At 39.8% G+C, this 144,179-nt stretch overlaps 3 protein-coding genes and 1 long non-coding RNA gene across 11 annotated transcripts in view; 3 read left to right on the forward strand and 1 right to left on the reverse strand.

The window, feature by feature from the left end:
- The window catches only part of CABYR (calcium binding tyrosine phosphorylation regulated), a 13,562-nt gene extending 1,060 nt beyond the window's left edge, over nucleotides 1–12,502 (forward strand). The window contains exons 3-4 of the mRNA XM_063300232.1: nucleotides 8,987–9,295; nucleotides 11,832–12,502. Of these exons, the coding sequence (XP_063156302.1) occupies nucleotides 8,987–9,295; nucleotides 11,832–12,466 (944 nt within the window). The 3' untranslated portion in view covers nucleotides 12,467–12,502. The remainder of the gene's footprint in view (nucleotides 1–8,986; nucleotides 9,296–11,831) is intronic.
- A 5,470-nt stretch (nucleotides 12,503–17,972) lies between these two features.
- Nucleotides 17,973–84,975, reverse strand: OSBPL1A (oxysterol binding protein like 1A). 6 transcript variants are annotated; one of them, XM_063299193.1, is made up of 28 exons: nucleotides 84,906–84,975; nucleotides 78,888–79,013; nucleotides 77,398–77,483; nucleotides 76,932–77,006; nucleotides 76,454–76,565; nucleotides 74,316–74,401; nucleotides 73,950–74,094; nucleotides 73,109–73,176; nucleotides 72,986–73,030; nucleotides 71,395–71,468; nucleotides 71,240–71,303; nucleotides 69,834–69,929; nucleotides 68,651–68,776; nucleotides 63,868–63,949; nucleotides 59,843–59,949; nucleotides 47,632–47,794; nucleotides 45,239–45,395; nucleotides 34,277–34,352; nucleotides 31,828–31,962; nucleotides 31,318–31,415; nucleotides 30,776–30,958; nucleotides 27,960–28,067; nucleotides 27,585–27,674; nucleotides 27,246–27,372; nucleotides 24,107–24,223; nucleotides 23,211–23,334; nucleotides 22,139–22,229; nucleotides 17,973–19,248 (listed from the first exon to the last, which is right to left on the reverse strand). In XM_063299193.1, exons 2-28 carry the CDS (start codon nucleotides 79,006–79,008, stop codon nucleotides 19,146–19,148), a joined length of 2,859 nt encoding a protein of 952 aa, XP_063155263.1. In that variant the 5' UTR covers nucleotides 79,009–79,013; nucleotides 84,906–84,975; the 3' UTR covers nucleotides 17,973–19,145. The 6 variants fall into 6 exon arrangements, with proteins under 6 accessions (XP_063155263.1, XP_063155264.1, XP_063155265.1 ...); XM_063299194.1 differs by having other exon boundaries at nucleotides 78,888–79,008; nucleotides 84,906–84,964; XM_063299195.1 differs by lacking the exon at nucleotides 69,834–69,929.
- Nucleotides 84,976–88,392: 3,417 nt separating this feature from the next.
- On the forward strand, nucleotides 88,393–105,215 carry IMPACT (impact RWD domain protein). Of its 3 annotated transcripts, none has more exons than XM_063299201.1 (11): nucleotides 88,393–88,481; nucleotides 92,540–92,668; nucleotides 94,751–94,803; nucleotides 95,940–96,002; nucleotides 96,706–96,791; nucleotides 97,360–97,491; nucleotides 98,866–98,960; nucleotides 102,938–103,011; nucleotides 103,242–103,332; nucleotides 104,274–104,408; nucleotides 104,844–105,215. In XM_063299201.1, exons 1-11 carry the CDS (start codon nucleotides 88,443–88,445, stop codon nucleotides 104,910–104,912), a joined length of 966 nt encoding a protein of 321 aa, XP_063155271.1. In that variant the 5' UTR covers nucleotides 88,393–88,442; the 3' UTR covers nucleotides 104,913–105,215. The 3 variants fall into 3 exon arrangements, with proteins under 3 accessions (XP_063155271.1, XP_063155272.1, XP_063155273.1); XM_063299202.1 differs by having other exon boundaries at nucleotides 97,363–97,491; XM_063299203.1 differs by having other exon boundaries at nucleotides 88,428–88,451.
- A 7,179-nt stretch (nucleotides 105,216–112,394) lies between these two features.
- On the forward strand, nucleotides 112,395–115,603 carry LOC134494189 (uncharacterized). Its single transcript, XR_010067648.1, has 2 exons — nucleotides 112,395–114,929; nucleotides 115,332–115,603. It is a non-coding gene; the product is annotated as an uncharacterized LOC134494189 (long non-coding RNA).
- The last annotated feature ends 28,576 nt before the right edge of the window (nucleotides 115,604–144,179 follow it).

Here is a 144,179-nt window from a genome sequence, read left to right on the forward strand (position 1 = left end):
CAGAGTTAAAATGGCCAAGTTTGAAGAATACCTCCAGCAATTATGGTTGAAAAATAAGGGTTGAAAAAGGCCCTCTGTTGACTTCTGGAAAAGCTTTCCTTCACATCTGGTTGATCTTGTGGACTCAGAAGCAGGAGTGGTTTACTATTGGATTGGTGACAACCCAGGGAATACTAGAGCTATAGATGGGCCAGGAAAGACAACCTTGAAGGAGGCAGTGGCAAATCACTTCCATCCTGTTGCCAACAAAAATGCACAGCTATGTCCACAAAGTCACCAGGACCTGAAGTCTACTAGAAGGAAATTTGACCTTTTATTGCAGTGCAAAGAAAAGGGATTATTCCAGTTATAGGAATGTGGGCTGAGAGTTATGAATGGGCATGTGAAAAGTCACTGTGTGAATAAAAGCTTTTGCATTATGTTTGAACATTAATGTATGTATATAAGTACATATGTCTAAGGGTTCAGGCTGTGCACAAAACAAGAAAATTTTGTTCGTCATGTTCTGGAGGTCCTGCAAGACCATTTCAGATCAAGCATGATTCAGCTAAACCAAGACTTGGACCAGTTTGGTTGACTCATGGTTTGGACAAAACAAAATTCAAGTGAGTGAGATAGCAAGGTTGATGGGTGTTTTGCTCCATGCTTGGATGGAAACACCTATAACATGTGTCCTTTGGTTCAGGCACAGGCCATTCCAAACCAGCTGTTTTGTGCACCAAACATTTCAAAATTCTCTATTCAGGAAATATTTTAAGGTTGTGCAGTTGAGTAGGGTATGTTGTGTGGTTGGTGTAGAATGTATGTGTGTGCGTGAGAGAAGACAGAAATCTAGAACATTTCCTGAAAGAGAACATGGCCTTTTTGCTATATGCATGTGTGTTCGTGTGGATATTGTCTGTCTGTCTGTGTGTCTGTCCGTCCATCCATCCATCCATCCATCCATCCATCCATCCTGGTTTAGATTATAAATCTGAAAAACCAAAGATGACTTCTATTTGTGTGAATTAAATACATTATAGCAAAGAAACACCAGATATTTTTAAAAATGACTAGGTTCTGGTAGCACAAAATTCTTGGTTCTGTAGATTTGTGTGTTTGCCAGAGCCTACTGCTTCATACTTTCGTTCACTGAAACAGAGATGAGAGACAGATTGGGCAAGTAGAGAAGGTAATTTTAGTGCAGAACAGGAAAGTCCTAGGCACTGGGAGCATTTATAGAGAGGATGTATAAAAGGAAAGATTTCAAGTTTCTGCTAGGGTTGAAATTGTACTGTATCACAGTGGGAAAACTTACGTGTTAGCACGTTCCTCATCAGTCCAAAGCTTTCTCACTAGGACCCATGGAGTTAGATGTGTTAAAGCAGGGAAAAGGTGATGGAGTGCTTTCATTTGGATTCTAACTCTGAACAGAGGGTTGAATTTGATGGCCTCACTAGGCGCCCTGCAAATCTGGCATTCTGTGATTCTTTTAAGTTTCTTGTCTAAGTCCAAGCAGTTTTTGAAAGCCCATGGCTGTTCTGAATTATTTATTTTGACTGCAACTCTGAGGCTGCCTTGCGGGGATCCCAAGTTATTAGAGTAATGTGGGTGGGAATCCCAAAGGGTTTTAATTTTTTGAAAACCATTATTTTAACTTTAAATAAGACTAGACAACCCGTGACCCACTGAGTCATCATTTCAGAGATATTTCATTACCTAAACAGAGAAACAGAATGACCACAGGTGGGCAAAAAAGTAGTGGGAGCAGGAGCGACCTCTGATTTCCTGCCGGCTTCCCCGTTGACTTTGCTTGTGGGAAGGTGGCAGGGAGCATTGGAAATGAGTTTGTCAAATTTCAGTCCCATGGGAGAAATGGGTCCTTGCCACAACTTTGCCAAATTTCAATCCCTGAGGTAAACAGTGCCATCATCACCACAGAAGAGTTTGCACTTTCTGCTGGCTTCCCCATTGACTTGTGGGAAGCTGGCAGGGAGCATTCTTCTTTCCACATATAATGTAGGTTTGTACCATTTCCCCTCCCCTCATGACCCTCAGCAGAGCCTGGGTGAAGCCTTCTCCTTCTCCTCCTCCTTGGCTGACCCGCAGTACTACCTGCCACTTTGCTGGAAGAAGGGGGAACCAAGGGAGCTGCGGACATGAGGAAAACTGCACCCCCGCTCCCCATTCCAGCATGTCTCCAAGGGCCACCTCCCTCCAGGGAGGAAGAGCACTCAGCTGTTGACTGCTGGCTCCCACCAGCCAGCCCTACCTTGCCAGCAGGCATCCAAGTTGCTCCCTCATCCTTCTGTCTCTGCTCACCATCGTCAAGGGATTTTAAATTTTGGCCTTGCTGCCAGCTGATTGGGCACAGGAGCCAGAGGGAGGTAGGAAGGTTGTGACGATCATGTGACCTCGGCTGGCCGCAGTGGGGCAGCAGCATAGTGGCGCTGAAGCAACTACAACCTAGCCAAATTTCAATCCCATGGGAGTAATGGGTACTGGATTTCGGATGCATTCTGTAAGTTAGCCCATTTGAGGTACCTTGGTTCAAAAATTGTTGCCCTATGATGCATCATTTCACCTAACTGAGGGTTACAAACAGACGCAAGAATTTTAGCAGTATATAGATTAAATGAGTAGCTGGCATGCTGTAAAGTAGGTAGTTAGCCCCTCCAAATCTTCATTGCCAAAAATTCCATTGGATTCCACATAGGCCTGAGAGGCATTCATCTAAAATAAAAATGCTTTAGCCACAATCATTTGTAAACAATGGCTTCTATTTAGGCATTGTGAAACAAAGCCATTATGTTTAACAGACTGGGATTAATACAAACTGTACTTTATATTGATGTGTGAACCTGATTGACCAAGTGTTTTTCTTCCTCCCCTAGCTTCTTGTACACGGTTTACTAGGGATGAGGTTTAATCGGTTTCAGAATTAAATGATTTCAGTAGTTATGGTCAGCTAGGTGCCTGTATTTAATAAAGTAATGCTAGCTTCAGACTGGGTAAGATTAATAGATAGAGATAGGATCTCAGTAGCCTTAATATCATTGTCCATGAAATGCTCAGTTCACAGGAAGACTGGTGTGAGTGTGTGTGTGTATGAGGCAGAGGGAGAGGGAGAGAGAAAGAGTGTTCATGTTATATGGAACATGATCCTATAGCTTAGCTTTGGTGAAGACATCTGTTCAGTTACCTCACTGGTGTCCCATTGTTCTACATCTTAGATATAGCAATGTTATGTTTTTTAAAGCATTAGAGCATATTTGGTGAAAAGCAAAGGCATGTATCTTTGCATATTTCTCCTTTCACTTCTTGGCAATTTCTTTTCTCTGCACCTATTCTCTCTTCCTAACTACAGTATTGGTGACAGATGCTGGATTCTCATCTGTCAAAAATACAGATGGCTCATTTGGCTCATTTGTGGCTCAGGGTGGCTTTTTTGCACAACATACTTACAACTTTTAGCCACGGTTTACTCAATCTAGTTTTCTGGATTTGCACACAGGGCCGCAACTAGGGTCTGTGTCACCTGGGGCAAACATGGATTCTGCGCTCATTTTGGTGCCCCCTCCAGCGTGGTGCCTGGGGCACATGCCCCGCTTGCCCCCCGCTAATTGTGGCCCTGTTTGCCCAACACACCAAACAAATTAACCAAAAATAGCTTGGTTGGTAGGCTAGTTTGTGGTCTACTGTGTCATGAAAAAATAGCACATGTGATCTTGAATTTGTCTTTTACTCTATTTCTGATTGAAACTCCTGGATATTTTTACAGCATAGTCTATATACTGCAGTAGTTTAAATTAGAAATGTTTAGTAGTTCTTCATACCCTTTGCTGTTCCTGGGTGCTGCTTTGGTTCCCCTTTGCCTTTTCCCCTTTCACTCCATTGTTTCATCAAAACAAGAAACCCTCTCTACCACCACCAGAGGTCCCTCAGGTCTAGTTGGTCTAGAATGCCTTCTCCTTTTATCTTGTTCTGCCTGGCTATACTATGAAATCACTTTCTCCAATTTGATGCCCTTCAAGTATGTTGGACTGTTAACTTCCTAAATCCTCCCCTAGCTCAATGGCTGGCAGTTATAGGAGTTGAAGTCCAACATATCTGGAGGGCATCCAGTTGGAAAACGCTGTTTAAACACCCCCCACCCCGTGAACTACCTGAAATTTTAGGCATAAGTTCCCAGTCTGAAATCTTATATATAAGATATTTATCTTTGCCATAAGTACTCATAGTTGGGCTAAGACTTGGTGATTCTTAAGTTAGGTTTACATAACATGCTAAATCATAGATATTTCTGACTTAGCATGATGTGATTTGTAATAATCACTAATGGTTTAATGACAGTGTGAACCTATTTATTTGTAGTTTAAGCCTGGTTAAAGAAAACATGACAGTCAGAAGTTTGAACCTGATTTAGAAGTTGACCCATTTTAATGAGCAGATCTTAAGTTAATTGTGACAAACTTTTCCACTGATTTCAGTATTTTTTCCGTTAAGACCAAATGCAAATCTGAACCGTAATTAAGTATTATAGCAGGTGGCAGTGCCTAGATGACTCTGGCTGACCTTGAAAAAGCTAAGTAGGGTTGGGCTGGGTTAATACATGGACAAAAGACCATGATGGATTAATGCAATGGCAAACCACATCCATATGTTGCCAAGAAAAAACACAGGGATATCCCTGAGGTCACCAAGAGTCAGGACTTTAGAGGAAGCAATTACTACAACTAAAATGGAATTCTCCAGATCTGCATGTCTTCAGCTTTTAGAATTCCTAGCCAGAATGGTTATGGTCATGGCTGAGAATTCTGGAAGTTAAATCCACATAATGGGATGGTGCCCAGGTTGGCAAAAGCTGTTTAAAATCAAGTTTACATTTCCTTTTGACTGCTTTTTACTCTTTGGACTTGAAAATTTCCTTTAACTGATAATAATAACATTTGCTCCTTTTGACACAATATGTGGCATATTTTTTATTATTTTTTTCTTTGTCATTTGATTTACGAACATCTAACATGATTCAGCAAGTGCTCCCGATTTAGCTCATTCTCCACTAACTTGGTGCCTTCTGAAAGCATGTACTAGAGTACCTTTCATCTTTGGTCATCACTCACTGGCCTAAATTGTCCTTCCAACTCAATGATCGTGTGACTAACCAAGTCAATTTCAGAATGTCTGGAAGTACTAGATTAGGAAGAGTGATTTAATAAGTGGGGGAAATGGAAAGATATAAAATACTAGATAAATTAAGGAGAGAAAAGAAGTTGAGCAGTTTCTGCAGGGCTATATTCATTGCTCATTTAGCTTTTGGGTTATCTAGCAGGAGTGGTAAATTTTCTAGAAAGGTTACCAAAATACTTAACATCCCCAAAAGTCGCAGTGTGGGTTTTAGGCATGATGCAGAAATAGGTAAGTGTTTTATACATGATGCAGAAATAGGTGTTTTATACATGATGCAGAAATAGGTAAGTGTTTTATACATGATGCTTCCTATGATTATTCTCTTCACATGACAAAACATTCTGTGCCTCGTCTTGGCAGGCACGTTGCAAGTTTTCTTCAGTTGCAGATTTCTTCAACCTAAAATGTATTATAGTATATAAGTAGCTATGACAACCATCATTAAATGTGATGGCTACTGAATGTGTGGCTAACCTGAGCTCTGGTCACATGGCCAGTGACCATCATTCGTAAGAATTCAGCCTCCCCCAACTTGGTGACCTCAGTGGATGCTGATTTTGCTAGCTGAGAATTTTGGAAGCTGTAGTCCCAGTAATCTGGATGTGGATAGAGTCCAACTGCTTGCTTGATGCAGAATGCAAAAGCATCTGAGAGATTCCTAATTCTTGTCCAATCTGTGCTTAAACATCTCCAGGGAAATAGAGCTCACTTCCTCTCAAGGCCATCTGTTCCATTCTTGATCATGCAGTTGCTATTAAGAAGATTTTCGAATAATTTAATCAAAAATTGGTTCCCTGCCATTTGGACCCATTGGTTCTGGTCCTGCCCTGTGGAATAACATAGAACAAGTCTGTACATTTTCTGTGTGTCAGCACTTCAGTCTGAAAACAGTTATTATTTACTGCATTCTTCTTCATAGTAAACTCACCCAGCTTTTTAAACTATTCTCATTTATTTTATTTCTGGACCTCATGACCCTGGTTGCCCTCCTCCATACATACTTATTATATGGTAGAATGATTGCATGTAGGCTGCACACTTTCATGTAGCCTAAGAGTCTATTAAGATCTTCAGCAGCCGCATTCTATTAATTGTTCACGTTCAACGTATAGCCAACTCAGAAGACTTATCCCATGTATGAGTCTATTTTTTATTTATTTATTTATTTTATTTTCTCTCTTATCTTGCCTTTATTTTTTTTTATAAATAACTTAGGGCGGGTAATATATCTAATCCTCCTTCCTCCTCCTATTTTCCCCACAACAGCAACCCTGTGAGGTGAGTTGGGTTGAGAGAGAGTGACTGGCCCAAGGTCACCCAGCCGGCTTTCATGCCTAAGGCGGGACTAGAACTCTCAGTCTCAGCCCATTGCCTTAACCACTAGACCTTTGATTCCTAAATGTAGAATTTTACATTTTATTCTCACTAGATTGGCCATGCTCATCAGGATCATTTTAAACATCTATTTTGTCTTCTATTGTGCTAATTACCCTTCTGTTTCCAGCAATATCATCTGCATATTTGATAAATCATTGTTCAGTTTCTTTAAACAATGTAGGGCTAGGAATGAGCCATGATGTGGAACTTTACTGAGAATTGCTTTCTGAGTTGGCACAAAGATAAACCCTTGTTGGTTTTTAATGAACTGTAGATTGATTTAATGGTAATGTCTGGCCAACATTGTATCATTTGTCAACAAAGGTTTCAAGGGAGATCTTGTTAGATGCTTTGCTGAAACTTGGATATACTTGTCTATAGTACTGTGATCTTGGCAATAATTAGGCAAACTAGTTATTTTAACTAAAAAAGAAGTAAGGTTGATTGTGCATGACTTACTCTTGACAAACCCATGCACATTTTTAGTAATGCCTTCTTTTCTAGATACTAACAAAGTGATTGCTTAATAATCTGATCTTTTGCACACACAAAAAAATATGGACAGCAGGTTTATGGATCTGAAAGCAATAAACACAGAAATGAAGTAAAAGCTGAAAGGGCTTATTATCCAAGGCATAGCAAAGGAGTAACTTTAACTGTAAAGCATAATATACATAGGAAATAGCCATAGAAAAGGCAAGAAAATAAGACATGGCAATGTTCAACAGAGGAGTGCAAATACAGGACAAAATCTCAATCTGTTCAGTAACTGAGAGCCCGTCTTCCTTAGCAAAGGTGTTCCCTGGATTATTCTGGCTGGTATATAGCACCTTTCCCACATAGGTCTGTACTGAGCTCACTCCAAGAAGGTTTCCGAAAGCTTATATGGCAATTCCTTATCCTCCTAATAATACACATTTATTATTTATAAATGTTAAAGATTAAATTTAATTAAATTAGTTAGTTAATTAATTAAATTTAATTAAATTTAAGCTGTTGTAAACCAGGAAACGGTGAGTTCTAGTCCCGCCTTAGGCATGAAAGCTGGCTGGGTGACCTTGGGTCAGTCACTCTCTCTCAGTGCAACTCACCTCACAGGGTTGTTGTTGTGGGGAAAATAGGAGGAGGAAGGAGGATTAGGTATATTCACCCCCTTGAGTTATTTATACAAATAATAAAGGCGGGATAAAAAAATTAAATTAAAATAAAATAAAATAAATAAATTTATACTTCTTTTCCAGAAGTGGTTGCAAGTTTATGTGTGGTAGCACCAGCTCATTTGTCTGCCCTCCCTGCCAGATGGCAGGCCTTGGCAAAGTATTTCTAGAAGAAAAAGATAACCCTCTTGAGCTAAAGTGCAGGAGAAAATAACCAGTGAGAGGGAGAGAGTTTTAAAGGCTTACATACTTTGGGGAAAGCTAAAGCTACTGAGAGCAAGTGTCAGAAGAGACAGGAAAGCCCAGGGGAAAGTGGGCCCCACCATTTCAACCTCTTCCTCTTCTGCAATAGCACTACATCTGGTTGGTCCAATAAATATTGGACTGATCAATCTGTAGTTTCTAATAACAGGACACAGAGTGAGAAGCTGTTTGTCAAAAAGGAAAGAACTCTGCCTACCACATTTATTGGTTTCCAGGGTACATAGAATGTGGGGTTCCAAGATATTCCATAAGAACTTTAAGAAGAGTCTTCCTTATGTGGAATCTGATGGAGTATTATCAGTGCTGTTCATCCTAACTAGGTCAGTGTTTTTCAGCCTCAACAACTGTAAGATGTGTGGACTTCAATTCCCAGAATTCCCCAGCCAGCAAGTCTTAAAAGTTGCTGAGGTTGAGAAACACTGCTCTAGTTTTTAAAGCAGGCTTTTTTCCAACCTACCTCATAGTAATGGGTATTAAAACTTCTCTAGGCAAAGCTTGCACTTACAGCATCTGACTCCTCTGCTTACAGCTTTTCTACTCAGTATTTGAATAGCTGGTGGCCAGACAGTGGGTCACCACATCAAATCTCTTCCTATGTTTTTATATATTAGGGCATTTTTTTTAGTGCAGCACTGAGGGTATTTTTTGTCTATGTTTACTTCTGTGGTATGCCAGCCAGAGTCACCTTGCTTGAGTTGGGCGGCCTTATAAATGTGTGAAACGAATAATTAAACAAATATGCAAAATGAATATGAGAAAGGGCCAAACTTGCCATGTGATGGATCATTACAAAAGCCTGCAAACCCTTTCTCATCTGCAACCGTGGGCCACTGTGTGCATTGAGATGAATGGAGTGACCTCTGGTTCCACCAATCATGTACGGCCCTGTGTTACTTGGCTTTCCTAATTGCTGATGAAATACAGACATTTAACTTCCAAAATTGGACCTGGAAGTCAGTGGCTTCCTTTGTGTTGATGAGGGTCTCTTTCTAACTTGTTTCACTTCTGTCTTCCTGCAGTGGAGGGATGGGCAGAAGGACCAGGAGCAGCAACACAAGCGATGCCCCGTTCTAAAAGGGCTGATGTTGGAGATGCATTTCGGTCAGACCTCGACACAATTCCAATTCACAGTGAACCCAAACGGAAGGAGAAATCGACTGATACAGAAGAGGACCAGATAAGCGAAGAGCCTCATTGTGAACTGAGCACCAAGACTACTCAATTCCCATCTATTGTTGATGAATTTATAGGAAAGGCTGGGGACGACAAGGGAGCAGGACTTGCCTATGTCCCAGCTGACCCAGCTCAGCTAGCAGCACAAATGCTAGGTAACGTTGACATGATGGGTGCTGAGCCTGAGTTGAAGGATGTGGCCATCTCTGTGCAGACCCTTCCTGCGTTGTCCCACACTCCCAGCGAGTCAATGGCCACGATTGCAGTTTCCCAAGTAGCTGCCCCTGAACCTGCCCCTGAACCTGCCCCAGCAGAAGCGGCTGCTGAAGAAGAAACACCTGCCCCAGCAGAAGCAGAAGCAGAAGCAGAAGCAGAAGCTGCCCCTGCCCCAGCAGAAGCAGAAGCAGAAGCTGCCCCTGCCCCAGCTGAAGCAGAAGCTGCCCCAGAGGAAGCAGAGCCTGCCCCAGAGGAAGCAGAACCTGCCCCAGAGGAAGCAGAACCTGCCCCAGAGGAAGCAGAGCCTGCCCCAGAGGAAGCAGAGCCTGCCCCAGAGGAAGCAGAGCCTGCCCCAGAGGAAGCAGGAAACAGAGCTTCTGCACATTCTCTCAGGGTTGCATCAGGCGCTCAGAGTCAGAGCTCCGTCCCAGGGGAAGTAGTTACCTCGGGCAGCCAGGCAGAGCAGCCACCTGCTGACCTAGTAGAACAAGCTTCCTCAGACCCCTTGCAGGAAGGAGAGCCACCCCCGCTACCACCACCGCCTCCTGATAAAGACCTGTTGCAGGCAGAGAGTTGCCCAAGTGAAATTGAGCTCACATCAGACATACACATCACACCCATGGGTGATGATGACCCCAGCGCTGGTGGAGAGCCTGTACCACGACCTTATGTAGAGCAGTTTCCACAGCAGATAGTCATTCCTTTTGTAGATACAGTAGCCTGTCTCTTAGATCCACTAACGGCTTCACTAAATGCAGGCCAGTTTACTAGTATTCTAGATCCATCTGCAGATGATGCAGAATGTGACCCTGACAGAATGGATACTACAGAGCAACTGAAATCAGCTGACCCAGGTTTTATTATGTCAGGTAAGAAAGTCAAGATATTTCTGAATCCTTCCTATTCCGTGTTGTAATATTTTAGCTCTGTAAGTAGTGAACATCTCCATCTCCTTGGGTGCATTTATGTTGGTGAGAGCCGGGAATAAATTAACAGGAAAGGGGTTAGTTCTCCAGCTATTGCTGAACTAGAACAGCCAACAGTCTCAACCAGCACAGTCGATATTGAGGGATGTTGGTATTGCAGTTCAGCAACATCTGGAAGGCTGCAAGTTTCTCCGCTCCTGCAGTACGGCTTTGGCCAAGAAAGTGCCTTGAGGACTGGAACTTACTTATTTAAATGCAAATAGCCATGCCAGTGCAGTGTTGAAGTAAATTATAGTTACTCTTGCTTTGCAGTGTTACAGGCCCACAGGACTTGTCTGGCAGAATGTGCATGTGTGGAATTTTTGCCTGCGGGATGCTTCTAGATGTGCAGTGGATTGTGAATAAACCCTAAAGCTTACCTTGCGCGAGTTTGTCCCAGTTTCCGGTTCCTGTATTATATTCTTTTTTGCACATAAATGGATAGGTAGCATGGGACAATATTCAGCAAGGGAACATTGGTATAGAAGATGTTTGGCCTTTCATTTTCGTACTAGAAGCTTTGCTCACAGTAGACTGCACATCTTGAATCAAAATTACATACATGCCCATGGCAGCTGAAGGAGAGTGAGGTGGTGACTGTGACTAACTTTTTTTAACTCAGTAGTAGACTCAGCCGTGGCATTAACATGGTTTTTGCATTTAAAAGAAATGGTGGTGGTTGCCTGCGCTGTCCCATTAGGTCCAGTCTTCTCCAGATGCCTACAGAGGGTGGACTAGTTGCTTCTTACTTAGGAGCATGGGGTTGTTGCAACTAGAGGCCTGGTTTTCCTCCCTGGCAGGACCTCTTCCAATTATTTTCTGCCTCTGTAATAAGTGCCTAAGCCACCACTGTTCCCAGCTGGAGAAATGTTAACGTTTCTTATCCATTGACCTCTGATTGCAAAATCTCCTAAGAATCACATTCTGTTAGAGAGATAGGTAGGTAAGAAACAAAAGCATGTTACAGAAGAGAGAATGCTGAAGGGTTAAAAAAATACTGAGGCTTGGCATGGATGGATGTTTCAGCATTTTAAGCTGCCAGTTACTTGAGTTGGAGTTATTTTTCATCCAGCAGCTTTGCCCTGACTCACTGGGGAGCAGATTAGAATGGATTCATACAGGACCCCCTGACTTCACCTGTGGAGCAAGCCTGGAAAATCTAGCCGACTGATGTTATGCTGGCAGGGGACTCTCACACATGTTGAATGTTGGCAATTTGGCATTTCTTGTCATTAATGGATGACTTGAAGAAAATATATGTTCTGATTGGCCAAACCAGCATCTTTTTAAGCTTAACTGCAGCTTTATCACAAGTCACTTTGCTATTGTCCCTCCATTTTCACCATACCAAGGTCCAACTTTTTGCCTCTACAGACTCTCTCCTCTCTGTAACATGCTTCCTTGCGGCATAAAGTTGTGTGTAAGGGATATGCGTTATGACTGCAGTTCATACATCCTAGTAGATGGTCTTTCATGCCAGCAAATTTTTCTTTAAATTTTTATTTTATAGCCATGGCAACAAGCGAACCAGGACAGCCACCACCATATTCTAATGTGTGGACTCTCTATTGTCTAACTGATTTGAAACAACAAGGTCGTAAGTCACCACCACCTCCACCACCCCTTCCATCTGTTGGAAATGGTGCTCCTGTTCCCCAAGCAACCCTATTCATATCTAGTGGTAAGGACCAACCGCAGTATCTACAGCCGCAGATGATACAACAAGGTCAACCACCACAAGTGTCCTCTCCAACTTATGTGATGATGGAAGATGGGAAGAAGGGAAATGCACCACCTTTCATTTTAGTGGGCTCTTCTGTTCAGAATAAACAGGACTGGAAACCCATCCCAGGCCATGCTGTTCTAACACAGCCGGACGCTGCTGGTACTGTGAGGAGGTTCGCTACAATCCCCGTACCAGTCGCCAGGGCAGCAGATCCAAAAACGGCCAACCCCAATTTTAATCCTGCACAAGATAGCGGCAGGCCTCCAACTCCAGTTTTTCTTTCAGTTGCCATACCACTAGAAGATGTGATGAATGGGAAGAAGGGCTCAGGAGCTGGGGATAAAACACCTTTTGCAGGGAGTTATGGTATAGCAGGAGAGATCACATTTACGACTGCCTCCACATGCAGGAGAGAATAGCGAAACGGTAAGTGGATGTTCAGGGTTTGGTAGAGACCCTGAAGCTTGATAAAGCTTTAAGCACACACCTTTCCAAACCTGGTGTTTTTCAGATATGTTGGCCTTCAACTTCACTGATCCCCAGCCAACATGGGCAGTGAATATGGTGATTGGGACTATGAGAGATGAAGTCTGACACATCTGCCTGGTTGAAGAAGGCTGATAATAAAGTTGTTCCTGGGTATACTTGCTCTTTTGCCCACATGACGTTCTTGATTGTTTGCAGAAACCATTCCCAGATAATATTATTCTAAGGGTGCAAGCCAAAGATCTGTGCATAGCTTTAAGCAGAGCAAGCAGCTTATTTTTTTGTAACTGAGGGATACATTTTTCTTTGAGGAGGAGCAGGGATGTACAAGATTTGGTGGGGTGATGACATGACACCATACCCAATTCCTTTGTTTTCTCATCTTAGGGGACTTTCTATTGTGTTTGTGCTGTATGAGGTGTGCTGAACTTTTCTGAAGGCTTCATATACCCTTTGTGTGTTGCACCTGGAATGTTCCCCAGTTTGTTGCTGAATTCCAGTGGGGTAATCCTAGAAAGGCTTGCGGTGGGTGGGGGGACTGCAAAACAACAGAAGATAAAGTCAGGTCTGTAGGTTGCACACAAAGATGCACTTTCCCTCCATGTACATGTGCCTTTTCCATTGGGGGAGTACTTTTAATCTGGGGAGATTCTTGGTTTTTAACAGAAGTTACTGGGGAAGCTACCAAGGGGGAAATGTCAGGGGCAAGTATGCTATTTTTCTAGTGTTTTCATACTTGATTTGTAAACAAATCTATAAACTAGCCTTTTCAACTTGATGCCCTTCCCGTGTGGTGGGATTGCAATCTCCGGGTAGGAATTCTGGGTGTTGCAGCCCCAAACCCTTGGAGAGCACAAGCTTTGGGAAAGCTGATGTAGACACTGAGCTGATCTTTCAAAAGCTATGGAGCTGCTGCAAGTGTGAAGGTAAAATAATGGTGTACTGGAATAGCCTTACTGTTGCCATGAGTTGAGTTTGAGACTTTTTGTTGTTGTTGTTTATTCGTTCAGTCGCTTTCGACTCTTCATGACTTCATGGACCAGCCCATGCCAGAACTTCCTGTCGGTCGTCAACACCCCCAGCTCCCTCAGGGACGAGTCCATCACCTCTAGAATATCATCTATCCATCTTGCCCTTGGTCGGCCCCTCTTCCTTTTGCCTTCCACTCTCCCTAGCATCAGCATCTTCTCCAGGGTGTCCTGTCTTCTCATTATGTGGCCAAAGTATTTCACTTTTGCTTTTAATGTCATTCCCTCAAGTGAGCAGTCTGGCTTTATTTCCTGGAGGATGGACTGGTTTGATCTTCTTGCAGTCCAAGGCACTCTCAGAATTTTCCTCCAACACCACAGTTCAAAAGCATCTATCTTCCTTCTCTCAGCCTTCCTTATGGTCCAGCTCTCACAGCCATATGTTACTACAGGGAACACCATTGCTTTAACTATGCGGATCTTTGTTGTCAGTGGGATGTCTCTGCTCTTAACTATTTTATCGAGAGTTGTCATTGCTCTTCTCCCAAGGATTAAGCGTCTTCTGATTTCCTGACTGAAGTCGGCATCTGCAGTAATCTTCGCACCTAGAAATACAAAGTCTTTCACTGCTTCTACATTTTCTCCCTCTATTTGCCAGTTATCAATCAAGCTGGTTGCCATAATCTTGGTTTTTTTGAGGTTTAGCTGCAAGCCAGCTTTTGCACTTTCTTCTTTCACCTTCATCATAAGGTTCCTCAGTTCCTCTTCACTTTCAGCCATCAAAGTGGTATCATCTTTTTTTTTAACCAGTCTTAAACCCTTTGCAGATCTCACCAGCATAGAATTCCATGCCTCTGCACAGCTCCTTATTGCATATGGCTGCCAAGCAAGTGTTGAAATAGGAGGCTGCTGAGGGATATTCACGTATGGAAATCCTTTTCCAAGCCCAGGGATTGAAAAAAGTGCAGCTGCTTTAAGATGAATGAGTATCAGAATATAGTGAATTTGGAGATAATGCCCCTTTCCAAAAGGAACTTACGAAAATGGTTTCTTTCTAATTTTATTTATTTGATTGATTCATATCCCACCTTTTGTAAAAGAGCTTAGGGTGGCATACATAGTGCGCTCTCTTCCTATTTTTTCCCACAAGAATCCTGTGAGGTGGGTTGGGCTGAGATTGGTCCAAAATCACCTCGTGAACATCCATTAGATCAGTGATCCTCAACCTTGACAACTTTTAAGATGTGTGGACCTCAACTTCCAGAATTCCTCAGCCAGAATGCTGGCTGGGGAGATCTGGGAGTTGAAGTCCATGTATCTTAAAGTTGCCACGGTTGAGAAATACTGCATTAGATTATTATATTTTTTATTCACACCTTTTTTATATATACAACTCAAGGCTGCAAACCTAATGCTCCTGCCCCCCATTTTCCCCACAACAACCCTGTGAGGTGGGTTGTTAAGGGGGACAAGAACCTGGGTCTCCCTGCTTCTAACCCAGCACCTTTACCATTATACCAGTGCTCACTAAAAACCCAGGGAGCAGCATGTTACGTTAGACATACTTAGTAGCACTATGCAGCTCTGGGTTTGAAGTGCACCTGTCTGCAACCCACTGAAGAAGCCAACACAGTTTTCCTGGCATCACGGGGCTGCCTTCCCCAGCTGCTCTGTGATTGCAGGAAAGGATAAATTTGGCTTGAGTTGCAGAAGAGCCCTCTATTTGGGCTTCCCATGCACTCTTTTCACCATGGTATCTGAAGCATTGCACAGCCATGTTTCATTTTGGGTAAATCTGCTTCCTTCAGATTAAAAGCATGATGTGAGCCAGCTTTCAACAGCAGCACTGAAGCATGCAAACCCTTTTGGTGGATTTTTACCATTGCCTTCCTTTCTTTTCATGTGTGGTGCTCTTTATCAGAATGAGTTTAATGACAGACCCCAAAGTTGCTTGACTTCCAAGCTGTAATACAGAACAGCTGTTCTAGCTTGAAGTGATTTTCCTGCCACTATTACAGGTAAAAGAGAGTAGAGTCTGTCTGTAAAACTGAAGGTCACAGCTTATGGGATATTTCTGTACCATAAGACTGATAGCAATTGTATTCCAATTGTATTATAGGGCACTAGGTTAGGACTGGCTGATGTATAGGTTGCTGTACAGTTCAGAACCATTCAAAACAGACTTGTTCAGAATCAGTGTCTATTTTTTTCTAAAAATACTATTTTTAATGCAAATCTCAGATTCACTATGAATGTTGTCATTCCATAGCATGTCGTATATATACGTATTAGACTGAAGATGTAGTACACTAGCTAAAAAAGCAGAATGGAAGTTTGTAAAATAAAGCAGTGGATTTTGAAGATCAAAGCATTCAAGAACCACAATTAAGGTTTAGAGGGTTCAAATGAGTATTAGATGGAGCAGATTGTTTTTCATGAAGTAATTATTACTGCCTCTAGCTAGACTGGTGGACCTACTTAGACATATGCATCATACTGAAACAGTTCACTGAAGCTGATGGAGTAGTTTTTGTACACTATACAACGTAAAACTTAATTTGCTCCTACCACAAATAAGGGGTGGCATGCAAATACAGCTGTAAGGAAAAGATACTGATTCACAAAAATAAGTTATTACTTGATGTAATTTGCTTTAGCCCATGGTGAAAAGCTGGGTCTAACCGATAGACACTGGGCTGAATGCAGCTTTTGCCACCGGCTGGCTCACTCCATCTGCTTCTGGTTTCTGATGTAGTGGAGTAATCCTGCTTATCAAGTTTTGGTTGCTTCCTACTACAAGTTCCGAAGACCCCTGTAGATCTCCCCCAGAGCATTGGAAGACCCATTTAAATTGCATGGGTAGAGGCTGGATGAAAGGAAAAATGGGTCCCAATCCTTTTTTTCTGCTCCCATTAGTGTAATTCACTCATAGAAGCAAACCCTGGATCCAACCTATTATATGCAACTAACAACATTTAAGTCCTCACAAGGCATTTAAAAAAAAAATTGCAGTCTGTTCCCACCCTTTCCCCCCTTTGGCAGAAATGTCTCCAAGGAAATTGCAAATACGGTTACCCGCACATGAATCATTTTCACCCATTGTGCTAAGCCATGGCTTGTTTCTACCATGAGTTGCAGAATATGCCATACCTGGATTCCCACAGTATTCTAAGCCAAAACCTCATAAACTGCATTATGGCTTAGTACAATTTACAGACCGAGTCCCTGAATGGCAGGCAAGGGAAACATCTGGTAATCTCAGAGCTGCTGTTGAAGTACAACTCTGTTCACCTTTGGAGGCTACCCAAGTTTGATGCACACACATTCTGTGAAGGATTTTGTCCTTTGTATCATAAAATCACCCAAGCTTTAGAGCAGGAAGAGGAGATGAAACCTGAATGTTTCCAGGGGTTGTTGGATTCTAAATCCAATTACCTCCAGTCAAGACCAAATCTACAGATGGTGCCTTTTTATGTACTTCTGCAAGAGGTAAGTGACAGCCTATGCATCGATGCTTGATAGAATAAGTGAATGATGTATTTTACAGTAATGCCTAGGACCCACTGCTAAATGTACTGAGCTGATTTTTTTTCCTCCCAGATTAAGAAGAGGTGCTGTCCAACATTTCACCCCAGAATGGAAAGCTGCATCTTTAATTTAAAAATTGATTAACTAGTACAAGCAATAAAGCAGTGCAAGGAATCTGAATCTAAAGGCATTTTTTCCGTATGGCTTTAGACTGATAGCCAAATAGCATAAAATTAAAACTAGGACTTTCCTTATGTTTCTTGTCTCGTTTCGTGTCAGAAATGCAGGAAATAGAAAGGGGAAAGTATTAATTAAAAGTTTAAAAGATTTAATAAAAATATAACATTTATATAACTGTAGCCCAATGCCAAGCCACATTGATGGCAGAGGTGTTTCTGACCAGTATGTCAGTGTGCATGTTGGTCCCAAGGGGCACTGTAAAAGATGGGTAGTTGTTTGAATATTGCCGCATTCGCAGCAAATATCCTTGCCCTCAGGGAGAAACCCCAATTTTTCCATATAATCTTTGGTTCTGGCCAAACCGGATGTTTTATTTTATGTTTACTTTATGTTGTGATCTCCTGTCCAAATGGAAAATTTGAAAATGATTGCTAGTAAAAACATGGAAACTGCTTTTACTTTAGACACCCTCAGTGGAAATATATTGTTATCAGACCATTTTTTAGACTCTACAGAAAGTTTTGACGTCTTGGGTGTATACAGTTTAACAGTATTACTTGAGAAAGACAGACCCACTTTGAAATAGCAAAATGGAAAACTGTGTGTCAGAAATGAGACACCCCCCCCCCCCGCCAATGGAACTGGAACAGCCTTTCCAGCTCCTGGGGCCCTCTCAGTGCCATCCTTCCAGCACTGGGCAAAGGGACAAAAGAAGGTGGTTTGCTTGTAACCCACTTAGAGCAAGGAATCAAACAGCACCTGCCACAGGACAGCTTAAAGCCTTTATTTAATAGCAATAAAATATTCAGTTAACACTATTTTCAAACTCAGTTAAATTATACAAGAGCAGCAGCCCCTCTGGAATTTTTTGTGCAAATATATAATCCCATAAAGTTTAATGCACCCCAAACAAAGGGGTAGATTTGCTCTGTACAGTAGCCTCACCGCTGCTTTTGACATGTACAAACTTCCTTCTAGGGTTTGCTGCTGACAGCACAGCCCCAGGTGCATCTCTTTACTCTGTCACATCCCAACCCCACCTCGGTTAGTGCAGGGGGCTTCCTTGTGCAGAGGATAAGGACTCTGTGGCCTTCCCGTGGCTGGACGACAGCTCCCATCATTCTTGACCACTGAACATGCTGCCGGGGCTGAAGTCCAACAATATTCAGACAACCACTCCACCCATATCCTGTATTAGTGCATTGCAGATTTTTTGAAAATACTTACGTTAGTTCAAATTAAACTTTTAAAGATTTAAGTGGCTCTTAAAGATAGCATGGTAATAAAACATAAAAGAGAAAATTCAAAACACTGCACTACATAGGAAAGGACATTGCTGAGTGATTTTATGAATTAATCCAACTTTAATTAAGAGAGGAGCAGCTTGGTGCAGAGACAGTAAAAAAATGATAAATGAATTATCTATGATCTTGTATTTTATCAGTTATTGGAACACTATCTTCAGGAAGTTGACTAAATCTTCCCCAAAGTGTCATGCCCTTCCCATGCTTTAAGCCATAGAGTATTATATGTCACAGATGATCGTTTGTTACTGGACTGAGAAATAATGCCATGTTTTTCATTATATGCTACTATAATAATTATTCACCAAAGAGAAAGTCGAACTCAAAGGCATTTTGCTTCCAATTACCTTTAACTGATCTTTAGTTTACAAATATGGGTAGCACTCTCCCTGCCTCTCCCAAGTGCAGCACCAGGGATCAATCTATGTGCAAATGATGCATCCTGCGTTCCAGGGAGTATGCCAAAAACCCAACGCTCCCAACAACAGCCTTCTGCTACACTGCGGCAGGAACACTAGAACCATATTCAATCACAACCTGTCAGGTTTTAATTTTTTCTAAGAATATAGGAATAAAGAAAACACTGAAAACTGATTTAAGACTTGTGTTAGCCTCAGAATTTCCAATGCATTTTAATAAATATCTGGCAAGCTGAAGTCGTTTCTGTCCCAGTAGTTCCCAGAGTAAATCCAGTCATGCCCACCAGTGTGAGGATTAGGACCTTGATGAAACCACCTGAAAGGAAAGAGAAAAACTGCTTATGGCAAGGAAACTGGCAAGTATTCTGTTTATGAGAAAATTTAAACTGCCACAGACCCTGAACCACCTGGAAATTCAGTAAAACAATCCTCATCCTGAACCTTAGAAAGGCTTCCTGAGCTACTTACTACTATAGATCTGTTGAAACAAAGGTAAGGGAAAAGAGAAAGGAAAGTTGAGTGGCATTTACTTTTAATGAAAATGTGCAAATGAGGCAACTGTACTGTGGCAAAAATAAAAGGCCTTTCAGGTAGTCCTTATTTAGCAACTGCCTCGGATAGCGACTGGTCGCAAATATGACGGTAATAAACCATAAGAAAAAAAACATTTTCCAATCAATGTGCCCATTTACAACAAAAGCCTTCAGTGTGAAAGTGATTAAGGTCTGGTCAGTTTCAGGCAACAAGGCCAGCAGGCCAGAGAGTTCTAATGAACTAAGGTCACAGAGCTGAGCTTGTTAAGCGCCCATAGCACTTTTGAGGGAAGCGCTGCACTGCAGAGAAAAGCAGCTCAGGAAGAGATCGCTTGTTTAAGCAGTATCTCTACCCTGTGAGGGGATAAGGGAAAAAAAAACAGGTCAGATAGAGGACAGTGTAGGAGAGAACTTTAAATGAGGCGGCAGCAACCAGTGATCTTCACAGTGTCTCTCAGTCTCACGTTCACTTAGTGACCATTTTGTTTAACAGCTGAGTTGTTGGAACCAACTGCAGTCAACGAGGACTACTGTATTTTACCAAATTGGTAGGGAGGGTGGGAAGAAAGGGTATTTTGGCAGAAAGTCTATTGTGGAAGAAGCTTTCCCTTGGGAGTGCCTTCCTGTTCACACTTACCCAGAGAGCTAGAGGGGGAGGAAGAAATGTCAGCTCAGAGGCCAGTAGAGGGGCCAGAAAAGCCTTGGAAGCTGCCTGAAAATGCCCCACCCCTTATCTTGGTCCTCCTTGAAGCTTGGCATAGATAGAGCCAACTAGTGAACTTTAAAGCTAATAATTCAGTGGAAATAAGCACCATAAAGGGTCTTGTGAGAGAAATGAATTTCTTCTCACACTGTGAGAACAGAGGCCAGTTTCAATTAAAAACGCATCCATTATTAAATGGAGAACTTGACAGGACAACAAAGGTAATCCTCAGAAGAAACGGTACAAGGAACTAGTCAATGGGCAGAGAAAAATTATCACAACTTCAGCTGAATGGGAAGGAAACTAATTTGATAAAAGGAACTTTAGAGCATTTCGTATTTTTAGGCACTGCAAATAAAGAGTCTTCAACACATATCCAAAAACGTCAGAACAGTAACAAAAAGTATTAGAAGAGATCAAACCTGGGAGTCTGGGCCACTGACTTTTGAAAATGACACAACAAAATACACTGAATTAACAAAGCATTAAAGAAACAGCTGAGACTACAGCCTGTTGAGAGACAATTCATGCCAACTCTTTTTCATATTTCAATGAAGGCAACAGTCAGAAGGGCACATAAATCTATTATGCTAGAAACTGCTCAGTGGGTTCTGACACGGAAATGAATAAAATGACATATGGAGGCAAAATAATGTTCAAGAGTGTCTGATAAACTCCTAATGTATAGATCAGTCTACCCCATATACTAGAATATAAAAAGAAGCAATGCATCCAGCAACTGTTCAAATCCTCACTTGAGGCTCCTGAAGGAGAAATTTAGTTTCCTACCTTATTTCCTGGTAAGTCTATTTAAATTCTCTTGATCAAAAGCTGACCTGCATGTGTGCATGTATGTCTCTTAGTGTCAGCAACTACATTTTCAATTTTCAAGCCAGAGACCCTGTCTTCCCCAAGCAGCAGCACTGTATCTAATATACCCAGCATGACATATTATGGACTGAAAGAAAGGGCAGACCATCTTCAACATCTTTGCATAACATTGGTAAACAGGGATATGCTCTGTAACATTATGAAGGATTAAGAAATACCCTAAAAAAATACCTTACAGTAGTCACACATACACCATTCAAAATAATGGATAGGACACTGTATTTTTGGAGTTTATTTAATATAAAGAAATAAAGGTTGTATAAATATACATATTAAGGAGTAAGTGTGCACTGGAATAAGCAGGGCTTCTGGAAACCTTAAAATGCAAAGGGCATTAAATTTCTCTGCTGTTAGAATGCAGAGGGCCATGGACCTTGATTCCTTTTTTCCAGCCCACTGTCTCCAGAATGCTTGGCCCTTTGCTGGGCATGACAAGAGAAACCCACAGCACAATCAAGTAGTCATGTTTTCATGGAAATCAACAGTGAATCATTGTTTTACTTGCCCTGATTCATTGTAAAGACGTACTTGTGTCCCATCCTGAATTACCTCATGCACTACGGAGTGTAGCACAAAGGCCACATTTTTGAAAATCATGATGAATGTTCCTCTTCACAAAACTAAAAATCTAAAAGTACCTTCAACTGAAAAGGTAAAGAAGGGAACTGGTTTCAAAAGAAACCAGTGCTTATTTGGCACTGAAATGCTAAAAAAGCATCTTTGCCGTATGATGTTACTTTTAGTTGTTTTGCAGTTAAAACTATACATTCCATCACATTCGTTGCACACAGCCCAGGGTTATCCAAACCTTTTGAAAGTTTTACATGAAACAGGAGCTATCAAGGAGCCCTGAATGAGGAGAGCAGAACATTGTACAGCCATTGTTGTACAATGTTTAAGATGCCACAAGAAGGTGAGGACTGCCATTTTCAAAAATGATAATTCCAAAAGAGTGCAGCACTTCATAAGCAATAAACCTCGGTGGTAATAAAATATTAAACAAATTTAGACAAGAGGCTAAGTTCAAAGAAATTTTTGTCAACTATCTTATCATGAACTTTACTACTCTGTTTACTAACCTTGTCTTCCAGTCTTCCTCTGATTTAGACCTGTTTTTACGAGCAGCTCTTTGTTTTTCTTCAAGCCTTTTCTTTTCTTCACTGGCTACGTCTACCAAAAGTTTTTAAAAAAGAGGGGGGGACAGGTTGTATCCAATTATAATATATTAGAAGAATACCTGAGTAGTAGCAATAGTGAAAACTCAATGATAATGATAATTTATAAATGCTTTTTTGATTAGCATAATTTGTATCATAAGATTTCTGTGTATTTTCACAAACTTTACTATGTAGCAGATTGTTCACCTACAAACTAATTCTTCGGTCTTTTGTGCTCCAAATAAATGGGTTGGCTAATTGCAATATGTGGTATGTATTCCTCTTTTCATCATTAAAATAACAGTTTCTTTTTTCCTTTATACATTTACAATATATTTTATTATAACATACTGTAAAAGCATGTTTGTTTACATAAAAGGAATAATTTTAATGGCTGGCTGGGAATTGAAGTCCACTCATCTTAGAATTGCCAAGTTTGAGAAACACTCTAGAGTTTCACCAAGATAGACTATACTGTATTTCATAATTTATATAGAATAAAAACAGAAAACCAAGTTGTCTTATTGATTCTGGCGTGGAAAGATCCAATACAAATATTCTTAAACAAGATTTCAGGTATTTCCTAATTAAAATTAGACCATAGGGCTATGGCAAATCCTTTGGAGGGAGTCCGTATGAAGCATTTCTTTTAAAATAATTAAAACAGCCATTTTTTTCCCCAGGCTTGTGCAACTAGTTCAGAAGCTGCTTCCAGCTGTCTCTGCCAAGTGCATGCATGTGGAAACATCTAGGAGCAGCTTATCAAGCAGCTGTGTGAACCCCAAAAGATGTAGCTGTTTCAATTATTTGAGAAGAAGAACCTTGTACGTACTCCTATGTGTTTCAAAGCACTTCTTGCACAACCTTATTGGACTTTTTTATTCACTGATGTATGGTATCAACAAGTGGCTCTGTAAAATATGACTGCCACAATAAACTTAAGCATTTCAACATTCCTATGTCAAAAATTTTTAAACCCAGACTATCAAGTTACCTATTTCACCATTTTCCATAGCTCTTACATCTGGCCTTAGCCTGCAGTCAGTTTTAGGAATTACCCTCTCCATTTCCTGATCCAATTCATTCAATGTCATAGCAAAGGTAGTAAAGTTGTACATCTAAAAAGAAATAAATGGGTTTTAGAATGTTCCTTTTATAAAGGAATATTAGTTGTTAATATGCTTGCAGACTCTTAAGAAAGCACCCAATCAAATCCTTCAGGCATCAGTCCTGGGACCTTCTTCTTTCATTACATTAAGGTGGACTTCAGGAAGGAAGTAGGTCCATATTTGCAAAATACACAAGCAAAGTCAAAGGTACTGAAGAGGCACGAGAACCATTGAAAAAGACATACTATGTTGGATGAATCAGAAGCTGGTAGCAAGCATTTACTGGAATGGGGGTGCCCTCCTTGAAGAAAAAATGGGTGGGATTTTTACCATTTTCAATTTGGGGAAGAGTTGGTTTTTTGTATGCGTTAGACCCAAACAAACCATCTTCCCCTCCCACCCACCCCAATTTCATTTATCTTCCAGAAAACTGCTTCTTCATAGTTTGTACTTTGGCATTTGGTGACACAATTTTGGGAGCTCCAATAAAGAAGTTCAGAGGGCTTCTTTTCACAAAGAAGAAGAAAGAATGGGCTTTCCTGCACAGGCTGCTGTTTCAACTCTCCATTTTAAAAAAGGAGAATTCTAACTAGTTCTAAGAGGAAAGAAAAATAATTCAAGTGATAATCTTCGGGTAACTACTGGTCACTGCTCCCATTAAATATATTAAATATATTAATTATGTTTAGGGTTCACCATCTTTATTTGACTCTCTCTACTGTGTAAGTTCTGACAGAAAGACTGACAAAAACGCAGACTATTCATTCAAGGCTCCGCTCACCTGTGCCGAGTTTGAAGGCCTTGGAGCTATTCTCCACAACAACACACTTCCAGGGATCACACACACACTTTCACAATCTGGCAAGGGCATTTCATCTGGCTCATCAGAATTGCCCATCTACAATGAAGTGTGAAAACCGGCACATTACACCCAGAAATAACATTTTAGTGCTGTTCTACAGACAACTATATACATAAATGCTAAAAGAGCATCTACAACTTGATCTCTTAATATTTTTATAGATAGCGTGGCTAAAATGATGAACTTTTAAGGCAAATGGGCAAGAAAAAATGAGTAATTCTGGAAGATTGGGTAGTAAGATCTCTCTTTCTGTCTTTCTCTCTGAGGAGGCATGTCCAAGTTTAGAGATGTTTCACCGGCTTGGCTGCAGCTCTGGATTACTCACTTTGCCTCCACTGGCAAACACACAGAAAAGCAAGCAGTTTGGCAGAGAAGGAAAGGCCCCTCTCTTCATTAAGCAGGACTAACATCAAGTAGAAGCTAACATCAAGTCCTTCCTTGTGGCCAGCAGAATAAGGCAATGGACTGGCCATCGACTGGCTTCTGAAAAAGCCAGAGAAAGACAAGCCCCTTCCTCCTCAGGCAACTCAGAAACCGAGAGCAGATGAGGAATTAAAAAAACCCTAACCTGTGACTGGTCCCTTCATTTTTTTTCTGCCCTTATACACATGCCCTAGAAAACGCATCTACTTTAATAAATTAGATGCTTGGTGGGTTCTAAATGCAAAGGCCAAGATTCCCCAAAACATTTCATTTTAAACTACTGCAGAATGCTCATTGGATTATCTTCTTGCTTAATCTGATACAAGGTAATTGACAAAAACCAACATATGTTTGTAAATTTCAACAAGTATTTTGCCATGTTCTTCTCCTACCTGAATTTTTTGTTTTTCAATTCTTTCTTGCTTTCTAAACGTTTTTGTTCTTCAGGTCCCAAACCAGAAATACCTGTCTCTGCCTCATTTGCCTTTGGAGTATTCAGTCCTTCCCAGCTTTTAAGAAACAGCTTAAAACACCTTTGCTTCAGTTAAATCTAATATATGCTAGTTACTGGCTTCCTCCTCTATTGTCCTTCTTCAGGTAGCAGAGCTGTATTTATAAATAATTTAAAACAGCACCCAATTCTATTAGGATGTTACTAAACAAACAGCAAGGCCTCGAATTCCAAAAGAACATTGGTTACTCTTTTGTTTATCGTCCTTCATATAATTTAGTCAAAATTTTGGTATAATATAACTTATAGCTTATGCAGGAGTTGAATAGCTTTTTTGCAATTACTCTGGCTCAATCTATAACAATTCATATACAGCATTATACAATTATCCACTTAATACTTCCCTTTCTCAAACAGCCATTTCCTATGGCAAATTATTGTAACTGAGAATTTCAAAAGTGGTTTATGATGTAACCCATGAGCCAAAAACAAAATTTTATTGAAATGCTTGTATGTACCTACATATTTTGAATATGTAATTTCTTTACATGCAGTCTCCATGTAAAGAAAAAACAGATCTATAAATTTATCATATTTTATTTATTTACAATATGTAAATTTAAACAGCCTCACTGATAATTTATATAAATCAAGTTACAGTAAAACATTTAAGTTCCTGTAGTGGCAGATAAAAAAAGTGGGCAGATGAAACTAGAAAACTTCAAATGTTTCTAAAAGAACCTCAGCTTTAAAACTCTCTCATAAAATGAGTTGTGATTATTCTATACCTTTTCTGACTACATAGTGCTTCAGGCCAAAGCCAATGCTCTTATCATAGGTATTTTACTCCAAAACTATAGCAAGTTTTTATTTAACCATATTTTTCAAAGTAGATACGAAGAAAAACATAGTATTCCTGTATGCCTTTTATGTGTACTTATTCCCCTGGAATCAGCAAAAATGCCATTTGAAGGCAACAATAAATTTCTAGAGCCTCTCAATATTTCTTTAACATGTGACCACAGATAGCTATCAAGTGAACTATTCAGGAGCATTTAAAATCAAGATGCTCTGAAAGGACATAAATAAATAACATAACTGGTTTGACTTGAAAACATAGTGAAAACAGATTCAGTCAAAAATTGAGCTTGTACTTAAAAAGATAACACTGAAACCAAGAAGACTTAATGTTCAGCTTTTGGCTGGACTGTGCCTTGGTAAATAAAAATTTACCTTTACTTTGAATAATGTAATAATCTAAATACTTAAGGTCTTTTCTGTCATTATTTGATGAACCCCATAGCAGACATGGTCTGGGACATTTATAGAGTATCACAATTCTTCTCTTACAAAAAGAAAAGAAAAAAGAACCCTACAAATTTTAATGATAGCCTATCTTGCAAGAATTAATCTAAGGTAAAAAGAAAAATCAATACAAATGTAATGGGGTTGAAGAGCTATTACCTATTGTGAAACATTTCCAAGGGTTTCTAAATTTACAGTTACTAGATATTTATTAAGCAAGCCATAAGCCTAATTTGAATGACCATCTGAAGTTTTCTACATCATGGTTTATTAATGTGAATACTAGCATTTCTCTCTCACCTTTTTCCATATTTCTTGTTGGATCTTGACTTTAGTTTCTATTTTAATCAATTTTATTATCCTAAATTAATTAACAGAAAAAATATAAGCAGAATTCCAAGTCTGTCTGCCTGCCTGTATCTAGGTATCTTTGTATTTTACCCTTCTGCTCGAAGGTCTTCTTCCTTGCTCCTTTGTCAAAGAACCCATCAATTCACCCACTAATTACAGTGTTGGCACAAAATTTGCTGGCTTTCATGAGGAGTTCCAAACTTCTATTAAGCAGATTTTGCACTTATATCAAAAGTGGAAACTAATTTGATGTTGGTTTATAAGTGAGAAACGTAAGTGAGATGAGAGGGGACCTTGATAATGAAACCTCTAATGATTATCTGAACTGGCCCATACTGTGTGCTAGTCATGTGGAGCCCCAGAAAAGAAAGCTTTTAGCATTTTTGGACTTTTTGAGAAAGTATGAAGTTTATGGAAGAATTTTCAAAAACATGCACATCTTCTAACAGTTAGCCCAGGACAGGATACTTATTCTTTCAATACTTAAAGAGAAATCACTGTTGCTACTCTACTCTTTAGCATTAATACCTGTTTATTGTTTTTCTTCTCTTCTGTGTTTTTCTTGTCATTCTTTTTGTAAGCTTCAAATGTAGTAAGATCGACACTGTACAAACACTCAGTCCATTTTCCGTAGAGTGCACAAAGTTTCTTTTTGCTGTCAAAACCCCCCCAAAACAACTAATTTTAGAAAGATTAGAAGTATTTTGGATTAGCTAGGTTCCTATATTGTACCAAAGTTACATAAAGCAGTCAACTTCAGAAGCTATAAAATGTTCTACATACTGTATGTGAACATTACCAAACAATTTACTCCCTTGAAACATTCATTTCTCCCCATGAATTTTAGTAATATATGGTTTTATTTACCTTTTGTCTTGAATGTAGCCTTCAACTTTGTGTAGTTCTTTTCCAAAAAGGCCACAAGGCTTGAAGTTTAGCAGACATTTTTCACCAGATCTATGAAAGAATGTGAAACCTCTTAATTTAGTTCAAATATACTACATTATCTTTGAGGCGTACTACTAATGGGACTTTTAAAAAATAAAGAAAAAAGACCCCTAGTCTGATGTTCAATATGTACACTGGTTTTCTAATCTATTAGTGGTAACACACCTTTTCCTGACACTGCCAACTTTACTTGTTGTTTATTGTTGTCTTGAAATTAAAGTGGCTGTTCTATTAATGTTGAATGTGAAGGAAACTTCATTTTCAAGCCAAAAAGACAGTAAATTTCCAACTTACTTATGATTAGTTATTTCCATATTCCCATATTGCTCAATCCAAAGCTTGCCCACAATAATATTATGTACACAGCATGTAGGATTTGTCCATGTGTATGCCTCATTGTGTCTGAAAGGGAAAGTAACAAACCAATTAAGATTCACACAAGGCTTTTAAAATGACAGTATTATCTTTAAAGTGGACAGATCAAGATGCTAATCTATTCTCTCCCATTAGCAACGTAACAGGGAATGTGGCAGTATCTCTCTCACACAAAAGTTGACTTGATGTTCTCCATGGCACAGATAATCCAGGAAAAAAGATCTGCTGATAGAAGCAAGTTGTATATAATATACAACTATCATATTAATATAATAATATGAATTCCTAAAGACATGGCAATTCCAGAATACTTAGGTTATTTTCAAATTAAGAACAATACTTACTCTATGTCGTTTCCTGCTTGTCAAATACAGATTAAGACCAATTTATAAGAGGTAGTGACATAAAAAGTGCTTTTAATAAACCACAGATACTTTACTATCATTTATGTTCACACAATGGATTGAACTTCACTCATTCTATGTCTGCATTGCTCTCAATCCCTAACTTTTGCTAATCTAGCCCAAGACTGTCTATAATACTTTTAGTGTTACAAACTGCAAGCAGTCTAAAAATAGTTATACCATCACAGCACAAGCCTAAAACAGAAATGTAAAGAATACAGTAACATTCTTTAATCAACTGTTAGTCAGTTTACACAGTGATTATACAGAACCTAGCAAGAGAGAGAGGAAGAGAACATTGTGTTGATTCAATAATAGACAGCTTACTTGCATTCTGTTGCAGAGTCCAGTATTTGTGCTAGAAGGGGCATTATGTGTGTGCCACAAGAACTTCTTACAAAATTAGCAGTGCAGTAACACAAGGCCCACCATTTCTACCTCACTTTTCTCATAGGAACACACCTGTTCTATCACAGGAATATTTTGATTTTTCCTCAGTGGTGCTGAACATAGGATGCTGGAACAAGCTAAGGTGAAGGCTCTGCTGTCTATTGCTCTTAATTAAAGATGTCAAAGGTTGAACTTACAACATTTTGAATGCAAAGGATAAACTATAGTAAAAACAACAGCAGCTTTCAGTTCAGATCTAAGTGAAGAATTAGGAAGTATAATTTCAGGAGCATTTACAAACAACATAGTGATAATTATGAAAAGAGCCACACAAATTCCAGGAGTACATGAAGTAATAAATAAAAAAAAACAAGTTAAACATTATTTAGGATGCGTATGTTTACGTAACATACACATTCTAAAGAATTAAGGACTTCACAAAGAATCTGGGTTAGTTTGGCACAATATTAACTTGGGGGCTGGGGGGTTCCTGTGGTTAAATAGATATTGCCTTGGATGCCAATTTTCTGGCCTTTTATTTATTTAACAAGGCATTTCAGCATTAATAATTGCCTCTGTCTATCGAACACTTATGCTAAAGAAAAAAAACCCAGATCAAAATATCCAGCATATTTTAAGATGGCCACACGTTGTATTGCCTGGCTGAATTTCCAGTAAAGGTAGTCCTCGGGTTACGACGGCAATTGGGACTGTGATTGCCGTCGCTAAGCAATGCAGTCTTAAAGTGTGATGTCAGCACAGGTGCAGGCTATGTGTGAGTCACAGAAGGCCAGGGGAGGGCCTGGAAGGGCTGGCGTAGGCTGCGCATGAGTTGCAGGAGGCCAGGGAGGGCTGGCTCAGGCCGTGCGTAGGTGGGTGGGGTGCTGTGGGTGGGAGAAAAAGGAGTGACTTGCGACCTTCCCTGCCAGATTCCCCATTGGGTTTGCTTGCGGGAAGCCGGCAGGAAAGGTTGCAAATGGCAATCATGTGACTGCAGCTCCCTGTGACGTGGCAATTGAGAGCTGGGCAGACGAACCCCTGGATCACAATCATGTGACTGCGGGGGTGCCCCAATGACTGGAACTTTGAGGATTGGTTGTACATCCGTTTTTTCAGTGCCTCTGTAACTTCATTTATCTGTGAAGTTCAGTAAGATGTGTTCGGCCACACATCCAGTTCATTCTTTAATTCAGTTCAGAAGAAAGCACTTAAGCCATTTAATCCCATCCTAAATTCTTCAGAGAAAGGACAGAATAAAAGCATAGTAAAGAAAACTGTTGGTTGACTTTTTTTAAAGTTTAAGTGTCATTGATGGCCATTTAAAGTTTTTGTAATTAGCCTACAGTATTTATGAAACCTTTTGATAATTATGGATTGACCTTTTTGTGGTTTTGTACTATAACATTAATGCATTAATACTATCAGCACATTGATCATGAGACAAACCTTACACTAATTATCATCATCTCCCAATTCCACCTTCTGTAATACCTCACTTTTAGGTAGTAGCAAGCAATCTATGCATTTTGAATGGACATGGAGTGAAACAGCATCTCTCCACATCTTCAAAGAAACCTAATATAGGTTGCTCTTCTTCACACCCTCCCAAGTGGACCAAGAGGGACAGCCGACTTTGGGCCAAAATCTTTTGTCGAAGGTGACTTCAGCTTTGTATCTTACAGATATAGTTCACTCCATCTGAATTTCATTCAGACTCTATATTCCCTTATCGTTAATTGGCCTAAAGGTGTCAATGCCTCCCAGTAGCTGGATCTTGTCAAGTTGACTTTCTTCTTCCTCTTCACTTACTTTTCATGCTGCCATTGTTATAGCTCTGTCAAATGAGGCAGGTGGACTGAGAGAGTCAGTTTTTAGTACTGAACATTACAGGGGTAAATATACTGTAAACATTCCAAAAATTATCAAGCTTGACCAACTTACTCAAGAAGTTTTAGAGTTATTATTCCCTTTGGTTCTGCTTCAACACTCTTTCCCCAAAACTTGAGTTTAGGATAAATGGAACCATGAAATACAAAGTCATTATTCAGTCCTTCAGCATAAAAAGCACTGATTGGTGGGTGATGACTAACTTGCTCTGAGATGAGTCTGAATCCAAGATCCTCTCTATGCAAGGAAATAAAATGATAATTAGCAATGTTTTTCTACAAAATGGGGTAAATAGTAAACATTTCCACATCAATTTTTATCACACAAAATGCTTTTCAAATAAACAAATCGAAATCTTAATTACTGGAATAGTTGAGGGCAAGCTATGTTTTCTTAACATTACTAATAACAATAGCATTGAGCTATACAGAAAAGACATGAAAAGTATTTCCCAAATGAAGGCTTTAACTAATCTAGCCACTAAGTAGGGAGTCAATACTTTAACACTGCAAAAACCATATACTGGCTAATTTCATCTTTCTAGTTCACACCCCAGTAAGAATACCTAGAACAGTTTAAGTTACTGTATATATTACCTGACAAGTTCATATGTTTCTCCAAGTAATGGATTGAATGGCTTTCCTGTACGTTCCCACTGAGAGGCTACGGCTGAGACAGCAAAAGCAGCTACACACTGTTGAAAAAGCGATTTACAAACTATTTATACAGTATTGGCTTTCAGTAGAAAAATCTTATTTAAGCTGCAGCTTTTGAAGCGTTAATTCTCATAAAGTCAAGACAGTTTCACTTGAGTCAAGCTCAGCTCCTAATGACTATATGGACACATCCCAGTTCTCTTCTCATTCAAAAAAGGTAGCGAGAAACATTTAAAACACTTAAAAGGGAGACTAAATTATCACCATTACTTTTTAAGAAGTTAAACAAACCTGCTTAAAGCTAAATTGCAGGTCAGATATTCAGCAGCTTCAATACCACTGTAAAAATCCCATTCGATTTTATTTCCTCAAATACCCTTCACTTAAATTCCTAATATTTTCTAGAAATAAACAACCCAATTATTTTCCAACTCTTGAGAATAGGAGTACCTTCATTCTTTCAACTGGGTCAGCAAGCAAGCTGGCTTTATGAATTAAGTATGTATGCTCCATGTATTCTGTCAGTCTCTGTAGGAAACTCAGAGGCTCATTAAAAATTACTGGCATAGTGATCTTGGACAGCTCCTAGCAGAAATTTAAAAGCAATATTAAATGTACATGAATGTTTATATAAGCAGTATGTTATTAATGTCTGAGGGGTTTCTGTTTACGATAAAAAGTTAGGCTACTAGCAAAAGAAGTAAACATGAACCTAAATATAAGATACCTATACTTTTAATTTAAAGAAGAGCCAACATGGCTTGATGAGGATCATATTCAAGTTTGTCTAGACAAACCAAACTGTACGTGCATACTGAATCTGAAGATTGTGATTCTAGACCAGTGTCCTCAATCCAACCTTTCTCACAGGGTTGTTGCAAGGATAAAATGGGTAAGTAAGAGAAGAACTATGCATGGCACAAGGGCAGGATTAACACAAACACTGTAGTATCGTCAAACCGAAGTTACACGAGAATAGAAAGATCAAGCCCTTATTAGGCTTTGCTTTACAGTGACTAACAACCATTTGAGAAAATATTCAGGACTCTTCAATACGCATTAGTGCAAAGAGTCAATATTAACTGGGTGATTTCACTTATACATTTTTTAAAAATCCAAAACATTCTGCTAGAAATGTGTTTGTAGGATATTTAAGAGCTTCAAACAACTTCCTGGCTGGCAGTGTTTACATGACTATGCAACAGTTTCTCAGTGACCTTGCCTGAAGCTAATGGAAAATAGGAGAAAGTGTACAACTGACTGCAGTCTCACTCCCATCTTTGCAGGAAAAGGCCACTTGATGCCTAATGTATATACCAACTTCCTGAACAATTTTCTCACCTTAGATCTCTTTGTACCGCTAATTAGTTTTACTAAGTTCATGTAGGCTGAAAATAATGCACTGAAAATTTTACAAGTGAATAAATAAAAGGACATTTCCTAAGTGTGATGTCTTCAAGTATTGTTTTTAAATGATACACTGTATTAATTTAAACAAGAAATACATTCTTTCTTTCTACGTGCAAATTGAAGATCCAACAGTTCATAACTAATGCCTGGCAGGAAAGCACAAAAGGTCCCCAATTGTATACCAATGGACCATGGTATTCAACCCAGCATACCTCGTGTTGTTGTGCTGAAGCTTGCTGGAGTGACATAATGCTGCCATGTTTGGGGCTTATGGTTGGTAAGGGTGGGAGAAGGAGGTGGCAAGACAAAGAACTTTGTGATTTCTATATAAAAAAAAATGGGGTGGGCGTTCTGTTTATTTCTAAAACAGAAGATATTGTATCTATGTATGTGCCATGTTAATGTGAAGCTTTGCATAACATATTGCAAAAACTAGCTGGTTCTAGTAAAAAGGTATCCTTTTACATTCCTTTAGGCTAGGAGTGGAAAACCTTTGGCCTTGTAAATATTAATGAACAATGACCTGCAGCACCTGATATGACTGGCTGCGCTAACTGGAACTTGTGGTTTAGCAGGATCTGGAAGACCGTTCTTCCAGGTTCTACAGGTTCTTCCCTCTTGCTCTAGACACCTGCTTATGTTCTTATGCAGAAATATGAACAATTTATGTTTTTATATTATAATACATATTGGAAATTTTGTAGGTATGTTTTAAGAGCTTAAAGAGTTTCATGTGCTTTAATCTTTACAACAGTTATTTAATCCAGGCCATAGGTCCACCTCTAAACTCTGAGAGACCCAAAAAGAAAAATAGCCTGTTAAAAATAGCCATTAATGGTAACTTGGCAGAGAATATGATTGGTGGGTAGTATGTATGCAGCATCTTCACACAAGTTTTCGTTGTTTTCTTTAAGTTTGGGGAAATGCAGATAAAATGAGTTGCCTTTGTGAATGAGATGGTATGTAAGCTTATTAAATAAATAAAAATAATGATACCATCTCCAGCAAGTTGGTAGAAACTCAGTGAAAGAGAAACTTATTTTTCCATGATATGGGAACCGTTTTCACCCTTCCTAGGAATGTGACTCAACGCTGCAGTTCTTTTAAAGTGATGTTTTGTAAACATGGATCAGAGACTGTGGCCTAAATTTCTGGAATGTTTCCTGGATTATGGCATTTCCCTCACTCTGTACCAAAGCATCAACACAAATATACTACATGTTGTACTTCACAAAATATTTTCTTTGGGAAGGGTACATTTACTAGAATTTCTCAGTGATGTCTGTGCATTGGACATCAATGCGATTCACAGAATGTGGAAGGATTTTGACAGTAGTGGAATGGGCTAGAAGCACTCTTTAATGCATTCTATTACAAAAACACACACCCAATGATTTATTTCAGAAATTCTGTAATTAAAACATAATGAAACCATAAATAGTACAAATTTATAATTAAACTATGGCTGTTAAAAGCTGTATTTACCTACCATTCCAATGCACTTTCTCAAGATGCTCCAAATACTAAAATCATTTCTTGAAAACATTGGACAGGGCAGGCTTGTTCTAGATTGGAGTTGAGGCAAGAACACTATTTAGTCTTGAACAATATGCTTTCAGATTAATTACATAAAATATATATCTTGTACTGTTAAAACTAAATCCTGAACCCAGGCCTATCTACCCTAGCAGTAGAAGCCAGGTCCTAACAACCACTCCTCTTCCATACCTACTAACTCATGAGAAGTTCTCTAAATCATTTGTTACAGACCACAGCTTTGCTTCCTACTGTAAAATTTCCAACTGTTTTGTGAGAAGCAAAAATGCACCTTTGGTTTTGAGACAACCAGTGCAGATAACTGATTTGATGTGAGCCTCATTATACATGGGAATACCATAGACTCTTTATCTGGGCACCTTCCTGATGTGTGTATCAACTCCCAGAATTCTCAGTCTCTCATGCAAGCTGGAATTCTGGAAGCTAGTTTACATATTTGGAAGCTGCCCAGGTTTGTTTGTTTACAAATATTTCTTTCCCACTCAGCTCCTAATAGTCCAGGTTATTTACACATCAAAAGTTACTTATTTTAAAAAGTTATTAGTTGCAGATGCCAACATCTTTTTTGCACTGTCAGAGCCTTCCCAGAGTGAGCGAGCAAGTGGTTAAGCAACTAAACCTTTTGGCTTTTTTTTAAGTTTTGGAACTTTGAGTGGGTTGTTAAGGGCTTAAACTGGATGCTTTAAAAACACTGAGCTTCCTCAAACCACTGCAATAGATCCTAAACCTATCCAGTTTTGGAATTCAGTCTTTGACATGCTGTGCAAAGCTTGATGGGGCATTTTAGAAAAAGTGCCCACTCCTGAAGTAAAACTGGGGGTCATAGAGACCTATCCTTGACTTAATGTTGATAGGTAGGTTCCCCCAATGTAATTATAAAGTTGACTGAACTGTAGGGTTGGGAAATCTTGTTAAATTCTTTGCAATCAAATCCTTTCTCTCGTCGTAGTCAGTTCAATGGCATTGAATAACCTGAATCATATTATCAGAAAAACCAATTAGCTAGGGAGCACTCAGTGCTGAGAGGACAAAAATAGTTCTGGATAGCCATCCCTGCCTTCCCATTTTTTGAACACTATATATATAGATGTTTCATACATGTAGATTTATAAAAGTTCCAAAACTAATTCTAAATTGTACAAAAACAAGGACACTCATGGTCACTGTTCAATTGTTTCTTACAAGAGTTGCTCCAGAATACAGATGAGTTTTGCAGCATAACTCATCATGCCCCTGGAAGATAACTGTGACCTTTCCCAGTTAGAGCTTGAAGCACAGAAGCCTGGAAAACCAGTTTCACTAGAGCCCATAATGGACAGAAAAAATGAACATGCATATTGTACAGGCTGTAACAGTTCTTTATGTCACTAACTTATCTTCAGAAAAGTTCCCTTTTTGTATGTCTTTACTGAGTGACCTTAGCTCAAATTCACTCAATCTTTTGCGAATAAGAGAGCATTGATTTTTTTCATCACTAGCAGTTCAAAAACCCATCACCATCCTAGTAAATGATTAATTTTTAATTGGGGATACGGCTGTGCAATCCCTATGTTCAAATCCTTCCTTCCTTCAGTTCATTATATGGATTTGGGTAAAACCACTGTGAAACTATCTTTCCAAGTGAAATTAAAGGAGACAAGAATTTGGCCATAAGCCCTTATGATGAATTGAGAAGACAAGATTACATTTGTAACTAATCTCCAAAACACATTAAATTATCAAAATCACAGAATCATAGGGTTGGAAGGGACCTTGGTCTTCTAGTCCAACCTCCTGCCGAGGAATAAACACTGAATGTCAAGAAAAACAAATAAAAAAGCAGTATTCAGTAAGCTAAGAATGTTGAGTATATTAAAACAGAACATAATCTTGAGGAACATGTGTACTTTTATTACTGTGTAGGATGGAATGCCTCTATTTCACAGGATAATTTGTTCTTTATATTTTTAGCCATTTGACCTGAGAAATTGTGCTCAAAATCCATTGTTATTGATATGACCACATTAATTAAGGACACATAAATGGTTTCCATAAAATTCAGCTATTTTTTATGTGTTATTACTTATTTATTTTCTATCCCGCTTTTATTGTTTTTATAAATAACTCAAGGCGGGGAAAATACCTAATACTCCTTCCTCCTCCTATTTTCCCCACAACCACCACCCTGTGAGGCGAGTTGGGCTGAGAGAGAGTGACCGGCCCAGCTGGCTTTCATGCCTAAGGCGGGACTAGAATTCACAGGCTCCTGGTTTCTAGCCCGTTGCCTTAACCACTAGACCGGAAGAAACCTACTTCTCTTCTGGCTGAGTAATCAGCCTTCAGTCCCAGCCATACTGGAGGTGTATCAAACTAGACCTATGCCTATTTTAAATGAAGTCCTGTCTAAGTCACAACTGCTCCAAGTCTCAGAACGGGCCACATTTTACACAACACTGTTTAAATCCCAGAAAGGCATGCAAATGGTCAAATCTCCTACCACAAGTTAAGTTGGGGGGGGGGGAGGTAGAGAATATTTTCTATGATCTCTTGTAGAACTTCCAAGATTATCTAAAAACAGAACTGTGATGCTCCCCCCCCCCAAATCTTCATTCCTTTGGCAAATCCTCCAGTGGTTATTTTTCTAGACCTCTAAGCAAAGGTCAAGAAAAGCTTCAAAAAAATAATAACCTTATATTCCCCTTGCTCCTTCTGTTGCTTTCCTGAATCTTATAGGATCCAACAGCTGCAGAAAACCTTCCTAATCCCACTGACCACTCAATAACCCTTTTACAAATAACCCTATTTCCCAAGACTTCCTCCTTAAGTTCAATACCTCACTCCCAACCCTCAGCAAATGCCCTCCTTCCTTAAAGTGGCTGGTTTTTCTCCAATTAAAATGATACTCACTTATATTTCACTGGCAATACTACTGACCAGTCACAACAAACAACAGCTTACACTGTCACCTGTATCCTAGATGAGCACTGCTCATTCTCAAACCACTCTTAACTCAGTTAAATCCTGACTGCATGCTTCACCGCAGATGATGCATGTTCAAATTTTCATGACAACATGTTTTCACTGAGTAGTATAGGAGAAGCCAAGCTACCAGAAGGAGAAGGCAAAAGCAGTGGAAAATGGAGGAAGAACAGTTAGTTCCTGCAACCTCTGATTAGCAAACTGTTAGATTGTATTAGATTGAATAAAGAAAGAAACTACATCATTCCAAAAGTGAAGATAGAATTGATCAGTGAATGATCACTTTTAAAATTGCATAGAAATACATAAATCGTTTTTGGCAAAATTTAATTATGGGTTCTTAGGTGTTGTCATCCAAAGGAAAAAAAATGTTTTTTTTGTATTTTATATACCACATTAACTATATGTACACGGCAGTGCCTTGTTGTATTTGTGTTACTTAGGTACAAACAGTCAGATTTTGTTCAAAGAACTTGACAGATCCTGAAAAACCCTTGCTTGAGATTCTTAGCTCTTGAAAAACATCAATAGTTCCAGACTGTGTGGATAGAAGTCATAAAACCCAGATATAAACTGTGGAATATCTTCTTATGAAAATTTCTTTTCCCTCTATTTAGAGGTTCTACCTTGAAAGAATCTGTCAGCTAAACTACAAATACTATGTCTGGGAAAAAAGCAGAAGTCCTTTCACAGGATAAACCTGCATCCAGTAAACATTTTGATCTACTTCAAGAGAGACAGGAAGTCCCCTTTATAGAACAAGTCCTTGATCCAGGATATCTGAAAGAAAATTCACAAGTGAGAGAAATATTCTCCATTTCAGAAATAACCTGTGAAGATCATCAGAAAGATAATTCCTTGCATACATTTCCAACTGTGGACCAGCAATAATTATCTCTTATTTCTAGGATCAGGTTTTTAATTTTCCTTAGCAGTATGAACTGCAGGAGAGTATTTTACAGTTAGATTTTTTTTTCTTCACTTGGCTATTAGAATGCATAAGAAGATATTGATGAGAGGAATAAGATACAACAAAATAAATCATTTATAAATTTTGGCTGATAAAACACCTTTGGTTTTATACTATTGTATTACTTTTTTGCTTATGCCAAACTAATACCAAAACTAATTTTGATCTAAAGGTAGTTTGCTAGAACAGAAAACCACATGTCTATTTAAGCTGAGTTTCAAAAAATGAAGAATCTTTATAGATTATGACTTTAGTTTCCAGAAACACTTTTTTTCCTGATTTGCCACAAATCTTCATGTTTGTTTTTGCAATAAAGAACATGTATTACTTTTTAATATCAAAACTGAGAAAAGGGACATACATTTATTTAAAATTAAGGTTTTAGAAGTGCTTCCAATTGAATTATTCCAAATATTTACGACAGTTTCCCCATAATTGTTTTCAAGCCATTAAAAACAAGAATTGTGAAAAAAATAATATTTCAAATTGGCTAGAAGGTTTTGGCAAGCTAAATAATATGTTTAGACTATACTAAATTAAGCTGATCAACCTGAATAAAAAGGTGGCATATAAAAAAGCAAGCAAACATTCTAGGTAAATCTCTCTGCCTCTTTATATAACCACATGTGAATGTTATTCCCATACTGTAAAAATGGGCCTTACCTTTTTATGGTAAAGGGCCAGAGTTAATATTTGGAAGGAGCTCAAGAGGTGGATGATGGGGGTGGGACTGTGATGCTACAAATGGCTGGGGACAATTTTTTGCTTTCCTAGCTTTGGGGAGAGCTTGGAGGTGTATACTTGTTTTCTTAAACTACTTTAAGATCACTTCATGGCTTACCTTAAAACTCTCATGTGGTTTCTGCCTCAGAATGGCAGTGAACCATATCATCAGCCATTGGAGTCAAAGGAAAACCACATGACTCCACCCTTTTTCTGCTACAGAAAAAGGGACTCAGAGACCACAGAGACTCTGGGATGAAAGGCTCTTTAATATGTGAAACAGAACTATCATAGTTTCCTCATTATTACTGAACAGAACCTAGTACAAAATGTTGCAGTATAGTGTTTTCAAACAGGTTGGTACCTGGTTACTTTTTTCAGGATATTCCATTCCATCCCTTCATCTTTCTTCACAAGTCAGAATTTGCAGCCATTGCTTAGTTGCTTTTTTGTTTCTTCTGCAATCTTTGGAGATCTTCATGTTCTTCTGTTTGAATCATGCTCTTCAGGCCTCAAGAGTACTACTACTCAGAGAACAAATTTCTTCTTAGTGTAAAGATGTGCCAAAGAGTCAAACTTCAGGTCTGGATCAAAATTAGGAATTTTGAATGAAAATTCCCTTTGGAAATATTGAAATTGGTAAGACAGTGTTTCCCATTAAATGAAACATATGGGTTTTGTTCCTCAAGTTGGACATTAGATGCAGAGCATTAGCTGTCCATGTTGATCACAGTTTTGGTTTTGCAAATATTCCTGATATTCTCAGCTTCTTCAATCATGTACTTTCAATATTACATATGTACAGAAAAACAGAACATGCAAACTATTTCAGTAGCTCAGTAATAATCCAAGATTATATCAGTGACCCAGGAGAGAAAAAAAGCACAGCAAAGCAAATCCTTCATATGTAAAGTTAGCTTTAGCTCCCCTGTTGTTCAGACCCAAGCCCATCTCTATGAGATATGCATAGACAACATTCACAGGATATGTTTTGCCTACTTGTGGTTTGTATGGCTACCTAACCCTGCTCTGTTTAACCATGGCTTGAAATATCTGAACCTAGAATCCTATCTTGATTTATTCCCCCACCTCTTGCCTATCTACAAAGGTATTCAAGCAAGTACAGCTTTAAAAAAATGAAAAGAAAAAGAAAAACCATAACTCTTTTGGTTAAACTGCATTTTCCTGCCTTTCCCCAACCTCTGTGTGTTCCAGGCAACATTTTTCTTTCTATGCCCTGCTTCTTCCTGAGTACAAGATTATCAGATCTCTCCCTTCCCCAAACAAAATATCAATTTCATAGAAGGCAAACTAGTGATGCATAGACAATTATACAGACAAAACACATAAAATCTGTAACAGCCCTACTGAGTTCCCATAAATGCATACCCACGAACAAAATCCTCAAAAATATTCACAAAATCCTCAAAAATATTCAGGCAAACACATTCCAAATATACATACAAACTGATACAAAAAGGCTTACTCTACCCCAGCCTTTCTCTACCTTTTGACCCTGAAAGAATCCTTGAAAAATAGTTCAGGCCTTGGGGAACCCCTGCACATTCAGGCTCAAATAGAAGTCACAAAATTATTTTTGTAAGTTTCATGTGTAGGCCTGTGTATATGCATTAACAGTGTTCTTAAACTAAAAATAAAGAATGAAACTTACCTCTTTAATGTGAAGTTGCCTGAATTTGAAATAATTTTTTAAATAAATTGTGATCTCCCAGGGAACCCCTAGTGACCTCTCACAGAACCCTAGGGTTCCATGGAACCTGGCTGAGAAACCCTGCTCTACCCACTCAATCCCCCCCCCCAAAATCCTAAACCAACTGTACATATAGACTTCACACCTACACATAAATATACAAAACAAACCCCATTTAAAGAACTCAGAAGCATAAACACAACACAACACAGCCATCAGCCACACACATAAAACCCAGCTCCCCAAATTCCAATTTATACACAGGCCAAACTGACTTTTCCAGCTTTGGGGCATTTGGATACCAGTGGAACAAATGGATAGGAAGCCATGGAAACTATTACCTTGCATGGTTTATTGAGTAACCTGGCTTGCTCAGCAAACCTTGATGACAAATCCTGGCTTAGGGTGATAAACATCAAAAGTGGTTTCTTGCATTGCTCCCATTCCATTTTGCCCTGTACCCAGACCAATCAGGACCAAGCTTTTCACTCTGATTTTTATCTGTATCTAGGTTTTATCTAACTGTCTTGCCTTCTAAATAAAATGACCTGCTTTCCCATTCATCTCACTCTACAACCCCTTTATTGCTATGGCCCAAATGTGAAGAAACCAGCTTTATATGTTACAGTACTAAGTTTTCTGACAGAGCCTCAACTCCCATCAATGGCCGAGCTTCAAGATGCGCTTTACCCCACCTCCAGTTCATCCCTTGAAATAATGTTGGAGAGAAAAGCAGTCACACAGCAGAAGCCAATAAACCACCTATTGCTACCATCAACAAAGCATCAAGTCATTACTTAGATAATTTAGTTTGGGATGGGAGCCATTATCACTTCCTTTTGAACAACAACAAACAAACAGTGCCAGTACAATACGGTCGTTAGAATATACAGCTTTTTATAGCAAGAGCAAATCTGGAGTTTTGAGAGTATCCTATGGGTTTTCAGTGGAGGTTTACCTACTCACAAAATGCTGCCAGAGGCCATGGGTAGTCAAAAAGCACATTTTTGGCAGAAGGTACACTGATGTAGTTGCTCCTCACTAGCCTCCCAGGATGCTTTCTATCACTTCAGCTCATCTTTACCTTTCCTAACATTTAACATTCCTTATATTTCCTAACAAACCTCAGGGTTACACCCACCCAGACTTTTTATTTCTAAAGATGCGGTGGGGTCCAAAGCATCCTTGACAATAAAGACAGATACTACAATCGAAACCAGAGACATATCTTTTGAGACTGATGGATAAACAACTGGAAAAATCATATGGAACTTTGTTTTTATATATGATAACTGGAGCGACACTTCTATATGCTCAAAGGTGGAAAGACTCGATATTACCTACAATGGAAGAATTGATGGTAAAGTTGATGGAGTTGGCTGAGATGGCGAAATTGACAGCTTTGATTAGAGAAAAGACATTGACTAATTTTATGGCAAATTGGAAGCCCCTTTTGGAACAGGAGAGAATGTAATTATGATATACGGATTGGATGATTAATAGTATTAGTTGACAATAGAAAAAATGGAAGTTATGTTGTAACCTTAGAGTAAGAGTTTAATGTAAGTTTTACTTATATCCATTGTAGAAGGAGTTGGGAGTTATTCCTTTTTCTATTTCTGTTCTCTTCTTTTTCTGTACTGTTCTCTTTCTCTTTCTGTATTAGTTTATTAAATTTTAAAACAAAGAGATAAAATCCAGCAAAGTTATTATAAGAAAATAAAGACAGATACTATACTTGAAACTGGTGCTTTGCAGTCTACCATATTCCCAATTTATTTTTTATTTCAAAGAATGAAAATAGTGGACACCAAAGGAAGTGTGCATGGGAACAGTGAGTATCCACCTGTCTATTCCTAGACTAGAAACAGAAGTCTACATTCAAATCTGGATGCAGCTGCTTGAGATACTAACTAGCCAAAAATCACTCAATCTAACCAACTTCACAGAGTTGTTCAGAGGACAGAGCAGGTAGGAAATATACGATTTCCTATCAAATACAAATGTGTCAGAGAGCTAGTTTTTACACAATCTATAAGAAGAACAGAACAGAAAATGTTATATTTATATCCAGTATAACATATATGTGCATTGGTAATCTTATTAATATTAAATAATGAGTAATTTAGTAAGACACATCCGATTAACTGAGAAGCTGATATTTAATGTATTCCTTGGCTTTGTACATTCAGGGCTTTTGAAGTAATATCACCCAGGGCAGCATTTCAGTTTTCTTTTGCAATTATTTTTAAGGAAGTGTTTTAAAAAGAGTTTTATAGTACCTTTTTTCTGTGTGGTATCATATACTTCTGTCAGAAGCAGTGGAAGCCATTTCAGCTTATGGCATAGGAACAGAGCTGTTGCCTCTCTCTACATCCTCAAAATCTGCACTGCCATTGGAGCAGATTTTGGGAGTGCATAGAAAATTGCCTTCCCTAACCAAAAATGTCACATATTGCAAGCAAGCATTTGAATCCTAAGGTCCAGCCAGATCTCTCTTTTGTATGTAACATAAACAGTACTACAGTTGTTGTCATAATAGGTATTTATTACTTTCACCAAAATTGTATGTTTAGAGTTAAAACAAAATAGCTACACACATGCAATAACGTATCTTACTTCCACCCAACTACACAATTATAAATACCCCACCCCTATGATAAAACATTCACATATTTATGCTACAAATGCACCGTAATTATATGACAAGACAAGCAAACTGTATAAAAATCCCAAGATAACTAGAAACACTGAACAGCTTTATCTCCTTGGGGAAGTTTTCTGCAAAGCAAAACTCAGACTTGTTTTCCCACAGAGGCGTGACAATTGACATCAATATGCATGCAGACATCAGTTCCCTGTGTGGTGCCAGATAAGAGATCAGATACTGCAAATATAGTTTGGAAGAGGACATACACCAGTAATTTAAGTGCATACATGCGGTTCAGTTTTACTTCTCAAGAAATATTCCAGCTCCAGTGTTTTCAAAATACTACCCCAAGTCCATAAGAAAACAGTAAGAAATATATCCTTTAATTATTATTGGTAAATACAGAAGAAAAAAGAGAAGGACAAGAACATATGGGACAAGATTCGCGATATGAAAATTTAGTAATCCAAAAGCCTAATGAGAGACGTCTGTAGTGGAAAGTAAAGAAACCTCAGGGGACCAGGAAACAAGAGCCTGGAGGCTCAAGTCACCTCTTGTTTACAATTTTGGCAATGGCATTTTACAACGTTTTGTGGACACTTGCCAAATTACTGCTTGTTTCTTATCTTTAAAACAACACTGAAATTATCACTGCTTCTTTGCACAGAAAAAGCAGCCAATTGACCTGAGGATCCTGATAATACCTCTTCAATATTTTGTTTATTTATTAAATTTATACGCCACCCATCTCACTGTATAAGTGACTCTAGGCAGCTTACAGGTAAAAGGGAGTAAAAAATCTACAAAAAACTACAGTTAAAACAGACGGAGGGAGCATACTTTATATACATTTTGCACGTCAAGGGAAGAACAAATGGCGTTTTAGGGATATCTTTTCTCATTTGAGAAAGGTTACGGGAAATTAAGAACACTACTATCTAGTGATAATTAAATAAGACAGAGCTGGGAAAAAATCCTGGCTTCTTAACCACTTCAACTTGATTGGGCTTAGAAATACTGACTTTTCTCCCCAGCCCTATTCAAGATCACTAGTGACTGATTGTAGTTTCAGTAAACCTGCATTCTTTCTTTGTGGCTATACTGTCCTCCGAACAGAATGCATTACTCAGGCCAGCCATAAATATTCAGCTGTTAATACATATGAGACAGCTAGATATTGGTTAACTTGATTATATAAATCCTATTTTCATTATATAAGAAAAAAAAAGTCATTATAAAAAAAGTAGAACAACTAATGACAGGTAAAGATTCATTTTAACTGCATATAAATTGGAAGGAAAAAAGTACACGTATTAAGTTCTCCCTATACTGAAACCTGAGAAATTGGTATCTGTTACACGTAAATGAGGATCTACTGTTCTTCTTTACAGATAAAAAGAACAGATGAAGGAGCAATATGTTAACTTTTCTACACAGGGTCACTTTTTTTTGCTCTTAATGGTTTTTTAAAAAATATATATTGAAATTACTGGTTAGCTCTAATTGGCATAGAGATGAAGGAGATCAGGTAACTGGAAGCTAAAAAAGCAGCAGAGACACATTAAAAAAACATGAAGAAATAAGAGACAGTATTGATTTTAATAAGACTAATTTAAATGAGTTAGAAACGTGCATTGTTAGGAATTTCTCTATTTAGTTTGCATCGCAGTGAAGTCACAATGCTGTAGTTCATTTAATCTTTTTCCCAATATTCACCAAAAATAAAAATACGCTCCTGTTAAAGTGCAGCTGTTCTGTTCTTCTCTGTTCTCCAGAGAAGACGCCGCAGGATCCCCAGTTATCTGTTTGAGGTATCAGATGTGCTTTTGTCAGCACAGCAATAATGGCTACTACCTCTCCAGATGCTAGGCAAAAACCCTACCTGTGTTTTTTGATGCCATTTGGTAGAGTCTCTTGATTTTTATGTGCCTTTTCTTCAGACATGTTAGATGTTATGGTGTCACTAGAGTCCTCGCTGTCTTTAAACGAGAAGCTGGTCACCGTTTCAAATCCAGTAAATGATTTTTCAGATTCTGAATCTGCAAAATAGGTGAGCATCAACTTAGCAAGCTTCAAGACTAGTCTTTCACAGACTAATGGACACTATCCTCATACAGAGAACAGAAATTTAATAGCCTGTGAATGTGATACTCATGGCAGCATTCGATCAGTCAAAGCAGCATGACTGGAGGTTGCAGAACATATGGTGGTCAAATTGTTTGGCACCAAGGATTATCACTTGAGGTTGCACGTGAGCAGGTATAGCTTTTGACGGGACCACTTAGGCTATTGAGACCAATCCTGCTCAACAAAGGGATCTATATTAATGCCAAAATCCAAATTAAAACATTCCCAAGAGGTGGCAGGTCAACCTCCACTTGACAACATCCAGCTAGGTTATCACTTCCCTTGAGAAATTATTCCATTGTGTAATTGTACTTGATATAGTTCTCTAATCTAATAGAGAACCATTCCCGCCCTCCCTTCATCACAGAATTACAGAATCTGTGAGTTGGACAAGTTCTTATAGATAATAGTCCAGTCCCTTGCTGCATACACACACACAGTGTACACACACGCATACACTGTATACACATACACATACTATATATACTGTATATATTTTGTTGTTGTTAGTTGCCGTCGAGTTGTTTACGACTCATGGCAGCCCTATCTATAACAGAACAAAATGCTGTTCTATATATGTACACACACACACACACTGAACACCATTTAAAGAAATATGAATGGCAGGCACCTGAGCAAATCAGAGGCTGCCTTGGTAGGCAGGTGATCAAAAAATACACTAGAACTAGCCCCTTCTTAGCTAGTGCTCTTATGTAGAGTGCCCTCAAATATACTCTCCTATCCTGTTGCTTATAATTTTTTTTCCCAATGAAACTAGTACATGGCCTCTGTCACACTAACTTTCCAGCTGATCTGCTGCTTTTACAACGATGGGTAGAAGGACTGAGCTGGAGGTGGGGAAGGAGCTAGTGGAGAGAAGTTGGCCTATAGGAGACCAGGTAAGGGAACAAAGCTGACCAAAAGGTTCAGATATAGGGTTACTGCAAACCTTGAGGTGCTTCTGCTGTATTGACTCTCATGCTATCATCACCATTTAAAGACATGAAATAAGTGGCAACTTTTCACAATGGTACTGATTATAGACCAAGCTTTAGATCAGGAATATACCTCTTTCCCCAAGAGACAAACTTGATTTTGAGAAGTAAGCTAGGAACTACACTCTCCAAATCAGTTGTTTGGGTCAGGTATAAACTAAATGGAATAGATGTTTATTTACTATAAATATGATTAGTGAAACTATTCTTCACTAATCTATTTAACAATGCTCCCCTTTTGTCACATTAAAAATCATAACTTGAAAACATATTTCTGGAAATCTCTGGGGGATCTATTAAGGTTTTCCAGGATTTCATATTGGCCTAGACTTCAAATTGCCATTTTTCTGTTCTGAAATGTGAATTACAGGCAATGTACTCTTAATACATAGTGTGTTAAATCTAAAAAAACCCTTTCAAATCTAACCAGAAAGTCAGATTCTTTCATTTAAAAATTCATGAAGATGCACACAACCAGTGCTTTTGTTCCTGGCCTTGCTTCCAAATACGCTTCTTTCCACAGAACAAAATGGAGCTTGAACAGACATCCTGAACTGCCACCAAGATGATAAGCAAAGAATAAGTCAAAATATGCCTGTCCAGATGGGCAACATATTTGGGCTTTTCTGCAACAAATTTCAATAGCAACAGCAACATTTGAATCTGATAAATGATTCAATAAAATTAATCTGATACATTTTAGTAATATAATCTAGTAACTATAATCTGTTCTCATAAACTCAGTATCATTTCTTAAGTTGCTGCCTGAGATGGTACTTACCATACTTAGGCTTTGAATCTCACTGATAAATTCCTTTTTCATTAGACTCTTAATTTGCATTTAATAAATTGAATGAAGAGTACAGATGGCAATGAACCCAGGAATAAGAAGGTACAGTATAGCTTTTGTAGGAATTACTTGATAATGTATATATGATTTACATTTCCACCTCCCATCAAGTACAAAATTTCTTGCTCTGTTGCTCTTCACACTCAACTTTTTTTACATTTGCCATATTTGTCTCTGCTGCAATATTATGAGATATATTGATGTATGTGTATATATGTATATATATATTTCCATTCACTACACTAACATCTATCTGTCTATCAGTCACAAATACATCACTACAATATGTTTTGACACACTTACCTGATACAGCATCATAGAACTGTTCTTCACTAAGGATGCTCAGGGGGGGTGATCCTTTGACTAGCGATTGCTCTAATTCATGGTGTTCAGTGGCTAGTGTTTCTAGAGCTTCAGATAAGATCTTGTTTTTCTCTTGCTCATGCTCCAGTTTCAGATTCCTTACCTATAAGTAGAAACACATATGAATAAAATTTCATCTCTCCCAAGAACGTGAGGCTAAAAGCTATTTCAAGAATAGGCTCCAGTTTGCAACCAAACCATGTCAACAAGCTCTCAAAAAGCAGATTAAAAAGCATGAGGTATATTATGCAGTTTATGATTTTGTCATACTGTACCACTTCAGAACCATACAAAATAGAAATATTTACGAAAAAGACTTGACTAGGTCAAAACTGACAACTAAATGTAAGGCATTATGAAAAGTAATACATGCTCGCAGAGTTAAATTTTACAGTTATTAACAGCTCTATGTAATGCATGGAACTACCATAGTGAACTTCTAGCCCCCCAAATAGCATTTATCTCATGCTTTCACAAAGCAAAGACATTTTGCATATTAGCAATCTATAAAACAAATAGCCTCCCCACTACTCTTCTAGTTTATAAACTCAATTGGAAGCAATCGTTATTGGCCCTAAGTGACTAACTCAACTCTAAATAAACTTTTCATCACTCTCAGATTGGGTCACATTTTTACTTGAAGATCAGTTTTATAGAATGGGCCAATTCCCTTGAATATACTACCCACAGGAAAATGTTCTGCCAGGATTTTTAATATGGATACCAAGGATACAGCCACTCTCATACCAGAGTCATTTTTCAAATCATAATTTGGTATATATGGTATTATCATTGATGGCAGTTAGAAAAATTCAATTTGTTTTGAATTCAGTTGCCTAGCTTTTACTGACTTGAACCTTATTATGCTAATATTGTAAATAAGCTTTTATTACCTGGCAGTTAATTTCCAAGCTCTATTCAGAATGTTGGTACTCACTTTTAAAACTGTCAAGAGGTAGCCTAACATATCCTAGATACTTTAGAAGCTTCCAGTATATTGTGTCCCTCAGGGAGGCTGTATTTCAAATTCTTTTATATGCAGACTTAAAATTGCATTTCCAAATGTAGGATCTTTTCTGTAATGATACCTTCTACTTTTGGAATTCCACAAGACCCACCTCTGACTGGCTTTGACAGTATGGCTTTACACTATTTTTATGGATTTGAATAACACAAGAACAGCTTTATTCATGATAAACTTATGCCTTTTTGTCTGGCTTGTTTAAGAAGCATAAGCCCTTGCTTTTATTTATATACAGTAGCCTCAAGGTAGTTTACTATACAAAATATTAATTTTGTATAATACTCTAAATACATAGTAATTCAACCAAGCTATTCATTAAAAACTCAGAAAAAAGTAGGGAGAACTTAGTTTGATGCCTAAGTTCTAACAACTAAATAAGTAAAGCTGGAGAAGTTATTTTAAAGTCAGAATGCCATCACAGAAAATACCCTTTCCCTGTAGCTATCCATACAACTTAATAGATTTTGAAAAAATATTGGGACATTGGAAGAATGAAAAAGAATTGAAACTCAATGGATGCTGATGAAGTATGAAGTTAGAAAGAATGTCCTGATTATAAGACAGGGAGAATTTGCTCATAATTCTTGGATAGCACTAGTCACAGATTTTTAGATTTTCTGTCTCGGGCTGTTATATAAGATGGCAAAAGTCAAGAGCTCTGAGATCAGAGAAGAAAGGATTCAACTACCACTTCATAATAGCTTAATTCTCCAAACTATGGTTTGCAGTATAGTGAATAAACACTGTTTGCACACTCCATTTTATTCTGTCCTCTTCCATATTCCCAGTACATATTTTTCCTAAATTAATCAGCCTACAGTTTACCATCAGATCCAAACCAATAAAACAACAGTTTGAGTTGTAACTCCAAATCAGGCTTGTAAGTAGGGTCTGAGCCTAGTTTGAATTCAGAAAGAACAGCAAACCGCAGCTTAAGAACTAAGCCTTGAATGTGTGAAAACAGTACCTGCATAATCCTTTTGATACAGCCAGTGAAGTAATAGTTGTTTTCCTACCTACAGTACTGTTCCATTAGTCTCCAAATGCTGCCCCTCAACCTATTCTATAAAGCTCTAAGCAGAAATAATTCATATATGTCCAATTTCAGGCGAACAATATGATAATCCAAATATAGTAAGCATCTACCTTGTTTTCTCCATATGATCATATATCCGAATATATGATTCATTAAGCAGAAGACCTATTTAGTCACTGTTACAGAAAAAAAGCTAATAAAAGTTAAAGCAAATTGAAATTCAGACTCACACTACCTTTTGATTAAAAAAAAAATGATTCTAATTTCTGTACTGTATCAAGTAGTTACTAACTGGAGCAAATTTCACTCCATTTCACTAAAGAGGGCAAGTAGTATTAATTATACTATTACTAGCAAAAGTAACTAACAAACCAGATGTTATGAATCCCAGGTATATTCTAGTGCATTAGTAGGCAATGTGTTGGAGTGCACCTCCTACAATGGCCATGTTAACAAAGGCTTCTGGTATAGCTTCAACAACTTCCACAGGATCCCAAATTGGTCATATCTGCTCTAGTAAATACTTTTATTTCCTATTATATTAATCCTGAAAATAAAGAACTAATTTGTTTCTGTGCATTATGAGATTTTTTTTCTTTAGATACACAGTACTGTAGACTACTAGAAGACATAACACTGTACTGTATGTCTGTCTTGCAAATGAATAGCTTTTCATTATTGTATCTCTAAATGAAGGATTTCAAGTAGCAGTGCTAAAAATTGTAGTCTGAAAGATGGGAAGGTAAAGGTAAAGGTTTCCCTTGACGTAAAGTCCAGTCGAATCCGACTCTAGGGGGCGGTGCTCATCTCCGTTTCTAAGCCTTAGAGCCGGCGTTGTCCGTAGACACTTCCGGGTCATGTGGCCAGCATGACAACTCGGAACGCTGTTACCTTCCCGCCGAAGCGGTACCTATTGATCTACTCACATTTGCATGTTTTCGAACTGCTAGGTGAGCAGGAGCTGGGACTAGCAACGGGAGCTCACCCCGCCGCGCAGTTTCGAACCGCCAACCTTCCGATCGACAGCTCAGCGGTTTAACCCGCAGCGCCAAAGATGGGAAAGCTACTGCTTATTGAAGTAAGCAAAGCTGGATCAGGAGCCCTGTAATCTGATAATATTTTGTATATCCATCCAGGGCATGAAATACAAAATTAAGACAAAGCAATTTTCAAACAAACAGGCCATGTATTGTGTCCCAGAATTATCATCTTCTAGTACAGAGGATTATGGCATCTGAAATAGGTTCAAGATAAGCACAAGTTAAAATATTCCAAAGCAGGTTTTTGAATACCCGTTTCTCAGATGATGAATTTCAATCTCTTTCTGTAGACGGCAGTAGCAAAGATTCATTAACAAAAATAATATAAAGTCCAGTGAATACAGCAGGATTTCTGGGTAGATTACCATCTGGGTAGCAAACTTGGTGATTAGCAAGATATTATTCATCATTTCAGCCAACAGCTGAAATAGAATAAAAGTAATTCATCTCCATACTTGTAAAGCTATAACATTAACCTGTACAACCACTGTTGTAATACTAGCAAATTTTTATTTTTAGGAAAAGTTTAAACAGTGCAAGTTCAACAAAGATGTGATCAAATCTATATGTGAATATCAATTTTATGACAAAGCAAAACTTGTATGTAATTTGTTCTACATGTTGCTAATGAATACAAATTGGATGAAAATGAAATGAAATGAAAAAAAAAGTGAGGTTACTCCTTAGCTTAGGTACCTATATCTTTAATGCCAGTATATCTTTCTGAGTTCTTGCTAAGTGTTCACAAAGAAGGATCCTTAAAGCATATGACATTCATAGCTAGACTTTATTCTAGGTAATACAATAAATAAAATCAATAATGCTAGATAATACAATAAATCAGGATAATAAACATGCTAGAGATGACTTCATTTGGTTTTTTACCTCTGAAATATTTTTTACGGATCATACTACGGAGAAAGTAAGGTTTCTGAGAGCTCTCTTTTTAAACTCTTAATGCATTTTATGGGACTTTTTACTATATTCTAAACAACAATCCTAGAAGACAGGACTGTAAAAAGGTAAATATATTAATTCTTTAAAAAGTTTTACTACTTCTGAAACAAGAATATTGTCTTTACATAACTCATTAGTGTAGTGGAACACTTTTACCACCTGGTACTTTATTAATTTAGATTTCTATCCCACCTTTATTCTCCTAAAACTCAAGATGGTATCCATGTTGCTTCCTCCTACTTTCCCCACAGCAAAACTCTGTGGGGTGGGATTGGGCTGAGAGAGACTGGCCCAAAGTCATCCAGCTGGCTTCTATGCCTAAGGATAGACTAGAATTCATGGTCTCCTGGTTTCTAGTACAAGTGAAAGCACAATGAATAAAAACTGGTCTCTGCTTCCAAGGAACTACAGTTTGAAAACCAATCTTGGAATGCAGAGCATAAAAAAAGCTGTAAAGGAATTAATGGGAATAAATATAAATATTAGTTAGAGCTAAATGGCGAAGGCAGTGACCACATGAACAATTTTAAAGCAGATCAGTTTGCCTTAGGATCATTTTCCAGTAAGCACTAAATTATGTCCAGATGCACATTTATGATGCATGCAATCTGAAAGAGATGCATGCACATACTGTGGGAGTTTGTTGCCACCTGTGGCTTCCCATCGTATGCACATAATCCAGGGTATAATTGATCTCTCTAGGCAAACTTCTCAAATGCCCCCCATGTGAGAGAGTTCAAGTGCCCAGCCTTCACCAGACTGTAGCAACTGAGAAAAAGGAAAGAGGAAGGTTACATGCCCAGTTTTTTCCTGCTGCAGTAGAAGGTCTGAGCTCTATGAAGGTCTCCCTGCACCTCCTTGGACAATCACCCCAAGTGTCCCTTCCACCCCTCCATCCAGAATACAGCTGTACATATGCACAGCAGTCCTGCATCTCCTCTCAGAAGACTGTTCGTCCCACTCAAGCATCTTAAAAGTCTATCTTAAGTATACCCCATCTAGGCTGCAAAAGTCTGGACAACCACTAATGGGAAGCCAATGTTTTCCATATCACTCTGCTTCTATCTACTGCTCATCTGAATTTCTGCAGTCCAGATATGGTAGGCCAACATTAGGTTTATTGAAGGAGTGGGGTAGGCTGTGACCCCCTAGGTGGCTGCCTTCCCTGCCTCTCGTATATTTACACCACTGCACATAATGGAAAGGCATGCTATCATTTGTAGTGTAACACCTGCCTTACAATAAGTAGTATCTATGTAAGAAATTCTTTATCAAAGAAGTGGCTACTCTATAATACATCAGATCTATAAGATATGTACAAGGGACCTATTATATTAACCTGAAGGTCAACTTCATCCAGCATCAGTCTGTTACCAAGCAAATCTGCCAGCCAGCTATGAACTAGTCTGTGAATGGGCCATGTGATTCATGAATATTAGCATACTGCTTCAGAATCTGGAGGTTCTACTTAACTGTTATAGCAAATTATCATCAGTAGATATGTTCTCTCAAAACTGCTTTTGACAGGTAATTGACAGAAGCTACCGTTATCTAAACATGAAGTAAAAGAAAAACCTCTGCAGTGGAGGCAAGGCAGACTAATTCCAAAATAATGCCAAGGAAGCAGCACAAGTTGTGTGCAACACAAGTACATTTTATCTCTTTTAGTGGGAAGAATACAGTATCAGAAGAGGACTGGGGAGACATGAATAAAAAATCTCCAATTAGCCACTTGCCTTTGGTCCAATTGTTGTTGTTGTTAGTTGCCGTCGAGTCATTTACGACTCATGGCGACCCTATGCATAACAGAACAAAATGCTGTTCGGTCTTGCGCCATATGCCTGACTGTTCCTTTGTTTGCATCCATTGTTGCTGTAACTGTATCAATCCTTTGCATTGAAGTTCTTCCTCTTTTCCGCTGGCCCTCGACTTTACCTAACATGATGTCCTTTTCAAGCGGTTGATCTTTCCTGATGTGCCCAAAGTATGAGAGTCTAAGCCTAGTTATCTTCGCCTCTAGGGAACATTATGGTTGTATTTCTTCTAAAACTGATTTGTTTGTTCTTCTGGAAGTCCGTGGTATTTTCAACAATCTTCGCCAACACCACAATTCAAGTGCATCAATTCTTCTATCTTCCTTTTTTAATGTCCAACTTTCACAGGCATATGTGGCAATTGAGAAGACCATGGCGTGAGTCAGACGCACCTTTGTTTTTAAACTGACATCTTTACTTCTGAAAACTTCAGCTAGGTCTTTGATGGCAGATTTTCCCAGCGCGATACGTTGTTTGATTTCTTGATTACTATCCAATTACTATCTCCCAAATGAATCTATTTCCCAGAATTGTCACAAGTATAAAATTGAGAGGGGGGAGTTAAAGGTGAAAAGTCAATGCAGCAGGTGAAAAGATACACAAAACTTTGTTTTGGCTTCTAAGTGATTGCAGAAAACTACAGCAGATTAGATTAAGCAGCAGCTTTTTAACCAGTAAAGCAGTGAGCACTTCTCATCCTTTGTTTCAATTATCCAATCTGAAAAAATGTTATTTCTACAAAAAAGTCTAGCAAACAGAAATTATGAAGATTAAGATTATAATTCTAAACACATTTACTTCTCCAAAACTCTGAAATCACAAATAAATGCTTTTGAGAAGACATTGGTTTGTTACTTGCTTTTTCCTCTATAATCAGAGTGAAATGAAACTGTCAGCTTTCTAGCTTTCACTTCAGTAACCCTGTTTCAGACTTCCAACAATTAAAAAAAAAAAAAGGACCGTAAGCGCAATTCCTGGTGACTGCATCTATATACAATTTGTTTTAAGGTCTGCATGTACAACTTCCAAAAACTAATTAGTATAGCTAAATTCTATAGTCCCAATACACCTAATAGCCTACTTATCACTATCAATATAGTATAGTAATATGACTAAAAAGTCAATGCCAGTATTGAATTCATCTTTAGAATATCTTCCAGTTCTACTTGAAAGGAGATGAACAATATGATCTTGTGTTAACCAACACCACATATCATGAAGCAGCCAGCACCCTAAGTAGGTCTTTGCTGCTAAGATTCTGAAGCTTCGGTTGCACCCAATTACTTGACTTTACAGTAGCAGGTCTTGGCTGTAAACACGTGTGCTAACTCTATATACAATCTGTGTAAACTAAGCCAAAGAGGTTTTTAAAAAAAAAGAAAAAAAAAAAAAGCATCATGGCTCCAGGGCAGAGAAGACGAATTAATTCTAACGTCAAAGAAAATCCCAGAAGGCTGCTATGAACTTTCAGTTTCAAGGAACCAAAGCCAATGCAAGAAACTAGCCCCCTCAATTTTAACACAACTTTCCAGGCTAGGGAAAGGCTCGAAAAGAACTTTTCCAAATAAACGTAGCATCGCGCCTAGGCCTCCCATTTATGCCAGTCCCTAAGTCTATCGCTTCGTTTCCCCTCCACCTCTTCTTCTCAGGAGCAGCTTCTCCACTACCACCAACCACAAAGGACCGGAGGCTCGCACCGGACGCCAAGGCGGACCTACCGTCCTTCCCCAGCACGCAAATTACCGCGTCACAACGCCGCCCCGGCTAGCGTTCGCTCCTCCAACTTCGTCAGGACATTACTGACCCCGCGCGCAGCCCGGCGGGGTCTCTTTTGCTGCCCGCTTCCGTCACTTTCTCGGTTTGCGCCTCCTCTCCAGATCCGAGCGGGCCCTGCCACTGCTCCCGGACCAACACCTCTGCAGGGTTTATCGCGAGAGTAAACCAAGCCGGTCCCCAGGGCCCGCCACGGACGCGCAGCTCTCAGGCAGCAGGAGGCGAGAGAGTGGAAGGCTCAAGCAGGGTCCCGCGGCGCGGTTTTACCCTTAAGCCAGCGAGAAAGGGCGGTGATGTAAGCCGGCGCCGTTCCAGCTTAATTAGGATGCCTGCATGTGCACCACATACGGTCGGTAAAGCCGCGGACCCAGCACCGCCACTCAGTTGTCGCCTGTGCGCTGCCAGGCAGTCCCAGCTCCTCTGGGAGTTGGCACGCGCGAGGCGGAGCGCGACGCTCTTAAGTGAAGAACTTAACTCCCTAAGGGCAAGGAACAGCAGCCGGATGCATCACGAAATTGGATACCCGAAACCTCGTCACCCAGTAACCCAAGTTCGGACTGAAGTATTTCTGCCGGGTCCTAAAGGATACACTATACGGACGTAGCAAACCGCATGGAAGCATCTGCTTTCTGGAGAAGAATTTCCCTTGTGTCTCCCTGAAAGGGCTCCAAGGTAATTTATTTAGGAGCACCAGGGTTCCTCTCCCTATTGCTTTAGAGGATAGTAAGCCGACTGAACACCGAAGAACATGCTTCTGAGTGTGCATGCAGAGGATAGGTTAGTTGAAGGTTACCTTAAGAGCTGGCCCCATCACCACCATGTATTATGGAACTCTAGCACAATCACAATACAGGTATATGATTTAAAACAGTGTTTCCCAACCCTGGCAACTTTAAGAAGTGTGGAGTTCAACTCCCAGAATTCTGGGAGTTCAAGTCCATACATCTTAAAGTTGCTGATGTTGGGAAACACTGATTCAAAGGCAGGCAATGCCATTCAAGTAAAAGCTTTCTCATCATGGCTCCAGAAAGGGAGGGTGTGAGTGCATTCTGTTCATTTTCAGGCCCATGTATAGTGAACCAGATGAAAGAAAACCCTTTCTGTTCAATATTTAAACTTGTTTCTCCAGAAATAGGGTGATCCTAGGCTTCTTTTATAAAGCTGCCTCAATGAACCTGCTGCCCTCCAGATGTTTGGGAACTTACACATCTGCATGCTAGCCAGGAATTATGGCTGTTGCTATTCTGTTGTTGTATCTGGAAAGTATATTAGAAAAGACTGCTACAAATAAAAATTAATTCAGAAAAGAGCATATCAGGTTGAAAGGCACCAGTTCCAATATTCTATCTGAAGTCTCCAAATGTCAGTGAAGACACACACATTTTGTACTGGGGATTGCAAACAATAATTGAATCACATTCCCAGATGGATTCACTGGATTACATACCAGACCCCATGAATACTTCAGGTACTGCCTGAAGTACAAACCAATCCCCTTGTGGGATTTAGGAGTTACTCAGCCTTCTAACACTTAGACCACTTACGAAAACAGAGGCATGATGATACAAAACCTAGTTCTGCCCATTGCCTTGCACAATCCTAACAAGGGTTTCATCAAGACAATTCCACTAAATTCAGTGGGTTTACTCCCTGGTGAATGAGCTTGGAATTGTAACTTCACTTACATAGCTCATTATTTTTGTTGCATGTTATTTTTCCTCTAATATTTTAATTCCTACTTTTGTGAAGTAGGAAAATCTTATTTAGCATTTCCTTTTTTAAAAAGCACTAACATAAAGCCAAGGTCAACAATAAGGGGTATGCTACAAAAAGACATCAAAGAAAGTGCCCATGTATATCTGATACATGCATTAATGGGTATGGATAGCAAGAGCTGGCTTAATTGCAAAAGAGGCTAAATACTTTATAGCCATTAACCCACACCTTTTAAAATGGATCTTAACCACATCTATATTTATTCCGTCCTTTAGCATATGCAATCCTATGAAACTTTATATAGAAATATGACCACGAGAATTTGCCCAATTTTTTCATCTTAATGGAACTAGAAAACCAAAGGCACCAACAATTAGCAGGTGGACATTTTTCTTTAACAGCAGCTGGGGCTAGAGGCAGAATCCAATGATGTGATCAGGCTAACAATGGCAGGCTAATACAAATCAAGGATACGCCCCTAGAAATTCAAGACAGAAAATGATGCCAGCAAATGGCTCAAGGTGACAAGAGCAGTGAAGCAGGGTCAATGTACAAGAGCAGGAGAAACTTACATATGCACTACATTACATTTACACTATTGATCTTACTTTACTGCTGAGGCACAGCAATAATTGACTTAACTCATTTGTGAATCCACATAAAAAAAAGGAGAAAATAAAGGGCATCCTGAAAGATGTATCATCCCCACAGCCTTAAACAGCAGATTTTACAAAATGATAGCATAATTACTCCCTCTTTGGTCCAGTTAATTAACCTCCAATTCCACTGGCAGAGGATACCTGCATTCTATTTTCCATACATTCCACTTACATTTTCATGTGCCTTCAAGCAACTCTTCAGAACGTATTTTCCTTCCTTTAACCATGCAGCCTTGACATAATCTAAGCAAAGCCCTAACATTTATTTTCAACAGCAGATTTAAGCCTTGGAAACATATGCATAATGCTTTAGCTATTTCTTCAGACTTCCCCACATGTAGAACAGTCAATTCTAAGCTAAAAAAACATATGGCTATTGCAGTTTAAGGACCCATGATTTACACTGTAGGCTTACCGTACATATTTTACTGTGCCTTTTCTGCTGGACAGCCTCAGCCTTGAGATTTGGATGGCCCCAACCTTCTTGGCCTCCCAAAAGGCTGTTAAAACTTGTTTTTTTTTCCCCTAGGTGTTAGGGCCAGGATGTTGGTTTTCTTTTTTCTTTTTGTATTAGACTATTTCAATTGGTTATGGAGGTTTTAACGTTTTTTATGGATTGCTTGCTGCCCAGAGTTATGTATTTAAGGTGGGCAACTATATATAGTTTTAAATGTATTTATTTGCAGCTGCATTTTAGCAATTGTCTGTAAGTTATACTTGCCTATCAAACATACACAAACTTTTCCCTAATTTGATGTTAACAAGATATTCACTCACATTTTTCCCACTCCAGCTTTTCCAAGCCCACAATGAGTTCACTATATAGATTGCATTGTCATGTAGTCAGCAGTACAATTTGCAATGAATGCAAGCTTTCTCATTTCCACATCCAAATTATTCAGATGAAAAACAAAGTTGACCATGCATCTATCACAGAATAATGAATCCAGTTATTATCATCTTAAAATCAAACCATATCCACCAAAACTGAACTTCCAAAACAAACGAACAAAGCCTCTATATAAATCTGTGATTTATAAGGCTATGTATATTTTTGATCACTGTATCTCAAAAAATATATACTAGAGCAGGAAAAGTTGCAGAAAAAGACAACCAAAATGATCAGTGGTCAGGATTAATTGTCTGTGAGGAAATAAAAATATTTGGGACTATTTAGTTTAGAAGAAGAAAATAAGATATAGTAGACATATTTAAAATATGCATGGTGTAAAGAAAGTGGAGGAAGAAATTTGTATAGTTCTAACACTATAAACCACAATCATCCAATGAAATCAAATGAAGTAAGATGGAAAACAAACAATAAAGGTACTATTTCACACAGCACATATTTAAACTGTAGAATCACTATAACAATATGCAATGAGGGTCATTAACTTGGATAGCTTTTGTGAAGTATCATGAGCAGCTTCATTAATTTGCTCCAAAAGAACCACAGAGCTTGGAAATTGCTAGCTCTTAACCTTTATCTTCAATTTCTAACTATGTACCATCCAATTTTATTAATTTTCTAGGAGGTCCTTTATCAATATGTTGTTGTTAAAAAATTGCACTTCTGTGTTTCCAAACATTTGGAAAAGTTTCCCAGGGTTGATGAATCTCTATTTAATGGGAACCAGTTTGGTCTAGTGGTTAAGGTGCTGGGCTAGAAACCAGGAGGCTGTGAGCTCTAGTTCTGCCTTAGGCATGAAAGCCGGCTAGGTGACCTTGGGCCAGTCGCGCGCTCTCACCCCAACCCACCTCACAGGGTTGTTGTTGTGGGGAAAATAGGAGGAGGAAGGAGTATGAGGTATGCTTGCTGCCTTGAGTTATTTATAAAAATAATAAAGGCGGGATATAAAATAAAATAATTTTTTTAAAAAATAATGCTCTCTGCATGTTTTACTCTAGAGTTCCCATTATCTAAATGGCTAATAATCAGTTCAAAACAGCAGGGGGCATGGTTGGAAAGGCTTAAAATCTAATAGTGCAAAGTTATTTAAAAAACAACAATAAGAAATAAGTAACTAGAGTCCAGAGCTGGAATGGAAGAAAAAGAGCTAGTGTAAACAGTGTTTCTATTCTTGGTTTATAGATGATTGTGACTGTTCTGACCCATAAAAAGTATGGCATACCCCTTCTTGCCTAGTGAAGAGTTGGATACAGATACTTAGGGCTTCACAAGTTTCTCTTGCTGCTTTAGAGATCTCTTCAGCTCTCTTGAGAAACAAAGTAGGTACTCCTAAACAAAACAAAACAAAAATGCATGGGTATTATACTGATTATTTCTGCAAACCACTGTTGCAGTTGTATTATATATAAGATTGCTACCTCACAAAAGCAAGCAACATACTCCACTGCCTGACTCTGAGAATTATTCAGGATATGCTTGAGAAAGGAGGATTTCTGATTAGATAAACTTTAGTTCGAATTGGGAGAAAAGTATGTTTTATTGATAGTTAAAATCTGCAATTGTACAACAACTGAGTTCACAAGTTGTCTTGACTTGTGCTTCAGTAAGTAGCAATTGACCAGGATTATGCAACAAACACTAAACCAAACACCAAACCAACCACTTCATGGCTTAGCAGGACTTAGCCAATATCATGGTAGCAATTGTGACACATGATCTGAGTTCAGACTGATTTGTTTTATTTATTTAGGAACAAATGTTTCTTTTTATTTAACCATATTAATAACAGTTCCTTCCTATATAATTCCAATCCTTTGAATAAATTTAAAACTCCAGTCTTAATGAAAAATCTGTTTCAATTATATCTATGAAAACCTTAACTGATGCAATAGAAGTATCAGTTTCAAACAGGAATTACTGAACCTCTAAATCCATTTCAGCTCTGACACTTGTGAATCAAGTTTTCCATTTCTTTGTATCTTGAATTTAGATGCCTTTGGGTACAATTCGTGCTAAAGAAGCCACATTTTCTTGTTATTCATGTCACCAAGGTTTTCCTAGATACATCTTATTAAATGATAAATTGGGTATGCATGAGATAGATGCGTCTCCTGGCTAATTCCATTGTTGCACATTTTAGAAGCCTTGAAACATGAACAGCTGTATCAGGTGGAATCATTATGTTCATACAATGTTCTATTCTGTGAACAATGCAAAAATCTTGGGTCTTTGGCAAGTGGAGTCTTTTAATAATATGATATTTGAAGCTTATGTTTTCAGTGAACCTCTTCTTTCTACAATATATTAGATAATATTTTTAAGAGTTTACAATTCAAATCCTCACAGTAAACTAAAACTGGAATAGTGGGGATGAAGATCAGATAGTTGAGTTGAAGAAATTAAAGGGAGAAATCAAGTTGCAAGCCATAAGTGAAACTGATCTTCGGATGAAACACCATGGAAAAGAAGGGGTTATTATGTATGGGAGGTCTCCTGAAGAGAAGTTGGAGTTTTTGAGGGGGGCAGTTGGGCTGTTTGATTTCTGTAAGAAAAAAGCTCTGTGCACATTGTGAGGACATGTAAATGCTTTGGTCTATTTTGAAGTGGGAAATGAGTTTAACAATATTTATCTGGATGGCTGTTAGGGTTTGGCTGATTTCATTATCTTTAACAATTTGGATTAAGATTATTAAGGTAAATAAAAAATAATAAATGTCTGGTTTTGGGTTTAATATGATTAAGATTATTAAAATTGTTGTATTATCAAGTACAATGGCAGACAATTTATATGTCTTTTAGTCTGATCTTTATTATAGTAGACAGAAATGTATAGAATAGTAGTAGGAAGGAAATAATTAAATAAACATTATCTTTGGGGGAGAGTGGATTAGGAGGGGTGGATATATATATATATATATATAGAGAGAGAGAGAGAGAGAGAGAGGGAGAGAGAGAGAGAGGGAGTTTTTCTGTAGCTTTTATCTTTGCTTGAAACTTAATAAAATTCTTATAAAAAAATAAAACTGGAATAGTGTGAGATTCAGCAATATTATTTCCCTGAAACCACCTTCCCACTCTAGAATATTTAAGCAAATCTATCTATTCTGCCCTTTCTAAGTGGAAAGTGTAGGATCCTCCTGAGTAGTAGCAGTAGCAAACATTCCCATATTGGGTCAGTTTGTATGTCACACTAAGCCAAATTAGCATAGCTGTGCATAGCATTTGAAAAAGGCATTTTGCCACCTGCAGGAACATTTATGAACAACTGCTCCAGAAGCTGCTCCCAGCTGTCTCCACTGTGAGCCTTGCAAATAACACAACTACTTTAACAATTTGGGGGAAAAGCTGCTTCATGTACACTTTCATGATTTATAAAGCACCTCTTTTGAAAGTACTGCACAGCCTTATGAATGAGAACAATTGTGTCCACCTGCACTTCCTGTTAGTAGGTGTGGTTATCAAAATTATGATTGGCTCATGTTTCATTGATTACACAAAGGCATTTGACTGTGTGGACCATAACAAGTTATGGCTAATATTATGAAGAATTCCAGAGCACTTAATTGTACTCATGCGGAACCTGTACACGGATCAAGAGGCAGTCGTTAGAACAGAAAATGGTGACACCAAGTGGTTCAAAATTGGAAAAGGGGTGTGGCCAGGATGTATACTTTCACCCTTATTCAATATGTATGCTGAACATATAATTAATAATTCGAGAAGCAGGAATGTACGAAGAAGGGTATCAGAATTGGTGGAAGACTTATAAACAACCTGCAATATGCAGATGATACAACTTTACTTGCTGGAAATGAAGAAGACTTGAAGTACTTGCTGATGAGGATCAAAGATTGTAGTCAGCAATACGGACTACACCTGAATGTGAAGAAGACAAAGATTCTCTCAAATGGACCAATAAACAATGTCACAGTAGATGGAGAAGGAACTGAAGTTGTCAACGATTTCATTCTGCTCGGATCAACGATCAATACCAAGGGAAGGAGTAATCAAGAAATCAAATGATGTATCGTGCTGGGAAAATCTACCATCAAAGTCCTATCTAAAGTTTTCAGAAGTAAAGATGTCAGTTTAAAAACAAAGGTGCATCTGACTCACGTCATGGTCTTCTCAATTGCCACATATACCTGTGAAAGTTGGACATTAAAAAAGATAGAAGAATTTATGCATTCGAATTGTGGTGTTGGCGAAGATAGAAACCAGGGGTCTGTGAGTTCAAGTCCCGCCTTAGGCATGAAAGCCGGCTGGGTGATCTTGGGCCAGTCACCCTGTCTCAGCCCAACTCAGTGCAATGTAGACTAGCCTCCTCGTGGTGCACCCTGGGCAATGTGACTTGTCATGGCTAAATAGTCTACACATCTGGCTGCTGGACCTCACAAGGATTTCCCAGCAAGAAGAAAGCAGCATGAACACCAAACTGCTATGCCGTAAGATTAAAAAAAAATTGAAAATACCATGGACTGCCAGAAGAACAAACAAATCAGTTTTAGAAGAAATACAACCAGAATGTTCCCTAAAGGCGAAGATAACTAGGCTTAGATTCTCATACTTTGGGCACATTGTCAGGAAAGACTGATCGCTTGAAAAGGACATCATGTTTGGTAAAGTCGAGGGCCAGCGGAAAAGAGGAAGACCTTCAATGAGATGGATACAGTTACAGCAACAATGGATGCAAACATTGGAACAGTCAGGCATATGGCGCAAGACTGAACAGCATTTCATTTTGTTATACATAGGGTCGCCATGAGTCGTAAACGACTTGACGGCAACTAACAACATGCGTTGTGAACCACGAATTCTGGCTTGCTCTAAACTATTATTTTTCCCTGGTTTGTTATTCTTGGAACATGTAGTCCCTTAACTTATATGACATGGTCAACAATCTATTGAGTTAGCTGTGCTTAATTATAGGCAAGGCTTGTGAATTTGATCATGCTATACTGGGCTTTATTTTATAACTTAGTATGACATGTCTATGTGATTATGAAATTGTATGAAAAATGTTATCTATACTACCTTATACTACTGATTAGGAGACTAAAGAAGAAAACAGCTATTCAAAATCATCATTAACTGTTTACCAATTACTATAGCCTAATTCAGATGTTTTGGCAGACAGAAGAGTAGTGACTTGTGTTTATTGACAAACAAGTTAAGGTTGTTTATGCCAACTGGATTTAAATAAGTTTCAAATAACCCATGTAGTTGCCTATTGATTACAAAAGTTACCTTGGGGATTATCGGATGACTTAATCATAGATTGGAAGCTGGAAATTTCTTTATCTAGTCGTTGTTGGCAAGACTGTGCAATCTGGAGAGATAAGAAAAAAAGCATTTAGTATATTACATAAAAGCTTCACATAATCATAATAAATAATGAATGTGGCGGGGGGGGGGAGTTCCAGAAGCAGAGGGAGCTACTAAAAATGGCATGCATTATAATAAGCTTTTGTGCATATAACTGTATACATGAAGGCTTTCCTGCCACAGATGTCTGGACTGAATGTGTGGATGTCTGCAGAAACAGTGTCATTAGAATTACACAAGTCACACTGCAGCTCACATGCTAAGTGATCTGACTAATACAATGCCAAAATGAGGCTACCATTTTTTCTACTTTGGCTATTTTAGACATACCATATTGGAATTGCATAGCTCCAGATGACCACTAGAGGGCAGCAAAAAGATACAGAAAACTAATTTTCAGGCAGTGAAATTTACATATGGTCTTAATTTTTGAACAAATGTTCTCTACTCATGGAAATATGTCTTAATTTCCCAGAAGTACAACAGTTTGAAGGTGACGTGGCTGTAATACCAAGTCACTATCAAAATTATGTTCAGATGATGATGATGATGATGATTTGTTATAGCTGTCCCGTTCCAGAAGATCTAGTATGTATATTAAAAAAAGTCAGCTCTTTGTTGTTGTTTATTTGTTTAGTCGCTTCCGACTCTTTGTGACTTCATGGACCAGCCCACGCCAGAGCTTCCTGTCAGTCGTCAACACCCCCAGCTCCCCCAGGGACGAGTCCGTCACCTCTAGAATATCATCCATCCACCTTGCCCTTGGTCGGCCCCTCTTCCTTTTGCCCTCCACTCTCCCTAGCATCAGCATCTTCTCCAGGGTGTCCTGTCTTCTCATTATGTGGCCAAAGTATTTCAGTTTTGCCTTTAATATCGTTCCCTCAAGTGAGCAGTCTGGCTTTTATTTCCTGGAGGATGGACTGGTTTGATCTTCTTGCAGTCCAAGGCACTCTCAGAATTTTCCTCCAACACCACAGTTCCAAAACATCTATCTTCCTTCTCTCAGCCTGCCTTATGGTCCAGCTCTCGCAGCCATATGTTACTACGGGGAACACCATTGCTTTAACTATGCGGACCTTTGTTGTCAGTGTGATGTCTCTGCTCTTAACTATTTTATCGAGATTTGTCATTGCTCTTCTCCCAAGGATTAAGCGTCTTCTGATTTCCTGACTGCAGTCAGCATCTGCAGTAATCTTCGCACCTAGGAATACAAAGTCTTTCACTGCTGTTGTTTATTCGTTTAGTCGCTTCCAACTCTTCGTGACTTCATGGACCAGCCCACACCAGAGCTTCCTGTCAGTCGTCAACACCCCCAGCTCCCCCAGGGACGAGTCCGTCACCTCTAGAATATCATCCATCCACCTTGCCATTCCAAAAGATCTAGTATGTACATTAAAAAAAGTCAGCTCTATCTCTGACCAAATACTCATTAGTAGAGAATAGATAATACATGCAACTTTGTGTTACATTTTATTGTTAGGAGTAGGGCAAGCTCAGCATATGCAACAGCTTTCATTTGTCAAACCTCCTGGTTCCACTCAACCAAGCATGTGTGCATTGCTTGACAGAAGTAGAAAATATGAGTTAAGAGGTCAGTACTGCCTCTGTTCTCCAGCCTTTCAGACAAATGACCTCAACCTTTTCTATGCCATGAGAGAACAACCATACACTGTTCTTCCTGAAAGTTGCTGCTACTAGTTATACAGTACCAACATACTTCTTCCCATTTAAGAAAAAGGACACAATTATCCTGAGCGGATTAAATTCATGGACAAAGCTGCATACAGGAATTAGGAAAGAGAGAATGAAGAAGTTCCCCACAGATTCAGTGGGAACCCAAGGAGAGATAACAACAGAATGAACAAAAGGTATGTAATGATTGCCTATCCTAAAACACCATCAGACTCATGAACAGGTTCATAAAGATATCTGATTTATTAAAGAATAGTATACAGGATCACAAAGAAAGCTGAGAATGAAAAAAGTGCGCCAAATGCAAACTAAAAACCCCTCGGTACAAACGAGATCCCTCCCCCGGCTCACAATCCCAGGTGCTCCTAACGGCTCCTGATGGTCCGCGGGAAAAGTCCTTGAGCAGAGCACATAACCCAAACACATTCCACAGATACAGAGCTTGGCACAAGGTCTCACAGCAGCTCCCTCCCAACAGAAACGCGTGTCAGCACCATGGCATGTGAAATGTTACGATGTACAGTGCACATTGAAACAGTGAACATGACAGGTAATTCCTCAGTTTTGCCATTCACTTTTGCAAAGCCTATAGAGTCTAGAAAATATTAGGGTTGGAATGGTCAAAACCAAACTATTCCAAGGGATAAACGTTTTTTCTTTCAGAATATTTCATAAAATTTTTGTACAGTTTTTTTTTATAGGTAGAATGCATTTTTGTGGTATATGGATAGCATGACAGAGAATAGAGAGATCAAGAGAAACAAAATGTGCAACACAAAGCAGACAGTATCATATTATTAGATAGTGGCTATTTGCCAAAGAGCTGTTGATGATAGATTCTGGCATGGAATAAGCTAATTAACACATTATAGCATGATAACGAACAACTTTATTACAGTTCAAGCAACAAGAGGCATTTAAGTAGGAGAGATGAGCTCCCTCTCCTGGCTAGAAGTAGCAAAAAAAAAAAAAAATTAACTGTGGTACCCTCCTGTCTTCTTTCCTACTGAATGCTAAAACCATTAATGTAAATGACATCCTAATTATATTGGTTTATAAAGAGAGAACCACATCTACTTATATTGTCTCTATGGTTACCTCGAGCATTGTGGGTTATTTTTTGTAATTGTTGGTTTTAATGTACTTTATGAAACAGTTTAACTAATCTTCCCCAGCCTTGCTTTGAACCTGAAAGATGAAAGAAAATTATGGATGCATGGATAAATCATGAAAAATAAGCAAATAAGTGCCTGACTGGAAACCCCTTATAGACTTTGTGTGTGAAACAGAAAAAAATGAACTTACGGTTCTGATGATTAGAAAGAATAGATTATAGAAAAAAGAGAGTTATGTTGTAACTACAGAGCAAGAGATAAATTTATAATTGTACTTATAACTGCTGTAAAGAAGATCAGAAGCTACTTTTTAAAAAAAATTTCCCTTTGCTTTTGCACTTTTAGCTCTTTCTTTGATTTTTCTTTTTCTTACTCTATATTAGTTTCTATTAGTTTTTATCTTCTTTCTTAAAAATTTTAATAAAATTATATATTATATATAAAAAATATGTGACAGTGCACATGATGCTCATCTCTTACGGCCTCAGCTTTCATTTTCTTGCTACTGTAAAACTTGAGCCAATACATTTAAAAAAAAAAAAAAATTCCTGTTTTGAAAGAGAAAGATATTTTCTACAATGTTAACAATCCTATCCTCTTTGCAATGCCCCTGGATCTATTCTCTTACAAACCTAAATATGAGATAAATGGGATTAACTAATAATAATCATTCTTTCATTTCAAGCTGCATTCTTCACTTTATTTTTAGCTGTACATATCAAACAGCGAATGCAGGGAACCGTGCTTGCTACTAAGGACATATTAATAACAGAAGGCAAGTAATTTTATTAAGAGTAAGAAAATTTCAAACCAAGCGTTTTGAGGAAATGTTTAGTAATTCTGAGCCAGTTTCTGGTAAGGTAGTCCTCGGTTAATGACCATTTGTTCAGTGACCGTTCGAAGTTATGATGGTGCTGAATGAGGAGACTTACAGCCAGTTCTTGAAGTTGTGGCTGTTGCAGTATCCGTGCGGTCATGTGATTGTGATTCAGGCACTTGGCAACTGGCTAGAAATTACGACACTTGCAGTGTCCCTTGGTCATGTGATCACCATTTGTGACCTTCCCTGCCAGCTTCTGACAAGCAAAGTCAATGGGGAAGCCAGCAGAAGGTCACAAATGGCGATCATGTGATGTCGCGCTTAACGACCACATGGGATTCACTTAATGACCACAACTGGAACTGCTGTTGTAAGTTGGTCATATGATATTGTGCTTTATGACTGCATCGCTTAGGGACAGAGTTCTTGGTCCCAATTACTGTTGTTAACCAAGGACTACCTGTATATAGTTTAGCTTTTTGACCAAATAAGACTTGAAGAGCTTTTGGACTACCAAGGGAAGAAATTCCAGAATCTGGCACTGCCACTGAAAATGTCCTCCTGTAAATGCCTGATATGTTCTGATGGACAGCACAACCATATATTCAAAACCACAGACTTAAAACTGAAGCCACGCCCTTGTGAAGCCAGAGTATAAAGTTGAAGAATTATGTCCAGAAATTTCCCTACGTCCAATCTTCTCTTCAAAGTACTGGTTTGAAGATCCTACTGTATTAAACTAGAGTATCAATTCAGAGATAACACTCAGAACATTATAAGCTTTTCCAAACTACAGCTAATAATACATCCACATCTGAACAACTTACTTAGGACTTGAAAACTCATATTATAAAGCTATTTTGCCCTTAACTGGGTTTGCTGTTCTATCGATGTGCATTATGTTCTATTAGTATATTATGCTGGTATTTCATGTGAAGAAATCCAGAATTCTACACATTGTCAGAGTAGGCGACCCTGGCACTAGTCAAATATTTTGGACTATAGCTCTTACAGTCTTTTGCACGGACTAGGTTGCTTGGCGGTAGTAAGAATTGAAATAAAAAAGCCTCTTTCTTACTTTTAGCGAGTCTTGTAACTCTGCCATGGATGTTGCATCATCTTCTTCCTCATCATCACTTTGTTGCTCTTGAGTACAGTAGTGTGTGCTGTATGCTGAATGGTCTTCTATTGCATGTATCCAGTTCTGAAATAAAGTGTGACACAAGAAATCAATTTAGTTAGAACCTGTACCCGCGACGCGGTAGGGATGCGGTGGTGCTGCGGGTTAAACCACTGAGCTGCTGAGCTTGCTGATCAGAAGGTCAGCGGTTCGAATCCGCGCGACGGGGTGAGCTCCTGTTGCTAGTCCAGCTCCTGACAACCTAGCAGTTTGAAAACGTGCAAATGTGAGTAGATTAATAGGTACCGCTTTGGCGGGCAGGTAACGGCGTTCCGTGTAGTCATGCCGGCCACACTGTCTATGGACAAACGCCGGCTCTTTGGCTTTGAAACGGAGATGAGCACCGCCCCCTAGAGTCAGACACGACTGGACTTAATGTCAAGGGAAACCTTTACCTTTACCTTACCCGTGACATGAAATCTTTTACAGACTGAAGGTCACAACTGATCTCTGAGCATGTGCCAAAAGCCTCACTCCAAGATGTGGATGCTCTCAGGATAAAGACTGGTTTTCAATTAAATTTTTTGCTCAATGTTTTACACTCTCTCTCTCTCTCCATATATATATATATGTGTGTGTGTGTGTGTGTGTATCCTTTTTCTCTCACTTAAGATTTCAAAGGCAACTTTTAGAAGGGCTTTGGAGGCTCATCGAAGACTTAAATTCAGTTCAACTCTGGGGCTACAAGTTAAGTATCCATGACATCTACAGAATATAAACCATGATGGTTCTTATCCACACCTATCTGCAGGCAACAAAGTGTGAATGCAAAATATTGTGAATGCAAAATAATCTCATCACAATACTTTCATCACAACTGTCTGATGCAAAACATCAAACAGTTGTGACAAAAATATTGTGATGACATTTGAGTTGTTGAAGATTGGTTTGTTTTTATGAAAGCCTAAATTCTGAGATAGTCTTAAAACAGGAAAAAAAATGCTAACATCATGTGGCCAGCATATCCTAGTGTATTTCTTAATTACAGGTTTTACTCAGTCAATCAAAAAACTGAATACATATTCAAGGGAGTAGCACTTTATTCTACAAGTTAACTAGAATTAGTTAAAGAAACATTTACCTCTCTTGACTGTTGACTAGCCTTAGGAACTTTAAAACTGTGAATTGTATCATCAAAGCACTTGATGGAGAAGAGGCAGCCATCTGCATTTTTTACCTTCAGTAAAAACCAGAGAGCAGATATATAGACTGAATAAATGCATCACACACTTAGATTTGCAAAAGTTGCAAAAGAAATTTCCTGAACAATTAAGAAAACATTATAGTTAAGTTCAGCTTTGTTTCAACATGCCTAGATTATCTGTCTGGTTGCTTTTCTTCAAATAAAAAGAAAGTGACCAGAGTATAAAACAAAAATGAAGTTTTATAGAAACAAAATGTAATTTCTATTGATTTCCCACTTGATTGTCCATAGTAAAAATTTCTCTTTGGAAAAATACGAAATAAAAATTGGTAATATTTTAAAATATTAAAAGGCCGATCTCCCCTGAACTAAAAAGTCAGCAACCAGAAACTCTAGTTCAGCCCTTCCCTTCCACCCACCAGATATATTGTGAATACAAACTCCAGAACTCTACCCAGGGAAAGGCTGTATTAGGTGAACCAAATAATGTTTGTTTAGGGTTGTGAGTACAATTCAACAAAAGCTCCACAGGTGTGGGTGTGTGCCTGCAGGGGAGGGAGCATTACAGAACAAAATATTGGAATTGGATATTCAGGTTCCTGGTAATTTGAAGTTTTAAAAAAGATTTTAGTAAAGTATAACTGCAAAGGTTGACTTGAAAATACATGGGGAATGTCTGGTGTATTTGTAAAGTCTGGAGATGATACATACAATTTCTAGTGGCCAGAAGCAAATGCTTCAATTGTTCCCTTTTCGTAACTTGCAAAAGCAGAAAGCAATAAAAAGCAGGCTAATATGCTACTTGCATACTGTACAGGTCACAGCACTGAACACACAAATACAGTTCTCATTTGACTACACTGTTTGCAAAACCTGGGCTCCAGCCTCAACATTCTGCAACTGTATTCCAGGCTTTAGCTCAACCTTTGACTTGACAAAGTATAAATAAATTCTAAAATGTACATTTATGTACTAATGTTTTTTAAACCTTTATGACTGTTATAAAACTGGAAATCATAATTTTCATTACCAGGTTATTATTCCTATAGGCATGTACAACAGCATCATCAACCTGAAACATCACTTATGCAGAAAGCTGTAGTCTATAAAAAATTATTCTCAAATATTTAAACATTTATGTTCTACATTTTCTTATGAACTTTAAGTTGATCACAAATAAAAATAATAATACTGTAAAACCAAAGACCAGAACACAACATACCTGGAAGGTAGCTCTGGCTAAAAATTAATTTGCTCTGCATATATAGCTTGCCTATTTGAACCTGACCTAAATCTACAACACTAATCCGTTTTATTCACACATAAAAAATGTATTTACTTACTGTGCAAATGGCTTGTGTTAAGTGCTTGCATCCTTGACGGTGATTACTGTTTCCAATATCAGCCCTTCCAAATGAGAAAAAAAGGGGGAGGGAATAAGTAGTTGATCACAACAATTTTCAGCATTCCAGCCACAGAGATGAAGTTTTACACTTACTGTTTTTGATACCAAGAGAGGACGCCATGTTCCAGTACCACCCAATACGGCTTCCATCCAAAAAATCTTGAACTCTTTAAAAAATAATTTTAAAAATCAACAGAAAATTATCTATTTCTTGTAGTCAGTATTGTCTGCAGTAATCAAAGCCTGTTATACTGTTTAATTATAAGAGACAGTAAGAAATGCTGGTACAGTAAGTAAGATCATACTCGTCATGCAAGTACATCACTAACTGATTTACATTTTCTCAAATGACATATTTTGCAACCACTCGCTTACTTGCAAAGTTAACGGTAGTCAAACTAAGGAGGCGATATGGACTTCTGGGATCTACAGAAGTAAAACTGGGTAATCTAAGCAGCAAGCTTTTTTCTCAAGGAATTAAGTCTTTGGTTCCAATTATACAATGCCTGACAATGCTACGTGTATAATGCTTATCCTACTTACAATTTTAGAGAAATTATTTTAACTCAGGAAAAATTCTTTGAAACAAACAAACAAACCAAAAAAGGCTGGATCAGCCTATTTCTCAGGCAACTAGCCTGGAGGGAACTACCAGGGATGAAAGGCAGCGCTAGGGTTCAAATCCGTCTAAAATCTTCAAAGGCAGGCAAAACTAGAATGGAATGATCTGCCCCCAAGCTATATTTTGCTGGTCCAGCCGTAGAGGAGCAGGTTATTCATTTGGAGCTTCTCAAGCTGCTGCAATTAATGATCTGCCAGCCCGTGGCGTCCTGTGTCCTTTTTGTTAGGGCAATGTTCTAGTTTTCAAATATTTCAGTAAAAGGCATGCCGCCTTTTAGAAGTTTTTGATAGCAAATGCTAACATCTAATTCCACTGCCATTTGGCTCTTATAGCCACAAAGTTGACAGTAGGACACAAGCTTCTGGAACAGTAACTAGTTCCATTTTTCCTCCAATATAAAAGCAAGGAATAAGCAAAGTTTCAAGCTGTGTGTATTACATACAATTGCTTTAACTGGTGATGCATAATTAATTGCAGCAGCCTAGTCCAAAGTTGCTTGTAGTCAGCAGAGTAGTCAGATGTTTAGTTGGGTCCCACTTTCCTTTGTTCCCTGCCACTGGAGTATTAAATGAGATATGAGAGCCAATGTGGCGTAGTTATTAAGACACTGGACTGGGAGTAAGGAAAATCCAGATTCAAGCAGGGATTCAACCACAAAACTCATTGGGTGAATTTAGGCTAGTTGCTATTTCCTTGTATCATCTACTTTACAAGAACATTAAGAGAACAAATTGAACAGAAACTTTGAACTTCTTGAGGGCAGATGAGATGCAAATGTAATTATAAATAACAAAGTGGGAAGAAATAATGTAAACTAAAAACAAGAACTCATACTGGATAATTTAATCTCTGAGGCTGCTCTACATCTATGTCAGCTCTTAAAAGGCACTGCCTTAGCAAAGACAGTTTTGCCCAAGTTATTGATAATATTCTACCTTTCTTTTGACATTTAACAAAGAAAACCTATTGGCTCTGTCTCAGCTTAAAATAAAGCTATGATATTAAAGGCTTAGAATAAAGATTGAACATTAAAAAAAAAAGGGGGTGGGGGAAGCTAGGCACCTTCCAGAGTAGTCCTTCATATCGTATCAGAATCTTGTTGGTCACCTATAAAAGAATCAAAATGTTAAGAGTCATGTTTATAAACAGTAATAGTAATTTTAAGAGATGATCTGTGGTACCCACCTTTGCAATGCCCCCTCCAAGCACTTGTTTCATTTCTGCACCTTGGGCTAAAGCAAGAGGTGTCTGACCTGTTCAACAGAGTACACTGATTTATCTTGACAGATCTGAATCAGAATCAATATGGCAACAACAGTGCAGATGCGGTTTTACAGAAAAGACTGGCTCTTTAATAAAAACTGAAACAAGTTGCAAGAATATCAAAGTGGCAATGCGCCATGACAGTCACACAAATGATGCAATTACATATTTGTATCATGACGTCTGCTACAAGTACCTAAGTTGTATCATTTGCATGAAGACGTTGTGGTATGTATGTGGTCACTGTCCCCCTTGCCCTTCTACAGATGGCTGCTCTCCTGCTTTGAGGCAGAGTTTAATTGTCATTTTATCTAAGATCTCTTCTTAAATAGCTCCAAATATATTCTACAACACGGCACTATCCAATTTTAATATTTGAAAGATTTCAGGTATTAGATAAAGTAAGTGGCAGCATTTGTTTCAGCAAGGTCAAAATGTATTTAATAGAATGTATACGACTTAAGAGTCGACAAGCATTGAGGTGGGGGATAAACTGCATAAATAAAAACTGTTTGAGCACATGGTTTCATAAGAACTGTAACAGGATAAATATGTGTCCAGCAACATCTAGTAGTTATTTACCCAGATTAAATATTCTGTACTGCACGTAGATTAACATTCTGTAATACAAAGCCATATACTTTTTACAATGCCAAAATACTGTATTATTGGCTCAATTGTGCACCACACTTTATTTCTATCTCCTTTACTCTTCAGTTTATAGGGGACATCTAAACTCATTAGATGAAGGTATGTTACGTACCATTTTTATTCTTTATTTTAGTATCTGCTCCACATTTTAGGAGCTTCAAAGCACAGTGCTTGTGTGCACGATATGCTGCACAATGCAACGGTGTGTTTCCCATCTGATCAGTACAGTTGATGTCAGGAGGATTTGATCTGTTTAACTACAGAGAGTTATAAAAACATCATTTATCACATCCATACACTTTCAGAGTGCTATCTTTCCAGATACCCTAGAGACAGCCAGTCAGGATTATAGGCAAGAATCTCAACCAGGCCTCTTGATCATTCCACTAGGTAAGCCTCCCTTCTATTTTTCATAAAGCAATTAGCATTTAGCATTAAATTGAAAAGTAAGGTAATGATAGTGTTGTGTACAGTATACCAATGCAGCAAGTGTTCCAGTTTCTCCTTCTCGTGCAGCTCGTAGGAGGAGTTCCTCAAGCTTTCTTTCTTGAGTCCTTTCCACAGCTAAGTAAAAATAATTAATTAAAACAATATCAGAATTTTGGATTGCTTCCAGGAAACAGCAATCAACTTCTTTAGTCTCTATCATGGCAGGAGGAGGTTAAATTTAAACTTCCCCACTCTTAAAGTTTGTTACCCTTCATAACAGTAGCTACTAGGACCAGTACAATGGTGAAGTACAAGGTTTGCATACATAAACTCTCACATTCAGATCTCAGTATTTCCAACTGAACAAATAACTCCTCATTAGCAGTGCTTGGGGAGTTCTGGGCCACCCTTATGTTGCATCTTGAGTTACTTGGATGTGCATCCTAAGCTGGTGATTTTAAATGCCCAGATGACCACCAAGGAAACAAGCTTGTATGCGATGTATGCAAATAACTGCCACCACAAACACAACCTGACAATACCATGAGGTTTTTTCCCTGGTATCAGTCACAACATTTTGTGAATCTCAATAGCAAATTCAGACTATTAATGACAACTGAAATTCCAAACTACAAGGAAAAATGTAAAGGAAGGCAAAATTGAACAGTTCCTATCAACAGTTGCTTGCAGAGAAATCTTAATTGTATGCAGAAATATTGAGTTGGAAGAGAACTGGCATCAATTAGACACAGTATTACAGTTCTGAAATTATTTAATTGCAGTTACTCCTTCTGTATTTTTTCTCACATTAAAATGTGATCTTTATGTGAATACGTGATACCTAAAAGCAGCACCAATGCATATGGTGTGCACCTAGGTCACATGTACTTATAGTGCCACCCCCTGCTGACACAAAGATTTGCAATTTTAGAAAACCACACCCCCGCCAAAACCGGCAGGGCAAGCTACTATATGTAAACAGGGAGCAAACCCCACACTCACTCGTACTGATGATGTTACCTAGCTGGGTAATGAAATGTCTGCAAGCAAACAACCAAGCTTAGGGAGCACCAAATTCCACAATTTTAGAACAATTTGGAAGGAATGCAGTGTTGATGCTCCTTCAGTTTGATGCCATAGGTTACTGCCTACTCGGTCTTAGCCTAAAGCTAGACCTACCTAACTGTTCAGGAGTTTGTGTGTGCTTTTCCTTCTTTGTAAATTTCTAACCCTTCAGTTAAATATTTTGTACTTATATTAAAAAAATGAGAGTTAAGTAACTTTTTCTTGTTACAGGACATTGTGCAGAAAAAAATCTTCCACATAATGTCATACAGAACTTGCTTTAGACCTGCGTGCAGTCTATGTCCATGTTCCTCCTGGGGACCCACATGCTTTCAGCCACCAGGCAATCCGATAATGCAGGACTTGTGCTTCTTATTTGTTGAATATGCATGCAAAAGTCCATCTAATCAGAAACTGCATCACTGAAGAAAATAGATTCTGTATCAGATTCTTAGTATGTAACATATACTTCCTTTTTCTAAAGTTGATGCAAAAGCTTCCTGTTAGAAGTGTAAACTAACTTGTGTAACAAGTCAAAGAGCTTGAGGGTTTTTTTTAACATCCAAGGTTTTCATGGATTCACTACATTATTGCAACAATAAGCAAAAAGATCCCCTTCTTTGCTAACAGAAAGGATCTGACTCAAGATGGATACATAGAACACATCTGCTGTTATGCTTACATTTATAAAGGCTGGAGGATTCTTAAGGCAATCACAGAGAGAAGAATCCCTGTACTTTCATACATTCTGAAATAAATAATCTAATCTTAGATCATACTGCCAAGGGGTGTTAGTTTTTTTTTCCCAATCACAAACACATGGAAGCATGGAAGACAGTGGAAAGGAGCAGAGCATGTGGCTGGTGTGCAGATGTTTATCTGAATACTTATTTTGGTGCTGAAAGTGAGAAGATTGTGCCACATGTGCATGCAGTATAAATTCAGTTTCCAGTTGCCTTTCAGTGATAAGTTCTCAGTTATCTTACCTAATTATTATCTAAGGAAGAAAGCCTTTTTTTTATACTGAATCATGAGACTGAGCTAACAAAAGTAGCTTTAACAATCCCTACTAGGATTTTAGTTCCAATTATCTAATATTCATATGTGATACAGAATGGATACCTTCCAGCATCTCTTGTATTTCTTTATTATGGGTAACTTCTTTTGCAGTTTGTCCATTCCCGTTCACAATAGAAGTATCAGCATCACATTCTAAAAGCAGCATAACCACCTCCTGAAAGACAAGTTTAGCATCCAGTATATTTTATATGGTTTAAACTTTCTTCACACATTTCTTTTTGAAAAATGAAGGCTATTAGCAACTTAGAAGAGGCTGGATTCACACGTCATGCTAAGCAGCAATGTAGTTTGTTTTGGCTTAGTATGTTGTATAAATCCACACTGGTTTCTTTTTTAACAAACCCTGATTAATGATTCCATAATTTGAAACAGTATATGAACCAAGCCACATACTCCCTTCTACACACTAAGTTCAAAAGAGAAAGTTGGTGAATGATGAAGCATCTAATAAACAGGAAAGATTCAGGGAATAGCAGAATTCTGAATTTTAGCTATATGAGAGTGAACTCATTCTTTTTACCTTGCGCCCTGTGAAGGCTGCACGATGCAGTGGAGTGTCCCCCATGTCGTTTAGCACATTTACATCAGCACCAACCTATAAAGAGAGATTGGTTTTCAGAGCATCTGGCATCCAAAGCAGTGATCAATAAAAATCTGGCTTTTAATGACATGAGACCTAACAGATCAACCCTCTTCGGAAAACTTTTTTTAAAGCAACAAATGACCTCACTCAGAGGTTTCATGTAGATGTTGAATTGGTAGTGGGGAGAGAGGTGAGCCTTCAGGCATCCCACACAACTTTCTACATTACATTACAATGTTTTGGGGGACATTAACTTTTGGAACTGTTTATCTTAGAAAAAACTTTTTAGGTAGTAGTTATCTAATCAAAGTACTTGATATCTAATCAAGTCTATCACCTCCCTCCCTGCATTTTTACTGCATATAGATATTAAGTATTGAAGATAATAAGCTGTAAGTTATACCTCCAACAAATCCTTGACAACACTGGTATGTCCAAAATAGCATGCAAGATGAAGAGGTGTCCAGCCCAAGTTAGATTTGCTTCTTCCTGGGTACATACAAGTAACAAACCCTTATTAGATCACCTTTTTTTTGGCAATATGCCATCAGGTTTGGATATTACTGTTTACATGCGCTTTCATGAAGAAATTTACAACAAAATACTATTCAGCACCTTATAATCAAAGGGAAATTGAAAAGATTTTTATAGTAGTTGTCTCAAAATTAGGCAACAACTGAACTGAAGACAACAGTCACAAAAATTTAAACAGATTCATGCAGGAACGAGCTGTCTACACTGTTCAGTAAAATTAATATACTGGGTAGTCATGCATCAAGTATTGTGATATATAAATTATTAATGGGCATATAAAAGGAGATTATAGTTGTTGGGTGATTTTCGATCAGTTATTGTGGTTGCATTCACATAACACATTGACCCATCATTAGCTGAATAAGAGTTTGCTGAATTAATCAAATTGCTTGGGTTAGCACAAGATACTCATCCATAAATTACCACCAGTGGCTGCATTTGCACAGCACATGGAATCACAAAATGGTCAATCATTTTTTAGCATTGCATGTTGTGCTACCTTGGCCTAGCTCTCCAACCAACCTGCCTTACACTGTGAGGATAAAATTGGAGCAAGAAGTATTTGGACTCGTAAAGAAAAGATGGAACATAAATTTCAGAAATGGAAGGACTTCTTTTCACAACACATAGTTAAAACTGTAGAACACACTTCCATTAGATGTGGTGGTGGTCACTAATTTAGACAGTCTTAAAAGCGGTTGGAGAAACGTATGACCGACATGGTTATCAATATCCACCCATCTGGTTGGCTGCAGTACCATCTAAATGAAAGGCAACCCGTCTTAAATAACAGCTTTTCGTAAGCAGCAGTGGAAGGCTGTATTCTCCTAATCATGTTTATCAGCTCTCTGAATGCATCTGGTTGACTGCAGTGTTATACAGAATACCAGATTAGATGGCCTGTGGGACTGACTCAGCAGGGCTCTTCTTACATTCCCTTCTGTATATACAAGGCCTAGGCACCAGGTGGTGCTATGGTGTTATCCTGTGCCTGAACTGCAGCGGTTCAGATAAAGGGAACCCCTATGCTCAATTACCCCTGTGTATGAAAAAAGCCCCAGAGGTGTTGGAATAATACATCATTCACTGGCTATGAAGACAAGGAATTAAGGGAGCTAAGATTTAATGCATTTGGAAAGCCAGGAAAAGCTAATTACATAATAAGTTGTAACAAGGTATCTGGCCTGCAACATTCAAATTTAGATTTGCTATGGACTAGTATAGTTCTATTTTACTTTCAATAATAGGGTATTATAGTGGGTTTCTTCCAAAAGTACTGAACGTACATACCTTCCACCCCCTAGCCTTAATAACAGCCCTTCTTGCTCCAGGTAATCTTGTAAAGTAGTTCATACTCACCTTTGCAGTTTATATTAAAAATAATCTCTCCTTTTTTCATGGTTTCCAACAGCTGTCTAACTTCTTCACTTTTACCATTTCTAGCATTGTGAAGAAGTTGCTGCTCTGCTTCTGTGTTCATCTTCACTAAAACACAAATATTGTTTTATTTAATCTCCCAGATGTATAGTATCCAAAGTATTGCTCAAGGCAGCTAAGGTTTACAAAAAAAAAAAAAAATTAAAACTTAAAATACAGAAAGAGCACACCTAATAATTAAAATATCAATTAGCCTAAAAGACAACATGAACTAAAATAGCAAGGCTATGAAAAGTCAGCCCAAACAGAATAGTCTTCACTTGGCACAGCAGAATGTGTGTGTGGGGGGGAAAAATCCACACAAAGCACTATTTTAGTTTCTGCAGACTAGAATCAACCAAAAGCAAGGAGCCATAGAATAGTTTCTTACAGATAACTGGGATCTAAAAAAGAACCTGTGACGCCAAACAGGTACTTACAGACACATTAAAGCATGTTTATTTTCTCTTGCAAAGTGCTATTCTAGGACTGAGTTTTTTAAAATGCTTTTTGTTAGAACATTATGAACATGGGATCATCTAATCCTTTGCTGTGAATGATGTTCATCAGGTGTCTAATATTAATTTCGAACAATTATGCTAGCGGTATCTCAGTATTTAAACTAACTTCTCACTTAGCAGATCTAATATTTTGAATGAATTCATATGATCTTGTAGATTATCCCAGAATAATACTGGTCATGAGCAAAGGCTCAAAGACTTCTTATGAGGTCTATTAGTAGGGCTTATATCCAAATGTTCTGCTTAGAATATTGCTAATAAAAAGCTATTTGTCAGCAATGCAACCTGATCAAAAATCCTATCTGATCTATGAAAATCCTCTACTAATCCAAATTCTGTACAGAATCCTCCTAGAGTGGCAAGCTAATGATGTTGATTGCAAATCAATATAAGACACACAGAAAATTTTAAAAGTTTTCAAAAAACAGTATGGCATGAATTATCATTTAAGATCAGCAAAGAAGTGACATGAAGGTTTCAGAGGTGACAATCAGCACCTTGAATTGCATCTGGAAGCTTATAAGGAGCCAGTACAGCTTGTGAAATATCAAGGTATGCCCATAATTACTTGCATTCTGAACCAACTGTAGTTTCTGGATAATTTTCAAGGGCGGGACCATGTAGAGCACATTGCAACAGCCCAAACTGGGGCTGACTAGGGCATGAGTGACCACAAATAGGCTCCCTGATCCAGGAATGGGCACAACTGGCACACAAGATAGATTTATGCAAAGGCCCGTCTTGGCCATGGCTGCCACCTGCTCTTACAGAAGGAGCCAAGTCTAAGAGGTCCCCCAAATTGCACTCCAGTTAGGTGTGGGGGAGTGTAACCCCATATAGGATAAAAAATAGAAAATCCCCAGAATCAGGGAATCCAAAAGCCCACAGTCACTTATTCTTGCTAAGGTTGAGCTAAAGCTTATCTTTCCACATCCAGATTCCCACAGCCTCTAGATACTGGGGAAGAATCTTGACAGCATCACTTGGCTGGTTTTGGGTAGACACGTATAACTGGGTATCATTGCCATATTGATAATACCTTCTCCCTTATTGGCAGATGAACTCACCCAATGGTTTCATGTAGATATTAAATAAGAGTGGAGGGAAAATAGAATTATTCAAATCACCATTTTGAGCAGGAACCTCTGAATTCATCTGAAGATGAATTTTTGTGCATGCACACATAGTTTTATCAAATCTCCGAACTGAATTGCAAATTCAAACTGACACTTTGAGCTGAATCACAAATCTGAATTTGTGACCTGCACACTTCTATTCATGGTATTTATACTGTAAACAGAGTACAAGAATTCATTTAAGTCTGCAGGGCCTAGATTAGTGTAAATCATGATACCATTTGCTAAGTTCTTTGAGAGTGTTGTCAATGTTTGCACAGCAACCTCCAGGTCAAAAGATTCCTTTTTTTGCTCTGAAACAGATCACATTGACTATTTTATCTTTAAACCTTCGAAGTTCAAGGTTTCTAAGCAATCGAGATCACATTGTTTCTACCATGCTTTCAGGAGACAGCTTAACATATTGTTTTTATTAAATGATGATCTCATTAAGGTATAAACAATAATTTGAGTTATCTCTGTTCTCAGCAAGAAACACTGAAGGATTATCTTGTGATTCATAAGAAGGTTAGTATCTCTTTTTCATGACACATAATCTTGTCTTTGCAACTAAAAGGGGGCTTGTTTTAAGTAATACGTATTAGTTTTGGGTGAAAAAGAAGGTATAGTTTCACACCAAAGGCCATTACATATACACTTAATTAGAATCAAAACAATTGTAATCCAATGGAATAACTAAGTTGTGGTGTGTTCTGGATGATACCGGGGGTGGATCTATGAAGACATTGGTTCAATTACCATGATGTCTGGCAGAGCAAGATAATGATGGGAGGCACAGGAGAAGGGGTACTGGCAATTGATGCCAATTCCCTCTTTTAGCCAAATTGCCTTTTTCTAGGGGTCTGATGCTATATTGCTGGGCAGCTTAGCCTCAGGCTTTTGTTAGTAAATACCAGAGTAATAAGACCTTACTCCTCTATGACCTTGGTCAAGGAGGAACAGACAGACTTGGTATGCAGAACTGAGACATGGTTGGGCAAAGATGGAGATTTGCCCTACCAGGTTTCAGGTGTTTCAATAGCTGTGACTCCTAGGCCAGGTGAGAGACCTTGGCTGCCATCTGATGCACTGATCTGCAGGTAACTGGATGCAAGGGTCTGCACTTGAAGTTGAGCCACAGGGACAAATTTGGAATATTGCTCGTATACCATCCAGCCCGCTGCCCAGCAATATTTCTGCCAGATTTCATGGTGGGGCTGGAGATGAATTCACCCTTGCTGTAAGTACTGGGAGATTTCATTCTACTTGCCATGAAACTATGGGTTGTGGAGCAGCTTAGAAGTTCAAGGCCTCCATAACAATCATGGGTTTGTTCTGCCCTGTTGATAACTTGTTCAACATCTGAGGTGGGCACATGCTAGATTTAAGTCTTCATCTCAGAGCAGATGGCATGTGATGAAAGAGAATACTGTTGAGAGTTGTCTTGGACAGATCAGTTCTTGGTCAGCTTAGAGTTTGTTGTCACCTTTGATGTTTGCAAGAATAGAAGACTGATTAAGATAGCCCGCCCCAAATGTTGTATGGATCCAGTTGGTTTTCAGTAGGCACCTGGGGTTTTCCTAGCAACATGGTAGGCAATTCCACCATTAGCTTCATCAAGCTCTGGAATTCAGAGACAAGAGCACTGGCAGTTATTGCTCCCACATGGCATCTATGCTGATCTGGGGAAGGGGGGCAGAATCCCAAGGAGCTCTGGGATATGAAATGGCAGAAACATAGTGTGCCAATGGCAGTAAGGAGGAATCACTATGAATAAATGAAGGTATGAGCCCAAAATCCAGCTAACACCGTGATAGTAAAGATAGCAAAACGTTAGTATCTCTCTGCTCTTACTGATAAAGTGAAATATTACATTTCAACAAAATATCTTTGACCAGTGGAAAAGGACCTGTTTTACTTCTCATTGCAAATGTAAACTATTGTACGTACCACTACAACCATCAGCATTTAGTAGGAAACCCATCAAAAAAAAAAAGGAACCTAAAATATCCAGCTTCTGCCTGTTTTTCTTACCTTATTACTGATAAAATCTTTTCTTGATTTGTCATAAATTGCAAAACATTAAAACTCTGTTCCCTTGCCAGAGCTTGGAAGGTCTGTAAATTAACCAGCCACCAGACGATGTCACTGTTTTTGCATACGCTTAAAATCTTCTGCAGTTTTATAGTTTTCTATGCTAGAATTTTAATATTTTGCTATTATTGTTTTAGAATGGGGGAGTGGCTAATAACTTTCTGAATAGTGTAAGGATAATTAAAATTCTTGTGTGAATTAGCAAGTGAAATTGAATGAGTTCTGTAACCTGTCTCTATGTACTTTGTTCTGTGACCTACAATTAAATATTGCCTGTTATTTCAAAACATGCCTTGGGGCATGTTTGTAAACTCCCAAATCAGCATTGTAGAAGATAACATAGGCCATAGGAAATGGGAGAAAAATGCAAATACATGTTATTTCTTCATCCCTCAGCTTTCTGTGCTCATGGCCAACACAAAGCCAGAAGAAAATAAAATACACCTTATCCTTTTCACGTTCACATGGAATAAAGTCACCATACATTTAATGGGAGTGTTTTGGAACATGTCCTATAAACTCAGTGGCATAATGAATATCTCATTGTTATTCATTGGTCTGTATCACATTGTACCTGCTCTAAATTTCTGAAGTAATGTCTTTTGTCTGGGCATATTGACAAAATAGCTTTTGCTTTATACTATTCCTATATAGTGTGGCGTTTTGTTTATCCCCAAAATTCAGTTTTCACTTGAAGGTTTACTGCCAGGTCCTACATGCCAGGGAATCACAGTCTGCTGTTTTCCAGTATTTCAACTGTAGAAACTGAGTATTATAGTAATATTTCCACAGTGTTAACATAAAGAGGGAACTGGAAATTGATGAGTGGTATCAGCTCCCCCCCATCTGTAAGCAAAACAAATTTCTAGTAAAAGCAATTGGTAAGAAGTCTAACAGCTTCTGTATGTTGCAAGACAGTGTTTCTCAAACTTAGCAACCTTAAGATGTGTGGACTTCAACTCCCAGAATTCTGTTGTAAGAGAACTACTTTGGGTGTTGAAAGGATGTCTGCTAGTTCTATCTTCTATCAGTGTGGGACATTTCATCGCTTATGTAATCCTATGAAATCCTGCAGTCTTCATAAGAACAGAAAACACTGAATATGAAAAGAGGGTGAGAATTACCTCTGACTGCAAGTCTGAGCATAGCTACAGCAAATGCTGATTCTTCTAATAGTATCCTGAAATGTCATTTGCATTATTCAGCAGAGGAATCTGCTGAGTAGTTTAAGCTGCAGAGAGAAGTTGTGCTGAAATCTGTTCATGTCTACTTAACTTTTTGCTTGAAGTATCATCCAGCACTAATACAAAATGGATGGGACCCAATTAGCCTTCACTGTAATTAATGTTGCTGCTTTCATGGTAGGACCCACAAGCAAGAGTGCAAATCTTAAATATTTCTGGTGAAGAGAATATAATCACCCAACTATAATGGGATAAGAGATTTTGCTGACTTTTTTTTTTCCAGAAAAAAATGTATCTCATAACCATGTGAATTATACCAATGTAATATCAGGTCAAAATATTTAATTGCAGCTAAAGTTGGCTTGTAATTTCAGGGAAGGAAACTTGACAACTGAACGCACATTTTGTTCTAAAACTGAAATATGCTATTCAATCAACTTGTGATATACCGCTTACATCAGCTCATTTATTGTTCATACGGAATCTGAAAATTATCTCAGACATATGGTTTTCTAAGCTGATGGTATTTTCGGTAGGGAAACCCCGCCTACCGAAAATTCTCTCAGCCGAGATGGATTAGGCAAGAAACTTAACACTTTTTGGAAAAGCCGTCAGGCCCCCTCCACCCGCGCACAGGATCCCAAGAGCCGCTGGGTCGGTGCGCACAATCCGAAGCCGAGAAGCAAGTTACCACACGACTTACACGGAGCAAGGGCAAGCTTATCACTTAATTTATGCAGAACTGCTGCTAAGAAGACGCCGTCAGGTGTGGAGAGGGGGGGGGGACGGGTTGAGCTACATCCTAGGTAAAGTTGAAAACCAAAATTAACCGGTTCCAGCAAGAAGCGCTCGTCCCAAGCAACACTGCAAACACGAACATTTGCAAAGCTTCAAGTTTGGGGCACAGCCCACCCCGTCACCAGGCTCGCGGTACTACCCAACCGAGCGCGCCAATATCCCCACGCTCCCCATCCAACCTTAATACGTTTTTCTTATTGCTATTCTAAGAGGGATAGGCCGCCCCAATCCGTTACGATTCCCGCTCACCGCTTCAGGCGGCGCCAGGCCAACAGTTCTCTCGGGCCAACCAAGGATACCCCTGCCCAAGTCTCCACCACTCGTTTCACGCACCCTCCCCTTTGTCCCGCCCCTCCTGGGCTTTTATAGTTTACCCTCCGCTGCACGTGACCGCGTGTGATCTGCGCCGGAGGATTCCCGGCCACTCCTTCCCCGGCCCTCAGAAGGGAGACGTCAGAGGATACGAGAGGGGCCAAGCTCCATCTAGCGGCAAGCCGTGCAAGGCAGTTCGCCGTTGCCCAACTTTTCCGGGGAAACCACCAACTTTCTCACAGGGGGCCGAATTTCCCTAAGCAGAATCCTAACAGTTCAGCATTCTAAATAATAATTTGGATTCTGCCAATCTCATTAAGATCAAGATGCTTGAAATTCAAATAGCATTAAAAATGGCTTTTTTTTAAATGTAAGGATATATGTGACACCTTCGTCTCCCTAAAAGTCGCTTTCTGGTTCCCTAAAATAAAAATTGATGGGAATAATTTACTGAAAAGAATATAACAGTGTTAAAAATGGAACAGTATAACAATGAATGATATTACATCACTAATGTTTAATGGGTCTTTCTTACAAAGCTTTATGGGGGACAAAGTTGTTGCTGTGTGGTTAGAAATAAATGGAAATTTGATTGCATAACTTGCTCATAACTTGTCTGTAGTTTCTGCACTGGCATCCATCTGCCAAACTTCGAGATTTCCTTATACCTTCCTTAACTACAGAAGGATAATTTCGCAACAATTCCATGATACGGCTAAGACTCAGATGAAGCAGGAATGCAATAAAAAGGGTTGCTAATAACTTTATCATAAAATCATGTGTCAGGATGTTGAAACAAAGTAATTTTAATTTTTCATTAGATAGTCCTGCAAAGTAAGTCAGGAAAAATTGTTCAAGCCTAGACTAGCATAACTTGTGAGGGCCGTATTTAATCTGTGGCAAGTATTTACAAATTAAAATGATGCATAAAACAGTAATGCATATAAATTGTGTTTTTAATAAGTGCTGTTTGATTTGTATCATTAAAAACGATTCATAGAGGATTTTAATAACATATACATTTTAACTGAAATAGTTAAAATAATGGCAACCTTTGGTTAAGCTACAATTTCCAAGATCGCTGACAATTTGGACAAAATAACGGGCTGATAGGAAGTGGAGTCCAACCAACTTTTAAGAGCCAGATTCCACACTGCTGAACTAAAAGGACTATGCCTTGCATCTTTGAACATAGGTCTATAAATATTGAATAAAAATAGTTGTGCACTGCAGACTGATGAAACAACCTGTTTAAGTAAAGTTGTATGTTTCATATTGCCTTTTATGTTACCTTTGTATCTTAACCCCAAATCAAGCCCAGCTTACTTATATTGTTTATTGTATCTTTATATTTATTGCTGGCACAATAAGTAAAATCAAGCTTTTGCAACACACACATTTTCTCTTATCTGTTGTTTGCTCTTGGCTCTGATCACATGCAGGGGGAAAAAAAGCCTAATCTTAAAGGCATTCCCTTTGGTCTCATAGAGCTGCCTGCATTCTGACAACCTGGCTTCCCTGCAATCCCCAGAAATAGTTATTTTTTCTGGGGACCTTCCTCATCTTGTTCTGGATGAGGTTGCATTGCCCCAGACAGATCCCTGTGTGCAGTCTGGGGGTCCTTCTGCATTCATAGCTCCTGCTTGAAGAGTGGGTGGCAGCTGTGCCCAGGAGGGGCTTTGCACAGCTTTGTGTTGTGTACCAGTTGTGCCTGTTCCTGAATCAGGAGGCCCTGCTAAGTCACTCATGCCTTACTCACCTCCCTACTGGATTACTGCAATGTGCTCTACATGGGACTGCCCTTGAGGAGTATTTGAAAGCTTCAGCTGGTGCAAAATGAAGCTGCACAGTTATGGGTGCCGGTTGTTCGGGTACATGTGACACCTCTGCTCCACGAGCTGCATTGGCTACCAGTATGCTTCCAGATGCAATTCCAGGTGCTGGTAGTTACCTTTAAAGCCCTTCATGGATGGGGGCCGGGTTACGTACAGGACTGTCTCTCCCCACTGTTGTCTACCCATCCTGTTAGATCTGGCAGGAAAGGCGTGATCCAAGTCCCATCTGCTAGTTCCATCTGGCGGGACCCAAGAAGAGAAGTGCCTTTTCTGCTCTGGTGCCCAGCCCTTGGAATATCATCCCCCCTAATTCACAAGGCATTAAAAACTTGGCTTTGCCATCTAGCCTGGGGCCCTGGCAATATGGGTGAGTTTCATGGTTAATTGAATGCTCTCAGCAGCTACAGTACATCATATTTGCTTATTATATGGATAATTCCATAGAACAGAGAAAGTGTCTGTACCATTCATCGTTGCCAAGAATATCACTTAAGCCTTACATCATCAGGCAAGTTGTTTTCATTCACACAGACGTGTGACTTCTCAGTGTTATATGTTTATGAAGGCACATGCACACAGGCGCACACACAGACACATGGTTCGCTACTTTTACTTCTGGTTTTATTACATAGCTTGAAGATGTTTGTTTCTACTTTGCACATTTTAAAAGTTGCATGACACTGCAGTGAAATAGATTTTTTAAAAAATACATTATAAAATGTTATACCTTGATTTTTAGTGAAAGCAAATGAAAACCCAATGCCCCTTGAAACGTGAAATAAAATGAAAACAAAAGAAACCAGTACTGTATATTCTGCTGATCCACTGGGACTTACTCTGACCTGCTTAGGGTCTCGGCCCTCATAATCACCAACTATTCTGGGGAACCATAGAACTTATCCTGTCCCGGGGAGGGCTCTCCTTTAACCATTACCACAAACAGCGCTATAGGAAGGATCCTAGTGGCTTATTTTTATAATAATATGCATTGCATTTTTATTTAAGCCTGTTTTCACTGCCTGTAAACTGCGTAGGGTGGATGTTTGTCCTGAGAATAAGTAACTGTAATACTAAGTTTAAAAAAAACATACGTTTAGAATCGGGGTATATCAGTTTATTAATTCCTTTTCACGCGGTTTGCTCTATTAGTTCTATACTGTATGAGCTAAAAGTTCTTTGCAATTCAAAATCTTGTTTTTCTAGAAAGACTTCCCTGATTGTAGAAAGTATATTCCTCTCCGTTCGGCATTTTTAAAATTATGTTCCCATTATATTCTCTACTTGCTCAAGCCAACTGCAAACCCCCTTCCATATTCTTGCCCAGCAAGCTACCATTTACCTTCTTACGCCCATCGCATCACACGTCAGACATGGTTAACTGAACTACGGACACCACCCTGTGCCACCAACTAGTCGACCGCGTTTTACGAATCCAACCCCTTTCTCACAATCCTCCGCCCCGCGCCCGACGAACCCAAAGCGTTGCTCTTAGGGGTTTCCGAGCTGGAAAACGGGAGGATGCGAAGAGCTTCAATCGCAGCACTGCGCATGCGTAGCGTGCTTACTCACTCGTCCGGCAAGCCGTTCCAAGGATCTCTGGGGTTCCGTAGGACGATGAGAGCCGCTTCTCCTCGTCGGAATGGCGGCGGTGAGTGACCCGGAAACAGCGCAGAAACAAGTGAGCAGTGCTCGGCTCCGTGTGACAGGAAAGCCGGGTGGGTGGTTGGGTTTCAGCCAGCAGGCGAGGGGGTTGGTTCTGGGAAGATGACTGTGCGCTTAACGCATGTGGGGTGCTTCGAGGCCCCTCGCGGCGTGGTCAGCGTTCCTACATTAGAAACATCCGGCGACCAGGTGGCCACGCAGAGATCAGATATAAGGATTCTAGGAAGTTCGTAAGTGGGGAGTTGAAGTAACAGGCACGTGCTGCCCGTGCTCCGAGGTACACTGTCTTTGAACATGGAAGGTCTATATAACTATCATTGCTTGTAGTTCTCAACACATCTGTCCTTATTAAACATAGGTAATCCATCGAATGTATGGAATCTGTAAAGTTTATTTTATTTTATTTTATTTATTTATTTATTAAATTATATCACCGCCCACCTCCCCACAAAAGGGGGACTCTGGGCAGTTTACAAGAACAAAGTTTAAAATTCAGTACCATTAAATACAATAAATATAAATAATAATAAACAGTAAAAAATATAAACCGTAATAAAATCCAGATAGCTAAGACTGCATCTCAGCCCGTGAATACAAAGGGTCCTTCTAGGGTGCTAGCCATCCCTAAGGAAGACTGTTCCCTTTCCTGCCCCAGGCATGTTGACACAACCAGGTTTTTAGCTTTTTGCAGAAGTCCAGGAGCAAGGGGGTCTGTCTCACCTCTGGGGGAAGAGCATTCCAGAGGGCGGGAGCTATTGCAGAGAAGGCTTGCTTCCTGGACCCCACCAGATGGAATTATTTTACAGATGGGGTTCGTAAGATGCCCTCTCTGCATGACCGGGTGGGACAGGTCGGAGTGATGGGGATGAGATGGTCCATCAGGTAACCTGGACCCATGCCATGTAGGGCTTTAAAGGTGATAACCAACACCTTGAATTGAACCTGGAAGCAAACTGGCACCCAGTGCAGCTTGCATAGCAGGGGTGTTACATGTGCTGACCTTGGCGCACTCAAAATTACCAGTGTGGCTGCATTTTGGACCAGCTGATATTCTTGAAGGGTAGCCCCATGTAAAGTGCATTACAGTAATTTATATGGGAGATAACCAGGGCATGAGTGACCATTCAAAGGGCCTCTTGGTCTAGGAGAGGGTGTAACTGGCGCACAACACAAAGTTGAGCAAAGGCCCTCCTGGCCATGACTGCCACCTGTTCTTCGAGCAGGAGTCGTGAGTCCAGGAGGACCCCCAAATTACACACCGGCTCTGTCTGGGGCAGTGCCACCCCATCCAGAATTAAAGATAACAATTTCCCGGATACCAAGGAGCCATTAATCCACAGCCACTCCATCTTACCAGGGTTCAGCCGAAGCCTGTTGTTCCCCATCCAGGGCCCCACAGCCCCCAGGCACCTAGAGAGGGTGGTCATGGCATCACTTATTTCACCCGGGATGGAGATGTATAATTGGGTATCATCAGCCTACTGTTGATACCTTATCCCATGGTGACAGATGATCTTGCCCAGCGGTTTCATGTAGATGTTAAAAAGGAGCAGAGAGAGTACCGAGCCATGCAGCACCCCACAAAGAAGGGGCTGTGGGCTGGATCTCTTGCTCCCTATCAACACTGATTGGGACCGGCCCTGGAGGAAGGAGGTAAACCGGTGTAAAACCACGCCGCCCACCCACAACTCCTTGAGCCACCCAAATGATACCATGGTTGATGGTATCGAAAGCCGCTGAGAGGTCAAAAAGAGCCAGGATGGATGCACCGTCACCATCCTGCTCCCACCAAAGATCATCCATAAGTGCAACCAATGCCGTTTCCGTCCTATAACTGGGCCTGAAACCTGACTGAAAGGGGTCTAGATAATCCGTCTCATCCAGAATCCTCTGGAGCTGCAGTGCCACCGCCTTCTCAACAAATTCAACTTGTGAATTCTTTGTTTGAGTGTGGTGTAATCATGACCTGTTTTTGGAGGAATTGATAACATAAACACATGGATACACAGTATAAACGTTCCATGAAGAAAAAAAATCCTATCCAATGTGTAATATTTTGTTACCTGTGCTGCTATAGCAATTCTTTCCTGTGTGACTTATTTATATTTATGTATTATATAAATATATAATATTTAATTTTATTACATTTAGGATATTACTGGCTGCAGATGGTTTACAATATTCCATCAAATCAATAAAACCAATAGCAAATGCATAATAACAAATCATATTGTACAGTTCCCTATCTACCATGTCCACAATGTAATGGCATCCTACTCCTTGATAGTAAAGGCTCTATGAGTAATTGAATCCATCCATCTTGTAGCTGGTTGTCCTCTCCTCTTTCCTTACACCTTTCCCAGCATTTTAGATTTCTCAAGGGGGCTAGGGCTTCACATAATATGTCCAAAGTATGATAATTTGAGCCTGGCCATTTGTGCCTCAAGGAAGAATTCTGGATTGACTTTTTTGTTGACCTACTTGTTTGTTTTCTTAGCTATCCATGATATTCCAGGAGTCTTCTCCAACACCAAAAGCACCAATACTCTTCCTATCCTGCTTCTTCAAAGTCCAACTTTCACCTCCATAGAGTGATACAGGAAAAATCATTGCCTGCCTGATTTTGATCTTTATATGTATAGATAAATCACAACATCTGAATATCTTTTCCAAAGCCTTCATGGCTTCTCTACCAAGTGTTTATCTGAAGCTTATTTCTTGACTGCTGGTTTCTTTACTGTTGATATTGATCCTAAAAGGCAGAAGCCATCCACCACTTCAGTATCTTCATACTGGGGACATGTCAGCCCTCTTCAAATACTTGAAAGGAGGATACAGAATAATTGATTTAAGTTACAGGATGGCAGATTCCAACTGAACATTAGAAAAAAAAATCTTAACAGTAAGAGCAGTTTGACAGCAAAACCAATGACTCAGATAGGTAGTAGATTCCTCTTCATAAATGTGTTCAGGCAGAGGTGGGACAGCCATCTGTCTGAGAAACTTTAATTTGCATTAAGGAAATTACATTAGATGGCTTAAATTGCTCCTTCCCATTTTATGATCCCTGCTTTAATCCTTACAGCTCAGTTCTGACTGTTGACTTGTAATCTCCAGGAATAGTTACATATGGGGTAAACATCTAACCTGTGCACATGTAGCTAAGTTACCTTAACAAGGAAGCTAATATCTCACTAGCTATTTTAGACCTCTAAGTTCCAAATTTTTATGAAAAGCACTGTCTTAACATATGGCTATTTCTTAATGCTCCTGGACTTCTCAGCAAGGGCCTATTGCTTATTTTGTTGAATGGAATGTAGGGATCAAGATTGGCGCAGTATGATTAAAACTGTGGTTTGTTTTAGTGGCTATACTGTGAGATAGGCTAGGCCTTTGTATGAGTTCTGGAAACTTCATACCCAGTTTGAGAATTATTGGCTGTGTTCAATGACGTGCTAAGTTAAAAAGCGTAGTTAACGAGTGCACTGTTATACTCCATCACACAAGGCTCTTCTAATCAAATATGCTTTATTCTTGCTGAAACCTTTAAGCTATGACATGCACTGTCTTCTAGAAAACAGGAATAGGTAATATTTTGTGCTTGGATAACATGATAAATCATGCACAACAGGAAGTAAAAACCACTGTTTGTTAAAATGTGCATATTCTTCTTACCTAGTATTTGAAATTGATGATCATCAAGTATTTAAATTCTGGGTCTGATACAAATATGGCTGGATTGCTAGATCCTGCTGTAGCTGATCTTTATTTTTAGAGCTTTTTTATATCTATAATAAGAGCAAATTATATATCTGAGCTTTATCTTTTGACTTTTCCACTGCAAATACTTCAGTGTGGATCTGAGTTTCTAGAGAAATATTTATTTCCATCCTCTGTCAGCTATAACTCATTCTTATTTTGGATAAATGAACATTTGAAAATAACAGTATGTTTAGATACTTATATCAAAGTGTGTATTTCATACCTCAACTGCAGTATATTTGATTTGTGAATGGTACGGTCCATTGTAAAGTAGTTTAAACTGATTAAAAAATATAACATCATTTTTGCCAGACAGAAGAAATTGAAGTTCTTTCAGCTATATATGGTGATGAATGGTGCACTGTTGATGAAGATGAGAAAATTTTTTGCATTAAGATCAGTGATTGCTCAGCACAGCCAAAGTGGACTCTCAATTTACAGGTAGGTTTGTAGCTATATAATTAGGGCTATAGTTTGAAAGTGAACAGTGTTATAGAGTATTGATGTTTTTCTTTATAGGTTTTTATTTTTTCCCCTAGAACAATTTTAATGTTGGGTATAGTTCATTCTTTTAAAAATTGCTAGTTGTGCATACAGTGCTCCAGAGAATTGGGAAGGGGGAGAATTAAATCTCCTTTATGCTGTTGGAGCGCCATCTTGCTGATATTAAGGAAGGCGATGAACACTTAGATCTGTGCCTATTTATACAAAAGCAAGTTGCACTTTCTTTAGTGTAGAGGACCATGTAGTCTAAGTTGATTACAGTTTGATTACAGTTGTAATCAAAATTATTCAACCCCCATTGCAAATCAGGTTGATTGTCAAAATGTACAGACTTTCAGCTGTTTGCAATGAACAAATCAAACAAAAGCAATTGAAATACAGTAGCTCAACACAACGAATGCTGCAAGTGGTGTCCCCAAATTCAACTGAAAATGCAACTTATCATGACTTCTCCAGTCTCAAAATTATTCAACCCCTTCATGGCAAGCATCTTCAGTACTTAGTAGAGCACCTTTTCGCTGTTATGACCTGCTGCAAACGAGATGCATAGCCAGACACCAGCTTCTGGCAGCATTCCTGAGGAATTTTAGCCCATTCCTCATGAGCAATGGCCTCCAGTCCAGTAATATTCTTGGGTTTGTTTGCTGCAACTGCCTTCTTCAAATCCCACCAGGGATTTTCTATGGGGCTCAAGTCAGGTGACTGTGATGGCCCCTGTAGAATCTTCCAGGACTTCTTCTGCATCCAAGTGGAATCTGAGGTATGCTTGGGATCATTGTCTTGTTGGAAGGTCCAATGACACCCAATCTTCAGCTTCCTTACAGACTGCATGACGTTTTCTCATAGGATTTCCTGATCCTTCAATGAATCCATGTTGCCGTCCACACGCTGCAGGTTTCCGGTGCCAGAGGATGCAAAGCAGCCCCAGAGCATCACCGAGCCACCACCATGCTTAACTGTAAGCAGAGTGTTCTTTTCAGCGTACGCTTCATTCTTCTTCCTCCAGACATACCGCTGATCCATCGGGCCGAAAAGTTCCAGTTTTGTTTCATCGCTCCACACAGAACAGAATCCCAAAACTTCTGTGGCTTATTCATATGATTTTGAGCATATTGGAGCCAACTTTTCTTCTGCTTTTGGGTCAGTAGCGGTGTATGTCTTGGAGTTCTGGCATGGAAACCTTCTGTGTTTAGTATGCACCTTACTGTGATCACTGAAACCTCGGTGCCTGTTTCCACCAAGTCTTGCTGCAGGTCTTTTGCGGTCACTCGAGGGTTTCTCTCCACCTGCCTTCTCAGAAATCTGGTTGCAGCCATTGACAGCTTCCTTTTTCTGCCCCGTCCAGGTAGTGTAACCACTGTTCCTTTAACTTTGAACTTGTGAACTATGCTTCCAACGGTGTCTCTAGGAGCATTCAGTGCTTTCGCTATCTTTCTGTATCCCGTTCCTTTTTTGTGAAGGGCGATGATCTCTTCTCTTACCCTTTTGGACCATTCTTTTGACTTAGCCATACTGTATTTCTAACATGCAGTCAAACGTGGCACTCAGCAAACCCCTGGCCAGTTCAGGTATTTCATGTGTTCCAGCTCAAGCACACCTGGTGCAACTAATGAAGCCCTTGACTAGTTGCCTCAGGTGTGCTTGAGACAGCACCTGTTTTGCATACTGTATGTGTGCTGTTGTGACAGATTCTGTTCAGGGAGTTGGATAATTTTGAGACTGGAGAAGTCATGATAAGTTGCATTTTCAGTTGAATTTGGGGACACCACTTGAAGCATTCATTGTGTTGAGCTGTTTCAATTGCTTTTGTTTGAGTTGTTCACTGGAAACAGCTGAAAGTCTGTTCATTTTGACAATCAACCTGATTTGCAACGGGGGTTGAATAATTTCTATTACAACTGTATATCTCTTTTGTGTATTTTTATAATGTTACAGTATTTCAGAATTGATCTTCTGGATATTTTCCCAGCTATTTTTTAAGGAAGATACTACTGCTGGTTGACTATTAAAATCTTGCAGGTGATTCTGCCGCCTGAATATCCAACATCAGCACCACCTATTTATCAACTTAAGTAAGTACATGCTTTCCAGGAATTTATCATTTTAATAATACACAATTCTAATTATATAGGTAGTCTTCACTTAACGACCATTTGTTCAGCAACCATTCAAAATTATGACGGCCCTGAAAAAATGGACTTATGACCTGTGCCCAAAATGATGACTGTTGCAGCATCCCTGCAGTCACAGGATCAAAATTCAGGTGCTTAGCAGCCTGCCCGCATTTACGACTGTGGGGGTGCTTCATCTCCCCCCACCCGCCTATCTCCCCATCCATATCTACTCTTTTGAAAGTCCTGCACTCTGCCTTGCAGGGTAGAAAGCCCAGCCACTCTGTGTGAAACCACCAGTGCCACCCGTGTGGTGCCCTGCCACCCATCTGCCCGCGTCAGCCACCTGCCCATGCCAAGCCAAGCCACTGTCCGCCCGCCCACCCCAGTCACTCACCCACCCGCACTGTGCCAGCCACCTGCCCATGCCAAGCCACACACCTCCGCCGCCTGCACATGCCAGCCAGCCACTCACCCATTCACACCGCAACAGCCACCCGCCCATGCCAAGCTAAGCCATATGCCCATGCTGTGCAAAGCCACCATAGCAAGCTCCAGCCTCCCCAGCCCGCATTCGTTCACCCAGCTGCCTCCTCTCCAGTTCCCCACACCTACCTTTCTACTTTTTCGCCCAGCCACAGAAGCACCTTGCTGCCTTTGCTGAGTCCTTTTTGGACCCAGCTTTTCCAGCGAACGCTTCCTCCATGTGGCTCCCTTCAGAACGCTCTCTTTGGAAACTTACACTGTCTTCTCAGAGCCTTTCCAAGTGGTTCTCAACTTTAGTAGCTTTAAGACTTGTGGACTTCAACTCCCAGAGTTTCCCAGCCACCAATTCTGTGAAATGAAGTCTGCACATCTTAAAGTTGTTGAAGTTGAGAACCACTGATTCATTCTAAGGTGAGTCTAGATGTGGGAGTGTTTTTATTCTGTATTTTATTCTGTTAAGTGTAAGCTACCTAGAACCTAGAATGTATTGGGGAGCATACATGTTTATGTAATAACTATACTTATTAATAACTTGCAATTTTCATGACACATAAATAGGAAATGGTTTAGAAAATGCTATCAATAAAACTGGCATATTCATTATGTTCTAGTGCTCCTTGGCTTCTACGAAAGGAATATGCAGAACTGGCAAATCATCTGGAAGAAATCTATGTGTAAGTAGTACATACTTCTATACTGTTTTAATGTATAGTTTTAAAAATGTACTTGTATTTTTAAAAATCTAAATGGACATAATTCCAGTAGGTGGCAGTATAATGCAAAAGGTATAGTAAAACAGATCTGTTTCCTGAAAATTGAGATACCTGGATTTTATGCAGGGAGAATGGGCCTCTTTTCTTGCATGGTCAGGAGAACTGCTTTAAGAATAATGTTTGGGATCCAGAAATCTACAAGCTCAAAATGTATGTCAGTTAAATTTTGTAGATTTCTGCAACAAAGCACTCTTCCTATCCCAAATTGCTTTCACAAGCCCAATTAATGTTACTTGGTGATAATTGCATTTAATAAAGAGAGATTGTAACAAACTCCTGTGTTTGGTGTAGCACAACCGTGCCCTCTAAAGCTTCTAGTAAGTTGAACCCATGCTGACAGGCCTGAATAGACTCACCTTGTGAAAGACTTTGTGGTTGAATGATACGGGTGCTGATTAGTTTTCATCATTTGTGCCATTGTATAAAAGTGATTATATGGGAGAAGGTTTAGAGAAAACAAAATTTGAATTTTGCATGAGATCAACTTACCAGATGCTTTGGGGGCCTTATTCTGTGATATTAAAATACAGGATTTTGTCACATGTGGTTCCTGTTTTTAAATCAAGAGCTGCTTGACACATTGTCTGTAATTGGCTTGTTTCAGACAGAACCTTGGCGAGAGCATCCTTTATTTGTGGGTGGAGAAGATACGTGAAGTTTTGATAGAAAAATCCCAGTCATCTGAATCAGGTAATGCGCTATGTGTTGTTTGGCCTCATTATTGGTGTGTAATTGAAAATAAGTAGAAGATATTCATGGGTAAAATGAAATGTAGCAATATGGGGAATATTATGGCAGCATGGTAAATGGCCCAAACTGTTTCACTTTTAAATATTTGCTATCTTGTCTGTGCACTTATCTGTATTTTAGTTTTTATGTATGATCTGCATAATGTCATTTTAGTATTGACACACGGTCATGTTTATGTGCTTGTTGTGAGTGTTGCAGTTTTAGATTTCAGAGAAGAAGTAGGTGAGATATTTGCTTATACTTGCTGTTATTTTTATCCCCAGATAAAATATGCAAAATTGTTGCATTCCATATGTAAGTAGGTAGATAGATAGATATGGAACATTGCATATTTCAACTTTGATAGAAAACACTCAGGTGTCAGTACAAGCAACCTGTAGGTCATTAAGTGTGAAAATTGTGTAAAGGTGTATTTGGCAAAATAGGATGGAAATGGAATTTTAATATTGATTTCTTTAGAGTTCTTGCCATTTAAGTAGTTAAAACTTAACTACTGATTTTATACCAGTAGGGCCAGATAATAAAAAAATTACAGAAGAAACAGATGTGGACTACGAAGAAGAATTTTCACTGGAATATCAACCTCTTCCAGATTGTACAACTGTATTGTTGAATTTCGATCTGTCTGAAAAAATAGCAGGTAAAATTGCTATTGCTGTCCCATTATATTTCACTTAATCTTATATAACAATAAAGAGCAAAAACATCTCAAGGGATATTATAACATAAAGCCCCTATGAAGGGAATGAAAAGTTGCTTTATACTAAGACAAGTCACTGGTTCATCTAGCCTTGTATTATTGTCATGTTCACCATTCCAATGTTACCGTTACATCTTAACGTTTCGCATGTCATTTGGCTGATGCGTGTTTCATCTGGGAGGGGAGGAGGATTCCATCTCGTGGGATTGTTATGTGTTAGCAGCCGGATTGGAATGTGTTTGGGTTATCTCCTGTGTTCAAGGTTCCTTTCCCAGGACATCAGCAGAAACGGTTACCAGCACCTGGGGGGGGAGGGGAGTTTGCAACGGCAGGGCGAGGGGAGGGATTGCGTTTGAGCCGAGGGTTTTTAGTTTGTATTTGGCGCGCTTTTGCTCATTCTCAGCTTTCTCTGTATTTGCATACTATTCTTTAATAAATCAGATATCATTAAGTTCCTGCTTGTGAGTCTGAGTCTATTAAGGTAGGCAATCCTTACAATTATTAACACAGATTACCTTGGTCATTAGGTAATAAGAGGGGCTTTTTTCCCAATAATGGGATGGCCGTGGACCTCCTACTTCTCAAACATATGTTCTGCCATTGTAGAAAGGTGTGACAGGGTCATGCAGTTTCCTCTGGCCCTCTTCCTTATGCCCGCAGGTCAGATTTGGATATCTGAATTGGGGAAAGTGCTGAATGAATACCTCTTTGGGATCTACAGTCCTGACTGCATGGGATTCCAATTCTTATAGTTGCTTATATATCCACATCTCAGATATTTGTTAAGATTGTGCAGTGCTTTGGATTTGATTTGGAGGAGAAACTTCATAATGCACAGGACTCTAGGCAACTACTGTATGTGTTTCCAAGATCTCAGTGCCAGTTGAAATGAGATAGGAATGAATAACAGGATTCTAAGATGAAGGAATCTCTAGTTATCTTGGTTCTGTGTAAGTAGTACAATGAGATATTGGTGATTAGATTATATGAGCCAAGTGTGAATCTTTACTTGTACAGTCTGTCTCTTTGCATTCTTCTATCTTGTTTCCTAGTTTTAGGCAACCCATGCTTTGCATTTGTCCTGAAAAACATGATTAAACCCTTGAAATCAATAAGCCATAGGAAAGGAAAACTATAAAGATTGATGAACATGACTAGAACTCATTGTTCATTGTTAAGATTTAAAGGGCACAGAGATAATAGTTGTGAGGAGGAGAAATACCAGTTTAGCAGAAGCATTCAAAATTCTACTTGAATTAGGTAGAAAGTTCAGTAAGCCATCCTTGCACAAAATCTGAATTCTTAAATTTTCAGATGACAAGTTACCTCCAGTTTATCATGGAACCCCAATTACAGATCGAAGGAGCACATTCCAGGCACATTTAGCACCTGTTGTGTGCCTCAAACAGGTTAGTAAAGCATGTTTTCAATCAATCATGTTGTTATGTTATCCAATAGGTTATATAGATGGATTCAGTGTATTCATGTCTAGATGAATTGACTGAAGCAACACCAAAGAACTGTTTGCATTCAAGATATAGATAATCTATTACCAACAGTATGCCAAAATATTGGTATAAATAAAGTTATTTGAAGGGTCAAATGAATGAGATAGGAAATTTTGAATGCAAGGTGGTTGTGTAAGAAAAATGCTTGGTAATTTGGATAACTTGGTAAAAATGCTTGGATAAGTTCACATATTGTGGAGATTTTGATTTAGTTTTTGGCTCTGATCTCTGTAAACAGTGGTAAATTACAGTAGTTATTTTTCTCAGGTTGAGTGATCTTATGGGTAAGTTGTTATGAAGGAGGAGTTTCTGATTGTATAGATTTGAAAATAGTCCTTGGTTTGAAAATAGGGTCATGCTGCTGGGGAAAAGGAATAAAATACTATATTGATGCATTATGTTGACTGACAAACAACTGAAAGTGAAAGTAGCACTTGGGTTCTTTGCTTGTAACCTATACAAATCTGTGGGAAGTGTGGTATCAAGAAAGGACAAATTGGCGCATTATAAATTTAGCTTACGCTTTGGCAACTTACACTATCTATAGAATTTCTTTATGGATAGACCTATTAGTATGTGAATGGAAAATGAATGAAAGATTTGATATAGGCTGAAACAAGATCAGAATGTGGCTAGAGAAGGCTGAAAGCATGCTAACACATGGATGCTAGACAAGAAGGATGGATAAGAGTTGAGAGAAAATAAGTCTGGAATATTAAGAGCCTTAATACTGCTGAAACAAATATTAAATTCCTGGACCAACTCACAGACAAGCAGAGGGAACCAATCAGAAGCTTCTATTATCTTATAAAAGATATCGGCCTATGGAATGGGCAGGGTAACAAGACTGAATAAAGAACTGTCTCTGAATGCTGTGGGAAAGGGAGACACAACAATGTCGCAAAGAACTCATGAGGACAGAGTATGACATCTACCTTGGTGTGCACCAATACAGACAGCACAGGACTTCTTTCCAAGTGTGTTAGTATATTAAATGACATATCAGAAACAAAAATTTAGGTACTACCTGCTAACTAGAGGATATTATCTTGAGACAGCTCACAAACACAACTTTCTACCTTCTTTTTTTCCAAAACTCACCTTGGGTGCATGAGTGCAAGATCCACATTAAATCTATGGAAAGCCAACTTCTGACATCTGTATCGCATTTATACTAAGTACTCTTTCATATTGAGCAGTTTTTATCTATCCTGTAACAATAAAATAGAGTTGCATCATTTTTAGTGCTGGTCTGATATCTGGATTGCCTCATTATTAGTCATGACAGGAAGATAACTGGGTGGATCCAGCTATTTTAACAGGCAATTTTGCAAGTTATCATTCAAAGATCTGGACAATGACAGCTTATCTACTTCCACTGAGTCTTTGTGACTAAAGGATCCCACATCATCTCACTTGTGGTTATGCAACAATCACACAGATCAGAGAACGTCATGGGTTGGGCAGATAGAATATATGTATGAAGCTCCCTTCCATTAGGAATGGGGGATCCCTGGTTTTCCTCAAGTTGTTGGACCTCAATATCCGTCATCCATAACTACTGTGATTAAGGTTTATGTTGACTGGAGTCCACCAATATCTAGAAGACTATGGATTGCCCGCCTGTAATATGCCTATTTGTTTTGGAGTAAGTTACATTCAGATTCTTTCATACATTGTGCTTTTCTTCATGCATGTGTCTCATGGTGTTCCAGTTTATTCCCTTTTATGTGTGTTGTAGAACATTTTTGTTTTCTGCAAATGAACCACTGGGCAATTACAGCACTGTTTATTTGCCTACCTTGGCACTTGTCTTGGCCTTTTAGCTAAGATCAAGTGTAGGAAGAGAGAGAGAGATTTTTGTGAGAGTTATTGAAAAAAAACCTGTCTTCAAGGTGCTATGAAATATGAGATATACTTCAGCAGTGGTCTTCTCACTGACATAGTAAGTGAATTTGCTTTGAGATAATGGAAAATACAGCAAAGATAAATATTGAAGATGTATTTTGATAACTCTAGAGGAATGACTTTTTTTCTTTTGAATTAAATGCTGTTCGCTTGCCAGACATGTTTTCTCAAGCTCTCAGAGCTTTAATATTGTTTTGCTTAAAGTGGTATTAATTATGCATTGTTTATTAAAACAGTTTCTTTACACAGCATTTATTTATTATAGGGAAATGTAATGTCTCTGATAAGAATAAAACAATTGTTACTGTATTTGAAGAGAGACAGGAAAAAGTCAACTGATAAATTACTGCCTAATTCTTTACTGAATTCTTTAGTGACTATAATGCAGACAATTGAAAAGACTTGTTTATTTCTACAGGCAAACACATTGGATTCTATAATTTACTAGCAGGATGCAAAAAAGTTAAAACATTTTAGTCCTGTACATTTTGGTTTCTTAGAAGAAAGGCACTACAGGATATAGCAACTAAGGTATCACTAATGGGTTAGTCAGACTTAAAGTAGATTTACTGATTTTGGTAAGTGTACTCTTAACTAGACCTAAATCTACTGTAGATCCAACCCAACAATTGGAAACACATGAATCTTGAATGCCAAATATCACACTTTGATTAAGGCTGCTAATTTAATACTGTTGTTTCATATTTCATCTTATACCAAGGGCCCTTTGAGTTTCAAATTTCATCTTCTTATACCAAGGGCACTTTGAGTGTCTGTAGATTGGGGAGTGCTTTTTTGTAGCGTCTGATGAGAATCAATTTATTGTTGTGGTGACAGTATTGGTAATTTTATTTTCTACCATTTAATGTTGTATCTGAAAGCTGCTCTATTTTCTCTGTACATTAAAATCATCATCAGCTGATATCCCTATCTTGTTTTTATATCTCTTTCCACAATTTTTTGCTGTTCTACATTTTTGCCTGCTTAATGGATTTCCTGACTTAATCCATAATGCTTATTTAATATAATTATAAATACCTTGCATCCCACATTCCTACTCAGTTCAGATAAGGGGAAATGTTACTTCTGGGGATTTGTCATCTCCCTGTTGTCTCTTGTATCATCTGTTCCTAAGGATTTACCAAATCTTAGAAGAAGAGCCCCCAAAGGAGCAATTTAGGGGAAAACTACTCTGTGAACTCTTTTCTACTGATGGGAAGGAAGTTAGAATTCAAGCCTATGTTTGTGCCCCAATTATCAGCCAAGATTCATTCTCAAAATGACTAGAAAGTACAATCTGTATAAATTAACCATTGTTGATTCAATCTAAGTCTCAGGCTCTTCCCTCAGGAAGGAAAGGATGGAATTAACTACAAATGGACTGATTATGGTAAAGATCTCAAACCATAACAGCAATATTTCTGTAACCCAGGAAATCTGCAGATACTTTTCTTCCTTTCCATCCCAATCCATAATCCTTAGAGGATAGCAATCTTAGAACTGTGGTTCTTGTCCATGGCTCTCTTAGTTGACTTAGAAAAGATTGGGGGCAGCAGCAGGACTTTCTGAAGTATGTAGTTCTTGGGGATTCATTACTAATATAGTAATTTCCTTGAGCGTTTAAGCCAGTCTCCCAGATCAGATGGGAATTATACTCTTTCCATCTATAAAATTACAATTTTTGTACTTCCAAACTTTTTCCAAGCATAGTGCTCAGACACATGTACCATTGAATCCTGTGTCATTTTCTTTTAAGTAGAAGTGTTTATGATATGTCTTGTTTTTCTATATTTTATTCTTAGAGAAAGAGAGTATGTTGGCTGAAATATGCATTCTGTATTCTCCAATTGAAAGTTTTATTTAGTTACATTCAAATATACAAGAATTAAGCATCAATAAGAAGTTTGCAAGATCTTCAAGTAAAGCATATAAATCCTAATAATTGGCTGAAATTTTATTTTTCTTCCAAGGTGAAAACTATTCTTGCTGAATTGTACAAAAATAAGAAAATAGCCAGTGCTACTCACAACATATATGCTTACAGGTGAGTAGCTAAGGTTTGATAGCAATTACTGCAAAATGGTGAGGAGGATAAAAATCCACTAATGAATGGTTTATGTCTAGGATGTATATGTTCAAACCCAGTAGAATTGCATGTGATTATTCATAGATTTTAAATAATTTTGAAAAGCATTAGATTGATAAGCAAATGTATTCTGGTATAGAATAAGTAGCATATTTACACTGTGATCTAGCATTGTTCTTTATTTTAAGGATATACTGTGAAGACAAGCAGACTTTTTTACAGGATTGCGAAGATGATGGTGAAACAGCAGCAGGGGGTCGTCTTCTCCATCTCATGCAGGTAAAAGGAATAAATTGATAACAGAAGATATTTTTCATTGATTGTAGCCATAGCATTGTAATCAGGAGATCCTGAAAACTTTTGTCAATGGATATATACAAACACAGCCCATTTGAAAGTACTATTTGCTATTTAGAATATTTTGATCAATGATCAAATGGCAAAAATATATACAGAGGAGAGATTAATAATATTCTGTATATTTAGTGAAAATATCACTAATTTCCACCATCATAAAATGGCAATTTGTCTTTAATGTTCTCCCTCCTATCTTTAACATTTTCTTGCCCATGATTCATATTGTTGCCTTGTCAGGAGAAATAATTCCAGAATGAAGTAATATTTAGCTTTTCCAGTAATTCCTTCCAGATATTGTGGACTACAAATCCATCATCCAACAGGAAGTTGTAGGCTAAAATATCTGAAGAAACCTAGATTGGAAAGGCTATGCTAAATTTTATGGTGAATAGGTAAGATCTAGGTTTGACTTTGCCTTGCAAAAGTTAAAAAAATATAAATATGAAGCATCTAGACATCTTTCCAGTCATTGCCAATGGTCTGATATGATAAACTGGAGTTTAGATCTATAGGAAGGAACACTGAGCTTATCAGCTTCCTTCCTCACCTCTTAGCTATTAGAAAACAGAAGCTCTGCTTTCAGAAGTTTTTGTTTAGAACTAAATGCAAATTTGCATGGTGCTTGAAAATGGATACCCTAGATAAACTGTGATTTAATGACACCAACCACATCTATGAAGTTGTCTTGCTTCAAGTTGTAGAATTAGGATGCTGCAAAAGTAAGTTTTTCTAGAAATATATTTTTGCAGGTAGTGTGGGTTGAGCTGACAATTGAGGGATGCTCATTATATGTAACAAAGTGAGTCAGACAGTTGTAATTCATCTTCTAAATATTAATATGTATGTGATATTTTTTAATATAGATCCTGAATGTCCACAATGTTTTGGTAGTGGTGTCCCGCTGGTATGGTGGTATCCTTCTAGGACCAGATCGTTTCAAACACATCAACAATTGTGCCAGAAATATACTTGTGGAGCAGAATTACATGAATTTATCTGTAAGCTTATAGTAAAATAACCATAGCTTCTTCCTGATAATGTGTTCCTTTTGGTATGGCTGGGGAAGGCTGAAATGCTTACATAACATCATTGACAATGAGTGCTATTTACAATGGTATTCCATAATTGAATTTATCAAAGTGTTTTTTCTTTAAGGAAAAACTTTTTAAGCTTTTCTCATTTAAACAGAAACCTTTTATCACTCTTATAGCCAATTTTCACCCAACACAAATAATTTTAAATAATTTACATGTACAAAACCTTCCCCAAAGCATTCATGAAATAGGGACAAATTAAGTGTAATAGAATATAAATTTTAGATAATTAACCCTGAATATATGCTAGCAGTGTTCAGAAAAGCATGTAATCTGTGTAGAAAAAGAAGCAGTTATTTAGTTACGTTTATCTGATTCTTCTATAATTTATTTTTCTAGGAAAATTCATCTAAGCATCTGAGAAAGAACAAAAGAATAAGAAAAGACAAGAAGAAAGCAGAACATTGATTTATTTTGCAGAATTGCATAGCAGTGTTTCATCTTTTGACTGTATGTTGACAATTAACCACTCAGTTACCCTATATGACTTTTAATATTCTAAACTCTTTATCCCAAAAGTGTGGAAACACTTTGCAATAATAAGAAAATATTCTTCTTAGTAAAAAAACTCAACAGCAGCAGATCCAGAAAACACCTTCAGTTTGTTCACTGTCTTAGCCGCTCAGGAATCAAGGTCTTTCAATATAAAAGCTTCCCTGTGGATTTAGCCTTTGATTTGTTAAAAAACAATAAATGAGAAAGGCAGTTTCACTATCTTCTCTTTATCCTTTTGGGGAAAACATTTTGATAATGTATGGTAGTAAGAATCTGTTGTAAAAAAAAAGAAAGAACTGTTCTCATGAGTCAAAAAGCAACTCTTGCAAAGAATTATTTACAGAATCAGAACTGAGAGAAATAACAGCATTTAGCACCCCCCAAAAATGTTACTATCGAACAGTTTGATTGTGAAATTTCAATTCTTGTGTCAGTTGAAAGCATTGTAATGGCTCTTAAGTTGTAGTGTATTTTAAAGTTGGATCAGAGATGAGGGAGCAACTACTGGATGTATTGAATCATCCCAAAGCAAATTAGGGTGAGGGGGGGAAGGGGAGAGGAAGACTGTTTTGCTATCTTTTGTTCTGGATTGCTACAACCAGGGAAGTTTCATTAATGAACTATGCCTTAGAGCAACACTGAATAGTTAGTTATATGTTGATGGAGAAGCACTTGCATCTGGAAGCAGCTAGAAGAACTACGTTTAATATTTTGCTTTCAAAAAGGAACCATGGCAGGGTGGTTTACAAATACATAATTCTTGCTTTGGAGAATGTGCATAGCTTATATTGTCTGCCTAAGTGTCTATCAACTTTGTGATGTAGGGATTCTACCGTAAGCCACAACTCATCAATTGGTGTCATGCGCTGCCTACCTCTGAATAACGTTCAGACGCTGGTTTGCAAATCAGGTTCTGGTTTATTTCAGGGCAGGTACAACGTTGGTAGAAAAAAGCTGAGAGTGACAGGAGCGCGCCGGTGCGGGGTTTAAATACCCCGCGCCGGTCAGCGCCCCCTCGCTCACGGTCACGTCACCCCCCTTTGTCCCATGCGTTGCCCTGCCGGTGGGTGAGGGTTTCCGGGATCGCCCATCGGCAGGTTTCCATTCTTCTGCTGATTGCTTTCAGCTGGGCGATCCCCGTTGTATTGCCGCTGATGGTTTGGGTGGCTCCGTGATTCCTTTGGCTATTGTTTGTTGGCCGTTAGTCGTTGTAGGTTGATGGCTACTTAACTTGTACCCCTTCACCTATTTCCTTGTCATTGTCATGAGTGCCATTGCGCTGATGACTTTAGCTCAACGGCACTCATGACATACTGCCCCCTTTCCGAATAGTGTTCTCCCTCGGGTTTCTGGGTTTTCCCCGTGGAGCTGTCAAAATGCCACATTTTTTTTTTTTTTTTTTCAAAGTTCCCGCCGGAGTAGTTGTCGCCCCTCCCTTTGCTCCTCCCTCTACCACGTGCCTTCCCAGGGTGTGTCCATGGTGCGCATGCTCGGGTTCTAACCTGGCGTGCGCATGCTCCAACCACACCCTGTTTGTTTGGCTCAGTTCGGCGAGGCGAGAGGCGTGGCTGGTCGGGTGCTGCTCAGCTCCAGGTAGGGCCCTTCTTTTCTTATTTAGAGTGCGTCGCCTTTGTTGTGTCTCCTGGGCGTTGCCCCCAGGTTGCCCTGTTGACTTGCTTGCCACTCCCCCGCGGCCAGGGGGCGGGGGGAGGGTGCTGGCGATCGTTTGTCACCACCCCGTGGGCCCGGGGCGGGGGGAGTGAGTCCCGGGGGGGGGAAGGTCCACCCAAGTCGCGGGCTTGGGGGGGGCCCTTTCCCTTGGGGCACGGGAGGCGGGGGGAGGCCTGCGGGGGGGGGGTTTGGTTTTGCTGACCTTGGTTGCGGTTTGTCGGGGTATGCCCGGTGAAATGCTCTGGTCAGGTCAGGCGCGTTAACGTTGTGCGCCGCCACCCATTCCGGGTGGGGGAAGTGTTTCCACCTGACCAGATAGTGTAGAGTTCCTCGTTGCTTGCGGGAGTCGAGGATGTCCCTTATCTCGAAGTGGTGTTGCCCGTCGATCATAAGTGGTGCGGGCTGTGGCGTGCTTGGGTGCCATCGGGAGGTGGTTGCCGGTTTTAGGAGGCTGGTGTGGAACACCGGGTGGAGCCTCCGGAGGTTGTGTGGCAGGTCCAGGCGTATTGCTACCGGGTTCACTATTTGCGTGACTCGGAACGGCCCGATGTACTTAGGCCCCAGTTTTTTCGAGGGTTGGGTTGACTTTAGGAACTTGGTGGATAGATAGGCCATATCCCCCGCCTGGAACGTCGGTTGTTGGCGCCGGTGCTTGTCGGCCTGCTCTTTGTAAGCAGCCTGTGCCTCCTTTAGCGCCGCCGTGATTACTGGCCATGCTTCCGCGATCTTCCGTCCCCAGTCGCTGGCGTCCACCTGTGGTTCCGGGGGTTGAGGTAGCTCCGGTATGGGGACGAAGTCGCGCCCCGAGACTACTTCGAACGGAGTTTTCCCCGTGCTCGTGTGGACGGCGTTGTTGTATGCGACTTCGGCGAACGGGAGCAGTTCGGCCCAGTCGTCTTGGTGGTAGTTCGTATATGATCGTATAAATTGCTCTAAGGTGGCATTAAGAACCTCAGTGGCTCCGTCCGTCTGCGGATGCCAAGCCGTAGATAGGGCCTGTTGGGTCCCCGTCAGCTTCAGGAAGGCCCGCCAGAATTTGGAGGTGAACTGTGTGCCCCTGTCGGTCACCACACGTGCGGGACATCCGTGTAGCCTGTACACGTGGATGAGGAAGAGTTTGGCTAGTTGTTGTGAGGATGGGACCGACGTGCAGGGGATGAAGTGGGCCTGCTTTGAGAAGTAGTCCTTCACCACCCAAATGGCCGTTTTCTTCTGGCTGGGTGGGAGGTCCACTATAAAATCCATAGAGATTTCCTCCCATGGGCGGGAGGGTTCTGCCACCCGTTGCAATAGCCCCGCGGGTTTGCCTGGTGCCCGTTTGGCCCTAGCGCACGTTGGGCAGGACGCCACGTAGGTTTTTACGTCTCGCCTGAGCGCGGGCCACCAGAATTGGTGCCGTGTTAGGTGTAGGGTCTTGAGGAACCCAAAGTGTCCCGCTTGCTTGGCGTCGTGTGACCTATGCAAGATCGCCTGGCGCTGCGAGTCCGGGACGTAGATTCTGCCTTCCCCCCATGCCAGGTCTTGCGCCATCGTTACCTTGTCGGGGTTCGCCAGGAACCAGGGGTCGGTTTTGAGGGCGGCGGCGAGGTCCGTGCACATTCCCCCTGGTAGTTGCGGTTGGCTTCTTTCCGTCGCCGGTTGTCCCGCCGTCGGCTGCGCCGTAGCGTCGAGCTGCCTCTGTGCGCCGCTTCGGGTGGTCACGGCCATCCCCAGTTGCGAGGCGGATAGGACCGTCCCAATGGTGTCTGGGGCGGGCTCTTCGTCTTGGGGCAGTCGGGAGAGGGCGTCGGCCAGGAAGTTCTTCTTGCCCGGCATGAACTTCAGCTGGAAATCAAAGCGGCTGAAGAATTGGGCCCATCGGACCTGTTTTGGGCTAAGGCGTCTAGGCGTTCGTAGGGCCTCGAGGTTCCGGTGGTCCGTCCAGACCTCGAATGGTTGGGTGGCTCCCTCGAGTAGGTGTCGCCATGTCTCTAGTGCCGATTTCACCGCGAAGGCTTCTTTCTCCCAGACGTGCCATCGCCTCTCTGTCTCGGAGAACTTCCTTGACAGGTAGGTGCATGGTTTCAGGAGCCCCGTGGAGTCTTTCTGTAGTAGGATGGCTCCCAGGGAGAAGTCTGAGGCGTCGGCTTGGACCACGAACGGCCGTTCTGGGTCCGGGTGCGCGAGGATTGGCTCCGTAGTGAACAGCGCTTTCAGCTTGTCGAATGCGGTCTGGCACGCGGGAGTCCAATGCAGCACTGTGCCTGGGTTCTTGGCGCGTCGGGTGTCCCCCACCCCTTTGGTTTTGAGGAGGTCCGTTAAGGGGAGGGCTATCTCAGCGAACCCCCGGGCGAATGACCTGTAGAAATTCGCGAATCCCAGGAAGCTCTGTAGTTGCCGTCTGTTGCGGGGCCGCTCCCAGTTTAGCACCGCTTCGACTTTTGCGGGGTCCATTTCGATGCCGTCCCCGGAGATTCGATACCCCAAATAGTCTAGGCGCTCTTTGTGAAACTCGCACTTTGTAGGCTTCGCATAGAGCTGCGCCCTTCTGAGCTTGTCGAGGACTTGCCTGACTAAGGTTACGTGTTCCTCGTGTGTTTTTGTGTAAATAAGGACGTCGTTGATGTAGACCAGGACCCCTTTAAACAGATGTTCATGCAGTACCTCATTGATGAGCTGCATGAACACCCCAGGGGCCCCCGCGAGTCCGAAGGGCAGTACCTTGTACTGGAAAGCGCCTAGGGGGCAGTTAAACGCCGTCTTCCATTCGTCCCCCTCCCTGATTCGGATGCGATAGTACGCCTCGCGAAGGTCCAATTTGGAAAAGACTTTGCCCGTGGACAGGTGGGCGAGCATGTCCTTCACCAGGGGTAAGGGGTATTTGTTGGACAGGGAAGCCGCGTTTAGGCCCCGGTAGTCGGTACAGAGCCGTAGGGTCCCGTCTTTCTTCTCCCGGAATAAGACGGGGGCTCCGACCGGTGAGCATGCTGGCTCTATGAATCCCCTGTCTAGGTTTTTATCGATGAACTCTCGGAGGGTTGCCATCTCCTTCGGGGTCATCGAATAGATTTTTGGTCGAGGTAAGGGGACGTCGGGCAGTAGGTCGATCCGGCAATCCGTCTTGCGGTGGGGGGGTAGTTGGTCAGCCTCTGCCTCTCCGAAGACCTCGGAGAAGTCGGCGTATTGTTCTGGTAGGTCTGCTGGGTTAGCGGCGTTGTCTTGTGTGGTCGCCTCCGCTCGTCCTACCGTGGGGTTGCTTTTGCCGGCTGGAACTGGTGCTCGATACTCGCCGTCGCCGAATGTGAAGGTACGGGTCGCCCAGTTGATCCGCGGGTTGTTTTTCGCGAGCCATGGCATCCCCAGGACTGCAATGGGCCGTCCGATGTGCGTGACTACGAACGATGTGCGCTCAGTGTGAGTGCCCATTTGCAGGGTGACCGGCTCGGTTTGTAGCGTGGCTGGTTTCCCTCCCGCTGTAGAGCCGTCCAGCTGGTGGAATGCCAGCGGCGTGGGGAGGGGGAAGCAGCGGAGGTCGAGTTTGGCGACTAGGTCGGGGTGGATGAGGTTTTTTGAGCACCCCGAGTCCACTAGTGCCGCGGCCGTGGTGGCTCCGTTTCCGGTGGAGAGTTGAATTGCTGCCAATATTACGGAGCTTTTGTCGTTTCGTTGAGGTGGTCCGCGTTGCTGTCCCACCGCCTGCCTCGCCACGCGTCTCAGAGCAGGCGGGGAGCATTTCCCGCCGGCTGGTCGGGGTCGGGATTGTCCTCTTCCCCCCAGTAAGCGTCCCAGCTCTCTTTCGGTGTCGCTGTGGCCACGGTCATTCGGCGGTGAGGCGGCGGCCCCGGGTTGGGTGGTTTGGGGCTAATTTTCGGGGTGGGCTTGGGCGCGCTGGTCGGCGGTCGGTTGGCGAAGCAATCCGCCGTCTTGTGCCCTAATTTGCCACACCTCCCGCAGGGCTCCCGGTTGAACTTCTTTTTAGGGTATATGGGGCCGGCCATCCCCCCGTGTGGTGCGGGTACCTTTTTCCCGGCATCGTTTGTGTCTTCCGTGGTTGTCATGAGGAAGGTGCGGTGCGCGTGTTCGGCTTTCCCCGCGAGGTGGATCCACCCGTGTAACGTTTCTGGGTCGTCGCGGTAGAGGGCCCATTGGAGAACGTCGCGGTTGAGCCCCCTTTTGAAGATTTCTAGCAGGGTGGTCTCGGACCAGTCGCTGACCTTCCCCGCGAGGGCTTTGAACTCCAGGGCGTAGTCAGGGACCGTGCGGGTGCCCTGTTTAAGTCTTTGGAGTGCGCTTTTCGCCCGCACTTTGGCTAGGGGGTCTTCGAAGTAGTCTTTCATCTCTTTGATGAAAGCAGGGAAGGTGGCGAGGGCGGGGGAGCTGGACTCGTACAGTTGGACGTACCAGTCCGCCGCCCTGTCTTGGAGTTTGATCGCCACGGCGGCGATCTTGTCGGCCTCGGAGTCATAGGAGTGTCCGTGCCTCCCCATGAACTCCCTAGCGTTGGTCACAAAAAACGAGAGTTTTGTGGGGGTCCCATCGAAGAAGATGGGAAAGTCCTTTGGGGCCCGGGCGTTTTGTGCGGCCCCGCCTCTCGCTTCTCGGGGTGTGGTGTCGGCCGCCTGTGCCGTCTGCTGGCCCTCCGCTGGCCCGTGTGGGTTCGATGCTTCGCTCGGGGTGTGGGCTTGTGCGGGGACGTCGTTGGGTGGCGCGGGGGGCATAAGCGCCTGGAGCATGGTCCGGAGTTCCGTCAGCTGAGCCCGCATGGCCGCGAGTTCAGCTCGTGCCTCCTCGTCCACAGCCCGCGCCGCCGCTGGGGCCGGTTCCGTTGGCGCGTCCTCGGGGGTGGGTTGCCGGTGGGGTTCATCGTCCCTCCGCCGCGGGTCCGCTTCCTCCGCCGTCTGATGGGTGTCTCCGTCGTCCTCCTCCGTGTCGAGCGCCGTGGGGCTGTCGCTCCACGCCCGTTGCTGGGGTGCGATGTGGGGCGCGGGGTCCTCCGCTGGTTTCGGAAGTCGTGCTGCTCCCTCCCGCGGTCGGGTTGCCTCCGTCGCCATCTCCCCTTGGGGTTGGAGCTGAGGCTCGGGTCGGGTTGGGTGGGCGTCCATGGCTCCGGGAGTCCGCGGTGCCTCTGGCCTTGGTCGGTCCTCCTCTGTCTCTTGCCGCGCGGCTCGCCCTCCTTGCCCGCGCCGTTCCGGCCTCATCTTGCTGGTCTTCTCGCCGTCTACTCCTCCCGCGGCTCGTTGTCGTCCGGTGGGGCTCGGCGAGGCTGAGTTTATGACTCTCAGCTTTATGTCTTGCGCTGCCTACCTCTGAATAACGTTCAGACGCTGGTTTGCAAATCAGGTTCTGGTTTATTTCAGGGCAGGTACAACGTTGGTAGAAAAAAGCTGAGAGTGACAGGAGCGCGCCGGTGCGGGGTTTAAATACCCCGCGCCGGTCAGCGCCCCCTCGCTCACGGTCACGTCACCCCCCTTTGTCCCATGCGTTGCCCTGCCGGTGGGTGAGGGTTTCCGGGATCGCCCATCGGCAGGTTTCCATTCTTCTGCTGATTGCTTTCAGCTGGGCGATCCCCGTTGTATTGCCGCTGATGGTTTGGGTGGCTCCGTGATTCCTTTGGCTATTGTTTGTTGGCCGTTAGTCGTTGTAGGTTGATGGCTACTTAACTTGTACCCCTTCACCTATTTCCTTGTCATTGTCATGAGTGCCATTGCGCTGATGACTTTAGCTCAACGGCACTCATGACAATTGGGCTTGAACTGATCCTGGCTAATCCCTCTTTCTCAGCCTAATCTGTGTGTGTGTGTGTGGGTATATACCTTCAAGTCAGTGTCGACTCCTGGCGACTGCCTGGACTAGTCCCTAGGCATATTTTCCTAGAAAACATGTTTTACCATTGTCTCCAAGGTCACCCAGCTGGCATTGTGCCTAAGGTGGGACTAGAACTCACAGTTGCTTGGTTTCTAGCTTGGTGCCTTAACAACTACACCACACTGGCTCTCAGCATAATCTGTTTTATAGTTATTGTGATAATAAAAATGCAAGTACGGAAAATCTATATATAGTATGTTGTACTGAACTCCTTAGAGAATAAGGCAAATGAAACTTCCCTTCAAGTGACTTCATGGGCATGCCTATGTAGTTTTCTTGGCAGGAATACAGAAATGATTTGCCATAGGAAGCTTTTCAATTTCCCAGGGTAGCCTCCAGCCCTAATATTCCCTAGAGGTCTCCCATCTGAATGTTAATGAGGTCTGTCTGCTTAGCGAGTGGCCACACCTGTTCAGAGGTACCATGTCAGATCCTACTGATGCCTCCTAAACTCAACTGAGTATTTTCCTGGGATTGCACAGCTACCATACTGCTTCTTTATGGAGGTCCCTCTGCCTTTTCAGAAGCCCTTCTGGGGCTCCAAAGTGCTGCATATCCCTAATAAATTGCTATACAAAGAGCACCAGTAATCTCTTAATAAAACAAAAGAAAACTCCATCACTGTTCTTGTTAATAGGGAAATTATATCTTAATCACAATGGCAAGGGGGATCCATAGTTGTTTTTACTACAGGTCCATTATTTTAATTCTGGGGTTACCCTGAATCTCCATCCAGATCATGTGGAACATTCCTAAAAATGGTAGACATTGTGATGGGCACACAGCCAAAAGGGAGAGTGCTAGCCAAGTCAGTCTCATGACTCCTCTCTTTTCTCATATGTAAGACTGCTCCCCTTAAAGCTACACTGCAGAATTTTCTTCTTGTCCAGGACCGCTCTTCTTCGTTGTAATTTGCAGGGGCAATGTGTCAAAGCCATAATAGATGAGAGCTGGTGAGGGTGAAGCAAATCAGAGAGATGGAATCTCTATTTCAATAAAGGTGAGAATAGGCTCTAGAAAAGTAATTTTACATAAATCTTTCCTGCCTATCTTCCTAAATCTGAAATAGAACTGTGGGGAATTTGCAATTGCAGTAGGAATGGAGAAAACAATCCTAGGTTCTTAGCTGATGTGCCTGGCCTGTCTTGTGCAAGGGATATTTGGATTGGAAAACAAGGAGCTTGAGACCACACAAACATCTTAATGAAGGTTTTGTTCAAAGCAGAATTGTACCTGTATGGCCAATGCAACTGCCTCCCTGCAACCCCAAAATATGCCCTGAGAAAATCCTACAGCATGATGTAGCATCATGCCTAATACCCTTCTACTTAAAAAAGGGGCAAGGTTTTCTATTTTGATTTAAAGGGGGAAAAAATAGCCAACTTGTTTTTGAAAGTAAGTGCTAAATTTTTGCTCCTTAGAAGCCAAATATTTTCCCCATATTTCTCAGGAATAAATGGGTCCCTAAGATGCTGGTGGTGACAGAATGGGGATATTTGCACATTTAATAATAATAATAAAAATGTATGCATGGCATCATCATCAATAGCTATGATTCAAAGAAATAAGGAATTTTATAGCACCATTTGTAAAGGTCACAGAAATTGTTCCTAAAGGAGCAGATTTTTTAAAAAGGCTATTATAGATGCAAAGCCTTGCCTTCAAAGGACCACATTTGTCCTAATAAAGGAGGATGATTAAGTACCCAACAAATCTTCCTGAATTAGAGGACACTTACTCCATTTGCTTATCTTTAGTATGCATAGCTGCACAAACCAGCTCTCAGACAAACAACTATTGGGAGGCCCAATAGTTATGAATCTTGCATTTATAATTCTGACTCTTGCTATGAATCAGCTATGAATCTTGCTTTTCACTTTTGGATTTAAATTCTATTTAGGCTGTGAACTCTTTGGGGAGTGAACCGGTTTTGTAGCTATATTTTCATTTTTAGACAAAAAATTACAGAGTAACAGAGAAGAGGACTAGATGATAAGGATGTGCAGTGCTTCAGGTTTGATTCCAAAAAGGTGCTTTGGAGTGCACAAAAGTGTGAACTTCAGTGCCTACCTGCCATCCTTTAAAGCAGTCACACTTTTTCTTAAGATCATGGGGCAGCTGCAGGGGGTATGTAGCTGCTTTGAAGACTCGGTGGCAGATGCAAAGTACCTTTTTCGACTTCTTTTCAAAGACTTGAAAAGCCAGTGGCTGCAGGAACTGTAAATTTACTGATTTGCTGTTTGCTTATTTGCCTCCATCTTCAGTGTTCTCCGTCATCCAACAACTAGATCTGGTGGTGTGATTCTGCCACAGACTCACAATAAGGTTACCTAAGTTCCTTGCTGAGAGCACTGTGAATTGTGAATGACTGGCAAAACATCTGGATAGGGATAGGAAGGAAACCACTGCAGAAAGGTGTCATGTTCACTGTTTCAATGTGCACTGTACATCGTAACATTTCACATGCCATGGTGCTGATGCGCGTTTCTGTTGGGAGGGAGCTGCTGTGAAACCTTGTGCCAAGCTCTGTATCTATGTTCATTTCAATGGAATGTGTTTGGGTTATGTGCTCTGCTCAAGGACTTTTCCCGCAGACCATCAGAAGCCGTTAGGAGCACCTGGGATTGTGAGCTTGGGAAGATTCTACGGGGGGAGGGATCTCATTTGTACTGAGGGTTTTTTAGTTTGCATTTGGCATGCTTTTCCCATTCTCAGCTTTCTTTGTGATCCTGCATACTATTTTTTAATAAATCAGATATCTTTGTGAATCTGCTTCTGAGTCTGATGGTGTTTTAGAGTAGGCATTCATTACAAAAGGTGATCCAGATTCAGTGTAGGCAAATTTCATAATTAGCTTTGGGCCTGGGTGATGTGGGCTGGATTGGTCAACCCCGTCTTTGAGTTTTCCATACTTCTTCACCCAACTCCAAAACCTCTTTACTGGTGCCTAAAAAAACTTAATTCAAAACCAAGTATATGTAATTTATATGTGTTTTCCCATTTCATATAGAATTAAATACTAATCTATTTTACCAGTAAATGTCTATAGATTTCTGGATTTACAAAATAAAGATGAATGTTTTATACTATTCTATTTGGATATTTTTCACCAATAGGTGTCAGGAGAACTTTTAGAATTTGAAGAAATCTACAGTTATTAATTGAGGTAGTTAATCTGCATGGGTTACTTAAATATGAAATTATTTATTAATTGTCAGGAATTATCCATTCCCTAACAGTTTGTCTTTCCGGATAAGAAAAATTCCATAGATACTCAGTTTTAGCACAGAGAAATTTTCTCTCTCTCTCCCCCTCTCCTTCCCACCCCCTGCAGTTGCATGGCTTCTCACAAGCAATGGGTGTATCAAGCCAGGTTCACACTTGGCTAAATGCCTGGGCTTGAAACAAGAAAGCTCCCTGGACTTGCTTATGTTTTTCAGTCATGCTGGGATAGGGTAATGGTTGTTACGGGCCGCTCAAGGAAGCTTCCAGAGGAGCCTCCATTTTATCCCATCATCAACAGCCTTGTAGGGTAGGTTGGGCCAAGAGTGGCTGAACCAAGTCATCTAGAGAATTTCCACAGCTGAGAGAGGACTTAAGCCTGCGTCTTCAACATCTTAACCACCGCACCACACTGACTTTCTTCCTGATAAGGAATCCACAGGTCTTCAGGCTAAATACCATTTAAGGCAAACTCCACCACTCAACATAGAATAGTCCACACAATTCAAATTAAAATGTGGCCTTGGACCAGAAGTTACAATTGGGATGTATCTTATCACATTCCTGCAGAGCAAATTCTGTGAAAGTTGCAAATCTATACATAGGCCTTTGTGCTGGCTTACATATCATGTTATGGCTTATTCAACAAATCACAATAGGCTGAGTCTATACAATATGCTAAGTCAAAACCAAATGAACCACTTTTTGATTTATGACTATATATGTAAAAGAAAAAAAAAGTCATTTTGAAGACTGAGCTACCTTTCCATAATACAGTGCCTTTTTTATTCCCAGAAGAATAACTAGAAGAGGCATCCAAACAGAGTTGAAATGGCTGAGTCTTATCAGTATTTTCTTGAAGTTAACTGAAAGGCAACCCACTTCCAATAGCAGTTTTGATTACCATAATCTGCATTATAGATCTAACAGTCACAATTTCCTCATATTGATTTCGTATGGAAGAAATATATACATACACATCCATTCTACCCTATCAGCTTGAAATTAGTATGTCCCAGAAGTAGATGTTATTTTTGTTTCTTAAGAACAAAGTTCAAACAACGAATAGAGACAAAGATACTGAAAGGTCTATTTTTTGGTTAGATTATTAATCTTTCAAACAAATGAATATGCCCCGGGAGAGCCCGGGAAAGGGTCTGCCATCTCTTATTAACTGGCTTAGCAGACTGCATACATGAATAATTCAGCTAGGAAAGCCTTTTTTTCCCCTGATGATGCATCACCAAGTCTCTAAAGAATTAACACCGAATCATGAAATGCTGGAAAGGTGTGTGTGTGTGTGCAGTCTCAATTCCCCTAGGGGCTGTGGCAGTCTATACATATATGCATTGATACAGACCCATCATGCTATTCCCTTCTGAGATAAGAAACATTATGCAAAGTGCAAAAAGGGAATAAAAATAGGAAGCCAAAGTAATGAATGCCATGAGACAAGAAAAAGAAATATAGCTAAAATTAGTTTACAGCAACACCCTACCTCTCCCTACCGTTCTATCTTTGCAAACCATTCTTACTTCCCCCATGTCCATCCATCTCTTCATCCATTCCTTTTTATTCTTTAGCTGTGGCAATAAGGGAGATTAAATCTGTTTTCTCTCACTTAACTCTTAGCATCTGAGTAACTATCAACGACCTTTTGCTTGATCCTGTGTGCAGCACAAATAGTAATACAGTTGCTCTGTTTGGGACATCGATTAGTGCATTATTTCCATAAGGAAACAGGTTACCTGTGATGATGGCTCAGCAGCTGGAATGTGCTTGGGAAGTTTCATCTTCAATGGCAATTTGGTCAATTTTCCAGGTGAAAAGGAGCCACAGAAATACAAATGAAGTGAAACAGAATAATTTCTGATGCACATACACAAGTGCACCCCCTTTAATTTCAAAATTTCAAAATTATAGCTTCCACTTCAACACGGATATTCATAATTATGAATTACAAGGATCTGGTGGGGTTAGGGAAGCTGCAGGGATGCAGGAAAACATTTTTCTGTCACTTGTGTTCTCTTCCTTTCTATTTAACATAAATCTGGAAGACATCTTTATCTACTATGTTTTCTCAGACTGGGTGTTTATTTTCAAAACAGAAGCTTGAAAGGGTATGGTTTTGTGTGATTTTAACTAAGAACTAGGTGCATCTACAGATTTACTTGCACAGGATTTTGAAAAATGCTCTCCAACACCCCAGGATGGCATCAAGTTGGGGAAAGCTAAAAATTTCTTCACGTATCTTTATGTCTCCTGTGAAGACTTGGCAGAGGCTGAACATCTCCATTTGGCCTGGAGAGTTGAGCATAGGATATCCTCTAACTTTCCAACTTACAGTTCAATATGGCATTGGTAGAATAAGACTGTCCAGTGGATCTTGTTATTCCAGGCAAGCTTATATGAGCTTATTCAGCAATAAATCCCTCTGCATTCAGCTGGATCTACTTCCTGATAACTGTGCATACATATGCAGCATGTAAAAAAATGCTATAGATTATTTGTGCAACCACATCTTCTGGCAGAAACTCCAATTTCTTATTCAATATGGGGAAATAACATCTGTCATGGACAATTTCATGTGGTGGGGAAACTCTACCAGTTAACATACACCATGTGCTAAGTGCTGGATATATATATTAAGCCCTGCAGTCCCAATTTTTTGAGTTGCAAAAAGGCCAGCAATCACTAGAGTCAGGTGGCCATACAAATTGAAGGAAGGAATGAATCCATCAGTAAATGGCAACAAGGAATTCAGGTTTTCTGTATGCTTCTGCTGCCATCTAGTGGTCCTCTGCAATACTGCAGATAAGGTAGTCATAACTGTATTCAGATAGTAAATGTCAAAGATACAGAATTGTAAATGTTTCTATGAATTCATCTGCTTCCAAACCTACAGTAGTCTGGATGGATGGACAGGAGGTAACTATTGAATACTGCTTCTAGCACACAGCCTGCCTTTATAAAGATGCCTGTCTGGCTAAAATTCGAATTATTCAGCATTTCCACTGGGTTTAATTCCCAGCCTTCTTATTTCAATATTGTACAATCTTGATTTATTGCTATATTCTTCAGTCTATTATTTACTCATATTCTGAATTTATTTCATAATTGTTTTAAATGTTATTAGTTGCTTTGGTGAGTCCTCAAACTAAATGCAGGGTAAAATGTTCTAAAAAATAAAATAAAATAAGAGACCCTTTTTTAAAAAAAGGCTCACTCAAATAAAGTAATACGTTTTCTCCTGGTAGACCCCTATCATTTCCCCCCATTTCTTAAAAAATGAGTTCCTATGTCCAAAAAGCATGAGTATGAATTCTTTAAAAAATTTAGTAACCAGAGAGAACAAAAGCCTTCAAAGCTAGAATTTTCTGCTCTTTGGATAAAATACCAGCCAATAGTATGCAATGACTCCAAGCAGAATTCAGAAGCTGAATTAACACATCATTCTAATCTAGCATGTGCTTTGCTTGATTTGTATGTAATGTTGTGGCTGAACCAGGCCACTATGGATAGTTAAAAGAAACTGTGGCTCACTATGAAACATAAATTTAATCAGAAGACTAAGTGTTAAACTTTTATCTTAGTATATTTGTATCCTGAGGCAGATATTTCCCCCCCAGTTTATACACTATCTCTTAAAATTATTTCAGGTAAGACTATCAGTGGTGAAGGACAAGTAGTGAGAATAATTTAGACTATAGTATTACAAGGGAAGGTGGAGTTGGGTAATTTTCAATATCACACACAGTTTTGGGCATTATTTTTACCATATTATCTGGCTCCTTTTCAATATTCAGTATTCCTCTTTTGCTCCTAATGTCTAAGTACATTTGGTGACAATTAGTCTAAAATATTTTTTGAACTCTTTGAAATGAAAATATGCCTGAATGACAAACACACTTTCTGTTGGCAATCTCTCTCTACCTGCTGGCATCATTCTGGCCACTAGGTGTCAATGTTATTCCACAGTAGTCAGCACAGCTGCAAATGAGGGAGACCTGGAAGCCTATTGTCCAATAGCAAATATAGAGACATCATCCTTTACAGGACACTTGTGAATTAACAGGAATGACAAATTAACTTATACAAACAGGACACATGTATGAAGCTAGGAGTGTCATGCTTTCTACGTGATAAGACACTACTGTGGGATATTAATCTTCTTTAAGGTTTGAGGGCATCGCTCAGTTTTTAATTTTTTGCAAACTTCTAATTATTATTGCAATAATAATTTAGCTGCTGTCAAAGTTTATGAAGAAATATATTTTCTACAAATAAGGACAAAATTACTGAACATAATGTATCCATCTAGAGCATGAGTGGAGTCCCTGGGTCTCTCCAGTTACTGTTTTGCTACATTTTCCACCATTGCTAATAATCAGCCATCTTGTTTGGGGTTGGCATCTATTAATATCTGAAGTGATTCAGCTCCTTGCACCCTCAATATGCCAAGGACAATAATGGCTATATTTAAACTTGCTAAGCCATAGTTTACTTAACCAGGAATTAATACATTAATTCAGTTGCTTGATTTCACATAATCCAAGCACCTTGAAGTTTAGCAGGTGTGCAATCCCAGTCAAGCTCAGGCCCCATCTGAAGAACTAGTACTGTATCTGAATTCTGCAGCAAACGTTCACCCCTTAGTTGATGATGAAGATAATATTTGGATGCTGCATTGCACAGCAGAACAAAGAAGGGAGCGAGGAAACCAGTCATGGAAAATAAAATTCAGAAGATTATACTAACATTTGTTCTGGTGCACATCCAACTGGAATTTCATTAAGGTGGAAAAAATCAAGATATAAAAACAGTAGAACTCCTGTTGTGCCACAAAGTGTTCAATAGACAGGTCATGTTAAAATAGAGCCAATACTGAAGCAAGCATTTTTCCCCCTTGATTAAGAGCTAGGACGGGAAACTTGTCCTCCAGATGTTTTGGTAAACTGGGGACTACTCAGCCTCAGCCAGGTCATCTAGGGCTTATATTTAGAGTTTCTTCATTGTTTTCTTGGCAACTTCTTGTAGAAGACTGAGATTGTCAGTGATTTCCTTTAATAACTCTCATTTCATATGTAATTATTTGTGTGTTTCCAATGAATCCTAACACACAAAGGACTTGCTATGGCTACAGTATTGTGACTAAGGGCAGATGTGCACTTTCTGCTTGGCCCATTGCCAATGTGGGACACTAACTACTTCCTCAGTACTGGAATGGGTGACATTGTCCTCCTCCCATTGCAAATGCATCCTGTGTCTGTGTTTTACAGCTTTGATTCAAAACGGATGCTTTCTAGCCTGAGCTGTCTTAAACTCTTCAGAGTGAAGAGTCGCCAAAGCTTTGTTCCATTCCAGTAACAGCCCCAGCTTTGATTAGCTTCAGTGCCTGTCATGCCCCCTCCCCTCCAGCAGTCCCATTTTGTCCTGGACCACCAGATTGCTATGTTCTCTGCTGGTTGGCAGTTGCTGTTTTTTAAAATAATCTTGAGGTTGATCCAATGGTGGCCTGTTAAGTCAATGAATATTTTTGACCCTAAAGTCTCATCCTCCATGGGCACCCTTTCAGTTTCTGCACAGGCTAAGTGAAGCATTTTCCTATTACTTTTCCACTCCCTGCCCACACTACTGCAAAGTTTCCCTTCCCCTTATTAAAACATCCTTAAATTGCAGCTAGAACCTTGCTGCTTTGTTTCTATGAAGCTGATCCATCCATTCTTCCTTTCTATAAAATTTCCACAGACCTACAGAAGAAGGTAGGAATGAAAGAACAATTATACTGCTTTGATTATTGTAGCATCAGAGCAGCAATAGTACCATAAGGGGAAAAAAAGGAAAAAGAAAGGGCCTGTGTTAGAGTCAAAGGAGAAACTATGAGAAGAGGTGTGAAAGCATCCATGTGTGCAAACATCTGGGAAAGCAAAGGAAAGGCATAGGGATAAGAGAGAACAGTCCCTAAAAAGAACAGGCAGCATTGGTAGTCTAGTCCACAGAAAGAGAGTGGCCAGCAAGGCTTGCCCCTTCTTCTCTGCATGGATAGGAAGGGCAAGAAGCAAAGGAGCAACCAATCAGGTCTGAGTCCTAGCCTGGCCCCATGAACAACCCACTATAGTCTAGACCTGAGTTTCTGAAATTCTGAAGAAACAGTCAAGAACATCATCTGAGACAAGCAGCCTGACTGCAGGATGGAATTGCCCTTAATATAAAATCTCCAAATCAATTATGGATTTCAGAAGCCAGTGTTGGGCAAGTCATCTTATCTAAGTCAAGCTTAGTTATGAACGTAATTATCAGTTCTCAGAAAGAAAGCTATGATATAGTTAAGTGAAAATGACATGAACATTATTCTACTTAAAGGCAAAGTTCAGGAAATACACTTTTGAGGGAATTTGCAAACTCTGAAATGGGTAAATCATCTGAACATCAGTAACTTGCCAGATATTCCCAGTGGGAATTTCAGTGTCAAAGAAATACAAAAGTGGTTTACCATGTGATGCATACAACTTCTGCTAACAGGAAAAGGAGGAAAATGTAGAGAATCACTGTATACAGAAACAATAGAGTCTTGTAGCACTTCGGATTCTAACGAATTTATTACAGTGTAAATTTTCTTAGACCAGAGTCCTCTTGAATGGCTGTATGAAGTCTGCTAGTTAGAAGATGCTCATTGTTGTGCAAGGAAAATCTTATAGGTCAGGGAGAAAAAATTATCAAGTCCAACATGTTAAGATTTATTGAACATAGGTGGCTTTTACACAAACATCCTGGCATAATATTAGGGTCTAGAAAGTTCATTGCTTTGGTCAGATCACAGGTGATAGAACTGACATGAATATATTGCAACTGAATGTTTCAAAAATGGCTGAGGCCAAGAATGAAATGTTTCTCCACTGTGTATTAATAATGTTAATATCTGCACATTGATAAAGTTAATGTTAGATTTGTGCCCATTTATTCTTTTGTGTAGAGACTGAATTCTCTAAAATGAAGAAGTGCATTGCTGGAAACTAAAGCTCATATTACTCTAGAAGAGCAATCTTCTTCAAATCAAGGATGTTATGGCTGCTATTATTAGGCCTTATAGCAGTGTTAAGTCTATAGTTATTCGATTTGAGGATTTTACAGGATCCTGACCTGTTTCTAACCAGTTCCTGCTAATGAATACTTGTTTTAGATTAGGGTACTGTCCATATGCAAGGATGAGCTAAAGGCTTATAATGGAGGTATATATTTTTTCAGCACAGATTACTAATAATACCAGAGATACTGATAGTATTAATGAAATAATAGGTTTCAGTAGTTCTCTAGATTCATACAGTATTATAGAAAAGTCTACTTTCTCAGATCTGAAACCGAGTTTGTGAACTTGTTTTGCCCATTCTTAATAAGCACACACAGAAATACAGAATAAAATTAATTGCTTGGGACTTCTCATATATATTCTGATAATTCCATCTGGTGTTATGGAATTTTAAGCTTTTAAAACTTTTTTAAACTCGATGATTTTTAAGATGTGCTGGTCTTAAAAAGGGTTTTTTAAGATTGTAATACTGTTTGAATGGTAAAACTGTTCTTACCACGAATTGTTCACATAGTTGCTCTAGGAACGTCTTATCAATGAAAGCAGGGTAGAGATGTATAAATAAATAATTTGGGAGGAGATTGCCTTCTACTTTCCCCAATTATATCCATTTTCTTATAACAGTGTATCATCCTATATCCCAAGGGGGCCCTTCTGAGCTCAAGAGGACCTGGCAATATGCATTGGTCTTAGGCTGTCATCTTTGTTGGATCAAACAACTAATTGTTTGAGGCAGATGCCTCTTCTTAATGCTGCACGGTACCAAAATGGTACTGACTTTACAGGAAAATGCTTAGCTTAAACAGACACCACTTGGAGACTCTAATCTGTCAGGAAGTTCCCATTCCTTCTAGTTACTCCTACCACCCCTAGAAAAACAGCTGCATTTTCCTGAGAGTGTCATTATTTCCGGAATAATTTTAAAACCACGGTTGCAGAAGGCTCTTACAAGGCACTCTTCAGCCCTTGGTGCATTCAAATGGTTGACTAGAGAGATTCGCATAACCTTAACTGTAGTGGCATGAACAACATAACCAGTGTAATAATTCATTTAGAATGATGACACCTGAGACCTAATTTAAAAGTCCTCGATGAATACTGTTCTCACATTCAAGCCTCAAGGCTGCCGCAAACAGACCTGTGAAATCCGAAGAACTATAGTGAGCCTAATTGAATTGGACTCCAATGGACCGTTGAGGTGGCCTGGCGGAGCTCCAGGGAATTTATATTGTCTATACTGTATCAGAATCACAGCTTGAACTGAATAACTGGTTACATTCAATCATGTTACTGTAACTCACGCTTGAGGTAAAGGGAAACCTTAGCTATCAGCAAGGCAGTATGGAAAACAATTTGGAATCACTTTAAACCCGGCTGGCAACTACTTTGCCAATTACAGAGCCCATTGGGAGAGGTGTGTGTGAGGGCTCAGGACTAAATGATTTATGTCAAGCACCTCTGTCTCAGAGGTATACATGGGAGCCTGTAGAGGAGGTGCTTGTGTGCCTAATTATTTCTCCTAAGAATACTTTAGCCAAGGTAATTTGTGCTTGCAGATGAGTCACAGGCAGGAGGAAAAGATGAGGGGAAAACAGAGGCTGTGGTGAAATGCTGGGCCCAGAGGTAAAAAAGGAATCAAGGGCTGTCTTTGGAAACACTCAAGCTACTGGGTAAAAATGCTGAGCAAAGGCTCGAATTTGCCCTGAAAAAGGGGAAAGCAAGAGGAGGAAAAATGCATGTTGGGAGGAACACTGGAACGTGAAACGATTTCCCAAGTGATGTCCATCATATTGCAGCCATTCACGGAAAAAGTAGATGTAACCAGAGCAGCTGATGTGGGATTACATCCCTAGAGTAAAGGGAGAAACTGGATCATCCTCAAGTCTCCCTAACCAAGGCACAAACCTGCCCCAGGAACTGTTTTACATGATACATCACAACAATCCCTTCATCTCACTCCCAGGCCCACAACTGGGGTGGCTTAGAGTTGTCGTTACCTGTTCCGGTTTTAACACAATGTCTTCCCTCTTCTCCCAGCTCTGTGTTTGCCATGATCACGATCTGGCACACTTTATCAGTGGTGTGGCTGATCAAGTGGCCAGGAGGTGGGATCTGCCCAGTTCCTATTGACTGCTTCCTCCCTCACCGCAGGCATGCCTTCTCCTCTCCACAGCCCATTTGGCCTGGGCTGTGGAAGAGACCGTGGCCTCTGCCCATGAAATGCCTGACCAGCGCTTTCCAAACCCTTGGTCAGGTCTTACGTGGTGTATATGGGATTTGCCTTCTTTTAGACCTGTTTTTGAAACTATGAGTTTAGGGCTGCTTGTGCTATGCCTGTGCTTGGAAAATAGGATTAGTGTTCTCTTCAGAGAATGCTACTCCTGCACGGCACAGAATGTTGATTTAAATCAGGAGAGAAACCTGCATTCAGTCAGCTGCACGTGGTTAGTTCTGTGAATGAGTAGCAGCAATGAGTACATCACAGTCTTTTTCTTGCTTCTCCTGAAAAGGTTTTTTTGCTACTTTTAATAGGGGAGAAGTGCCATTTTTGCCTACTCCATGAGCTACGTCTAGGTACTGTCAGCCACAGCCAACACTGATATTCCCTTGCAACACTAGTCAAAGACAGATCACGGTAATTATTGATCACTCCTTTCTAATTAACCCATGCCCTCCTCCATGCTTCTCACTCCAAACTCCATACCTGTGACCTCTCAGCCAAGCATCTCAGTGTCTGTAAACAGTTAGTTAGGCACATTGATTATTATGATCCTCTTTTTTGGTATTTTGGATGTCAGGCAGGCCTTACCGAGGTAAGTGAGATATCTGCCTTACCCAGCAGATTTGAGGTATCATGAAAAAGTAGCAAACAATGGCCACCTAATTATTCTCATATTCTGTTTTCACAAAGAGGAATAGTATAATAATAATAATACTATTATTATTACTATTATTAATAGTATAGTAATAAAGCAAGGTGACAACTGGGGAAGGCAATGGGAAACCACCCCGCTATAGTCTGCCAAGAAAATGTCATGAAAGCAGCATCCCCCCAAAGGGTCAGACATGACTCAGTGTTTGCACAGGGGACCTTTCACAATAAAGCAAAACCAGAATAGAAAAGAAAAAGAAAAATGCAACAAAGACAATAATAAAGAAGTGGCTTCCAACCTTCATCACGCTGAGCATAAGCTAATATAATAACTTTTCACTCTCTTTTAAAGTTACAAATAAAAAACCTCATCTCCCCATAGTCTAATTTTTATCTATATGCAATCCAGGAATTGACATCTTTTCAATCTTGGTTCAGCAAAAAGTCCATTAGGAGTTGCCAGGAATATCAAACAAATAATTTATCCCTGATCAAATAGTCCAGATTTGTATTCCTTCTTTTTGCTCTTCACAATCTTAACTTTTAAATCATTCTAATGGCATTGCAGGATTTGATCTTTCATCAGTCTTTGGCATTCAAAGCTTTCATCAGCCTACTTTGTAAATCCCACAAAGAGGCATCATCCAGCATTTCTTGTCACAGCTGTTCCATGTCCAGATCCTTTTCTTCCCATAAAAAGGCATCAGCCAGAATTTCTTGTCACAGCTGTTCCTTGCCCAAATCCTTTTCTTGATTTGTCTTTTGTATTCCCATTTTAGTTCCCTCTAGTGTCCATCTGCAATCTTCATCAAGCCTCAGTTCCTAATATGGGTTTAGTTCCATTTCAGTAATTTCCTGTGAGCATATTATTTAATTATATACTTGTTTTTATAAATCTTACATCAAAAATAACCAATGTTCCAAATCTCTCTGGTCCCCCAATCCATTTAAAACTTTCTTAAATCATTTTCTTTTTGCTTTTTGCTAATTGTATATTATTTTAAATTCTTAAGTCTCTGTTTAAAATTTCTTAAATCCAAAGAAAGAAGGTAAAACTCACCAGATGTCAAATTAAGCTTGCTGTTTTGAAGGTCTCTAATATCCATAAAGTAGTTAAATTGAATATTTCCAAACGTGATTAGAAAGTGACTTCTGCTGGCTTAGTGTCCTTATTAAAGGCTTGGCTGCTGCTAGCAAAGATGTCATTTCCCTTGGCTCCTGGTGCTCAAACCCACAGGAGACCGCTGTTTTATGGTCTCTTCACGAGCTGCCATTCAGCACTCATGGGTGATCTCCTATTCTCTTCTTCTCCAGAGAGCTTCGAAGGATCAGTCTACTTGCGGACTTCTGATTGAGAGCCATGGCGAGCTGATCATCCTTTTTTCTAGTGGGATGGCGTTATGATGGAGATCGGCACAGGATGCAGGATCCTGATTGCTGAAATGCTCTCTGGATTAAGGAGAGATCGTTGAGATAACCCATGTGACTCTGCACAGCCACTCCTCATGAGTAACTGCAGGAACTGTTGTTTTGCAATTTGCCTATGGGTTAAGTGGCTGGGAGTCAAGGGAGGAATGATCTTCCCTCACAGTCATTAACACAGCTTTTTAAAGGACAATAAGCTTGACTGAGCCTCACTTCTTAATCACTTTCAATTTTTTTTCTCCTGCCTTAAAAGGATTAAGATCCTTTAGAATGGCAAGTTATACTATATTCACTAGGTGAGTTACCTTCTCCTTAGGGAAAGACCTTTTAAATGTGATTTTTAAAACTTGTGAAAAATATTACTTTTTGGATTAAACAGCAAAAGATGCTTAGAATATGGACTTTAGAAAGTTTAACAACAGATTAAGGGCTGATGGATTTGGAATTACAATTTTAAATGCCCACAAAGAATTTTGAATTAATTAGAAGGAATTTTCTCATGGGAAAAATGGTGATTGTTTTGAGTTTTTTTCATGATAAGGGGACCTTGAAGGTTGGACACAAGAGGGAGCTAGAGGATAAAGGAAATGGAGCAGAAATCTATAATACAAGTTTGGGAATATTTGTCTGCCAAGCTTTTTGACAAATTAGATGAATTTCTTGACAAGATTGACAGAGTATATTGCAATGAAATTACAGAACAAGAACAAGTTGCAACAGATGATATTGAAGGGGATTCAAATGTAACATGTAATGAGAAAGATATGGAGAAAGATATGGGCACACAAATAGAACTGATGGATGACTATTCCCCAAAGGAGATGTACAAATATTGAACCAGGAAACTGACTTGGAGATAGATAGATGATAGATAGATAGATAGATAGATAGATAGATAGATAGATAGATAGATAGATAGATAGATAGATAGATATACAAAAGAACTCTGTTAAGGTTCTGAAGGGCTTTATTAGAAGTGACAAACAAAAGGACGGACTTCACTTATTGGACATACAAAAGAAATCTGCTAAAATCCTGAAAGATTTTTGGCTTGAAACACAGCTGAACAGAAGACTAGCTCTGGGACTCTTTTTGAATGGGTTAAAAGATATTTTTAAAAACTCAGGGAAGGAATACAAGGTTGGCTTATTCGACCAGGACTCAGGGAGAAAAATAGTTATAGTTGGTTGCCCATAGTGGACTTTTGCTGACAAAGAACAACTGATGAAGCATTTGGAATTTTCTTTTTTTTTATTCAAAAGACTAGATATGAGATTATATTGTACTTAGAAATAGTGATAAGCTATTAAGATTGTCTTTACTTGCTGGGATAAGGGGGAAATTACTTCTTCCTTTTCCTTTTCCTTTTTTCCCCATATTTCTTTTTCTTTTTCTACACTTTTTCCTTTTCTTTTGTATTTTTCTGTGTGTATTGCTGTATGGCTTTTATTCTTTTCATTTATAATTCTTAATAAAATTATTTGAAAAAAAAAAGAAAAGGATCAGTCTACTCGCCAGTCTTTGTCTCTGCTCATTTGTGGAGACCTCTTCAGTCAGCCAGGACTCACAGCAGAAGCCTACTGTGGAATCAACTTCTGATATTTTTGTACTGAGTTAAGTTATGTCTAAATTATAGGCAGGGCAGGCAGAGTGGGCCTACATAAAATCTATATTTTAGCTAACTCATGCTAAAATATAGGAAGGGAAGGGAAGAATCGCAAAAGACCAATTGAATGAGGTGGTACCCAAATTTTTATAATATGAATGAATGAATAAGGCTCTCCTCCATCCAGCTTTTAGATAAATCTCTCTCTCAATCTATAATTTATAGTTGTATAACTCAAGCACTGGAAATGACTTAGATTAAATACAGGTAGTCCTCATTTAGTGACTGCAACTTGATCATTAAGTGAAGCAGTTGCTAAGTGAAACTGTGACTGTGCTTATGATCTTACTTCAGCTTTCCTTTGCTTATAGAAAGAAGCTCATAAATTCAAGGACTGGTCACAAAGTAACTTTTAACTTCTAACTAAACAAAGTAGTTGCTAAACGAGGACTACCTGTATACTCGGCAGCCATGTTTCTTTAAGATACAGACCTAGACTTAATAGTTCTGTGGTGTTGGTCTATTCAATAAATGAAACAGAAATTGGAAGATGTTATTGCTACATTTCCTAAAACACATGAAAGTATAATAATATAAGCTTTCCTCAAATTCTTATGAGAACATTAATTGCCAAACAGTGGATTTGTCCTGTGTTAGTGCCAAAAAACATTTGATATCAGTTTAGAACTGTCTTTTTTTCCCTACTAAAGATTTAGCACAGCTGCTGGCAGCAAAACCAGCTCTGACCCTGAAGAATACAACTGCAGTTTTCCCATTTGGAGAAAATTGAAAGTCAGATAAGCAGTGGGGTTCAAAAGCAGTTCAGGCAGGCCTGTTAAAAAGTGCCGACACATCCAATTTGCACGGTCAACCTTAGAAAAAGAGCAGAGATTTAGGTGAGGCACAAACAGCAATTGTTACTATGTAGATCAGAGCAAATAACAACTCACTGCTGTAAAAATGTTGCCTATTCCTACCTTGAACAGCAGGACGTTAGACAGAACATGAGATAGAAAAAGTTCACCTCTGATATTAGGGATAGGAAAAGGTGGAGGGAGGGAGCAAAGCCCTAGTGGCAAATGCAGTCTTCTCTTTTCAGAAACAGTGTTATTATTAGCACCCATCTTCCATGCTGCAGTACACCTGAACATCAGGGAAGGTTGCATCTCGAAGCAAGCAGGTAGCATTCTTGGGCTTCAAAGGCAAACACTTCTCTTTTAAATTAATCTGGGCAGATTAGAATCCTGTGCTGCACCAGTCTGAGCATGTGCAGTTGAGCTAGAGCCCCAAAGCGGGCACAGTTTCTGCCAGCGTAACTGTATCTGTGATGTGGTCATTGTTGCTGCTTGTTTGGTGCTATTAAAATGTGCTATTGTTTCATTTGGAAACAGGGACCAGATGGGACAGGATGGCTGCAGGGATGGAACAGAACATCGTCTTTTATTTTGGGCGGCATCAAGCTCATTGCTACTTTTTACATATGACAAAAGCAAAGGTGATTTATGAGTGCAGCACATTGATCTTTTTAGGGATTTCTCTTGCTTCCCCTGCCTTGTTTTTCAAATCTACTCCTTTGCATGACTGAGCTTTGCTGATCACAAGGGCCGAGCAGATTGGAAACACATGTGGGTTACATAGCAAAGGTTACCTTTGACCTCAAGCTATTTCTCCATGGGAGCATTTAATTTTCTGTAACCTAAAGAATTGTTAATGGAATGTACTTTGCTTGGGGCAAACTCGACCGACATAGATCAGATGTGTTTCATTTCAGCCTGCTCACAGAGCAGGACGTTGATCCATTTTGCTCTACATCTGGAATTTTTAAAACACAGCACTGGAATTTGCTCCCCAGTGACTGTTCCTAATCACGACTTCTGAGCAAAGGAATAAAAAGTGGCACATGTACACACACACACACATCTTTCAGCTTAAGTTTCAATAAATTGGTAGTGACTAAAAAAGGGAAAATCAGGCGAAAGAAGTTGACAGCGTGATTTCTTATGATGCCTACATCTCATATAAAACAATTCTACTTTAGTGTATTCTTTCCCTATAAATTGCATATGCAAACATAATTGGAGCCTTCTTCAGACATTCAGCTGATCCCCTAAAGGGCTTCAAATTGAGTACAGAACAGGAGGCATATGTTGGCCCTGCTGCTTTCCTTGAACTGAACCTCCGTACGTTCAGCCAGAAGCCACAAGGAAAACTGTACTTACAATTACTTAAATCTGAGTACAGTTTTCGGTATGATCCAGAAGAACATTGCTTTGTTAAGGGCTAAGTTCCCACAGAGAAGTGTGCTTGGGTTCAAGCAAATGTGGTATGGCTCTCCTTTAAAGATCCAGTTGAATGCACAGAGAGGGGTGCATATCTAGACTCTTCTCAGTTCGAGGCTTTCCATGTATTCAGCTGAAAATCAGAAAAGGCTTTTATCCTCCTGAATGTTTATGATTCTACCACCTTTCTAATGCATTGGATATGTGTATATTTGCTTTAATATCAGATACAAATTATATTCAAGAACAATGTGTGTTTTCCACTTCAATAGTACATCACAAATCTCTACCCCCCAAAATCAATTACTTCATTTTATATAGCTATTATAAAAATATTTTACAGCATGCAAGAACAAACATAAAAATAACTAATCTATCATCAAAACATGTGCTAAAAATAATGTGGAAAAGAAGAATCAAAAGCTTCTGCCCAAGAAATTGAGCAGAAAAGAACTTGAGACCAAGGGAACTTCTCAGAGCAGGAAGGTCTATAGATGAAGATGCACCACAGGGACAAGCTTCAGAATGGCAATACTATAAGAAAAACAAACAGTTGTTCTTAAATAATGAGCAACATCCTTAGAACAGAGAAATTCCTTTGGTCCTGCAGTTTAGGGAAGGAATGCATAACTTGGAACCCCATGGTCATGTTAAATCTTGGAGATCCTCCTACATCTACTGCCAAATTGTAATTTTTAATGCAAAAATTACATGGAGAGAAATCACATTTACTGTTTTAATTGGGTAATGGCCACAGCACCTCTGAAAATGATTCACAGTCTTATAAGACGATATAATTAAACCTGGGAGATTTTGGTGATCATTCACAGAAAATCTACATCTTGTGAAAACCTTACATAAGAAACATGAAATGTTGTGGTATTAACAATCTTGAAAAATTCTGGAATAATAATAATAATAATAATAATAATAATAATAATAATAATATAGGATTCTGAGGATTTCATCTAGGGTGGTTAAGTTGGTAACAGATATCCTTGCACCCATGGAAATTGCTGACCCCTATTCTGGATACTTATAAACAACAATAAAAAATGACCAGTAATTCTTTGAAAAAAAATGTACTGAAATTCCCATAGTCAATATGAACCGCAGCAGATTTATTTATTTGTGTTTAATACTTTCCAGATCCAGTCATTATATGTCAAAATTACTATGCAACTGTTGTTTAGTTATTCAAAACTATGTAATTGAGCAGCTCTGACTGGCTATCTTTTTAAAAAAATCATGATTTTTTAAAAAATAAATGACTCATTTTGTCAGTTCATTTTTTCCCTACAGCCACTGAATGCCATATTTTTAAGAGATATGGCCACAAATGATGAAGATGAAGATCTTTCTCTCTTCCAGTCAATTGTGTTTGATTCTCAGAGACTGCCAGGACAAATCCCTGCAGTTTTCTTGGCAAGGTTTTTCAGAAGTGGTTTGCCATTGCCTACTTCCTAGGGCTGAAAGAAAGTGAGTGGCCCAAGGTCACCCAGCAGGCTTCATGCCCAAGGCGGAACTAGAACTCACAGTCTCCCAGTTTCTAGTCTGATGCCTTAACCATTACACCAAACTGTCTCTTACTAAAATATTTAATTGGCATATATGTTATGAGTGTGTTCCTATTTCTTTCAACATACTGAAATTTTCTGAAAAATTTCAATCAAGATATGAAGGAACTTATACTATCAACCTTGAGAAATAGATTCATGTGTCAGGATAAAACATCTGCAGTACCCTTGCAATATAAATACACTATATTTATATATAGTGCTATAGTTAACCCTACAGCCAACTGTAGATCAGTGCTACTTTCAAACACTTTTCCACACAGAGCTGAAACATTTCATACAGCAACAGGAGAAATACTCTCTCTTCTAAAAAAAAAACTTTCCAGCAGATTTTTCTCTTTGATTCCCTGCAGTATAAACCAAATTATGGCAAATGAGATTCTGATCTTGCAGCTCTCATGCAAGGAAGTTGTCTCTCTCTTATTTGATTCTAGGCAAGTATGATGGTGCCGACTAGTGACGCGGAAGAAGCTGAATTAAATTGGTAGCCTGGGGTGTTCCAATTATTCAGGTGACTTTAGGGAACTCAGTACCAGATTTCTATATTAAAAGGTGAGGATCTCACCTGTGTAAATAATGAAGGGAGCGATTAAATTTTGTTCCAGCAGAGACCTTGCCACTCAGAGATCTTGTTAATGGCAGTTGAACTGGTAAATAATTTATCAAAGTCCATAATGAATAAATATATACCTCCATCCACACAACTTTATCCAAGTCCCCAGCCAGGCAATAAACTGTTTTTTCCTCCTCTCCTTCTCTTCCTTCTTCCCTTCTTCTTCTTCCTCCTCCTCCCCCTCCTCTTCCTTTTTACATCATGAGATTATTAAATTATTCAGGAGATTCTCTCCAGCTTTCAGTAGGTGTGTAACTTTAAACTTATTTTTAAAGCTTCATGCTCCAGATTTAATAGAGCTTTATGTTAAAAAATCTATAGCAGTCTAATGGAATATGGCTTCCTATTAACTTGTGTCAAAATCTTTTAAGGTAACAGAACTGGTGGCTCAACCAACACAGATTTTTAGACTTCAGCACATAGTGGGGAGAATTTTTCAATTATTTATGCCTGTTAAATTCAGGCTGATGTGCCCGTTTTGACCATTTCTGTTGCATAGGAACAATGAGGTATTACAAGCGCTTAAGCAGGGAATGTCAGATTCACAGAAGAAGTTGCTGCAGAACTATAGTATATATTCAACAAAGTGTATGTGTATATGTGAACTGAAGGAGGAACAGCAGCCTTGGTCCAAGATACTGATCAGAACAAATTGCACACATACAAAGAACCATCTTGTAATAAGAACAGACAGTAGGAAGGGATGTAGGTAGCCTCTGAGGAGCAGGAATGAATGAGAAATTCAGTCAATCAAAAGATTTATATGAATTTATTCAGTTCACATCTCCCAAAGTTAGAGGTGAACCAGAATGCATGCATATACCCCAAATCCATACTGAATGTTGTGATGCAGTTCACAGCCAAAGATAACAACATAGGTAGGGCAAAAAAAAAAAAGATTAAGACGCATGCCCAGAATTATATGTATAAGAACATACTACTCCTAAAATTTCTTAAGGAGCCATCCTTTAATTTAATGTGGATTAGAATAAATTCTCTGACTATAAGAAGAGCTCCTGTGCAAAGTCAGGCTACTCATCCATCTTTAGTCCCCCATGTGGGGAAGATGGGCAGTGATAAAGATATGATAAATAAATAAAATTGTCCACTTTGACCAAAAGTCATTGTCCTGGGGTTTCAGGACCAAGCAAGGATTGGAGCTGGAACCATCTACAAACCACTGTGACATTATGACTCTTCCCTCGCTCCAACCCTGGCCAATTGTGCCTTGGCTTGGAAACTAACCAGGATCAGATAGATGTTTCTCATCTGTGGATGAGAAACATCCAGGCAATCCTGGGGCTGTAGGCTAGAATGAAAAGCCAAAAAAATATCCCAGGAAAAGGCAATGGCAAACTGCTTTTGTACTGCTGCCAAGCAAATTACATGGAACTGCCCATGAAGTCACAGAAAAATGACATTTGTGGGGAAGAGGGGGGTCAAAAACATCAAGATGGGATCGGCGACTGCACAATCAAACCCCCAAACTTTAAAAAAGTGCAATGTGTGTAAAAAGAGGCCAGGGCTTTAATCACACAATCATGGCTGCCATCTTGATGTTTTTGATGCCCTGGGAATTTGTTTACCTTTCTTATACCACTGTAGTCTAAAAAGCCTGAGGCCAGCACACTGAGACAGAAATAACTAGACAAACAAAATATCAATCTAGCCATAACTGATACGCATAAAAATTAAGATATATATAATTAAAATAAGAATGCTAGTGATGGCCTTAATTTTTATGCAGAGCTGACTTCTCTGTTAAGTATGGGAATAGTTGCAAAGGCCTCAATTTATCATATATAAATCTGGGCACAACACTCCTTCTCGTATAAATTCTGTACACAAATATTGCACTTCCTATATCTTTTACTATGTTACATTTGTGATGAAATAATAATCAGGAAAACTTGGGCACCTCCATAAGATAGGTATGACTTTTGGGACCCTACAGTGAGAATGCTAATTTTTGAATCCTAAACTTTATCTGGGGACACAGTAATATCTCTTCATTTGAAATGTTAAGCCATCAGGGTGGATGCATCTACTACCTTTCAGTGAGATGTTGTTTTCCCTCCTCTCTCTACCGGTATACAAGCACTGGATAAATGGAATTTCCTTTTGCACTTTGCTCTAAAGCAGCATCCCCTTCCAGTTGTATTGAGATTAGCACAGATTCTAGGAGTTGCAGTTGCAACATATCCAGAGGGCACCAATTTACAGGAATTATGGATTATCTCCACTGACCCAAGAGTGCACAATCCTACTCTGAGACCTTATTGATTGGACAAAAGGAGGCCTGGATGCTTAGAGGCAATTTTGAGTGGACTATCTTGCGATTGCCAAAGGGCACATGGTTCTTGTTCTGAGAACTGCTAAGATAAATATTTTTGATTGTAAGATTGAAGTATATGCCCTGTTGTAACCCAGGGGAAAATGTTTCTGTACTATATTCTCGATATCAAAAGTTTGGCAAGAACAAAACTGAACTATAGTTTTGCACATTATGTTGTCATTTAGTTCATTTGACACTGATCAGTAAAAATCCAATTCATGAACTGTCAGTTTAGTTGTAATCTTACATTGTTCATGCATCCCCCCCCCCTACATTTACTGTTGAATGTAATGAATTGAATCCTGCTTGTGGTTTGTGCGTGAAAGAGAAAAGATTGTTTGAAGCTTATTTTGCTCAGTGAGTGGAAGGAAGAATTGGTTGGACCTTGGGACAGCAGCTGGGACAGGGCCTTGGTTCAAAGGAGAAGAAAGAAGAATGGTGGGGGAAATGGATGTAGGAGATTGCTACTTTGCATTCTGCATAGACTTTAATTTACTGTGAGTTTGTTCTCATAGTTCTTAAAATAAATTTTGCTGTTTTTCCAGTTTCTGGGTAACTGTCAGCAAAACCCATATTAACCTCAATACCTACAGCCCAGGATAGATCCTGTCTGCAGGGTATGGTCAAAAAAGTCAAGATGGCAGCTTTGCCTTAAGACTGAAGATGGCAATAGCAGAAGCATTTGGAAAAGATATCTTCACTCAGTATTTGGTTTATACTATGCCTGCATCAAATGTCAGAGCCAGGCTCAAGCATGTCTCACAATTCCACATTTTAGAATTTTTAGGGTGAAATTGTTTATCTATAGCCATCTCATTCTGATTTTAGAACAGAGACAGCTTTAGCATCCCTGGTAGATTTCTGCATTGGGACTGAGAAAGGGAGAATGCATCCTGCTTGGTTTAGCTGAATTCTTAGTCATGACCAAAGATGGGTCTTGGTGGGCTTTGTTTTACAAGGCTGTCAGATTGGCAGTTTTTCCTGGAAGATTACTTTCTCAAGCTGGTTCTGGGAATATCTTCTTGACACCCTCTCCTATGATGTCTCAACAGGCTTAATCCTGTCCCCACAGAAACTAGGGAGGTGGTCAAGAGGGCCATGCATGTGTGTGTGTGGTCAGTTGTATATCAGTGATACATTATCTCCCTCTTTCAGTCCTTTCCATCCAACTCCAAGGAAGCTACTGATATCAAGAAATGGAAATTGATAGGAATAGTGGCTGAGAAGGCTAAGAAACTGAAGCTTAATTGAGAGAAATCAGAAATGCTCCTGGTGTTGTTGATAGGATGAGTGTGTATGTATATGTGGCTGATTTCTTGGGATATAGGCTTTCAGCTAGTGCTGGCCTGAATTGACCATTTCTCCCACTCACCACAAAATTGGATGCTTTGGCAGTGGGGGTGGATGGGTGAGTAAGATGAAATTTTTCTGAGGAGAAGAGACGCAGAGCAGCTGTTGTTTCTTTCACCCAGAAAACCCTGTTTTTTGTTGTTTTTCTTGTTTTTAATGTTGAGAGGCTGCTATTATAATGGACAGAAGTTGAGTATCTGCAAAAAAGAACAGTGGGTTTTTTCTTTGTTTTACAGAGTAAATAAATCATTAGGATCTTTTAAAAATGTTCCGCTCTCCTCCTTTCTCTTTCTTTTCTTTTTAGGAATAGCTTGCAAAACCCAAACAATGTTTTATCTGAAGGAGATCGAAAGGAATCCCATATTGTTTGTTTCTCCTTTTTTCCCCTGGGGAAGGTGATGGGCATTCCTATACTTATCTGAGCACTCAAAAACAATTTCCATTGAGTGCAATCAGACTCACTCCCAATTAAATCTGTTGGCAAATCAGCAAAATGATCAGAATAATAAAACTAGGAGTTCATTTATCCTTCATTTATTGAGTTAAATGTATTATTTGCTTTAGGTGAATCAGTTTTTACTTAGCTCCCCAGAGGAGGAGGCAGGTGAGTCTGTTAAACCTGAATGTCCATTAAATCCAAATTTATGGAATCTGCATGATTGAGGAGGCAGGTGAGTCTGTTAAACCTGAATGTCCATTAAATCCAAATTTATGGAATCTGCATGATTGATTGATTGAATGAATGTATAGCCTGCTGTAATCTCAGGATTCTCAGTAGGGTACAAGATACGAAAAAAAAAAAGAATGAAAGAAAGAAAACATCCATGGTAAGATTAAAACAATGCAAAGAGAGAATATAAATAAAAAAATAACTTGACAGCTACAAACATCCCAAGAATAAACATAAAAAACAAAAAGTAAAAGGTGATACAGTAGGTGAAAATCACTGGAGTGCTCTCTGGAAAGTTCAGTTTTTAACAACCTTCTGAAAGCCATCAGCAAGAGGGATAGCCTTATCTGCATTGGGAGACCATTCCACAACACCAGCACGACCACTGAAAAGCAGCACCTTCTAACCTTGGCTCCCCTCCCCTCCTGGAAGTATGGGGCCATGAGGCATTTCTCCCTCAATGCTCAAGTACAGTGTTTCTCCACCTTGGCAACTTCAAGCATGGCTGGCTGGGGAATTCTGGGAGTTGAAGTCCACACATCTTAAAGTTGCCAAGGTTGAGAAATGCTGATCTGGTAGGTCCTGCAGCTACGGGTTGCAGGAGGTGGCCCTGCAGGTATCCAGGTGCCAAGCCATAAAGGGGCTTATAAATTAAAACCAGCATTTTAAATTGAACCTGGAACAGAATTGGTAACCAGTGCAGGGCCTGTAGTACTGGTGTTACATACTCCAAGCATCAGAAATCCGTTAACACACTACAGTCTGAATGAGGTGTTATTTCTGAATAATTTTTAAAGGCAACCCCATGTAAAGTGCTTTGCAGTAATCTATCTGGATGGTAATGAAGTGTGAGTTACTTTACCATGTCCTCCTACACCAGATAAGACCATAATTGGTGCACCAGCCAAAGCTGGGCAAAAGGCACTTCTTCCACAGCCTCCATGTGTTGTTCAAGCAGGAGCCATGAGTCCAGAAGGATCCCCAAACTGTGAAGCTGCTCCTTCAAAGGTAGAGCCTGCCCATCCAGAGACAACAGTTTTTTTTTCATGTCAGAAGCACCTACCAAGGCACTTCTGTATTGAAAGGATTTGCCGGTGACGTCACTGTTGCCCACGGGATGCCCGAGGCGGCTCCTTTCATGTCCCTTTTATTTTCCCACTGAGGTGGTACCTATTCATCTACTTGCATTTGCATGCTTTCGAACTGCTAGGTTAGCAGGAGCTGGGACAAGTTGACTGGAGCTCACTCAGTCATGCAGCTCGCGCTCTCAGATTTTGAATTGCCAAGCTGCTGACCTTAATGGACCTCTGACTCTGCCACCATGGCCCCAGAGACAACAGTGAGCTTTGTCTTGCTTGGATTCAACTTTAGTCTATTCTTTCCTATCCAGCATACTACACTGGAACAGAACATTGACAGCATCTCCCCTACAATCTGGAGTGGCAATGTACAATTAGGTATCACGAGCATACTGATGATGGAGCACCCCAAACTGTCAGATTCCCCAACAGTTTCATATAGATATTAAAAAGCAAGGGCCACCAGGCTAACTTTTCTTCCCTACCACAAAACAGATTGGAACCATCCACTGAACAAGAAGTAGAGCTACTGTAAGATAGTGCCTCCTTTTCTAACCCCCATAGGTGGTCCATTAAGATCCATGGGTGATGGTATCAAAAGCCACCAAGAGGTTTAAAAGGACCAGGAGAGGTACCCTACTCCCATCCAGGTCCCAACAATTACCATCCAGGAGAGTGACCAAAGCTATCTCAGTCCTATAACTGTATATGAACCCTGACTGAAAAGAGTCCTAATAATTTGGTTCTTCTAGGCTGCTGCATAGCTTATCCACTGTTTCAATCACCTTTTTCAAAAAGTAGTCATTTAAGACTACAGGATCAAATAATGGTCTCTTCAAAAGTGGAAGAATTAGAGCCTCCTTTAGCACTGCTGACAGCCCCCTTTTGCAGACAGGCATTAACAATCTCACACACTCAGGTGGTCACTTCTCCACCCACTCCTCGCAAGAGCTAGGATGGGCAGGGGTCCAAACAAGATATGGCAGAGGATAATCTAGACAGCAACCCATTCTCTTCTTTGGAGGTCATAGACCAAAAGGAGCCCCAGATGTCAAGATAGTGTTCTAATCATCACCAAAGACTCTGCCCATGAAGAATAAAATCTTTGGAGAACCTGAATGACTTTGTTGGCAAAATGCTGTTCAAATTCCTTATGGGGGCCAAGTGGGAAAAAGGAAGTTAGTCACCCTAAACAAGGCTGCTGGACAACAGTCTGCTGACACAAAAAGGGAGGAATAGTGAGCCTGCTTTTTCTTTCTTATGCACATACCAGTCAAATTCATTTAGCTTTTCTCTACTAGTATTCCAAGTACTGGTTCTGGCATTTCATCTCCTGTAGGGCCTCAGGAAATCATGGTGCCAACCAGGATCAACCCCCAGAAAGAAGCAATTTGAGGTCATTTGAGTCCAGTTCCTGCCTTGCCTCCCATTGCCAGTGCCTATTTAACAGGCACTGAACTGAACTGTCTGCCAGAGAGTTGGGAAACTCCCCAATAAGCTCCTGGAAACCAAAAGGTTCCATTAGGTTTCTGTGTTGGATAATTTGAACTGTTCCCATTGCCCCACAGAGGTTACACATGACTCAATTGCAACTAGATTAGGGAATGATTTGGCCAGGGCAATGGGGTGATTGAAATTCTCTCCATATCCAGATCACACAGCTTCTGCTGAGACAAAACTGAAGTCTAATGTCAGTCATTCAAGGTAGACTAGATTAGGAAACCAAAGTTATGAATGTTAATACTACTTTTATTATAAGGTTACAATAACAGAATCCTGCAAGTTGGAAAGTGCTTCCCCCCTCCCTCCCGTTGTCCTCATGAGAACAAGGGAGGGTCTTGTATGAGATGCTTACTTGGGTTACACTTCTGCCCTGGACTCAGATTTCTTTTATCTGCCCACCTTCTTAGTTTCAGCTCTTCCTCCTGTTCCTCAAGGTTATTCCTTCTACTCATTACAAATGTATGACTGCCTACATATGTTGGGTTTGAGATTACCTGAGATAAGCCCATGGTTACCATGGAAGCTATGAACTGCCACCCTTAGTGGAGCCAGTCCCTAGAATATGGAGTTAGTCCCTATGGAGCTTGAAATCCCCCAACACCAAAAGGTAGGGCTTCTCCATCTTCAGCCCAGAGACCAGTTCCAGAAGCCTGGGGAGGCATCCTGCTGGGCAGCAGGGGAGCCAGTACACCAGTAAGATCTCAAGCTTGTCTCTTCAGGCCAATATATGGGCATTCATACCCTGGTGTCTCAGGAGCAGAGTCCCACAGATACTGTAAGGTGTCTCTCACAATCAGCAATACTCAGCTGGGCAGATATCAGACAAGGTGACACTATGTTTCAGTAATGTATGCCTGGCCTCTGTCTCATCCACCACCAAGTTGTAAATTAAGGTGGTCTTGTTGCAAACAGACCTAGCATTAACCATCAGCATCTTGAGGATAAGATCTTCACCAATCTGACCACCTGAGATGGAGCCATTGGGTTGGAAGTTGAGATCACTACTAAATCAGAGATCTCCCTTCCCTTGTAACAGCCCACCTGATGATCCATATCATATCTTCTTCATCCCAACTCTACAATAATGTAACTGTCCCTGACATCTCCTGTTTGGGTTGACTAGCCCTCCCCTGCCCTCTGTTTGCAGCCAGAAGGGAGCCTTCATTTCCATAGCTAAACCAATCAGTCAGGTCCCTTATTGGAAAACACTGATCTGGGTCTCTCATTTCCAACACTGTGAACCACCCATGCATACAAATGCATACACCCTTCTATGTCATAATACTAGAACCTCTACCCCTCAGACAACCTAACATTGGTTGAGGTTCACACCTAGTCTGCCTCTCACCCCAGATGGAGTCACCTAATCTCCTCCCTTGTGTTTTATGTAGGTGGTCCCCCCAAAGTGGGACAGAATCTGCAGTCTCTGTTTGCCTTCTCTTTGACTCTATTTATGTCATTGCATAGTTGTACAAATGATATGGATGGATACAGATTACATTAATTTATATTAATTGTTAGGGCTATTTCAGGTACAACAATACAATGTTATTTTGCAGTGATGTTTGGATGCAAATGTTGTCTATTGTATCTGAAGTCCACTAAATACAGGTCCATTCAAGCAAGATTTTACTGTACTCCCATTTTAGTTAAGCTGGTTAGTAATATATTTCCAGACCCAACTGGAAGTGTTATTGTTCAAAAAGTTATAAGTGCCATTCTGCCTGCAGAGGATTTAAGCCCTCCCCCATCTCACGGTCCTGAACTGTTCCTTACCTCTGTTTGAACTGTCTGGTGGTTCATGAGGGGGATCAGGAAGACATGGGATCAGGCTTAATTTACAACAGTTTTGACAAATAGATCTGGTTAGAACTAGGCTCACATGATTTTTTTTTTTTGAAAATTATTCATCTATCTGTGAGCAAAGAAATTGAGTAGAAGCATTTTCCAAAATTCTCCAAGGGAAGGAGAGATTCTCCAGCAATTTCTCAAGCATAGGACTTCTTCCCCCTGAAGACTAACAATAGCACTGCTACTGGAAAAACACAGAAAACAAAACAATGGGAGGAGTTCCCATATGATTTCTGCAGTGTTTAATTGAAATGTGAGAAGTTAGGGAATCTGCAGACCACCTGAGAGGTTAGCTTTTATAATGGACAGGTCATTCACATATCCCTCTTGACCATTTTGTAATTAATTAAGTGCCAGAACATCACACCTGATTTTCTGCATTTGTTTGGAATTTTCTTCTCCTTTGAAAGAAAGTCTAAGGCAAATTCTTTCTCCATTGAATTGAATGAGTAGTGATGGGATAAAAAAAGATGAGATTTTCTCATCCTGGTACTAAATGGGCTTCTTAAATGCTCAAAAGGAGTTTGGTGAGTGAATCAAAATGAGCAAGCATTTCATGTTCTTCCTTGAGCACCTTCTAGCCTGGTCCCTCAGACTCTGCAGAGTTGCTGGAATTCTATTCTGTATACTGGGCAGAGGAGGCAAATTGGTGTGGCAAATATCAGAGGTACTTCAGTGACTACAGGGTCAACATTTTAATTTATTCTTTGCACACATTCTTTGATACTGTTGTCAAGACATATCCTTCCACTCCTCTCTGCTGCCTTCCCAAATATATTTTCTTTTACACTGATGTAAAGACTGCCTCTGCCAGAACAAAGGCATCACATCATTGTACCAGCATGCTGTTGTTCTCAGAGTGTGGCCAGGATTTTGGCTGGTGCAAGAGAATTCAGGATTGAATCTACTCCATCCAGCATTTATAACTTGAAAAGAAGACCATTTTAGCTACTTAAGGAACCTTCTATATTGTCTTCAGTTAAAGCCCAATTTATTGGTGACCTTGCATGCCAATGGTCATCTCCAGTAAAATTGTAGCTAATGGATTGCAGAAGTGGAGGAGTGGAGACAGGCATTATTAAGGCTGGATTTTGTAATTAATTTTTCAAGTTAATTAAAATGTCCAAAAGCACAATAAAACTGCAGGAAAAAAAATTCTGGCAAGGGAATGGCAGCCTGTCTGATTAATGCAAGTCAACTGTCTTTTGAGGGTAATAGTAATAATGATGAGATTATGGATATGGAAGAAGCAGCTAAAGAGATGTGAGATGCATGTGGAATACAAACTGTGTCCTAGTTACTATTTTATGGTGCACAATGGATCTTATTAAGGAGGAATAGCAGTAAGAATTACCACTGAATTGCTCCATAAAAGTATTGTGTAATTAACAGTGCTGCACTAGCAGCTGGAGCACTACCTCCCATTGATATTCCATATCCTCGATTTACTTTCAGTCTTTAACTAAAATATGTGAGTTTCCAGTGCAATTGCAGACAGCTTGAAAAATACGTTGAATTTTTAGTTAATGGTAACATTTCAAGAAAAGAGAGATACATATTATAGTTCTCACATGGAATATTATGCTCTGGTGAACAAATCAAAATGCTTGTGTTAGGTGATGAAATCAGCGGAAAATTTCTTGCTGGTTACAATATGAGTAGGATCAGTCAAATGATGCATTCATGAATGATGCAAGACAGTTGATGACTGATGTGTTCCTCTCTTTCTTTCATGTTTTCTATCTCATGATTATTCTTGGGTCAGCAGCGTGGAATTAATTCTATTTATTTTATTTATTTATGGAACATATTTGTACTGCTGGAAGTCTGCTAAAAGTTTGGAGGAAGTGGCTAATTACTTCACAGTCCAGCACACTGATCACCCAGCTTAGTCATCATTTCCTTCATTTATCACAAAATCTGTAAAACTGGTGACATATTGAGAGGGGCTGACGCAAAGGCGGTGAAATAACCTGACTGATTATCTAGAAAAAGAAAAGTTATTTGGACAGGGAAAGGCTTATAAAGACTTTCTTAGCATCTATGAATATATAGGTAAAGGTAAAGGTTTCCCTTGACATTAAGTCCAGTCGTGTCTGACTCTAGGGGGCGGTGCTCATCTCCATTTCAAAGCCGAAGTAGTTTGTCCATAGACACTACTGTGGTCATGTGGCCGGCATGACTAAACGGAACACT

This window comes from Candoia aspera, chromosome 3 (assembly GCF_035149785.1).
Source record: "Candoia aspera isolate rCanAsp1 chromosome 3, rCanAsp1.hap2, whole genome shotgun sequence".
Lineage (NCBI taxonomy): Eukaryota > Metazoa > Chordata > Lepidosauria > Squamata > Boidae > Candoia > Candoia aspera.

What these genes read in the sequence shown, in the direction of transcription:
- OSBPL1A (XM_063299193.1), bottom strand. Translation starts at nt 79,008, where the DNA reads ATGAACACAGAAGCAGAGCAGCAACTTCTTCACAATGCTAGAAATGGT. An exon ending in GTCATCCGATAATCCCCAAG is followed by an intron (nt 59,950 to 63,867) that starts GTAACTTTTGTA and finishes TGTTTTGTTTAG; the next exon opens with GAGTACCTACTTTGTTTCTC. An exon ending in ACCCAGTTGAAAGAATGAAG is followed by an intron (nt 31,416 to 31,827) that starts GTACTCCTATTC and finishes CTTTTTCAACAG; the next exon opens with TGTGTAGCTGCTTTTGCTGT.
- IMPACT (XM_063299201.1), top strand. Translation starts at nt 88,443, where the DNA reads ATGGCGGCGGTGAGTGACCCGGAAACAGCGCAGAAACAA. An exon ending in CGGAAACAGCGCAGAAACAA is followed by an intron (nt 88,482 to 92,539) that starts GTGAGCAGTGCT and finishes CATTTTTGCCAG; the next exon opens with ACAGAAGAAATTGAAGTTCT. An exon ending in TCTGTCTGAAAAAATAGCAG is followed by an intron (nt 97,492 to 98,865) that starts GTAAAATTGCTA and finishes TTAAATTTTCAG; the next exon opens with ATGACAAGTTACCTCCAGTT.